A 117022-nucleotide genomic window follows, 5' to 3' on the forward strand; every position below is an offset into this window, starting at 1 on the left:
GAAATTCATAAAGGACAACTGGGAAGAACTTTATAACCGATACCAGGGAGGATTCTTAATATCCAGACTAATAAAGGTATGTGAAAAATTTTGAGTAGCTTGCTAATCATGGATATTATTGAGTGACATCCATGATTCACTACACCCATACATTGTGGTCTTTGCTCTTTAAATGTTTCCTATGGCCAGGCGCAGTGGCTCACGCCTGTAATCCCAGCACTTTGGGAGGCCGAGGTGGGCAGATCACCTGAGGTCGGGAGTTTGAGACTATCCTGGCCAACATGGTGAAACCCTGTCCCTACTAAAAATACAAAAATTAGCTGAGCGTGGTGGTGTGTGCCTGTAATCCCAGCTACTTGGGAGGCTGAGGCAGGAGAATCGCTTGAACCCGGGAGGCAGAGGTTGTGGTGAGCCGAGATGAGGCCATTGCACTCCAGCCTGGGCAACAAGTGTGAAACTCCGTCTCAAAAAAAAAAAAAAGTTTCCTTAAATAGTTACTGGCTTTGTCTAAGGACTTCTCCATCTCCCATCACAAATCCTTTATAACAGACTGAAGTTGGCAGAGAACAGAATGATTTGTTTTTAGGGTAAATGGAAGTTTGTTCCCAGCCTCTTTTAGTTTCACTTACTGTTTAAAACCATTGTTTTGCAGCTATCAGTTGAGGGATTTGCAGTTGATAAAATGGCTGGAGAGGTTAAGGTAAGGAAAATACTGTTTACTCTTCACTTTTCAATCTAGTAAGTAAAAACAATAACCTGGTTGTAATTATAGTATTGGGATAATGTACTGTAGCATCTCTTGTGTTTTTGTTTAGAGAAAGACATCATGCAGGGCTGTAGAGGCCATATTAAGAATTTCTAAAAATGGCCGGGCATGGTAGCTCACATCTGTAATCTCAGCACTTTGGGAGGCCGAGGCAGGTGGATCACCTGAGGTCAGGAGTTCAAGACCAGCCTGGGCAACATGGTGAAACCCCAAATTAGCTGGACACGGTGGTGCACGCCTCTAATCCCAGCTACTCGGGGCTGAGGCAGGAGAATTGCTTGAGCCCAGGAGGTGGAGGTTGCAGTGAGCTGAGATTGTTGCCATTGCACTCCAGCCTGGTGATAGAGCAAGACTCCGTCTCCAAAAAAAAAAAAAAAAAAAAATTCCTAAAAAATGGAAAGCCTTCGAATGGTTTATAAACAAGGCAGTGCCTTCATCTGATTTGGTTGTTATAAAAATTTCAGTCTGGCTGCAATGTGGATAATAGTTTTGGAATGGGGAAGAGAAGATGGTTGGGAAGCTAACTCTCCAGCAAGAATTGGAATAGAATAGCTTACAGTAGGGTAGTGGCCAGTAGTGGAGGAGACGGGAAGTAATGGAGATTCAGGGGCTTGAATTTGTTAACCATTAGTTCAACAATATTCTTGATTGGCTTCTCTGTTGTGAGCGTATCTGGGAGAGGAAGAAAAACAAGCCAGGATACTCCCCAGGTTTCTGGTGTGTAAATGTTGGTACTACTTACTGAGATGGAATGGAAAAAAGACTTGAGGCCCTGAGAACTGAACCATGATTTAGGAGCCTTGGAACGTAGCAGTTGTCATCTGTGTAAAATAAGGTTATTGATTTCTAAAAGGTCTCTGTTTAATCAGTGATTAGTCATTCTGCCTTTCACACCTGCGGTGACTAAAGGAAAAGCCCTATCATTTTGCCAGCTGGTGTTTAAGAGTTGCTTTGTTTTCTATGAAACCAGGTGTACTCCATTAGAAAAGTTTATTCAACTTTAATCCATTAATGCATTGTGATAAATTATAAACTCAGAAATTGTTTGTTTACTGTATTAAAAATGGTGGATTCCTGTAATTCCAGCATTTTGGGAGGCTGAGGTGGGAGGATTGCTTGAGCTCAAGAGTTCAAGACCAGTCTGGGCAACATGGTAGGACCCCCATCTCTACAAAAAGGAAAAAAACAATAGGCCTGGAGTGCACGCTTGTGTCCCAGCTACCCAGGAAGTTAAGGTGGAGGTTTACTTGAGCCCAGGAGGTTGAGGCTGCAATGAGTCATGATCGTTTTCATTCACTCTAGCCTGGGCAACAGAGTGAGACCCTGTCTCAAAAAAAAAAAAAAAAAAAAGACCATGGGTGTTAAATTATTAGGGCACAGCAGCAATTAAACTTATTTGTATTATCATCCCTTACAAATTAATCTTATTTGAAGCAGCCAAAATGTGTTGAATCCTTAAGTACTCTGTGCTAGGTATTTTGTCAAATGTTTATATGGATTGTCTCTTTAATCTTCTGGAGTGAATATTTTCTCATAGTTGAGAAAACTGAGACTTAGAGCAGTTAATTTTCTCACAGTCACAAGCTAGTACATGACCAAGCCTAGATTCAAGTTCCAAGTCTTCAGTCCAAAGACTGTATTTACCACGACACAATTAGCCTAAAAGAAAGGCAGTAGGTTCTGTCTCTTTATTAACTTTTGATTAGTTTGTTAAGCATAGAATATTTAAGGGGAGAATTCCTATATGCAGGTGCAAGGAGTGCTTGTTTTCTTTTAGCCTGAGGGTGGCAGTGGTAAATTCTCGTGCCTCATGAAGGATTCTGCATCCTTCATATAGACCAGTGGGTATTTTTTTCGTAACCTGTAATATTAACTTCTTACTGCTAGTAATGATCCCGCATTCTGGGTTGTTTTATACCAGGCTTTCTTCGAGAGTCACCCAGCTCCTTCAGCTGAGCGTACCATCCAGCAGTGTTGTGAAAATATTCTGCTGAATGCTGCTTGGCTAAAGCGAGATGCCAAGAGCATCCACCAGTACCTCCTTCAGCGGAAGGTCTCACCACCCACAGTGTGAATCCTGAGGTGCGGCCATTGGCGGTTCTGCTGCTTCGCTGCAGGGATAAGGTGGAGCTACCGAACAGCTGATTCGTATGCCAAGAATTTGGAGTCTTCTTTCAAACCAGTGGGGGCTGGACAATGAATGTAGTTAACTGGTTCCTGCTCACACTCCAGAATTAAATTCTATTGAAAAAGGAAAATCTGCAATTCAGCAAAAAATAAATAAAAAATAAAAATGTAAATACGATAGTAATAAAATAGAGCATAACGAAACTGTGAAACTTTCTGAAGCCTTGTCAGTGGTTAAAAGTATTTAACACCCTACTGTTAATGACAGATGTTCTGTTTTTATAACCTACCAAAAGGAAACTAGAGGCTTCTTGGTAAAGAGGATTTTTGTGAAGTGGGTTCTGCAAGCAGCCTATAAGCCAAGGGTGGTGTCCATTTCTGGGAATGGTTAAACACAAAAGGCTGATAGCTGGTATAACATAGTTGGAGTCAGTGCATAATTCCAAGTGGCTTTTTTTTTTTTTTTTTTTTTTGGCACGGGGACTGATCAGGAAGATATATTCCTGTATAACTCAATCTGAACCAAGGATTGTAGTTTAATTTTCCTCCTTGCCTTCCCTTCTGTGTGACCCCTTGGCCAAAAAAAAAACAAACAAAAAAAAACAAAAAACAAAAAAACAAAAAAAAACAAAACGTACCCTGTTCTGGTTTTTTTCCTCCCTTTAGTTCCACCCCCAACCCCCATTCCCCAGTGTCCTTCTTAGAGATAAATAATAAGGAAACATCTTTCATAGCCACATTAAATAAAGAGAAACTGATATACATTATTTTTTTTCTTTTTAAAGATGACTTATAAGAACCCTGAAATTCATATAGGTGAGACAATAGAAATAAAAAGATCTTCAGCCAGGCCTTTCTGAAGGAGTTATTCTGCTAAAAATGGTCTTAGTTGTCTGACAAGCCAGGTATTGAACCTCTTCATAACAGTATCACCACTGGCTTCTCCTGGTTCATTTTATGCGTGCGAGAAGTCAGTGGTAACTGCTGCAGGGCTTATACATTAGTGGTAACTGGTTTAAAAACAAAGACTGTAAGCCTGTGTGTGCCACTGTTTGCTTCAACAGTATATCCTACTAACAAGCCTCACCTATTTAATCCAATGAGTTTTAAATCTAAATCTCATTCCCTTCTTCTTTCCCTTTTTCTTTTTTTCTTAAAAAATTTTTGTTAACAGAAATTCACATTTGGTGTGGCTCAACTATTTCAGAAGGTCATCAGATTGTGAGACTGCTTCCTTGAAACATTTTTGTGCTATTGTTTTAAAAAAATAACAATTAAAAAACAGTTGGCGTTAATAAAAATGTCAATGTGAAACTGATTTGCTGATTCACTTTATTCTCTTTGATAAGAAACTAAAAACTTTCCTATCATTCAGTAGGCTTATGCAAAGTTATACTATCATAGGATTTTTCAAATTCAAAAAAATCCAGTTCCTTAATTCCTAATTTATAGATCTTAACAGAAAAAATCCTGAGATTCATTCTAAATCAGTTCTACATTCTCAAAACTCTCTCAGAGACTCTTACAGTCAGCATTCAGGAATGAACTTGAGACTTCCTCAGTCCCTAGTTTTGAGGTACCCTAGTTCAGGCACCATGCTCAGGGCTGCCCTCAGGCTGTCCAAACGTGCTTAAGGCACCAGTGAAGCAGGGGCACCAAAAAGACTGAGAAAAATGCAGTTTTAATTGAAGAACTCAGAATTTTGCAACCAGAAATTCTGGAAACAGGTTATTTTACTTTCAGCATACATGTGATTTTTGTCTGTAATAGGTAAGTAGTTTGAATTATGTTCAGGGAGAGGTTATACTGGATGTCTTCCATTTGCCTTTCAGAACCCGTCTTCATCCCACTGTGGACCCCAGCGGGTGCTGACCCACATGGACTGCATGAATGGCTCCCTTGCCCTCTGACTTCAGCTTCTGTTTATCAAATTAGTAATATCCAAAGAAGATAAGAAGATACAAGGAAAAGATGGTCAGAGTACTCTGGCTTTCTCATTGCCAGGTCACATGGGTTGTCTGTGTCCCTTTAGCAAAGACCACAGCTTTCACCAAGCAGCCCCCTCTAGCTTCTGGCTCCTTCTCTTTGCTCCATCACATCTAGGAATAGAAAAGAGAACTCGAGAGCTGGGCGCGGTGGCTCACGCCTGTATTCCCAGCACTTTGGGAGGCCCAGGTGGGCAGTTCATCTGAGGTCGGGAGTTTGAGACTAGCCTGACCAACATGGAGAAACCCTGTCTCTACTAAAAAAAAAAAAAATACAAAATTAGCCGGGTGCGGTGGCGCATGCCTGTAATCCCAGCTACTTGGGAGGCTGAGGCAGGAGAATTGCTTGAACCCAGGAGGCAGAGGTTGCAGTGAGCTGAGATTGCGCCATTGCACTCCAGCCTGGGCAACGAGAGTGAAACTCCATCTCAAAAATAAAATGAATAAATAAAAATCCAAGCTTTTGGTAATATGTTTATACTGCTGAATCTATACTTAGAGCGTCATTCTTGACTGAAAAATATATTGCTTGATAGAACTGCATCTCTTCCTTTACTAGATACTAGTTTTAGGGTTTCAGAGTTGGTTTTCTCTAAATAAGAGTATTTGTGACAATGCAAAATACTCACCCAAGAAGGACCATGCCTCCTTGTACCAACCCTGGTGCAAGCCAAATGATTGAGGTGTTTGGTTTCAAATGCAAGAATAAGAGCCTTGATGTTAACAAAACATTGAGCTGAACAACTGCCTTCCCTAGGAAACCAAATCAGAGGACTGGTTGTTCTACCAGTTTGATGGCCAATGTTGTGATAGGTGACAGTGTCAGGTGAAGGAAAGTCAAGTGAGTTGTTACTGCCATTTATAAAGAACTCCGATTGCTCCTGTGATTCCACTGCAAGTATCTGGCCGCTGTAGCTTTCACTACTGGGCTTCTGTTTCCAACACTGGGGAGGAATTGGCAGAGAATGAACATCGTTTACTATCATGATCTGTGCTTTCTCAGGGAGGTTGTAGCAGCTAACAGCAGATATACATCAATTAAGATGACTACCAGGAAGAAAAAAATAATCCTTGTCATGGTTTGGCTGACAGTACCAGTATGGTCCTCTGAGACATCCCCTACCCCTACTCTAATCAACTTTAACCTTCATCACCAATTTGACAAATTTTACAGGTGTATTACGTTAGACTGCAATTCTGGGCAACTCTTAATAAGGCACTGATTACCTTGCATTATTTGTACTAATCTGGACATTCTCTTCCTTAATGTTTATTAGCTTGTACTTTTAAAATTAAGGAGGCGGCCAGGCACAGTGGCTCACGCCTGTAATCCCAGCACTTTGGGAAGCTGAGGCAGGTGGATCACTTGAGCCCAGGAGTTTGAGACCAGCCTGGGCAACATAGTGAAACCCCCATCTCTACAAAAAATGCAAAAGTTAGCTGGGTGTGGTGGCACACTCCTGTAGTCCCAGCCACTTGGGAGGCCGAGGCAGGAGAATCGCTTGAGCCCAGCAGGAGGAGGTTGCAGTGAGCCGAGATCACGCCACTGCACTCCAGCCTGGGTGACAAAGCAAGACCCTATCTCAAAAAAATAAAATAAAAACTAGTTAAGGAGGTGCAGGCATGGTAGCTCACACCTGTAATCCCGGCACTTTGGGAGGCCAAGGCGGGAGGATCACTTGAGCTCAGGAGATTGAGACAGCCTTGGCCACATGGTAAAACTCCGTCTCTAGTAAAAGTAAAAAAATTAGCTGGGCATGTTGGCGTGTGCCTGTAGTCCCAGCTACTCAGGAGGCCGAGGCTGCACTGACCTATGATCACACCACTGCACTCCAGGCTGGGTGACAGTGAGACCCTGTCTCAATAGGGCCAGGGGTGGTGGCTCATGCCTGTAATCCCAGCACTTTGGGAAGCCAAGGTGGGTGGATTGCTTGAGCTCAGGAGTTCAAGACCAGCCTGGGCAACATAACGAAACCCCGTTTCATTATACAAAATACAAAAAAATTAGTCAGGCATAGTGGTATATGCCTGTGGTCCCAGCTACTCAGGAGGCTGAGGTGGGAGGAGGATCGCTGGAGCCCAGTAAGTTGAGGCTACAGTGAGTCATTATGGCACCACTGCACTCCATCCTGGGTGAGAGAGCAAAACCCTGTCTCAAACAAACAAAAATAATAGCAATAAAAATAAGGAGAAGAAAAAATCAGTATGTGGAATGGCTATTAGGTTAGTGGGAGAAGTCTCAAGAACACCATACAAAATAATAGAAGGGAGATGGAGGGAAACAACTTACAAGAAAAAGTACAAAGCACTTAAAATATTTGAGATGAATGAGAATGGATGTGATTGCTGTTGCTTTTCTAACAGGTCAATTTCCTCTTCTATCAGCAGAGTACTTGTAAGTCAGAATGTGAAGGGATGGGATAGGATGAAGTTAATACTGTGCCCCCTACAAGTGTAAAGAAGTTGTTTTCTTCTTTTTTGTCTTGAGATGATCTCTTTGTCACCCAGGCTGGAGTGCAGTGGCGGGATCCCGGCTCACTGCAGCCTTGAACTTCTGGGCTCAAGGGATCCTCCCACCTCAGCCTCCTGAGTAGCTGGGACTACAGGTGTGTGCCACCACACCCACTAATTTAATTGGTTAATTTTGTGGAGGTGGGTTTTCACCATGTTGCCCAGGCTTCTCTCGAACTCCTAGGCTCAGGTGATCCCAAGTTGCTGGGAGTACAGGCATGAGCCATCTTGCCCGGCCTTAGTTCATTTTTTTTTTTTTTTTTGAGATGGAGTCTTGCTCCGTTGCCCAGGCTGGAGTGCAATGGTGTGATCTCGGCTCACTGCAACCTCCGCCTCCCAGGTTCAAGCGATTCTCCCACCTTCAGCCTCCCGAGTAGCTGGGATTACAGGCATGCGCCACCTGTCTGGCTAATTTTTGTATTTTTAGTAAACACGAGGTTTCGCCATGCTTGCCAGGGTGGTGTTGAACTCCTGACCGCCCACCTGGGCCTCCCAAAGTGCTGGGATTACAGGCGTGAGCCACCGCACCTGGCCTCTTAGTTCATTAACAGTAACGGAGTAGATAGACTATTGGATAAAGAACGAAATAGTACATGACTTAGATCTCTTGGCTACCAAACCTGGCCTTCTCTTAATTGCTTATTCTCAGCAAATGGAAGACCTGTGTGACCAATATAGTAGCTACTAGCCATACGCAGCTATTTAAATTAATTAGAATTAAATAAAAAGTTGCTTGGGGCTGGCTCACGCCTGTAATCCCAGCGCTTTGGGAGGCCAAGGCAGGTGGATCGCTCGAGTTCAAGACCAGCCTGGACAACATGGTGAAACCCTGTCTCTACTAAAAATACAAAAATTAACCAGGCGCATGCCTGTAATCCCAACTACTAGGGAGGATGAGGCAGAGGAATTGCTTGAGCCCAGGAGGTGGAGATTGCACTCCGCGCCACTGCACTCCAGCCTGGGTAACAGGGCAAGACTCTGTCTCGAGAAAAAATTTGCTTGGTTGCACTAGCCACATATCAACTGCACAGCAGCCACATAAGGGTAGTGGCTACTGTATTGGACAGCACAGATATAAATCATATTCATCACTCAGGAGAGTTCTATTGGATCACCCTGAGCTACACCTCGTATATCCAAGTGTATTTTTTTGTGTATCATTGAAAGTAATAGCCTGGGCAACATGGTGAGACTCTGTCTCTACAAAAAATTGAAAAAATTAACTGGGTGTGGTAGCACACACCTGTAGCCCCAACTGCTCAGAAGGCTGAGGTTGGGGGATCACTTGAGTCCAGGAGGTGGAGGTGGCAGTGAGCCGTGTTTGTGCCACTGCACTACAGAGCCTGGGCAACAGAGTGAGACCCTGTCTCCAAAAAACAAAAAAGTTACATTTTTACTAATCTTGTAACAAATTGCTGTTCATCTAAGAACATTATATCACTAACCCCTATTCATTTAAAATTTTTTCATGAACGTAATATATGTCGTATTCATTTTCCAAAAATTGAAGGAAAAAAAGTGACTCTTCTTACAAACTCCTCTACCTTTTTATACTCTATGCGTTTTGAATATTTTTAGTAATGAAGATAGGCTGTGCCTCCTTCACTTGTCTGACCATGTAACCACTGCCACGTGTTTTCAGTCTTTGCTGTATGAAACTAAATGTGCCATGCTCAGAGCTGCCACCATGTCCTAAGTCATGAAGCTAATCACCAAAGACTACTTGTGAAAAAAGTAACAGCTGGCAAACACATACCTTGAGAAGTGTTTCTTCCTTGTTTAGAGTCACTGGTTCATGAATGTTTTCCAGCCTGACTTACTGATGTTAAATGCCAGTTTTGTGGAGTGCACACATTTGAAGAATGTGACTTTAAGTTCCTGGCTCAATTAGTTTAAGTGGCTCATGTAATGAATTCACTCAACGTTCTTCCCTCACTGGAGATGTGAAGTGCACTATATTTGGAACTAACACTTGCAATCCTATACGCTGTTGCCTGGGTGTTGAGCTATAAATTTTGGTTAGTATCACCATTAACTAGATTCAGGAAGTTATATGATGATGAATTTCACAAAGATTTTGGTGAAGAGAGATGTGACTGGTTTGAAAAAAAGGGGGGTGAGGGTGCTCTTCTCATAGGTTCCCAATGTGCAGGGACTTCAGCTTGCTGACAGTGTTGAATGAGGCCACGCGTTCCTCCCACTGGGGCTTGCTTACCTGCTGACGCCTGCCACGCCAGCCTGAGCAACTGTGTTGCCCTGACTCCTAGGCTTGCTCCCATTAACTTGGTGACTACACCTCACTGCTTCCAACAAATAAAACAAATGTGCCATCCATCCGGTAATGACCCAAGTGTGCAGTAAACCCAAGAAAGACCTGAGATAGGAATAATCTAGGTAGCTTTAAATGTTCTTGTTCTCTAGGATCCAACCTTAGCCATCCCCAGTAGGATGCTGGGCAAAGGTTCTCATTGGTATGTAGGCATCACAGAAGGCTGGTGAGAAGAGGACCGGCCTTTCCTAGTCATTATCAAATAATACAGCAGCACTGTGCTCCAGCCTCACAGGCTGCTATTTGATGTGACAGGTGTGCATTTTGGCCACTGATCAAAAGACCTTGGTTACCACAAGAACCTTGTCAGAAAAGCCCCACAGCATTAAACCTGAGTGCAGTATTCAAGGCAAGGTTCCGATGGATTTGTTCAATGGCTATGGGATTCAGATGGCAGACAGTAGTTGCAAAAGCTTTTACTGCAGAAGGAAATGCCTATTATACTAGATATTGAGGCTACAGTATCAAATAAGGTAGACTTGGTCTCTGCCCTAATGGAGCTTATGATCTAGCAGTGACAAGAGATATCGAATGAGTAATTTTAAGTGTGCCGACTCTGGAGTGGGAAGTTCAGTGTGCTATACCAGACAGTTCAAAGTAGCCTGAAGGGTCAGGAAAGTCTCCCCGGAGAAATGTTAAACTGAAACCTGAAAGATGAGTAGTTGCCAGGCAAAGAGGAGAGAAAAAGTGTTATTAGCAGAAGAAACAGCATGTGCAATGGGCCTGTAGTTAGAAGGAAGCAGACCTATTTAAGAAAGCAAAAGAGGGCTGGGAGTGGTGGCTCACGCCTGTAATCCCAGCACTTTGGGAGGCCAAGTCGGGCAGATCACCTGAGGTCAGGAGTTCGAGACCAGCCTGGCCAACATGGTGAAACCCCCGTCTTTACTAAAAATACAAAAAAATTAGACAGGCATGGTGGTGGGCGCCTGTAATCCCAGCTACTCGGGAGGCTGAGGCAGGAGAATCCCTTGTACCTGGGAGGTGGAGGTTGCAGTGAGCCGAGGCGTTGCTATTGCACTCCATCCTGGGCAACAAGAGCGAAACTCCGTCTCAAAAAAAAAAAGCAAAAGAAATCCAAGATGGGCCGGGTGCAGTAGCTCACACCTATGATCCCAGCACTTTGTGAGGCTGAGGTGGGAGGATCGCTTAAGCCCAGGAGTTCAAGACCAACCTAGGTAACATAGTGAGACCCAGTATCTACTTAAAAAAAAAAAATTAGCTAGGCGTGGTGGCATGCGCCCATAGTCCCAACTACTTGGAAGGCTGAGGTGGGAGGATCGCATGAGCCCAGGAAGTTGAGGTACATGAGATGTGGTCCAGCCACTGCACTCCAGCCTGGGTGTCTGGGCAAGACCCTGTCTCAAAAAAAAAAAAAAAAAAAGAGGATACTCGGCCGAGCGCAGTGGCTCACACCTGTAATCCCAGCAAATTGGGAGGCCGAGGCGAGCAGATCACAAGGTCAAGAGATCGAGACCATCCCGGCCAACATGGTGAAACCCCGTCTCTACTAAAAATATAAAAATTAGCTTGGCATGGTGGTGCACGCCTGTGGTCCCAGCTACTCGGGAGGCTGAGCCAGGAGAATTGCTTGAACCCAGGAGGCAGAGGTTGCAGTGAGCTGAGATCACACCACTGCACTCCAGCCTGGCGACAGAGTGAGACTCCATTTAAAAAAATAAAAATAAAATGAGTGTTATTAGCAGAAGAAACAGCATGGTGCAGTGGCTCATGCCTGTAATCTCAGCACTTTAGGAGGCCAAGGTGGACAGATCACTTGAGGTCAGGAGTTTTGAGACTAGCTTGGCCAAAATGGCAAAACCCTGTCTCTACTAAAAATACAAAAAAATTAGCCAGGCATAGTGGTGCACATCTGTAATTCCAGCTACTCGAGAGGCTGAAGCACAAGAATCGCTTGAATCCGGGAGGTGGAGGTTGCAGTGAGCCAAGATAGTACAAGAGCGAGACTCTGTCTCAAAAAAAAAAAAAGAAAGATACTGGGAAAAAAAAAAGAAACCCAGAAAGCTCTTGGGAAAGTGGTACAAGAGGGGTCTGGAGAGACAGACTAGAGCCAGGCTGGCAAGAACTTGGGCCTTGTTAAAGATTCAGAACTCGGCCAGGCATGGTGGCTCACATCTGTAATCCCAGCACTTAGGGAGGCAATGGTGGAAGGATCACTTGAGGCCAGGAGTTCAGGACCAGCCTAGGAAACACAATGTGACTCCATTCTCCGAAAAAAGTAAAAATATTCAGGACTCTAGGGAACAATCGGAGAACATCGGATTCCTCACCTGTAAAGTGGAAATAATAACAGTTATCTCATAGTTATCAGGGAGCAAAATGAGAATAATACAAATAAAAGGCCTTTTTAAGTTATAAAGCATTATAGGAATACTACTAAGATTATATTATTAGTAAAAATAAGTTGTGCTGCTTTCTTAATAGAACCCAAGAGTTCAAATCTCCTCGTAATGGGAATATGAAATACCCTCTAAAACCCTGACCTACTCCAGGGAACTGATGGAAAGGTCATAAGTTTATTTCAGTTGAAACTTCCAGTGTGAGGCTTATGAAGCCTGGGGGTGAATGCAGCTCTTTGGAGCAGGATCACACCATTTATGGCAATGGGATTTCTCAGCTCTACACCAACTCCCTGACACCACTTCCAGAAAAGATCATTCTGCCTCCTCAAACCCACCAGAGCAGAATCACCAAAGCATTCTTGCCTCTTGATTTCTTTTTCTCTTTTTTTGAGACAGAGTCTCACTCTGTCGCACAGGTTGGAATGCCGCGGTGCGATCTCAGCTCACTCCAACCTCCGCCTCCTGGGTTTAAGCAATTCTCCTGCCTCAGCCTCCCAGGTAGCTATGACTACATGCGCATGCCACCACACCTGGCTTATTTTTCCTATTTTTAGTAGAGACGGGGTTTCACTGTGTCAGTCAGGATGGTCTCGATCTCCTGACCTCGTGATCCATGCGCCCTGGCCTCCCAAAGTGCCGGGATTACAGGTGTGAGCCACTGCATCCAGCTACCTCTTGATTTCTTATAGCCAAAGCTTAAGCCCAGCAACTTTTTTTTCTTTTTTTTGACAGTCTCACTCTATTACCCAGGCTGGAGTGCAGTGGTGTGATCTCCACTCACTGCAACCTCCGCCTCCTGGGTTCAAGCAATTCTTTTGCCTCAGCCTCCTGAGTAGCTGGGACTACAGGCATGTGCCACCACATCCAGCTAATTTTTGTATTTTTAGTAGAGACGGAGTTTCACCATGTTAGCCAGGCTGGTCCCAGCTCAGCTTTTATAGCAGCTGCCATCATTCCAGAAATGTTATACTCTGAGCTGTTCATGGCAAAATCATTATCCCAATTGGTACCTGCTTTATTACACTTTAGGAAAAATTCCACCTATTTCCAAATATGTGACACTTTATTCTTACAATGGTTCTGAGTAGTAGGCACAACCGGTAGTCAAATTTCACAGCATGGATGAGAAACCTGGAGTTTACCTCTCCATCTAAAAAAAAAATAATAATAAGAGAGAGGGTCTATGTTGCCCAGGCTAGATTTGAACTCCTGGGATCCAGTTTTCCTCAGCCCTCAGTCTCCAGAGTAGCTAGACTACAGGCATGGACAGCATGCTATTGATGTGTGAATAGACATAAAGGGACAGAGAGGAGTCCAGAAGTAAAGCCACACCAGTATGGTCAATTGTTTTCAACAAAGAAACCAAGGTGATTCAATAGTTACTTCAACAAAAATGACTGAAAAATTGGACTTCATAGCCAGGCATGGTGGTGCACATCTGTAGTCCCAGATATCTGGGAGGCTGAGGCAGGAGGATTGCTTGATCTCAGGAGTTTAAATTTACAATGAGCTATAATCGCACCACCGCACTCCGGCTTGGGCAACAGAGCAAGACCCAGTCCCCACCCCCCCAAAAAAAGAACTTCCATATGCAAATAATAATAACTTGAAATGGCTCATAGACCTAAATATAAAAACTAAAACTAAAATTTCTAGAAAAAATGAGAGAACATCTTCGTGACCTTGAGTCAAGCAAACATTTCTTAGGTTAGACATAAAATCCACAAATCACAAAAAACTAATAAGTTGAACTTCATCTAAAAAAACCCCCAAACCCCAAACTTCTGTTCTCCAAAGATGCTGTTAAGAAAAGGAAAAAAGCCACAGACAAGAAAAAATATTTGCAAAAGACATCTTAGATAAATAACTTTTGTCTTTTACCACCAAAGAATATATACAGATGGCAAATAAACACATCAATAGATACTCAGCATAAACAGCCATTAGGGAAATGTAAGTTAAACTCACAATACAGCACCACCATACATCTACTAGAATGACGAAAATTAAAAAGACTGAGAATAGCAAGTGCTGACAAAGAGGCAGAGCAACTGGATATCTCATATATTGCTGCTGGAAATGCAAAATGATTCAATCACTTTGGAAAACAGCTTGGCCGTTTTTTTTTTTTTTTAAATAAAGTTAAACATGTACTTATCATCCAACCCAGCAAACACAGTCCTAGATTTTTAGCTAAGAGGAATGAAAATGTATGTTCACACAAAGTCCTCTCTGCAAAAGGTTATATCAGCTTTATTCATAAAAGCAAAAAAATAGAAACAACCCATTTGTCCATCAACTGATAAGTGGATAAACAATTTACGGCAGATTTATAGAATGAAATATCTCTTAGCAACCTAAAGAAACAAATCACTGATATAAGCAAAATCGCGGATTAACCCAAAGCATTATGTTAAGTGAGAGAAGCTAGACACAAAAGACTACATACTGTCTAATATTTATGTGAAGGTATAGCAGCTGGGCACGGTGGCTCATGCCTGTAATCCCAGCACTTTGGGAGGCCAAGGCGGGCAGATCACGAGATCAAGAGATCGAGATCATCCTGGTAAACATGGTGAAACTCCATCTCTACTAAAAATACAAAAATTAGCTGAGCATGGTGGTGCACAGCTGTAGTCCCAGCTGCTCAGGATGCTGAGGCAGGAGAATCACTTGAACCCAGGAGGGGGAGGTTGCAGTGAGCCAAGATCATGCCACTGCAGTCCAGCCTGGTGACAGAGCGAGACTCTGTCTCAAACAAACAAACAAAAAGGTATAGCAAAGGCAAAACTATGGTGACAGAGGCCGGGGTGGGGGCGGGCTGGGGGTTGATGGCCAAGTGGTATGAGGAAATTTTTCAGGATGCTGGAACTGTTCTATATCATGACTTCAAGGCTGGATAAAGGTCAGCCAATGCCTTAAACACAGCCCAACAATGATAACCCCTTGGCCCTTTCACTGCTTAAAATAAAGAACCTAGGGGTCCCTCACACAAAGCATCTGATGAGTTAACACTAGCCAGATCCAGGCAGCTATGTTTGCATTGAATGGAAGCAAAACTTTCCTGCCTTGAGACAGAAACAAAGGTGATATCTGATGACACCTTCAAATCAAAGTTTTTAACTAGTCACTTACCAGCCAAAGACAATTGTTTTTATTCTTTTGCAGATTACAGTTGAACATGGCAAATAAAGACAATTACCAAACAGACAAAAAAAAATCTGACTAAAGTTGAGTGTAGCTGTGAAAAGTTAAGGGCATGATACCTGGGGTAGGGGTGGGGATGGAGGGGATGGACTGTCTGTAGTGTCTCCTTCCCTTGGTTCCCTAAGCAAATTCCTTTTTAACTTCATGATTATCCAAGGCTGCATGGCTTTTATCTTTTTATGCCACCTCTCAGGTCCATAGCCCTAGTCCTAGTGATAGCGACAAGAGGCAGAGAAATTCTAGGCAGAGAGGGGTGGGTCCCTGGTGAAGCCCCACCCTCAAGCCAAAAAGCCTGAGACCGCAGCCCAAAGTGAGAACTTAGATCCCCATTTTCCTGCTTGAATGTCGCCTTTTCCTAAACCACCATGGTCCCGCCCTGCCCCATCCTGTGCCTATAAAGACCCCAGACTCAGCCGGTAGAGAGGAGAAGCAGCTGCATGTTGGGGACTATGGCCGAAGTTGGAGAGAACCAGCTTGACTTCAGAGGGACAGCTTGACAGTAACTTCAAAGAAGAATCCAGCCAGAGACTGCTGGACCTCAGGGGAAGATTACCTACATCCCCGGCCCCTTTTCAACCTCCCTTCCCTCTGAGAGCCACTTTCATCAGCAATAAAAATCCTCCACATTCACCATCCTTCAATTCATTTGTGTGACCTCACTTTTCCTGGATGCTGGACAAGAGCTTGGGGACCACAAGTGTGGATACAAAAGGCTGTCACACTGGCCCTTCGCCCTCACTAGTGGAAGGCAGCCATCCCACATGAAAAGGCAGAGGGCCCACTGAGCTGTTAACACTTAAGTTGTCCGTGGATGGCAGAGCTAAGTGAGCAATGTAACACGCCCTCTGGGGCTTCAGGGGTCACAGGCACCCCCACCCTAGATGCTGCCTGGGACCTGCACAGCATTCGCTACTGCCAGCGCCCAAAAGTGCTGGTGCTGGCTCCTGCACCTGCTCACCTGCATGCTCCCTCCTGTGAGTGGTGCAATACAGCCGGTCTGAGTGAGTGGAGTTTGCTCCTGCCAGTGGCCAGGTGGCCAGCTGGTTCCAGCCCTCATGCACTCCAGTTTGCGTCTCATTCACTCACACACTCCCTCCTGTGAGGAGTTGAGAGCTGCAGGCTGAGTAAATGAGGCACCCTTGTTGCAAGTCCCTTGAAGGGGTCAGGGAAATATCCTGCTTCATCAGGGGGCCTATCCAGGATTCCTCAGAAGGGCAAATAAATGCAGATCTGCCGGATATCTCTCTTCATTTTTTTCCTAAGACTTCTTGTCCTCACACTTTCCTCTGAGCTATGCCATTTGCAGAGGACAGGATGCAACCCTGCCACCTCTCTCTTTGTTTCAGGTGAAAGGAATGTTGGCTCTGTTTCCCTTCAAAGAGGTCTAGCCATCGGGTGGGACCGGAATAAAGTCCTGGGGCAACTGAAGTCATTTGGAGGAGGCCACTCCTTGGTGTTGCCAGAAGGCCCCTAAACTGGACCCCGTCCCCGATAGCACGTTAAGGTGTTGACCAACACCCCTGGCCTTTTCAAGGTGTTGACCAACACCCCTGGCCTTTTCTATGGTATCTTTCCCTTTCTTCTTTCACGGTTAAAAATGGCTCCTCTCTCTCCCTTTATAATGATAAGGGTTTTGCTGCAAACTGCAGAAATGTTACTAGGTAGAATGGGCATTTGGCTCAGCCATGAGATACGCAATTCACAACAATGTGACTTCCATTTGTTCTTGGAGGTGCGACCCCCACCCTCAACCCCAGTAGCCACAAAGGTGTGCAGCACATGGCGGTTCCCCTCCTCACTCTCCCCTCCCAGCTATGGTACCTGGGCGTGTCCACAGCGTGCACATGAAGTGCCCAAGGGCGGGGTGGGAGAGAACTGTGGCTGCTGCCCAGGCCCCAGAGCAGTCTTGGGGGCCAGGGGCCCAATGCAGTCAGTTGGCCAGCATTTCCCATTCACCACCCCTCCTTCCACATGCCCACAGTCTTTCCTCCCCCAGACAGCCGAGGGGTCCAGCTTCGTCCAAACCAGAGGAAGGATATAGTGATTAAAGGAACCCATTTACATAGAGCAAGAGGTTCTTCCCCCTCTTAAGCTGTTTTTTCTTTTTTTTTTTTTTTTTTTTCCCTCTTTCCTTTTCTAAGTGAGGAGGTTCTCTTCCTACCTCAGCACTCTGCTTATGATAGAAAAGCAGTGGAGGAGCGAGCCCACTGGCTAATAACTGCAAATTTGGCAAGGCCTGCCTAGGACTTAATCTAAATGAATCCATGCACCCCCGAGACACCTTTTCATCCCAAACTCATTTTTTTTTTTTTTATTTGAGATGGAGTCTTGCTCTGTTTCCCAGCCTAGAGTGCAGTGGCACAATCTTGGCTCATTGCAACTTCTGCCTCCTAGTTCAAGCAATTTTCCTGCCTCAGCCTCTGGAGTAGCTAGAACTACAGGCGCCCACCACCACGCCCAGCTTATTTTTGTATTTTTAGTAGAGATGGGGTTTCACTATGTTGGCCAGGCCGGTATTGAACTCCTGACCTCATGATCCACTCTCCTCGGCCTCCCAAAGTGTTGGGATTACAGGCGTGAGCCACTGTGCCTGGCCCAATCCCAAACTCAATTCTAAACTTCAGGTTGAAGCCCTAGAAAGGAAAATCAGATCTGAGGGATTCAAAGCCAAGCAACAGGCACAGTATCAATGGGCAGGACTAATTCCTGCCAATTAAGCCACTGCTTCATGGAAGGAGGCCACACTCCATGGCATAGATAAGGCCCAAGGAACCCAAAGGTTGCCAACAGTAGGGGGCATGGAGGCGTAAGTGAGTGCAGATAATTCCTATTCTCTAGGCCCTCCCTGCTTCATGGGTGCAGGCCACAATGGCACCTATGGATGGTGTCCACCTAAGGTCGCCAGGACTCGGGGATAAACATATAGAAGAGAAAAGGAGGACACCTGTTTTCTCTTGGGGAAAGAGGGAAAGAAAATGAGCGATGCCTATTTCCCTCTCTTTCAGAATGGGCACCAACTACTTTCACCATCCTCAGTCTATACTCCTCTGGAGTGTATCCTGAATCACTGGGACTGCTTTGACCCTCAGACTCTAGAGGGAAAGCACCTCATAGCCCTTTGCACAAAGGTTTGGCCAAATTATGATCTGTAGGAAGGACTGGCGTGGCCTCAGGAAGGAACCATTCATTTCGATAACCATCCTGCAGGTGGACCTTTTCTGTAAACGTGAGGGCAATTGGTCTGAGGCTCCATATGTGCAGGCCTTCTTTACCTTGCAGGGCAATCCAGACCTTTGCTGACAGTGTAGGATTGCTCCAGCCCTCCCGTTTGCCATCTCACAGAACAATACCAGAGAACTAAAGAAATGAACTCCAGAGGCACCTCCAGCAAGGGAGCCAGCTCCCACTGGCCCTGCTCCTCTGGGTCCACCCATCCTCCCTACCCAGTTTTTCTCTCTCACTTGGCCCCTCCTAGAAATCCTCACCCTAGACAAGCCCCAGTCTCATTCCTGCCCTTTATCAGATACTTGGTGAATTTGGCCCCCTGGTCCAGGTCCCCTTCTCTCTACAGGACTTAAAGCAAATTAAGGGGGATCTTGGCAAGTTTTCAGATGACCCTGACAGATATATAAAGGCTTTCCAGAATTTAACCCAAGCATTTGAACTCTCCTGGAAAGACATTATGTTACTTTTGAATCAAACCCTGACTAACACTGAGAAGCAGTCTGCTCTGCAAGTGACAGAGAGATCTGGGGATGAGGTTTGTGTCACTATAGCGTCAGGGAGGGGGCCAAACTTCATCCAACTGGAGGAGAAGCAGTACCAATGAATGACCCTAAATGGGATCCCAATGACAAGACGGGAGAGTGTAAGAGGAGACAGTTTCAGGTGTGCATAATAGAGGGCTTATGTAGGACTAGAACTAAGCCTCTCAACTGTACCAAGCTATCCAGGATAGACCAGGGATTTGATGAGCACCCTACTGCCTTCCTGGAGAGGCTAATAGAGTCTTGGTAAAGCACACCTCTCTAGCTCCTGATTCCATCACGGGACAAGTAATCCTAAAGGATAAATTTATTACTCAGGCAGCCCCTGATATCAGGAGAAATCTGCAGAAACAGGCCCTGGGATCAGATAGTACCTTAGAGAATCTCCTGAAAGTGGCCACCTCAGTCTTTTGTAATAAGATAGGGATGCCCAGAAGAGAGAGAGAGGAGACACAGGGAAGAGGCAGAGGCTTTAATGGCCACCGCGCAAACCCACAAACTCCAGAATCCCCAAGCTACACCTGTCAACTGCTACAGATGTGGTAAGCCAGGGCATTTTAGGAAGGATTGCCCAGGCAACATGAGGAAGCCACCCCGACCCTGTCCAGTGTGCAATGGGGACCACTAGAAAGTGGACTGTCCCCGGGGGCACTGGTCACCAGGCCCAGAGCCAATCTCCCAAATGGTGCAGCAAGACTGACAAGTCCTGGGGCTCCTCTCCCTGGCTCCAGTGGTCCAGACCACCATTACCATCCAGGAGCCCCAGAATTTACAATTCTGGATATCGAAGGGAGGAAAGTGGACTTCCTTCTGGACGCTGGGGTTGGTCTCTCGGTTTTCATCTCCAATCCAAGCCCCCGTCCTCTCTTAGCATGACTGTGAGGGGCATCCCAGGAAGGCCTTAAACCCAATATTTTTTCCAACCCCTTAGTTGTAGTTGGGGAGACCTCTTGTTCACCTGTGCCTTTCTAATTATGCCTGAAAGGCAAGCTACTCTGTTGGGTAGGGATATTGTGGCCCGTGTGGGGACCACCATCCTGATGGCCCCAGGACAAACTCTTTGTCTCCCCCTAGTGGAGACTGATATTAACCCAGAAGTTTGGGTAATTCAAGGGAAAATTGGCAGAGCCACAACCACCATACCAGTCTGGATCCACCTTAAGGATCCCACCACCTCTCTTAACCAGACACAATAGCCCCTGAAACCAGAAGTTAAGAAAGGACCAAAAGCCATCATTGATAACTTAAGGTTGCAGTACCTCCTCAAACTCTGCAACAACCCTTGTAATACCCCAATATTGGGGGTACGAAAACCCAAAGGGGAATGGAGACTAGTTCAGGACCTTCATCTGGTTAATGAGGCTGCGGTTGCAATTCACCCAGTGGCTCCCAATCCGTATGCCCTGCTAGCTCACATACCTGAGGGAACTAAATCGTTCACGGTCCTGGACCTAAAGATATAGTGGTATGCTGCTTCCGCCTACCATTATACAAACCCCCAGTATTTGTTTGCATTTCAGGATCCCTCTAACCAGACCACCCAGTTAATCTGGATAGTGTTACTTCAGGCATTCTGAAACAGCCCCCACTTTTTTGGGCAGGCACTGTCAAGAGACTTCTCCAAGTTCCTTTATCCTCAGGTTACAGTTTTACAGTATGTAGATGACATTCTCCTCTGTACTCCAACTAAAAAAATCTCTCAGGAGGGCAGTAAGGATCTTCTTAATTTTCTGGCTAACAGAGGATGTAAGGTTTACTAATTAATGAGATAATTCCTCACTTTGGACTCCCTAAGGACCTCCAGAGTGATAATGGCCCCTTGTTCAATGCAGCTGTCACCCAGGGGATCTCAAAGGCACTAGGCATACGGTACAATGAAGATAGTCCTTCATTGTGCTTGGAGACCACAATTCTCAGGAAAGGTAGAAAAGACAAATGATATTATCAAAAGACACCTCAGGAGACTCACCTCCCCTGGACTACCCTTCTGCCCATATCTCTACTATGTATTAGAAACACCCTTTCAAGGCTAGGTTTGAATCCCTTTGAAATGATGTATGGATGGCCTTTTCTCACCAATGATTTCTTGCTAGACCAAGAAACCTTTGATTTGATTAAACATATCACTTCTTTGGCCCATTTCAACAGGAACTGAAACAACTGTCAGACAGGCACAATCCCATGAACCAGGACCACCTCTATTCAACCCTGGGGACCTAGTACTTGTAAAGGTACTTCCTTCCCTTTGTCCCTCTATAAGCCCAGATTGGGAGGGACCTTATACTGTACTTCTTTCTACTATGGCAGTGAAGGTCACTGGAATAGATTCTTGGATTCATTATACCCTAGTAAGGGCCTAGGAAACTAACGGAGTTACCTCCATTAACCCAGAAGAGCACTCAAAGTACCAATGTGAAGAGATCAGGGACCTCAAGCTAAAAATCACAAAAGAGAAGTGTTAATAATTAACCTTCCATGGATATCTTCCTTAAAATTCTTGGCTATGCTTGCTGTTCTTACCTTCGTTCTGTTCTATACCACAGGATATAATGTTGTTTTCAGAATAATTTGTATATTTTACTTCTTATTTCTGTAAACTTTGCCACTAGGTTCTTTCCTTTTAACCCCTTTTTGTATAATACACATATTTGATTCATGCATACTTAACCTTGTAGAACGTGTTTCTTCTCACCTAGAGACCATCAAACTCCAAATGGTCAAGGCAAGCAGAGCCCTGGATGATGGCTCCCTTTTGCTGGGGACCCTTAGGTAGACCTCTGGGAAGAATCTGACTGCTATTCTCCCCAAAACAATGCCACCTGTCTGCAGGAAGCAGCTTAGATCAGTCATTGTCTGTATCCTAACAGCAGTTAGATGTGCCTCTTCAGAGGGGGGAAATGATAGCTACAGGAGGCCGAGAAATTCTAGGCAAACACGGGGTTGGGGGTGGTCCCCGGTGAAGCCCTCCCGACTCAAGCCAAAAAGCCTGAGACCCAAAGTGAGAACTTCTATCGATGTTTTCCTGCTCAAATGTTGCCTTTTCCTAAACTGCACATGGCCCTGCTCCACCCCATCCTGTCCCTATAAAGACCCCAGACTCAGTAGTCAGAAAGGAGAAGGAGCTGGACATCAGGCACTCTGGCTGAATGTCAGAGAGAAATGGTTTGACTTCAGAGGGAGAGTTTGACAGCATAACTTTGGAGAAGAATCAGCTGGAGATGGCCAGACTTCAGGGGAAGATCACCTACACCCCCCCGTCCCCTTTTCAGCTCCCATTCCCACTGACAGCCAGTGAGGGCCACTTGAATCAGCTGTAAAATCCCCGCATTTACCATCCTTCAATTCATTCATGCAACTTCATTTTTCCTGGATGCTGGACTAGAGCCTGGGAACCACAAGTGCAGATACAAAAGGCTGTCACACTGGCCCTTTGCCCTCGCTGGTGGAATGCAGCCGCCTCATGTGAAAAGGCAGAGGGTCCACTGAGCTGTTAATGCTTAAGCCATCCATGGACAGAAGAGCTAAAAGAACACTGTAACACACCCTCTGGGGCTTCAGGGGCCACAGGAACCCTCCTGCCTAGATGCTGCTGTGGGGCCCACACAGAGTTTGCTCCTGCCGGCGCCCAAAAGCACTTTCCCCAGATCCTGCACCCACTCACCTGTGTGCTCCCTCCTGCAAGGGGTGGTCCAAGTGAGTGAAGTTCGCTCCTGCCAGCACTGAAGTGGCCAGCTGGTGCCAGCACTTGTGCACTCCAGTTCCTGCCTCATTCACTCATGCATTCCCTCCCACGGGAAGTTGAGAGCTGCAGGCTGAGTAAATGAGGCACTCCTGTTGCAAATCCCATGAAGCGGTCAGGGAAATACCCTGCTTCACTAGCACCATCTGTCCACATTTGGGGTTCACTCTCCTCTCTACCCTCCTTGTCCTCCCTACTTCCTGGTGTGTAACACAGCCTTAGAGTTGGACCTGGGTTCACAGAGTCTGTCTCTGACACTTTCTAGCTGTGGAGCTTCAACAGGTTTCTTTATTCCCTGACGCCTTTGTTTCCTCATCAGTAAGTGGAAATAATACCACTGTCACAGGCAAGAGTTAAATGAGACACTATGAATAAGTGTCTGGCTCTTAGTAAATTTTCAGTTATTGGTAGCTGTCCTCACCAACTCCCTGGTTAGACCCCTTTCCTTCACTTCTCACATCTGATTGCTTCCCAAGTTTTTTCAAGCCTGTCTTTCTTCAATCTGACCCTTCTCTGTTCTCAGAGACACTTTCTAGGCCCTCAACCTATTGCATTTTGCTCATTCTCCTTGGATTTTTTGCCTTTGGTCTTATCCACTCCAATCTCTGTTTGTTTGTATTTTAATTTGTTTTGTTTTGTTTTCAGAGACAGAGGCTTGCTCTGTTGCCCAGGCTGGAGTGCAGTGGCATGAACGTAGTTCATTGCAGCCTGGAACTCCTGGGTCAAGCAATCCTCCTGCCTTCGCCTGCCGGGTAACTGGGACTACAGGTGTGTGACACCCATCTGGCTACTTACAAATTTTTTTTGTACAGATGGGGTCTTGCTTTGCTGCTGAGGCTGGACTTGAATTCCTGGGCTCAAACGATCCTCCTGCCTCAGCCTCTCAAAGTGCTGGAATTACAAAAGCGTGAGCCCCCACACCTGGCCCCAATCTTTGTTTTTGCAGCAGTAGTTTTCAATCTTTTTAAAATTAATATCTCTAGATAAATTTTTAAACAGAAGAAAGCACTCTTCTGTAATCAAGGATAGGATATAGAGTCCCAAACACCTCCCTGGATCCCTCATTCACTGCAGCCCTGTGAAGCTCCACCAGAATCCCTTAGGGTGTTGAGAAAGTCATTTTTGCCACCCTATTTCTGCCAGCGGTGATGTTTCTGAACATGTGGATCTGACAAGTTCACTCCCCTGGTGAATTTCTCCAGGGTTCACTAGCACCTCATGTAGAGGTTCCTAACCTGGGTATTGCCCTCTCTAGTCAATCTCCACCTTCACATGATGTTGTAGATATATATTTTTTAAATATGGCTCTGATTGTGTCACCCATGGCTCAGCATGGCGGTAAAGGCCCTTCACGGTGTGGCTGCAGCCTCTCTTTCTGCAAGGCACCTCTACTTCACTCATGCCAGGCCTGGCACTGCCTCCCCACTGCCTTTTTCTTTGCCCTTGCACCTCTTTTTGCTGCATGCTAAGTCACCGCTTGCCTCCTCCTGCCTGAATTCCTCTTTTTCCCAGGAGACTCAGGCTAGGGTGGGGAGAGGCTTGCTAAAGCCCTAAGCAAGGAAGATTGATTTCCAGGAGTGTAGACAGGCTAACATGGGCAATTCAGGCCTTCGCCTTTATCTGTGTAGATAATGTTTCAGACACATGGAATAGTCCAGGTGTCAAATTCCTTGTGGAAAGAAAACTTGACATTGATCTACTGTCAAATGGTTGTTTTGGTTTTTTGAATAGTTAAGATAGACATAATCAAAGATTACATCATTTGGCAAATTTTAATTTGTTAAATACCAACGTTTGGTTCCCTTTTAACTACATGCCTGATCCTACTTCCTTCCTCAGCCAGAATTGTAAACCTTATTTTATTCTGGCTTTGCCTTGGTAGTCCCACCATTGTCTTCCAAAGTTCTCAGGGGAATCTGTAAGATTGCTATCCGAAAACTTTCTGGGGGAAATTATACAACAATTTGAAAAACTTTAAAGAGTACATAAATGATGGAATGTTAGTCCTATGTACTAAAAATGCCAATTATCTTGTAATTAATTTAAACAGTCAAAGAGATTCTAGTCTAGGTGCAGTGGCTCATGACTGTAATCCTAGAACTTTGGGAGGCCGAAGCAGGAGGATCACTTGGGCCCAGGAGTTGGAGACCAGCCTGGGCAACATGGCAAAACCCCATCTTTACAAAAAATATATAAAAATTAGCTGAGTGTGGTGGTGTGTACCTGCAGTCCCAGCTACTTGGAAGGCTGAGGTGGGAGGATCATTTGAGCCTAGGAGGCAGAGGAGGATCATGTGCAGTGAGCCATGATTGTGCCATTGCACTCCAGCCTGGGCGACAGAATGAAACCCTGTTTCAAAAACAAACAAACAAACAAAAAAGAAATAAATAAATTCTAATTTAAATGTCCCCATAAAAAGTCTTTAGCCAGAATGGATCACCATTGAATGGGCCTATATTTTCCAAGCAGGATTTGACTAAATCTGGTCACACTTTAGGCCTCAAATTCAGAGATGATGTAGGCAATGTTCAGTGGAGACACCCCATAACGGAAGTGGACAGAAGTCCAGGAAGAAGGACCCGACTCTGCAGTGCCACCAGAGTTGCTATAAAGTTCTGAAATATATTATGTTTCTTCATAAAAGTTAAGTTCTACAGTCAGCATGAAAGTCAGAAACTACATTGTGGCTTTTTTGTTTTGTTGTTTTTTTGAAACAGAGTCTCACTTTGTCACCCAGATTAGGCTCACTGCAGCCTCCACCCTCTGGGCTCAAGCAATCCTCCCACCTCAGCCTCCTGAGTAGCTGGGACTACAGGTGTGCACCACCACGCCTGGCTAATTTTTTACATTTTTTGTAGAGACGGGATTTCACCATGTTGCCCAAGCTGGTCTCCAACTCCTGGGCTCAAGCGATCTGCCTGCCTCAACCTCCCAAAATGCTGGGATTACAGGCCTGAGCCACCATGCCCAGCCAGAAACTATGTTTTAAACCAACCCTCAACCATCCCATACTTTGGAGAAATACCTACAGAAACTAAGATTGGTGGGAGGCCCAGCAGGGTCTCACCTCCCATCTCAGACTCAGTCCAGGACGTAGGCTCAGGGGGCAGAAGGAGGGCTGATTTGCCTGCATCTTTTGAAATTCTTTCTTTCTCTCTCTGCCTCTGCCTCTCTGTCTTCCTCCCTCTCTCTCTCTCTCTCTCTTTATTCATTTCACCTGAGTTTCAGAGTCCTTGGTTGAATTTGTCCACAATGTCCTGCAGCTCTAGCTGGGAGTCGAGAAGCATCACTGAGGACCACAGCCCCTTGCTTCCCTGAGCCAGGTCCCCTGCTCTGAGAGTGCTGTTTTGGCGCCTGTGGTGGTCCTCTTCATCCTGCAGTCTGCTTCCCGACTCACTTACCACATATGGTCACCACCTCCTGGGTCATGTCACAGGGTACCAGGGCTGGAGTGGTTTCACCAGGTCAACAGGCGTGGCTGCTGCCCTAGTTAGAGAATGTCCTAGAAGAGAGGTGAAACCATCGTGACATCCTTGGGACCAGGGGATAGGAGACAGAGGCCCCCAGTGCACAGTCGTGTGCACTGGCGCCCACATCCCCTTGCTCAACTTCTAGGAACTGGCTCTGGCCCCCTGCACACTCCACAGGCCCCTCCTGCCAATCTGCATCTAACAATTTTCCTGCCTTCCCCTTTGGTGGGGCAAAGGCCAGAGGTGGCCCCTCATTTTGTTGAGAAGCTCAGGGATCTGGTTCTTCCAAGGAGACTTGGAATCAATCCCTCCTTGTCACTGTGCCCTAGGGTGTCTTGCAGCCTCCATTCCCATGGGTCTTCTTGGGCAGGTGGCAAACAGAGCTGACTGAGCAGTAGGGTGACTCCTTCCAACCTAGAATCCCAAGCTGCACAGTAAGGACGTTAAGAGGACCGCTAGGCCAAGCACCCCCACTCTCCCTATGTGAGGATAAAAGTTGATGACACCTCCCAGCCCTGCGAAGGTCCCGCATCCCACTGCTTTCCCTCCCGCAGCTCGAAGGGCTGACTCCTGGAGAGGGAGGATTTACCTGAGGGCTTTGACCACCTTAACTGCCCAATGCCTCTCTGGAGACAATGGCTGCCAAAGGAGACACGGACCTGTTGCCCATCTGGACAGTGTTTGTCAGGGAAGAAAGGGCAGCTTATGCAGCAGCCAGGCAGCACCGGGACGGAGCTGGGTTCCTCCCGCCTTCCCGTTTGCATCACGCGACTCCGCGGGTCCCAGCGCGGCCCTGGCTAACCCGGATCGGCGCCACTGCCGGGTCACTGAGCCTCTCCAGGACGGAGCCTCGCTTCACGCAGGAGCCTAGGCCATCCTCGCTGCGGAAAGAAGGCGGGGTTCGTCTCCTGACCCATAGTAAATGGAGCTGCGCTGGGGCGCGGGGAGCAGACTGCTTTTCTGGGGAAGCCGTGGGGCTCTCCACTTTTCGGGGTGGGGAGGGGAGGCTGAGCAGGGCGCAGACCAGGGGCCTGCCACATGGCCTCTGCGCCAAAAGAGCAGAGCCCAGGGTGAGGGGCCCCTAGCCAGGCAGACCCAGCCCAGGAGGTTTTGGGCCCTGGGGTCTTGGGTGTGGACTGGTCCGAGATGAGTCCCCCGGGTTGGGTGCCACCAGCCTTGACGGGTTCAGGAGATGGGGCGTTATGTCTAGACGCCGCCACCCTTTATTGCAAGCCCGAGCCTCATCTAGACCCCAAGGGGCACCCCAACCTGTTCAGGGTTCCCGGGCCTCGTGCGCTTGCCCGCCTAAGGCAGTAAATTGCCATCGTCTCCAAAGGCCGCCCCCACTTCGTCCGCTCCCCACCCGCTCCCAACCCCAGGCTCAGAACCCGCCAGGGCAATCCAGGCCCGTTCTCCAGGTGAGAAATGCCGGCCCTGGGGGCATTTGTCCCTGTAGGGAGGGCGCCACCCGCCTGCCCTGTGCTGAAGCGCCCCGGGCCCTGACTCAGCGAATACACCGCGGTCACCGCGTGCAGCCGCCACTCCCCAGGCCGGGCCGGCTCCAGGCCGCTCCCACACAGGTTAATCATCCGCCGGGATGCACGTCTGCCTCAGCAGGCTTAAACTGGAATCGCCTCGGAGGTTCGAGATTCCTGAGGCCCAGAAAGGGCCAATGCTTGTCCCGGGCCAGGCAGCTGGGAGAGTGTGGAGCTCCATTCCTGCGCTCCATCCCGGATTCCGCAAGCACCTGCTCACTCTGCCTGCTCCAGACCCGTCCCCTCCAGTGAGCTCCACTGCCTGCTCCAGACCCGTCCTCTCCAGTGAGCCCAGGGGAGGGTCCACTTACTCTCCAAGAACACATTCTTCCCACTGGCATCCAAGCCCAGCAGACCCTGCTACCTATTGGGGGCGGGGGGCGGGGGTAGCGCAGGCAGAGAGACAATCCCTGGAATTGGTCCCGCACACAGCCAGCAGTGAAGATGCCTCTCTGCCTCTCTCCCTTCTTTCTGGATGCCCCCCACAGCTTCCATGGATGCCCACAACCCCTTCCTCCCTCCACCCTTAATGTCCAAGCAGGCAAAGAAGACCGGGTGTCCCCAGTGAAGGGCTCTGCAGTGAGGGGTCTAGAATCTTGCCCTTGAAGGAGTAAATGATATCCCTCGAGTTGAGCATGATCATGATGGCAGTGATACTGGGCCAGGCACTAGTCCAGCAAAGAGAGGCCAGAAGGACACCAGAAGGAGCAGGCAGATGGCAGAGCTGGTGCCCAGAACCATGACCTGTCTTGCCCCAGGCCCCCACGGGTGACTGCTTAGAGTTGGCCAAGGATCAGTGCAGGCCAGGAGAGGGATGAGGTAATAGTCAAGGCAAAAGGGTTTTGAGAGGATGTTCCAGGGGAGCAGAGCCAGCCGCCAGCACTACTTCGGTAGATACAAATGTCACATCCTGGTCTCTAGTCTTGGCAGATGTGTTCAAGAACTCACGTCTGGCACCTCCAACTGCTAGGCAGCTCCAATTTGAGCTGTGGAGAGCATTCTGCCTAGACCCCGTGAGCAGGGCCCCAAGGGACTGGGCTCTGTGTCAGGGATGAGTTCACACTATGGCAAAGAGCAGGTGGTGGCCTCAGGGCTGTTGAGCTGTCCCAGAATCAGGATTCTTTTTTTTTCTTTCTTTCTTTTTTTTTTTGAGATGGAGCCTCGCTCTGTTGCCTAGGCTGGAGTGGAGTGGCATGATTTTGGCTTACTGCAACCTCCATCCCACGGATTCAAGTGATTCTCCTGCTTCAGCCTCCCAAGTAGCTGGGATTACAGGTGCCCACCACCATGCCCAGCTAATTTTTGTGTTTTTAGTAGAGATGGGGTTTCGCCATGTTGGCCAAGCTGGTCTCCAACTCCTCACATCAAGTGATCCACCTGCTTCAGCCTCCCAAAGTGCTGGGATTACAGGCGTGAGCCACCGTGCCCAGCCCAGAATCAGGATTCTTAAAGTGATTGTGCTGCATACTGAATCATGTTGCTTTTGACTCTTGTAGCTGGCCCCCTTCCTTATCTAGGGTGCCTGCTGGTACACCCTGGATGATGTCTGAGACAGACGGTGCTGCTCAGCCCCTTGAGGGAACATTACTGTGTGGGAGTTGGGTGGACTGTCAACCATGGGGCAGGAAGATCTAACTCCCCTCCCTCATGGCCCTCACATTGTGGGTCCCCTGGCAATAGATAATAACAAGTGTCACCGTGGACATTACAGTGACCCCAAGAGACAGACAAGGTGGGTATTAGTGAACACATTAGGGGAGACAGAGGGGCAGAGAGGGCACGGGCCAGTCACCAAGGCTCCTAATGACTAACTTCTTCAAACTTCTCAGCAACATCTTCTTCCCTGTCCCTTGCTCTCCACCTCATCCATCAGGGAGCTGATGCTAATGGGGTTCCCTTGTTCAGAGCCAGACTGCTGTGGTTACTATGGTAGTTAACAAACAGCCACTCCAGGCTCTTAACAAAGTAATCCTGGACGGACAGAAAAGGGCTTCTGTGGCCTGAGGACCAACATGTTACCTCTTGGCTGGCTTGGCAGCCATGGCAAGGACATGAACAGCATCCTCTGAGGAAGGGAGACTGCTGGGCACACCCTGGGGAGGGGCGGGAGCCTGGAGGAAGTGCAGATGTCGGGATTTGGCTGCTGGCCACACCTGCTGGGCCCTCAGGTTGTGAGCAACAAAGTGTTGCTTTACCTTCTCATTGCAGTAGCCAATCCAGAGCTGTGACAGCAGTTGTTGGGGAAGAATGTGAATCCAAACACATTGAGCAAGCCTGCTAGAATGGGAAAAACCCAGGGGGCCCTGGGAGAGGGTCTCCCTGGCAAGGCTTCTGCCAAATAGAATAATTCGGCATCTGTATAAACCAGAATAATTCTACCACCTGGATGACCTACAGTAAGGCTGAGGGACATCATACTGGGCAATGCACAGAGCAAATGCAACCCTCCATACACCACCCGGAATGGTCCCCATTTCCCATTCTGCTCTCTCTGTGAGCCTAGAACAGATGCAAAGGCCCAGTGCAGGATGAGGGGCAGCCCCAGGACACCAAGGCCTACTTTTGAGTCTGTATTTTCTGGTCCCGAGTCTCTTAGAAGTAGCCCCTTCTGCTGGAACTTCTGAGCAGCTTTTTAATGCCTCATCCCCAGACAGGAAGCGATAGTCAAAGATTGTTAAGCTTTTTGAGGCTGGGTGTGGTGGCTCATGCCTATAATCCCAGCACTTTGGGAGGCCGAGGCGGAAGGATCACTTGAGGCTAAGAGTTCGAGACCAGCCTGGCCAACATGGTGAAACCCCATCTCTACCAAAAATACAAAAATTAGCCAGGCATGGTGGCACAGGCCTGTAATCCCAGCTACTCAGGAGGCTGAGGCACAAGAATCACTTGAACCCAGGACGTAGAGGTTGCAGTGAGCCAAGATTGTGCCACTGCATTCCGGCCTGGGCGACAGAGCAAGACTGTCCCACAAAGACAAAAACAGAAACAAAACCAGTGTGATGGAAGGAAAGAACTAGTCTAAGAAAGAGAAAGAGCTTGGCCGGGCGCGGTGGCTCACGCTTGTAATCCCAGCACTTTGGGAGGCCGAGGCGGGTGGATCACGAGGTCAGGAGATCGAGACCACGGTGAAACCCCGTCTCTACTAAAAATACAAAAAATTAGCCGGGCGTGGTGGCGGGCGCCTGTAGTCCCAGCTACTCGGAGAGGCTGAGGCAGGAGAATGGCGTGAACCTGGGAGGCGGAGCTTGCAGTGAGCCGAGATCGCGCCACTGCACTCCAGCCTGGGTGAGAGAGCGAGACTCTGTCTCAAAAAAAAAAAAAAAAAAAAAAAAAAAAAAAAAAAAAAAAGAAAGAGAAAGAGCTTTTAGAATTTAAACTGTTTAGCCAGGTGCGGTGGCTCGCACTTACAATCCCAGAGCTTCTGAAGGCTGAGACCAGCCTGGGCAACAAGTGAGACCCCAACTCTTAAGAAAAATGTTTTAAATAATTTAAGATGTTTACCAAAAATTCAATAGGATTGGAGGATAAAGTTGAAAAAAATCTCCCAGGAAGTTAGCGGGGGATGGGGGAAGGAGAATTGGAGTAAAAGAAAAGGAAGGAAGGCAGGAGACAAAAAGAGTTAGTTGATTAACTTCGTATTAGTGGAAGTTCTAGGAAGAGAAAACAATAGGGAGGAAATTATGCGCAGAGAGTTCCTCGTTCAGCAGGCTTCTCCGGGTGCTGAATGATGGGGTAACCTGGGTCCCTGAGCCAGGGTCTCCCTGTGCCTTCTTACCCTCCTTGCCCTGCAGTGCGGAGGTCCTCCCCGCACCCTGCCTCCTTCCTCCCTCCTTCGTCCTGCCCATGACAAGCATGAGGCATGAGATCATGGCATACCTAAGGCAGCCGGGAAACACCATTGTCCAATGCCACGCCTTGTCTTGCAGTGATTCTCCAACCAGACAGATCATTAGAGTCCCCAAGAAGATTCGCAGCCCTGCTCCAACTCCCGCATCAGCACCTCTCAGGACAAGCCTGCTGGTGGGGCTGTTTTACAAGCTCCCAAGCCAACTCAGGCTGGGAAGTCAGGAGGCAGCTTAGGGGGCTGAGGAGGGGGACAGAGAGGCTGAGGGGAGAGAGGGGGCTGCTGCAGGCCCCCCAGCCCCAGGTGGAAAAGCCGGAGTCACAGGCTTCCGGGCAGGAGGAAGGAAAAGTAGAGCCCCACTGAGCCAGGACAGAGCAGCCTGGAATCAGGGCAAGCAGGGGCGAAACCTTGGGCAGGACATTCAGCCTCCCTGAGCCTCAGTTTCCTTCTCTGGGAAATGGGAATAACAGCCCTGCCTCACAGGCATATTAGGGGATTCGAGGCCAAATAAAGCACCTGGCAAAGGCTGGTGGCTAGCGTTATGTTTATGAGCAGGTGTTTACAAAGCACCTACTATGTGCCTGGCACTGTGCTGGGCACTCAGACTCAAAGAAGAAGACAGAGAAGCCCTGGAGACATAGTCTTCTGGGGGAGAAGGTGGTAAAGACAATCCCAATACACTAAAGTCGGGCCACGATGGGTACTGGGGCCCTGCAGAGAAACAGAGGGAGCAGGGTCCCTGGGGAAGACGAATGTCCAGGCCCAGCCTCTGCCCCTGTGATGGCTCCCGGGATCTGGGGAAATCTGTGAGTGCCAGGCCACCTTCAGGGGTCCTCTCCCCTCCTGCATGTTTGATGCCCCCCTTCTGAAGATGGGGCTGTCACAGCCCTTCGCAATCCAACCACAGATCTGCAGCTTCTGCCTTGATGACAGGGTGAAACATTCTGTGCAGTGGGCAGGGAGTGTGTGGATGAACTGTGACTCCCTCCTTGAGTCCCATAGCTGGGTCCCCAATCCAGCCCAGGCACATGTCCCCAGCATTCTGGGCCCACTTGGGGTCCTTGGACAAAGTCACTCAAGTCTCCCCACCAGCCCCTGGCAACCACTACCTCGACTGGCTCAGCTCTCTGGGCACACGGGGGGGCTCCCCCATTCTGGCCTCTTGAGCCTCCCACCCACTCACTTTGTGGAGAAGGGCTTCTTCCCCAGCAGAGGGGCACAGTCTGGGGCTGTCTCTGGTTCTTCCCACACTCTGCCCCCTCCTCACTCGCGCCATCAGTAATTGTGGACCGCAGGCTCTACAGGAGGGAGAGAGAGCCCTGCCAGGAGCCTGAGGTAGGGGAGGAGGGGGAGCTTGGCTCCTCTTCCCAGCACGGAAGCGGGGCCCACTCCCCTCCCTTGCCTGTCTCCACTATTGACCCCCCAGGCTCCGGGACAAGGGCTGAGTCACTGCTCCTTGGAGCCTCAGTGTCCCCATCCACACAATAAGGCGCCTTCCCCCAGACCCTCCCTGCTTCCGGGGACTATTCAGATAAATGAAGTCACCCTCCAGAATGAGCCGTCTGCAGCCCAGGGCTGGTTCTTCTGGTTGTGGTGGGGGCCTGGTGCAAACAGTGCCTCCCTCCTGCCCTCCATGGTGCCACATTTGCTGCCAGACAGCAGGGAGACGTCAGCCTCTGACGGAGCAGAGCCTGCCCTTGCTTTGAGTCGTGCAGATGCCGCTGCAGGTGCAAGTCCCCGACTCCAGGCAGCTATCTCCCCTGCAGAGGTAAACACTCTCCCGGGATGTTGGGATGTCATAGTTCCCAGGTCCAGGGAGGGCCTGTGACCAGCCCAAAGTCACCCATACCCCAGTGGTCAGTACCCACCCCCATCCCTGGCCTCTGCCAGTCCCAAACCCCCACCAACCCAGGCTCAGAGGGCTCTGGTCACTCCCATTCTCCTTGGGCCTGGGCCCCACCCCCAGCCTCCAGGCACCAGGAGAGAGAGGGTGTTTGGGGGCCCTGGTCTAATTCTGCAGCAGCAGAAACACCACAGGTCCAGCAGTGATGAGGTGGAGGCACCCTCCTTCCACTAACCCCCTGCTTGAAGAAAACCAGGAAAGCAGGCCAACCTGCCTGGCAGTTTCCGGATTTACTAGAAGAAAGATTTCCAGGTGTAGGCTCACCTCCCACAGACTGCTCCCCACAGCCACGTTTGCTGCCACCAGCAAGAGCTGGGGCTGGTGCTCAGAGGGTGCCGGGAGTGGCTGGAGCAGGGCTGTTCCTTCTCATTTTCCTAGGAGGCAGTTTCTACCCTCCCTCACACCACCCCTGTCCCTAGTGGGGAACCGAAGAGGATCCAGACCGCCAGGGAGAGTGGCACTGCTCCCTGGGCACAGCCACCCCATCTGCAGTGTCCCCCACTCTGCCCCGTCCCCATCCTGAGCAACAGCTGACCATGTGAGGAAACATCCCTGAGAGAGGCCCCACCCTTTCTCCCATACCTGCCTGGGGTCCGTAGCCTTCCCTGAAAACACCAGCCTCCTGTTCACATTCCCAGGGTGGAGGCGATGGGAGCCCCTCTTGGAGATTTCCTGAGACTTACACAGGAGTCTGGGCCCCAACCACCCAGCCTGTGCCTCCCCCACCCACCCTCCCTTTGTGCTTATCCCAGCCCTTGCCCACCTCCTGCCCCATCTAGGGGAGGGCACAGCCCACAGGACCGGGAGAAGCAACTGATTGAGTCATCTCTGAGGATTCCGGCTCCCACACCTGAGATCTTCCCATCCATTTATGGATGAGAAAGCAAGGCTCAGTGAGGGGAAGTGACTGGCTAACTTCCCGAGGTCACAGAGCTACTCACAGGCCAAGCAGTGGCGACCTAGGACCACACCTGATACACCGACTCCACCCTGGGTCTAGCGCAGCCTGGACCACCCCCTGAAAATCTCCAGCCTTTGGGAGATGCGAGCACTTACTCTCCTCAGACTTACTCTTTATACTGGTCTAAGCTGACCCCTGACCTGCCAGTCAACAACAGTGGGTATCCAAGCACCATCTCCCCTCACCCTCACTCCTTCCCATTTTACCCTTTTGTCCCTAGTGCCCACTTGAGGGGCCAAAACAAGGACACATTTCATAGCTGAGTCAACGAGCTTTATTGTCATCAGGCATGGAAGCATGGGGAAGGGACTGAAGCAGGGGGCTGAGGCTGGAGAGGCCGGAGACTGCGGGGCAGATGGGGCGGCTGCCTCCCTGCCTCCTGGGGTGCTGGCGGGGGAAGCTGAGTCCTCAGCGGGTGGTCTGGTGGACCTGCTTGCGGGGAGGAGATGACCTTGCCATCCTGGACCTCTTCCACAATGGTACGCACCTGACGGGTGGTCACCGCTGCAGGAGAAGCAGGCACTTTAAAGTGGGTAGGGGCCAGGAGACCCTCGCTTGCCCTCTAGCCCTCGTGGACAGGAGCCGGCTTTCTCCCTCATCCTCCCCCAGGTGCTATGAGTGCCTCCACTGTCACCTCGACATCACACTGCACACACATCCTTCCTGTCCCTGCCACCGCCTCCCTTCCAACCCATCCCTCTGCCGGTGGCCCTGTGTGAGTCTTGCCTCCCTGGATGGGTTATTTGATTCTGACCCAGTGTGTCCTGCCAGGGAGGAGCCATGTAGACTCCATGAAATCCGTCTCCATTTCTCTGCAGTCTCCAGGACATAGATTTGCTCCCATCTCCCCCATCAGACTGGGATCGCCCAGACAAAACCAGGCCCCTATCTCCTCCATTAGACTAGGAACCCTGGGCTAGGATCATATCTTTTCAGACTGGAATTTGGAGGACAAGGACCATGTCCCTATCTCCCATCAGGCTAGAGTCCCCAGAGGCAGGACTGTTTTTGCTCATCTGAAAGCTGTCAAGAGCAAAGATCATGAGACCATATTCCCGTCTTCCCATCAGATGACAATCTCCAGAGCTGGGACCTGTCTCCTCCATCAGACTAGGATCTCCAAGGTAAGGACCAGTTCCCTGGCCCACCCCCATCAGACCAGACAGTGTCTCTCTCATTTGATCTTTTCCTGAGTATCAATCCTCAGTGCTAATGGGTCACTTCTCCCACCCCTGCTAAGGGACAGCCATCAACTCCTGGGGCTCCTGGGATCCCTGCCCCAGCAATGTGCAGGTGGGCTGCCTGTCCCATGCACCCAATCCCCAGGGCCTCAGCCACGAAGATGCGTACATTCTTTCTTGTACTGAGTCAGGCTGAAAGAAAAAAAATAAAAACAGAGAGGAAATTAGATGTGAGTCTGAGAGCCCCACCCCTGCCAAGAGGCCCCAGCCTGACCCCAGGCGCCCCCCCTCACTGGGCATCCTCGCCCTCCAGCAGGCGGCGGTAGGTGGCGATCTCCTGCTACAGCGGCGTCTTCACGTCCAGCAGGATCTTGTACTCCTGGTTCTGCTGCTCCATCTCGCAGCGAAGCTGTGCCACCTGCTCCTCCATGCTGCCTATCAGCCCCTGGATCCGGGACAGCTGCACACGGTAGCGGTTCTCTGTCTCCGCCACGTTGCCCTCCAGGTAAGCTTTCTGCAGGAGGGCAGGAAGACCAGGGGTCAGTGAGGGTGGTCAGTGTCCTCTTTGGGGCCCACCCCCATGCACAGGACTGTTCCTACCATGCTGAGCTGGGACTGCAGCTCGATCTCCAAAGCCTGCGTGGTGCCCTGGAGCTCCGAAATCTCGCTCTTGCTGCTCTGCACCAGCTCACTGTTGGTAGCCACCTCGCGGTTCAGCTCCTCTGTCTGCAGACAGGACACAGGACAGGGTGGTGTGAGCCTGCATCCTTCTCCCAAGTCAGGCCTCCTCCCAAATCTAACTGTGGAGAGAGTGGTGCCTTCTCACAAGCTTCCCATGTCGAAAGCCCGGAAACATGCCATTTGAAATGTTAACTTTTTATGGTTAATCCCTGCGTGTGGGAGGCACAGACCGGAAACTTGAGAACCAGCCAGAACACATAGCCTGGCTCTTGGTGCTAGTCCTGACTTCTTGAGAGAGAGGTGGTGACTCCCAAGGTCTTTACCCTCTGCCTTTATTCTGTGGGGGCTCCCTACCTCCCCACCCACCCCCCAGATCCCAGCTTGAGCTCAGCTCCAGGTCTGTTGATGCAGCGGGTGACCCTGTGGTCCATGCAGCTTGCTGAGGAGGGGACACCTCCAAGACACCTGGCCGTGGGTTTACCGTCAGTGCTAAGGCCCCTGAGCCCCAGCCCCTAAGAGAGACCTCTGGCCTGCAGCAGCCCCCACCTTGCTGAAGAACCAATCCTTGGCATCTTTGCGGTTCTTCTCTGCCATCTTCTCATACTGGTCACGCATCTCGTTCAGGATGTGGCTCAGGTCCACGCCTGGGGCAGCGTCCATCTCCACATTGATCTCACCGCCCACCTGGCCTCACTGGGTGTTCATCTCCTATGGAAAAAGGGGATGTGGATGTGCGCATCTGGACCCATCCTGACCTCTCACTCCCAAGCCTTCCCCCACAAGGGGATCCCACTCCCCACAAGGACCCCTCCTTTGTTCTCCTTCTGCTCTGTCTGACCCTCTAAATGATTTTTATTCATCTGCTCGGTATTGCCTCCACCATCAGACTCTATCTCCCCCATTAGACCAAGGGATCTCCAAAATAAAATCTAATTATTAGGCCTATGCCCCAAAAATTTCCCCTCTAATTTCCAAGCTTCTGCGTAGATGTTCAGCTTTGAGAGTTTGAAATGGGACAAGAAGGAGACTTCCTTACTTATCCCCCGCCCTTGTGAGGGAGGCCAGGGCAGGTAGAGGGAGCCTCTGCAGGCCCCTGGGAGGTTCCTTGGGTGCAGAGAAGCAGTGTAGTACAAAGAGGAGTCTGCCCTGCACGCCGGACCCCAAGGATCAGGGCTCTGCAGACAGGGAAGCCCTCTAAGGTGACTAATCCCAGTGCACCTGCTCTGCTGTCTCCCACGGCCTCAGCCATGGCCCAGCCCCAGGGCTCTGCCACCCACTCCTCAGCATCTTTGACCTTCTGCCCCAGCCACCTCACCTCCTCGTGGTTCTCCTTCAGGTAGGCCAGCTCCTCCCTGAGGTTCTCAATCTGCATCTCCAGGTCGGCTCTGGCCAGGGTCAGCTCATCCAGCACCCTGCGCAGGCCATTGATATCGGCCTCCACACTCAGGCGCAGGGCCTGCTCTGTCTCAAACCTGCCGTGGGAATCAGAGACTTCAGCCCAGGCTGCTTGGACCTGCAGGTCCAGGTCCTGGCTGCTCACCTGCCTTCATTTTGCCAGGACTCTAAGGGGTTGGAAGGGCTGATGAGAGGGTTGAGTGGAAACGAATTCCAGCCCCGGGGCCCCGGGACCATCACAGGGCCAGATCCCACGCCCACCAGCTTCCTCACTTCTCTCTGCCTCCCGCCTCCCCTCCCTCTCTTCTATTCCCTAATAGGTTGCCAAAGCCCAGCAACCTTCAGAACTGGCTGCCTTCACTGCATCCTGGACTAAGGAGTAGGGCTTCTAGGACTGCCCCACCCTGAGCTCCTGGGCCTTGCCACAAGCAACCAAGGAGTCCTGGGGTCAGGAGGGGTACCCTGAGATCCTCCCCCAGCTGGCCCAGGCTGCCCAAGCCCACAGCTAGGACTCACTTGGTGCGAAGTCATCAACAGCCAGATGGGCATTGTCAATCTGTAGCAGGATGTTGGCATTGTCCACGGTGGCTGTGAGGATCTGAGACGATGGGAGGGTAGTCAGGTCATTGGATGGGGGTGGCTGAGCCCACACCAGGGTTCTGAGCAGATCTTCCTGCCTGGGGGCCTCTCTTCCCGCCCAGCCCCTCCCTTGCCCTGTGCTTTATTATTGGCAGAGGAGGGGCAAGCAGGAGTCTGAAGGGCTGAAACGTGCCTCTTCTTCCCCCGATACTCAGTACCCACCAGACCCCCACGCCAGGCTCAGCCTTAAAGGAGAAGAGACAGCTGGCTGGGAGTATGAGGCCACCAGAAAAGAATGGGAAAATGTCCCCAGGGCAGACGCTATCCCAGAATTCTAGAACAAGGGAGGGGATGTGGGCAACCCCCTGGTTTTACAGTCAGCTAGAGGGTGCCCCTGACAGGCTCCCCCAAAAGAGGCTAAAGGAGCCCTCACCAAAGAGTGGTTCCAAATCAGAAGTCAGGACCCCTCCTAATCCCTAACCCTGGGCTCCAGCCAGCAACCCCGCCCCCTGGGGTTTGCTGAGCCCGTCTTAAGGAACAGCAGGAGGAAAGGAGAAGCCAGAAAAATCCCCAAATAAGGCACATCAGAGGCCTTCCCCATCCTGAGGTCCCACCCCTCCTTTCTGCCTCCCCCCACAGCAGGTGCTATCAGGAGCTCACTCAGACACCCCCACTCCACATCTCCCAAAACCCCCTCCTGCTGACCCCTGCTCCAAAGGAGCAAGACACCACACATCCAGCGGCTCACGGGCCCAGCCCTCCATCTGCATCCTCCTGCCTCATCCTACAACCTCTCCAGGTGGAGGAGCTCCAGGAGGGAGAAACTGAGGCTCCAAGGGACTCCACGAGGCCTGTTTGTTCCTGATTCAGCCTGCTGCCCCCAGAAAAGGGGGACGTGGGCCACACAGGGGCCCAAGGTAGGTTCCCAGAAGCTAAGCCACAATCAAACCACCCTTGGCTCCCTGAGACCCTATGGCTGGACTCCAGGCCTTTGGCCAGGGCAGGAGTTGGGCGGAAGAAGTCGTGTCCCCCAGAGACCCCTCCCACCAGCAGGCCCTACCTTGTTCTGCAGCTCCTCGATTGTCCTGTAGTACTGGCTGTAGTCATGGGCGGGCCCCACGGCCTGCCTCTGGTACCAGTCATGGATCTTCACCTCCAGCTCAGTGTTGGCCTCCTCCAGAGCGCGCACCTTGTCCAGGTAGGAGGCCAGGCGGTCATTGAGGTTCCGCATGGTGGCCTTCTCACCTCCGGCCGGCAGCCCATCAACGCCCCCAAAGCTGCTGCCATAGCCACCGCCAGAGCCAAAGCTGTAGCAGCTGGAGTAGCTGCTACCCCCGGGGCGCTGCCCAGGCCACCAGCACATCCCAGCCTGCAGGAGCTGGCACCCAGGCCGCCAGACAGCCAGCAAGAGGTGTGGGACAAGCCGCCTCCCAGGCCGGGGGAGCCCTTGATGGAGCTGGAGGAGGTGAACTGGTGGATGGTGGTGGTCACAGTGGTGGCGGCAGGAGGCAGGCACACAGGAGAAGGGCTGGAGAGGAGGGGGGCCCCAATTGTGTAGGGCTGCCGGGGTTCACCCGCTTCCTTTATAGGCCACCAAGTGGGCGTAGCGATTACAACAGGCCTGCTCCTCTGTTTCCATTCCCCTGGGCTTTCATCACCACTGGCCACCTGCCAGCTCCCGGGTGGCTGGGGGCCCCCTCCCCGCCCATCATCAGGAATTTGCCTCATTTCTCCAAATCCTCGTGCTGGGTGCCGTGCGTGTGCGTGTGTGTGCCTCTGGTCTCAGGCCCGTCACCTGTGATTCAGGAGGGCCCTCCAGCTATGCTTTTCCATGACATAATATGGAGAAGAGGGAAGGCAGGATGTCACCGTCCCCAGGCCCTCCCAGGCAGCCACCACCCCAGCCCGGCCCGCCTCAACCCTGTCTGGTGGGGAAATGGGTTGCAGTGTCAGGTGACCCCCCCCTCCCCGAAGTTGCTGTCTTTCACCCCACACTGCTCCACCCACGGTGCTGGCCCCGGGCTGAGTGCTGAAGAGAAAGAGTGGACCGAGAGCCGATCCTGCCTTGGAAACTGAGCCCAAACCCACCAGGCCCGCCTCACAGCACAGAAACGCCATCAAGCCTCGGAGACCAACCCACATCACAGATAAAGAAATTGGGGCTCCAGAGGCGTGCAGTGCCCACACTGGCCCCTTCTGCAGAGCCTGACACCCAGGAATGCACTCTAGGGGCTACAGTTCCATCCAGTCAGCTTCTGATCCTGCCCCATCCCTAGAAGCCCTTGCTAACACAGTCTCCTCATGTAACCTTTTCCCAGGTTTACACTCCAGGCTGGAGTGGGCAAACAGGGGCTCAGCTATAGGATGGGGAAATGGTGGGCTGTGCTAAGAGAGGATCTAAACCAACTGAGAGGGGGATGCCCCCTTCCACTCCTCTCACCCTTCTGTACCCCAAGAGACCTCAGGCTCAGGTGAGGGGCATTTATCTCAGGTCTCAGCCCATAGGAAACCTAAAAGACATTGCCCAAAAAGAGGCTCTTACAGAGACCCAGCCAGCCCCCTCCCCACTCCAGGCTCCCCAAGATGTGGCTCCTCCAGTGGGCCATGTGCCCCACCCCACGGCCCCACCCTGCCCTGCCCACCACCCCAAGCCCAGCCCTGGGTCCTAGGGTCCCACCAGGCCCGCGGGGTGGAAGGTGGTCATGTTTCAGACTGCTGATGGCTTCCCCTTCCCAGACAGGCCCAGAAAGCCCCACCAGCAGCCGAGAGAGATTCCTCAATAGCCCAGCGGCTGCCAAGCCACCAAAGCAAACAAGAGGCGCCCCACGTGTACACACACAGTGGCCATCCCGCCCCACACACACCCCGAGCTGGGCAAAGCCGGTCTGGTTTCCTGGGCTGGCTGCGTTGCTGCCACCCCCTCTCACTCATCAATGCCCTGGACCACTCCTTCAGAAGCCCCTCCCCACCAATCCCCTCTCCTTCTGCTCTTGAACCCGCCCTGGGCTGAGGCTTGGTCCTTGGAAAATCTGTGTGGCCCTCCCAGGGACCAGCCACAGGTGACAGGGACTCAGGGGCTGATTCTTAGAAACTTTTCTCAATACAAGGGGCTGTCCCATCCCTCCGCCCTTAATCCTTCCGCCTCCTCCCCTCTCGTCTTTCCAGGAGCCCCAGGCCTGGATGGAGTGGGCAGAACAGATTGTCAGGTGACAAGCCGATACCCAAACACTCAATAAACTCTCCACCTCCCCAGTCCCTCAGCCCACACTGCCCCAAACCAATGAACAGACCAGATCACATGAGGCATTGAACTTGGAGCAAAGCTTTAATAGCAAGCACTGGACAAACCCAGGAGGCCTCCTCAGTGAGGGGCTGAAGAAATGACAAGATATAGAATGACAACAGGTCATGGACCGGGGCCCAGACGGACACTGGGGGTGTGGCAGTAGCATGCTGGGAGCTGGAGCCGATGGCTGTGCCGTGGCCCTCGAGGTGGGGCTGTCACAGGCAGAAAGGGGCCTCAGTGGGTGGAGAGGTGGACCTGCTCACAGAAGGAGACCACCTCTCCAACCTGGACTTCCTCCATGATGGCACACCTGGCGGCTGGTCACTGTGGCTGCAGGCGATGGAAGAGGGAGGCACAGGGAACATCAGGAAGGAACTCTTCCCCCCACCTGCCCCCGAGTCTGTGGTACCCCCAGTCTCCCACACAGAAGGGTCCTCAACCTCTCCCCTGCCTTGGGGTCCACACAGCAGGATAGGGCAGCTTCTTACCTTCCCAGGTGGGCTGCAAGGCCAGGGACAAGGAGTACTGAGTGGCCAGCCTGCAGGGAGAGGAGCACCCATCAGCCCAGGGATGCCAGCCAGCCCAGGCCCCTGCAAGCACTGCTGGGCAGAAGCAGGCCCTGGCAGAGGAGGTTCCCCCAAATTGGTGAAAAATCACAGTTTGGGAATGCACAGAAATTAGCACAGGCCCAAGAATGAAAGGGCAGGGGTTCAGCACAGCAGGAAGAAGAAAAAGAAACAGCACAGCAGTAGGCCCGGCGGCCCTCTGTGGCTACTCACCAGGAATTTACAAGGAGAAGCTGAGCAAGTGGTTTTTCCATATGCCAGAGGGCCCAACAAATAGACCCAATTAAAGCAGGAGAGACTGTCGTTAGACTATAGATGGACTTCACCATTTTCGGGGAGCAAAAAGCTGCAACGTGTGACTAAGCATGGAGACTCCGGGACACTCTCAGCTGAAGGCCTGATCACCCTTCCCAACTGCAAACTCGACCACCACCCACCTTGCTCTTCACCTTGTGGCTGATGGTATCACCACTCACACAGTCATCGGAACCAGAAACCCAGGGCCATCAATGCCCACTCCTTCATGTGTTCACCTGACACTTACTGAGTCCTGACTGTGAGCCACGCTTACCCTGAGGTCCAGGCATCCAGTCCTGCTGTTTTGAGCTATAACCTCTCTTCTGCGTGCACTACCTTCCTTCCCCCGCCCCACCCTCCACCCTCCACCCCACAGGACTTCTCTGGCCAGACTCCCTGCTCCAGCCCCCTGACGCATCTCTCTGGCCCCACCCTGACCCCTCTGATCCATTTCTCCCTCTGCAGCCAGAGGGAATGTTCTAAAATATCTTGATGTTCATTCCCCTCTCCTGCTCCAAATCCCTCCATGGCTCTCCATTGCCTACGTGATCTAGTCCAGACGCTTTAACTTGACATTCAAGGCTCCTCAGTCAGACTCCAGCCTGCATCGTCAGTTTCACCTCCTGCAAACCCCCACAGCTTCCGACATTCACACCTCCTGAACTTCGCTGGTACTCAGACACCAACTTCTCCCTGGGTGAAGCGGGCCCCCAGCCCGCCCCAGCAGGTACCTGGGTGCACACTCACTGGGCGTCCTCAACCTCTAGTAAGCAGTGGTAGGTGGCGATCTCCTGCTCCAGCCGCGTCTTCCCGTCCAGAAGGACCTGGTGCTTGTGGTCCTGGTGCTTCGCGTCGCAGCAGAGCTCGCACAGCTGCTGCTCCATGCTTCTGATGAGCCCCTGCAGCTGGGCCAGCTGAGTCCCATAACACACCTCCGTCTCTACCAGGCTGCCCTCCAGCGATGCTTTCTGTGGGCCAAGAGATAGGTGGTGCGATGAGATGGACCTGGGACCCTTCCCCATGGCAGAGCACTAGAGAGGAGCCCCTCCTGTATGGGGCTGTGGGTGCTGCCAGCACAGTGGGGTGGTAGTGCACCCAGCCACTGAGTGTGAAGGGACAGGCTGGGTGGGGACTCTGGTTCTCCAAGCAGGGGTCTAAAAGGCTGGCTCACCCTGGGGTGACAGGTACAGGGTGGGGAGGGGACAGAGGCCCTACCTTGCTGAGCTGGGACAGCTCAGGTTCTGCACAGAGATGTAGAGCTCCATATCTCTATCCTGCCACTCTGCAGGGCCTCTGTGTTGGTGGCTACCTCGCAGTTTAGCCCCTCTCTCTGGAAGGCAGAGTGGGTCACAAGGGTTTAAGGAGACTTTCAGAAGTGGGGCACAGGAAAGGGGCTGCTCCTGAACCCTCACCTCCCAGAACCATCCCCTAAACCCTCCCTGGCCTCTATGGGGCCCCAAAGGCACCTGCACACAAAGACCCTCTGCACCCACATTGGACCTTGGAGGAATTCAGCCTGCTCTGCGGTCGTTTGCAGTTCTTACTCCTACCGAATTGCAGCACCTCAAAGACAGGCACTGGGTGTTATTCTTTTGCGCCTGTTGCTGTCCCTAGGACTGGAGACTCAGCCTGTGCTTGCCAAGGGTATGCATATGTACTCAAATACACACATCCTGTAAACAGCTGTGGTGGAAACCCAAGACCAGACTTGTAGAGACCTGGATCTATTTTGCAGGCCACAGTGAAGGGCTGTGTGAGCTTGAGTCCTCTCTGAGCCTCACATTTTACATCTAAAACATGAGGGGCTGGTCCAACTGGTTCCCAAAAGTCCTTCCAACTGGGACAGTTGTTCCAGTGTTCCAGCTGCACCAGCATGCAGCACATGTGCCCACACGTGTGCACACCTGCTTACACATGGCCACCCACCACGCTGAAGAACCAGCCCTGGGCATCGTTGCGGCTCTTCTCCACCAATTTCTTGTCCTGGTCACGCCTCTCATTCAGGATGCAGCTCAGCTTCACTCCAGGCACAGTGTCCATCTTCACACTGACATCCTCATCCACCTGACCTCAAAGGGCGTTCATTTCCTGGGCAGAGAGGACAGCAGGAGCTCACCCAAGGCCATCCTGGGGAAAGACCCTGGGGCCTGCCTTCTCTCTCTCGGAGAGACAGGTACAGATGACAGACAGACAGACGGACACAGATAGGCCAACAGCTCCTCACCCTGAAGGTGAAGGTGGATGGTGTCATTTCTCAAACATACAGGGCTAGGAATATCAGCAACCTCCCCCAACACACACTGTGACTCGGGACTGGACTTCACCCATCCCCAACAAGTTGGCTAAGCCCCGAGAGATGACAACCCCCAGCACGGTGGAGGATGACCATGGGCGACCTCACTCACTGCCCTGACCTTGCCCCCACCACTGCCTTGCCCCCCCCCCCAGCTCCAAAGCACAGGCTTGCAGAAAGCAACCCTACGCTGGTGTCACCGCACCAGGCCCCGTTAGCAAATGTTAATCTGCTGGAGGAAAGCAATTGTATAACCAGCCTCAAAGCCAGGGGGAGACACCTTCCAGGTGTCCTGCTTCTCAGGGAGTAGGCTCCCCCAGCTTAGAGCAGCACAGAGCTCGGCTGAGAAGGAAGCCACAGGACAGGGCATGTAAGGCCTCCTGACTGCCCCGGCAGGACCTTGGATCTCTATCCTTGGGTTGAGCCTTGGAGTCTCTGGGACCTAGAACCTTCTGGAAAGGAGAGGCAGGAGAGGGGCCAGAGAGGTGGGGTGGATATGAGTCCGACAGGCCTGAAGGAGGGTCCCTGTGCAGCTGTAGATAAATCCCTTAACCTCTCTGAGCCTCAGTGTCTTCACGGGTCAAAAGGAAGAAAGAGTATCTTTCTCCCAGCTGTTGTATCAGCCGAGATAATGGCTGTGAGTCACTTGCAGTGCTGGGCAGAAGCTCCTTGTTTTAATGACTATCACTATTATAATTAATTATAATAATTAGCATTGTGTGTTCTTACACTGAGTTACTCATTAGTTACTTAACTGCAGTGAGCTGAGCCTCAAGGGACAAATGAAGTCTATTTGGGAAGAGGGGCTCCTCCAGGCCTCACCCAAGGTCCTCTGAGGGTCAGGGCTAGCCATCCACAAAAGATGGGAACTGGACTGAAAGCATGGCGCAGCCCAGGGAGGTTCGGGCCCCAGCCTCGCTTGCTTCCAGGTGAATTTCTGCTGCATTCCCTGAGCTGAGCTCACTTCCTCGTGGTTCTTCTTCAGGTAGACCAGGTCCTCCTTGAGGTTCTCAGTCTGCACCTCCAGGTTGGCTCCAGGCAGGGTCAGCCCCTGAGGCAGCTCCAGAGACCCAGCCTCACTTGGTGCAGAAGTCATCGGCAGCCAGGTGGGCATCATCCACCTGTAGCCAGCACAAAGCTGGAATTACTGATCATAGCCACGAGGATCTGGGAGAGACGTGGGCTCCATGAGAAAATGCCCTTGGCAGCCTCCAGGAGGCCCTCCGACACCCTTCTTGCAGCCTTTTCAGAAGTGAGCCAGAGTGAGGGTGATGAGAGTCCCCGTGTTCTTCTCTGAGCACCCTCCTGGGAATTTCTGGGACCCAGCCTAGGCCCTCAGGGGGTTAAAGGATGATGGGGGTAGGATGCCCAGGCATGGGTAAACACGGATGCCAGGAGAGAGACCCTTATGCAGCCGTCTCCCACCATGGGGGTCATGGCCTAAGCTGCCTAGGCCTCACTCCCTCTTCCCCAACTAAATTCACCTCTAGGCTCAGCTGCCACCTCCTCCAGAAAGCCCTCTTGGATTACCTTTCTGCGTCTTTTTTCCGGGCCATACCTCCTCCCTTCTCCAGGTTGTGAATTTATACCTATTTCTATGACTTTTTTGGTTATTTCCTCCTCCACTGGACTCTGAACTCCAGGGAGACAAGGCCATGTCTGTTTCATTCTCTTTGGAATCCCCAGCCCTGGGCACAGTGCCCTGGCCCAGAGTTGGCCCCGAGGGTTCGTTAGTTTAATTAAGTGATTCGTTAATTAATTAATGAGGTTATGACTGGCCTCACCTCAAACCCAGGGCAAAGCTTTCTCTTCCCATAAGGTCATCTGGGCGGTTTCAATGCAAACACAGAGGAAGGGGCCCAGAAAGAGCAGAAGGTTGGTTGTGATTACTGCCGCTGTCGTTGGCATGGTTGGAAATGCCCAAGAGGGGTTCCAGTTGAGGCCATGGGCATGCACCAAAGAGCGAGGCCCCTCCAGCCACCCAGAGGTTGAAGCGCTCGTGAAGGTGGCACATAAGCCTGTAGAATCTGGAATCTGCTGAGGCTCAGGGCTGACTTCACACGACCTCAGAGGGATAAGCCCCAGGACACACTAGTAGCCCCCTCAGGCTCATCTGGTGCACCCCCTCCCAGACCCCACTCGAAGCCCTAAGTTCTGTGAAGTGACCCTGGATCAGGCTGAGCTGAGGGCCAGTTTGTTGCCAGCACCCTCTCCTCTGCCTCAGTGGGCCCATCTGCATCCGGCAGAGACCCACCCAGCCCTCATCTCCTCGTTCAGGAGGATTTGGGGGCACAGCGAGGGTCGGCTGTGAAAACCCAGAGACAGGGTGTGTAGGATGACTGGAGGCAGAGCCCTGGGGCGTGCTGCACTTGGGGATCGGTGATGGGGTGCTGGCTGATCCCGAAGATCAGGACCACTGACTCACCAGGGCTCCCCTGGGTTCCCCGCTGCCAGGACCAACCCCAGTATCTGATCTGGCACTGCCAGTATCTCTGCTTCCAAGGGGAGATTGCAGGAATTCCCGCCTAGTGGAGGTCCCGGGCAGGAGCAGCACAGCCCCTCATAGGCAGCACCAGGCTTGGCTCTCCACCCAGGAAACTGAGCAGGCCTAACTGCCAGGGCCAGCCGGGCCTAACCTCACTACTGCCTGGCTCCCCTGCCTCCCCTGGCCCCCTGCCTTCCCTGGCTCCCTGGCCCTCCTGGCCACTGTACTCATCGCTTGCACCCCTCACCTGCCACTGGTGGCTTTGCTCTGTAGGACCCTCCGGGGCAGGGTTTGTGCAGAAGACAAAGTAACCACGTTTACAGAATGCCAAAGCCATGTTCTTAGGGGTCATGAGAGGGAATGTGTATGTATGTGTGTGTATGTGTGTGCGTGTGTGGTGTGTGATGTGTGTGGTGTTTATGTGTATGTGGTGTGTGTGTGGTGTGTGGTATGCATGTGGTGTGTGTGTATATGTGGTGTGTGTGGTGTGTATGTGTGTGAGATCTGTGTGTAGTGTGTGTGTGGTGTGTGGTATGTGGGTGGTTGTGGGTATATACGTGTATGGTGTGTAGTGTGTGTGTGGTGTGTGTGGAATGTGTGTGGCGTGTGTGGTGTGGGGTATGTGTGGGTGGTGTGTGGGTGGTGTCTGTGGTATGTGTGTGTGGTGTTTGTGTGTGTATGTGTGTGTGTGGTGTGTGTGGCAAGTGTGTGTGTGTGATGTATCTATGGTGTGTGTGGTGTGTATGTGTGTATGTGTGGGTGTGTGGTGTGTGTGGGTGTGTGTGGTGTGTGGTGTGTGTGGTGTTTGTGTGTGATGTGTGTGGACTGTGTGTGTGGTGTTTGCGTGTGTGTGTGATGTACGTGTGGTGTGTGTGTGGTGTGTGTGGTGTGTATGTGTGTATGTGTGTGGTGTGTGTGGTGTTTGTGTGTGTATATGTGTGTGATGTGTATGTGGTGTATGTCTGTGATGTGTGTGTGTGGTGTGTGTGGTGTGTGTGTGTATGGTGTGTGTGGTGTGCATGTGTGTGATGTTTGTGTATTTTGTGTGGTGTGTATATGTGTGTGTGGTGTGTGGTATGTGGGTGATTGTGGGTATATGTGTATGGTGTGCGTGTAGTGTATATGTGTGTGATGTGTGTGGCGTGTGTGGCGTGTGTGGTATGGGGTATTTGTGTGTGGTGTGTATGGTGTGGTGTGTGTATGTGTGTGCAGTGTATGTGCTGTGTGTGGTATGTGTATGTGTGTGTGTTGTGTGGTGTATGTGTGGTGTGTGTGGTTTATGTGTGTGTATGTGTATGTAGTATGTGGGGTGTGTGGGGTGTGTGGGGCTGTGTGGTGTGTGTGATGTGGGGCGTGTGTATGTGTGATATGTGTGTGGTGTGGTGGGTGTGGTGTGTGTATGTGTGATGTGTGTGGTGTGTGGTGTGGTGTGTGTATGTGTGTGTGGTGTGTGTATGGTGTGTGTGGAGTGTGTGTGGTGTGTGTACGTGTGTGGTGTGTCTGTGGTGTTTGTGTGTGTGTATGTGTGTGAAGTGTGTGGTGCATATGTGGTGTCTGTGTGTGTGTACGTGTGTGGCGTGTGGTGTTTGTGTGTGTATGTGTGTGGTGTTTGTGTGTGTACTGTGTGGTGTGTGTGTGACGTGTGTGTGGTGTGTGTGTGTATGTGTGTGGTGTGTGTCTGGTGTTTGCGTGTGTGTACGTGTGTGGTGTGTGTTGTGTTTGTGTGTGATGTATGTGTGGTGTGTGTGTGATGTGTGTGTGGTGTGTATGTGTGTGGTGTGTGTGGTGTTTGTGTGTGTATGTGTGTGGTGTTTGTGTGTGTGTACTGTGTGGTGTGTGTGTGACGTGTGTGTGGTGTTTGTGTGTGTGTATGTGTGTGGTGTGTGTGTGGTGTGTGTCTGGTGTTTGCGTGTGTGTACATGTGTGGTGTGAGTGTTGTGTGTGTGTGATGTATGTGTGGTGTGTGTGTGATGTGTGTGTGGTGTGTATGTGTGTGGTGTGTGTGGTGTTTGTGTGTGTATATGTGTGTGTATGTGTGTGGTGTGGGGGGGTTATGTGTGGTGTGTATGTGTGCTTCTGTGTGGTGTGTGTGTGATGTGTGTGGTGTGTGGTGTGTGTGGTGTATGTGGTGTGTGTGATGTGTGTGGTGTGTGTGATGTGTGTGGTGTGTGTGTGTGGTGTGTGGGTGTGTGATGTGTGTGATGTGTGTGGTGTGTGTGATGTATGTGTGGTGTGTGGTGGTGTGTGTGATGTATGTGTGGTGTGTGGTGAGTGTGTGTGATGTATGTGTGGTGTTGTGGTGTGTGTGTGATGTGTGTGTGGCATGTGTGGTGTTTGTGTGTGTATGTGTGTATGGTGAGTGTGTGATGTATGTATTGGTGTGTGTGTGTGTGTGGTGTGGTGTGTGTGTGTGTATGTGTGTGTGGTGTGTGTGTGTGTGTGGTGTGGTGTTTGTGTGTGTATGTGTGTGATGTGTGTGGTGCATGTGTGGTGTCTGTGTGTGTATGTGTGTGGCGTGTGTTTGTGTGTGTATGTGTGTGATGTGTGTGTGGTGTGTGTGGCGTTTGTGTGTGTGTACTGTGTGGTGTGTGTGGTGTTTATGTGTGTGATGTGTGTGGTGTTTGTGTATGTGTGGTGTGTGTCTGGTGTTTGCGTGTGTATACTGTGTGGTGTGTGTATATGTGTGTGATGTGTGTGATGTGTGTGTGGTGTGTGTGGTGTGTGTGTACGTGTGTGGTGTGTCTGTGGTGTTTGTGTGTGTGTATGTGTGTGATGTGTGTGTGGGGTGGCCTGGGCTCTCTGCCTGCACACGGGGACAGGGAGGGAGTTGGGTTTTCCATGTGGCCCAGAGCTCCCAGATGAGACGACACTGCTGGAAAGACCTCCTGCTCAGATAGTGGTGGTCTGTCACAGAAAGTGCCAGCTGGGGACCGTGCCAGCTGGGAAGGGCAGGAGCTACCTGGAAGACAGCAGTTGAGCCCTGACTTTACTGCTCCCGCCCAGCCTATGAAGGTGCTGGGCGGGGATGGGGAGAGGTTCAAAACCAAGGCTAGAGAGCAAGGTCAGACCACCATGAGCACGAGGTTAGACATCAGGAAGGACTTCCTGGCAATCCAGGACTGTCTTCAGGGAGGAGAAAGACCCAGTAAAACCCGCGCTTACCTGAGCAGCCAGAGTCAAGACTGCACCAGCAGGCACTCACACACAAAGAGACACGAAACGAAGACCCTCCCCATCCCCATCCTCTCCTAGGAACCCCTCCCTTCCCAGGCCCTGTCCTCCGCTAGGCCAGCTGGGCTGCCCAGGTGGGCCTCACTCTGGGCTTAGAAAAGGGACTGCCCTGCCTTCCCTCAGCAAATGTGGGGCAGAGCCAGGGCCCTGGGGAGGTGGCCAGGCCGTGGGGTGCCACCGCCCCTCTGCCTCCCCGTAGAGCCCACGCCGCCAGTCCTCACCCTGCCTGGGAATCCCACTTCCAGCCCCAGAGGCTGCTGGAGTCGAGTGCACGTGGGAGAGGGGGAGGCCCAGGGAGGTGGCTGGGAGAACTCAGAACTTCCCCCAGCGCTCGGGGTGCCAGCCCAGCCTTGACTCCCCCTCAGTCTCCTCTGCAGAGAGTGCAGAAAAGCCAGCATGCTGGAGAGCACAGCACAGATGGGACCTACCTGGAATTTGAGCAGGGCTAGGGTTTTGGGACGGTGTCCCCTAATATCACCCCTATTATGTTGTGGGGAGGCAGAGGGTGTGGAATGATCTGGAGCCCTGTGGACAGGAGATGTTCAATAGGTGCATTTTTTTTTTATTTTAAATAGAGATGGGGTCTCACTATTACCCAGGCTGGTCTTGGGCTCCTGGGCTCAAACAGTCCTCCCACCTCTGCCTCCCAAAGTGCTGGATTATAAGAATGAGTCACCACGCCCAGCCAATAGATGCATATTAATATTGACAAGGTCTGGCCGGGCTCAGTGGCTCACGCCTGTAATCCCAACACTTTGGGAGGCCGAGGCAGGCAGATCACTTGAGGTCAGGAATTTGAGACCAGCCTGGCCAACCCGGTGAAACCCCGACTCTACTGAAAATACAAAAATAAGTCAGGGGTGGTGGCGGGTGCCTGTAATCCCAGGTAGTCGGGAGGCTGAGGCAGGAGAATCGCTTGAACCCGAGAGGTAGAGTTCGCAGTGAGCTGAGGTCGCCCCACTGCCCTCCAGCCTGGGCGACAGAGTGAGGTTCCATCTCAGAATAAACAAAAGAGAAAACAAAAGGACAAGGTCATGCCCTGTCTGCCCATGTGGCCTTGGCTCCTACAGGCCCCCCAAGCATTAACTGTCAACCCTTAGGATGGTGCCCACCCCACACCCCACACCCCTGCCCACAACCAGGGCAGGCTGTATGCAGCAGGTGCTCTGTGAGTGCTTGCTGAATTGTTAGGATCATGGAGCCTGGGTGGTGACTGGGGTAAAGACAAGGTCCCAGGAAAGGGACATGGCCACCTACCCTTCATCCCAAGGAAAAGGGTCAGTATCAGGTGGTCAGGGAAAGTGAGAAGCCCAGGAGCCTGGAACGGGCTCCCAGCTGAGACCTTGGCTTGGCTGATGAGGAGAGAACCCCAGAGACCCTCATTCCAACCCTAGTCCCCTGTCACTAGGACCCACTGGGGTCCTTTCCATTCACCCCTCTGACACAGAGACCCTGTCACCTGGAGGGCCCTTGGCGCTCACAGATCTCCTGGCCCTCGCTCACCTCCAGGCACTCCCACCCATGGCCCAGCATCGCCTGAGAAGTGCACCCTCACCCAGCCACACCTGCTGCCTCTGCAGGTGGAATCCCGCTTCCTCTATTCTGTTTCTTGCCTCTATCCTGCGGCCCCACCCAGATCCTCCCACTAATGATTTGTGTCTGGCTGGAAAGGGCCCCACCCTCCACCTTCCCAGGGCCCTGGGAGATTCGGGACATTGCTGGGTGCCCTGAGCCTCTGCCCCAGTTTGAAAAGACAGGGATGAGGGGATCCCCCAGCACCCCCTGCATACCCAGGGCTTGGCCAGGGGCTCCCCTACCCAGGGGCAAGTGGACCCAGCCTTTCTTCCCCTCTGCACTCCTCAGTCGCCTCTGACTGGTTTCCAGGAACCGTCGGCCTGGGGTGGATCCAAGATGTAGGATACGGACACCCAGGAACACCCCACCCTTCCAGGCAGTACATCAGCCGTCCTAGAGGACTGAATGCCTGGATGAGGCCCAGGGCGGGAGGACAGAGGGAGGGAAGGCTGGGGACCACTGGGAATGGGTGGGGAGGACATCACAGACAGGAAACCCAGGCCTCAGGGGTCACCTGTAGGACACCTCACTGCCTCTCACAGGGTGAAGACCCCTGTGAGAGGAGTCTTGACCAGAGGGCTTCGTCCCTCTGTCCTTCCCTCCCTCTGTCTTTCCCTCCCTCTGCCCTTCGCTCCCTCTGCCCTTCCCTCCCTGTTTTTCCTCCCTGTTTTCACTTCCCCTCACTGTTTCCTTGGCCTGAGGGATGCATGGGGGTGAGTGAGAAGCAGAAACTCCAGTGGGTTCCCCTTTCAGGCCTTTTTTTTTTTTTTTTTTTTGAGACAGAGTTTCACTCTTGTTGCCCAGGCTGGAGTGCAATGGCTTGATCTCGGCTCACTGCAATCTCCGTCTCCCAGGTTCAAGCGACTCTCCTGCCTCAGCCTCCATAGTAGCTGGGATTACAAGTGCCCACCACTGCGCCCAGCTAATTTTTTCTATTTTTAGTAGAGATGGGGTTTCACCATGTTGGCCAGGCTGGTCTCGAACTCCTGACCTCAGGCAATCCACCCACCTCAGCCTTCCAAAGTGCTGGGATTACTGGTGTGAGCCACCAAGGCCAGCCAGGACTAGACTTTTTAACAAACTCTTCATGAGTTAAATGAGTCAATACGTAAAAGTAGCTATCACAGGCCTTGTAGTAACTAGCGATTCAATAAAGCTTCAGTAACTGTAAAAGCTGGCTGGGCAAAGGCTCCCTGCCATGAGAAGTCATCCTGCCTGCCTGTGGTAGGCAGAATAATAAACCCCAAATATGCCGGGTGCGGTTGGACCTCTGGCTTCAGAATTGTAAGAGGATAAATGTGTGTCGCTTTAAGCCCCCAAGTTTTTGATAATTTGTTACAGCAGTAATGGAAAATAAACCCACTCCCCTAGCTCATTCTAGCACCAGAAGTGCTAGCCTCTCACACTGGTGTTAGAATTATTGGGAGGCGGGGCCAGGTGCAGTGGCTCACGCCTTTAATCCCAGCACTTTGGGAGGCTGAGGTGGGTGGATCACCTGAGGTCAGGAGTTCGAGACCAGCCTGGCCAACATGGTGAAACCCCATCTTTACTAAAAATACTAAAATTAGCCAGGTGTGGGGCGGGTGTGGTGGCTCAAGCCTGTAATCCCAGCACTCTGGGAGGCTGAGGCAGGCAGATCACGAGGTCAGGAGATCGAGACCATCCTGGCTAACACGGTGAAACCCCGTCTCCCCTAAAAATACAAAAAAAAAATTAGCCGGGTGTGGTGGCGGGTGCCTGTAGTCCCAGCTACTCGGGAGGCTGAGGCAGGAGAATGGCGTGAACCCGGGAGGCAGAGCTTGCAGTGAGCGGAGATTGCGCCACTGCCCTCCAGCCTGGGAGACAGAGCAAGACTCTGTCTCAAAAAAAAAAAAAAAAAAAAAAATTAGCCAGGTGTGATGGCAAGCGCCTGTAATCCCAGCTACTTGGGAGGCTGAAGCAGGAGAATCACTTGAACCCAGGAGTCAGAGGTTACAGTGAGCTGAGATCGTGCCACTGCACGCCAGCCTGGGTAACAGAGCAAAACTCCATCTCAAAAAAATAAAAAAATAAAAAAGAATTACTGGGAAGAGGATCTGCTCCCCTTCTCGATTGATAATCCTTTACAGCCAAAAGATGGTTTTCTGTTCATCTTTGGACCTACTACAAGGTCTGAATCAGTGGTTTGTACACAGTAGCTGCCCTGTTGATGCTTGCTGAATGGACGCAGGCAGTAAGAGCCCAGAGTTGGACTTCATTCAGCACCTAATTGTTGCATTCATTGTGTGCAGTCATGGGGCTGGGTGCTCAGAATTCAGTACTGAGTCAGCCGAGCCCTGCCCTTAATGAGAGCAGGCCGTGAGTGAGACACACACAGAACAGTTCAGTGCAGCGCAATGTTACTCGTGCAGTGACAAAGGTATGTGTGTACAGGCACCTTGGGAGGCCCAGGGAGGGAGCAACTCATTCAGACCAGGCCGCCGAGGATAGTTTCACAGGGAGGGAAACCCAGCTCACTGGGTTTTGAAGCCAGGGCAGCACTTTGCCAGGCTGAGAAGATGAGGTGGAAAATTGTCCAGGTAGAGACGGGAATGCACCTGGTGTGTTTGGGGAACACCCAGAGACCCATAGCTGCATCAGCATTTCCAGGGGGATGCAGTGGGAGTGCTATGGAAAATGGACCTTGCAAAGAAACGTGTTTCTTTATCTCCTGTTAGTTGAGCACCTACTCTGTACCAGATACTGTCTCAGGCTCTGGGAATAAACACCACAAACAGCATTTTTGCTCTCACGGAGCAGACATTCTAGCAGGAGAAATGGGCAATCAACAAACCAGTGGATGGTCCATTCTCCAAGGAAATACAAAGGGGACTATGAGTGCTTCGAGAGGCTTGGGAAGGCCTCTCCGAGGTGACAGTTAAGGGGGAACTGAACTATGTAAAGAGCCAGCCATGTGCAGGGAAGGACACTCCAGGCCGAGGTCACAGTTGATCCAAGGGCCCTGAGGCTGGACTGAGGTATTCCTTTTTGGGGAACAGAAAGAAGGACCTGTGTGGCTGGGGTGGAGAGGTCAAAGGAGAGAGTCAAGCCACATCAGGTCAGGAAGGGACAGGGCTGACCCTCAGAGCAGAGGTTCTCATCCCTGATGTACAGAGCTGGCCCCTGTGGTGCTCTTAAGAGCAGAACGGAGAACCATGATCCACAGCCCCGTGGGCCTGGGAGCCTGACATCTTCGACAGACCATTTTTGTTGCTTGTTTCGCTGCAAACTTCTCAGAGCTTGGAACAGGCCAATGCACAGTGTGACTCTGCATGATGCTGTGTTTCCCAAACTCATATGGACATGGAGCCACTTCCAGGAGAAGCAGGTGGAGCTAGGGTTCCTGGGACACCTTTTTGGAAATCTCTGGGCCAATTCGTAGGTCATACAACTGGAAGAAACAACTGGGACAAAGGTTGAAAAGGAAGACCACCATGACAGGGTGCTGAAGAGTTTGGACTTTATCCTCTATTAATAGGGAGTCATCCAAGCATGGTTGTGTGCTGTTTAGTTCTTAATGTGTCTATTTACATAGATTTTAATCAAACAAAAGGGATATTATCGTTATCTCCAATGCTTCGGTCTCCCAGTTAATAATATCTCTTGGAAAGCCACCTCGTTCTTTTTAATCCATCATGACCATGAGCTATAATTTATCTACTTCGTCCCTGACAACTACCTCTCTGGTCTCCAAGGCTTCTTGCTTTTCCAAGCAATGGTGTCGTAAGCCTCCCTGAATGTAAAGCATAGGGAACTTTTGCAAATACATCTTCAGGGGAAAGTTTAGCAGTGGGATGACTGGGTTTATACTTCGAGAAACATTGCCAAATTTTCTTCCAGAGTAAAATGAAATGATACTTGAAGTTTGCTTTAAAATATTCTTACCTCTTCCCTAAAAACTGGCAGCAGGAGAGAGAAGAAACCAAAATGGTATCATGTTGACAATTATCAAAACCAGGCGATGGGCATATGGGAGCTCATTTTGCTATTCTCTCTACTTTTGTGTACATCTGGAATTTTCCACAGTTAAAAAAAAAGTCACCTTGCAAAGTTCTACAAATTATCACTTGCCCTAAACATGACTGAGAATATCTTTACCTTTATACTTCTACTAGCAATGACACCATCAAAGTTTGTTTGTTGTTGTTATTTTCCTTTTTTTATCTTTTTTTTTTTTTTTGAAATGGAGTTTTGCTCTTGTCACCCACGCTGGAGTGCAATGGCATGATCTTGGCTCACTGAAACCTCTGCTTCCTGGGTTCAAGTGATTCTCCTGCCTCAGCCTCCCAAGTAGCTGGGATTACAGGCACCCACCACCACACCCTGCTAATTTTTGTATATTTAGTAGAGATGGGGTTTCACCATGTTGGACAGGCTGGTCTCGAACTCCTGACTTCAAGTGATCCACCCGCCTCAGCCTCCCAAAGTGCGGGGATTACAGGTGTGAGCCACTGTGCCCGGGCTTTCTTTTCTTTTTTTTTTTTGAGATGGGGTCTCACTCTGTCACCAAGACTGGAGTGCAATGGTGGGATCTCTGCTCACGACTCACTGCAGTCTTGAACTCCTAGGCCCAAGTGATCCTCCCACCTCAGCCTCCCGAGTAGCTCAGATTACATGTGTGTGCCACCATACCTGGCTAATTTTTGTATTTTGTGTAGAGATGGGGGTCTCACAATGTTGCCCAGGCTGGTCTCAAACTGCCAGGCTCAAGCTATCCTCCTGCCCCGACCTCCCAAAGTGCTGGGATTATAGCCGTCAGCCACCACACCTGGCCCTTTTGTCTTTCTTCGTAGTTGAAACAGATCTCTCTGTTGCCTCAGTTTCCATTTATTTAATTATGAGTAAAATTGAACTTCTGTTGTAGTTTGAATATATCCCCCAAAGTTCATGTGTTGGAAATGTAATCTCCAATGCAATACTGTTGAGAGATGGGACCTTTAAGAGGAGATTGGGTCACGAGGGCAGAGATTAATGGCCTTAGAGATTAATGCCATTACCAGGGGAGTGGGTTAGTTATTGCAGTTATGGAGGGAGTGGGTTCCTGATAAAAGGATAAGTTTGGCCCCCTTCCTTCTCTGTCTGTCTCTCTCTCTCCCCCCACTCCCCTCGCTACCCTTCCACCTCCTGCCATGGGATGCTGCAGCATGAAGGCCCTCACCAGATGCAGCCCCTTAACCCTGGACTTCCCAGCCTCCAGAATTGTCAGAAGTAAATCTCTGTACTCTGTTAAATCACCCAGTCTCAAGTGTTCAGTTAGAGCAGCACAGAACAGACAAAGACCACATCCTTCCCTGTATTTCATGGTTGCTTCTTCTTCTCCTTCTTGTTTCTTAGGAACTGGCTGTTCCTATCCTTTGCCTATTCTTGTCTGCGGTCTTGTCCTTCCTGGCTTGTGTGAGCTTTTCATAAACATGGGAAGAGGCCTTGGCACAGGTCTTGTGAATGCATTTTCCCAGTTACTTTTTCATTTTCCAACTTTGATTATAGGTCTTTCTCCACACAGACAATTCCCTCAGGCCACATTCCTTCCTTCTCTTTTCTGTGTCTGGGCAAGGCAGCCAAGGTGGATCAGTTGAGGTTAAGAGTTGGAGACCAGCCTGACCAACATGGTGAAACCCCGTCTCTATTTAAAAAAAATACACACAGACAAAAATAGCTAGGCGTGGTGGAGGGCACCTGTAATCCCAGCTACTCGGGAAGCTTAGGTGAGAGGGTCACTTGAACTCGGGAGGTGGAGGTTACAGTGAGCTGAGATCGTGCCATGGCACTCCAGCCTGGGCAACAGAGCAAGACTCCCATCTCAAAAAAAAAAAAAGAAAAGAAAAGAAAAGAAAGAAAGAAAAAAGGGATGGAGGGTTTATTAATGCAGATTGTTTAAATACATCATGATTAATCCATACACTCAAACTCTAAAGATTTACCTTAAAGAACAAGGCACCTCTCTGTGTACTGAAATGTACTGCATGTACATTTGTACTGAAATGTAAGCATAAGCAAGTATGTACTCTCTATGTATGTGGAAAGAATCCGTAATGCATTAAGAGGAAAAATCAGGTGGTAAAGGAGGTATTTCCCATTTTGGAGGCGGGAGGAAAATCTGGTGTGCATGTGTGTGAGAGAGAGTGCATTAGAATATGCGCGGAAAGCACATCTGCGAACGCATAGCGCAAATGCTTACTAATGCAGAGCAGGGGTGCCGGCCAGCTTCTACTCTGTTGTGTGTTTCCATCATGTTCGAATTACTGGTAATGAGCTCACATGACTTTTTGTAATCCTGGAGAGGGGACAGCCTGTGTGAAGGTGTGAAGCAATAGAACGCATTTGGGGAAATACTAAAATTGGTCCAAAAAGAATGGCAGGAAGAGATGAGAGTGGAGAGGAAGGTGGCAGACAGATGGCCCAGGGTAGCCCATGCTCTGCCGAGGAGTGTGGGGTTCATCCCGGTGCAGCAGGCTTTCTTTGTCCTCACTGGCAGCTCCTCTCAGTCTCTGAGGCTGCCTCCTAGTCTTCTGCCCACATTTGACTGTGGGAGTTTCTAATCTAATCCTTTAGGAGGCCATCAACTTTACTTAGTGCTGAAGAATGTCTCATTCACTCAATAAATACTTACAAGCCCAGCGTGGTGGCTCACGCCTGTAATCCTAGCACTTTCGGAGGCCAAGGCAGGCGGATCACTTGCATCTAGGAGTTGGAGAGCAGCCTGGGCAACATAGCAAGACCCCATCTCTGCAACAAATAAAAAATCAGTCAGGCGTGGCGGCATGCACCTGTGATCCCAGCTACTTGGGAGGCTGAGGTGGGAGGATCACTTGAGCCTGCAGTGTAGAGGCTGCAGTGAGCTGAGATCTTGCCACTGCACTCCAGCCTGGGCAATACAGCAAGACCTTGTCTCAAAATAATAAATAAAAGAATAAATACAAACAGAAACTGGATTCCCACAGGCTCAATCCTGATAAGGGTCAGTCCTGCTTCCTCGTCCCTTCTCTGTCTACACTGCCTCCTGTGACATCATCCATGTTCCTGGCTGTATAAAGCATCTTTATGTGCCCCTCCCATGTCCTCTCTCCTGCTTGGTCTACCTCTGAGCACAGACTCAGGGATGTAACTGCCTCCTTGGCACCTTCCTTTGGTAGGCATCTCACATCAAGGACTCATCTCTGGCTTTTAGCCACCCTGCCAACCTGCTTTTGTTCTAATCTTCATCTCAGTAAACAGTGCCACTGTCCACCCAGTTGCCCAGGCCAGACACCTAGGAATCCTCTTTTTTTAATTTTAATTTTAATTTCTGTTTTTTTGGGATAAAGTCTCACTCTGTTACCCAGGTTGGGGTGCCATGGTGCGATCTGGGCTCACTGCAACCTCCACTTCCTGGGTTCAAGCAATCCTCATGCCTCAGCCTCCTGAGTGGCTGGGATTACAGGTGTGTGCCGCCATGCCTGATTAATTTTTGAATTTTTAGTAGAGACAGGGTTTGCCATGTCGGCCGTGGCTGGTCTCAAATTCCTGGTCTCAAGAGATCCACCCACCTCAGCCTCCCAACGTGTTGGGATTACAGGCGTGATCCACTATGCCCAGACTCTAGGGGTCCTCTTGATGTCCCTCTTTTCTTCCCTGCCTCCTGCTCCTCCTTACAATCCATTATCGAGTTTTGCCTGTTTTATCTCCAAAATAGACCTCAACTTGTCCCCTTGTTCCTATGACTCTTGTTACTCCTAGTCCAAAGTGCTGGAATAAACAAAGAGCACTCAAATGAGAACAAGCAAAGTTACTTACTCAGAGTTTGCCATAGAAGGGGGTCAGCAACCATCACCTGCATTTGGCAGAGCCTTAAGGGTAGGGCGAAGTGAGGGAAAGCTCCCTTGCTCGCTCTTTCTTTCTTTCTTTCTTTCTTTCTTTCTTTCTTTCTTTCTTTCTTTCTTTCTTCTTTTTCTTTCTTTCTTCCTCTCTCTCTCCTTCCTTCTTTTCTTTTCTTTTTTCTTTTTTTTGACAAGGCATGGCTCTGTTGCTCAGCATGGAGTGCAGTGGCACAAACACAGCTCACTACAACCTCTGCCTGCCTCCCAGGCTCAAGCCATTCTCCCACCTTAGCCTCCCGAGTAGCTGGGACTACAGGCATTCACCACCATGCTCAGCTAATTTTGTTTATTTTTTGTAGAGATGAGGTTTCACCATGTTGCTCAGGCTGGTCTTGAACTCCTGGGTTCAAGCAATCCACCCTCTTCGGCCTCCCACAGTGTTGAGATTACAGGTGTGAGCCACTGCGCCTTGCCTATTTTTCTTTCTTTCCTTCCTTCCTTCCTTCCTTCCTTCCTTCCTTCCTTCCTTCCTTCCTTCCTTCCTTCCTTCCTTTCTTCCCTCCCTCCCTCCTTCCCTCTTTCTTTCTCTTTCTCTCTCTCTCTCTTTCCCTCTTTCTTTCTTTCCTTTTTTTTTCAGAGTTTGACTCTTGTCACCAGGGCTGGAGTGCAATGGCGCGATCTCGGCTCAACGCAACCTCTGCCTCCCGGGTTCATGCAATTCTCCAGCCTCAGCCTCCTGAGTAGCTGGGATTACAGGCATGCACCACCATGCCCAGCTAATTTTGTATTTTTAGTAGAGATGGGGTTTCTCCATGTTGGTCAGGCTGGTCTTGAACTCCTGACCTCAGGTGATCTGCCCTCCTTGGCCTCCCAAAGGGCTGGGATTACAGGTATGAGCTACAGTGCCTGGCCCTGTTTTCACTTTCTTTCTTTTCTTTCTTTGCTTTCTTTTTTTTTTGAGACAACATCTCACTTTGTTGCCCAGGCTGGGGTGCAGTGATATGGTCTCAGCTCACTGCAACCTCTGCCTCCTGGGTTCAAGCAATTCTCCTGCCTCAGCCTCCCAAGTAGCTGGGATCACAGGCGCCTGCCACCACACCTGGCTAATTTTTGTATTTTTAGTAGAGATGGGGTTTCACAATGTTGGCTATGTTGGTTTTGAACTCCTGACCTCAGGTGATCCACCTGCCTCAGCCTCCCAAAGTGTTGGGATTACAGGCGTTAGCCACCATGCCTGGCCTATTTTCACTTTCTTAATAGTATCTTTGGAAGTGCAAACATTTTGAACTTTGAAGAAGTCTAATTTATCAATTTTGTGTCCTATCTACAGATCTATACCTACAGACACTTCCTGATTTGCAATGGTTCAACCTAACAATTTTTTGACTTTACCATGGTATGAAAGACATATACATGCAGTAGAAATCATACCAAGTAACCATAAAACCATTCTGTTGGCCGGGTGAGGTGGCTCGCACCTGTAATCCCAGCACTTCGGGAGGCAGGAAGCGGGCAGATCACCTGAGGTCAGGAGTTCAAGACCAGCCTGACCAACATGGAGGAACCCCATCTCTACTAAAAATACAAAATAAGCTGGGCATAGTAGTGCATGCCTGTAATCCTAGCTACTCAGGAGGCTGAGGCGGGATAATAACTTGAACCCGGGAGATGGAGGTTGAGGTGAGCTGAGATCATGCCATTGCACTCCAGCCTGGGCAACAAGAGTGAAACTCTGTCTTAAGAAAAAACACCACACACACAACAACAACAACAACAACAAATCCTGGCTAACACAGTGAAACACTGTCTCTACTAAAAATACAAAAAATTAGCTGGGCATGTTGGCTCCTGTAGTCCCAGCTACTCGGGAGGCTGAGGCGGGAGAATCGCTTGAACCCGGGAGGCAGAGGTTGGGAGGTTGCAGTGAGCTGAGATTATGCCACTGCACTCCAGCCTGGGCAACAGAGCGAGACTTCGTCTCGAAAAAACAAAACAAAACAAAACAAAAAACAAACAAACAAAAAAATAAAACATTCTGTTTTTCACTTTCAGTACAATATTCTATAAATTAAGTGAGACATTCACCACTTTTATTTTTTTTATTTTTTTTATTTTTTGAGGCGGAGTCTCGCTCTGTCACCCAGGCTGGAGTGCAGTGGCGCAATCTCAACTCACTGCAAGCTCCGCCTCCCAGGTTCACACCGTTCTCCTGCCTCAGCCTCTCCGAGTAGCTGGGACTACAGGCGCCCGCCACCACGCCCGGCTAATTTTTTGTATTTTTAGTAGAGACAGGGTTTCACCGTGGTCTCGATCTCCTAACCTCGTGATCCGCCCACTTCAGCCTCCCAAAGTGCTGGGATTACAAGCGTGAGCCACCGTGCCTGGCCTTCACCACTTTATTATAAGGTAAGCTATGCGTTAGATAATGTGGCCCAACTGTAGGCTAATGTATGTGTTCTGAGCACATTTAAAGTAGGCTAGGCTAAGCTATGATGTTTCATAGGTTGTGTACTAAATGTATTTTTAACCTGATTATTTTCAGCATATGATGGGTTTGTTGGGGTGTAACCCCATCATAAGTAGACGAGCATCTGCATATAATTTTTTGTGTGTGCATATATTTTTAAAGTCTCACTGACAGGGTTTGCTAATGAATTAGATTTTGGGTAGCGAAGAATTAAGAATGATTCCAGTGGTTTCGGTCAGGCAAGCATCTAAGATGGGGGAAGGCTACAGAAGCAGGAAGTTGGGGATGGGGATCAGGAGCTCTGTCGTGGATGCACGGAGTTTCAGCTTGTCTGTTGAAATCCCTGTGGAGGTGCTGAAAGGCAGGTGGAATCTGGAGTTCAGAGTCATTTGATAGATCAGGTGGATGGGTGAGGTGGCAGAAGACCAACAGCGGTGGGAGGGTGGACTGAAAGGAGGAGAGAATCGAGGCCTGCCCAGGGCATCTGCACTTAGAGGTTAAATAATGAGGTAAACCCAGCAGGAAGATGAGAAGGAGTGGTCAGTGAGGTGCAGTTATTCTTCCTGAACGTTAGTTTCCTTGTAATAACTAGGCAGTAGTCGTTAATAGTACTTCCCTCATAGCGTGATGGTGAGGTTCCTGGAATGTGCACTAAAAGTGCTTAGAGCAGTGCCTTGCACATAGGAGCTGCTCAGCGCATTAGCTAAAAATTAGAATCTTCTCTAAACCTTCTGAAGAATTGTCAAACCTTGTCTGCTGGCCTTAGCTATCAGGTGAGAGCATCTATAGAGAAACTTGGAGCCCACCTCAGCCAGGTGGCCTGGGCACTGTAGGATGCCAGCTGCTCAGGGGGAAGACTACTGCCCACAGCCTGGCACCATCAGGCTGGCCGAGGCACATCGCCAAGCCAGCAGGTTTGTGCAACAGACTTGGCTCCCAAAAGGGAGGCCCAGAAGGCCCAGAGACCCTCAGGGATAGGGCCTGGCTGAAGACTGTGATTAAGGAGGTGACAGTTTCGAGTCTGGTAATTTTGCTATTAAACAGAAATGTGACTTCATTTACACTCCTCAGTCTCGAAGCCTGGACTTAAAGATTAATCCCCAGTGGGTGAGGCTGGGTACCAGGACTGGCTACATAATTTGCAGAGCCCACTGAAAATGGAAATGTGGATCTCTTGGTCATGTGTCATGAGGGATGTCAAGGCAGTTATAGCAGAGCATTAAGCCAAGTGTGGGGCCCTTAGCACCAGGGCGCTCTGTGACTGCACAGGTCATAGGTCCATGCAGCTGGCCCTGTCTGGCCCTGTCTGGTTTCCATTCACAACGATGGGGGAGGAGAGAGTCTGGAAGGTTGAAGAGGGAGGCACTAGACACTCATGGGTAGAGAGACCGCTCTGGCTGCAGTGTGAAGGGTGGGTCATGGTGAGCAGGGGTGCTCGGGGCTGTTGGAGCTTCATGCTGAGATGGGATAAGGTCTGCCCAGATGGGTGGGGAAGGGACAGGAGAGGAGAGGGACCCTCTCTCTGGGGAGGTTGCCCTGCAGCTTTCTGGCCCTCCCTGTTTCCAGCTCAGTTTTTCTGCCTTCTCCCTGGGAATTCTCCTGGGACTGCCATTCTGGGGTGTGCATTTTTTTTTTTTTTTTTTTTTTGAGACACAGTTTCACTCTTGTTGCCCAGGGTGGAGTGCAATGGCATGATCTCGGCTCACTGCAACCTCTGCCTCCTGTGTTCAGGCGATTCTCCTGCCTCACTCTCTGGATTACAGGTGTGCACCACCACGCTTGGCTAATTTTGTATTTTTAGTAGAGACGGGGTTTCACCATGTTGGTCAGGCCAGTCTCAAACTCCTGATCTCAAGTGATCCACCCTCCTCGGCCTTCCAAAGTGCTGGGATTACAGGCATGAGCCACCGTGCTCAGCATGTTCTTTTATCCATTCCCTTTGGTAGAGAGGGAAGCTTCCCCACTGGTGTGAGGGCTAAGAGCAGATTCTCCCCATCGACAGAAATGTAGACACCACAACCGCTCCCTCATGGAACCATTGCTATCCCTTTGGGAACTGTGGCTTGGGGTGTCCTGTTGAGTCACTTCACACCCAGCCTCTCACTGGCATTGACTGTCTATGACATTCAAAGGCAGAAAAAGTACAATATGACTTTATTTCTTAATTTAATGTTCATGAGACAAGGATTGAACAATAGAACTTAAAAAAAGCTCTAGACAACCTCTGTGTTATTTCTTTATTATTTTTTAGTTTTCAGATAGGGTCTCACTGTGTTGCTCAGGCTGTAGCACAGTGGCACGATCTCTGCTCACTGCAACCTCCACCTCCTGCCTCAGCCTCCCAAGTAGCTGAGACCACAGGTGGGCACCACCACGCCTGGCTAATTTTTTAGATTTTTGGTAGAGATGGGGTTTCATCATGGTACTCAGGCTGGTCTTGAACTCCCGAGCTCAAGTGATTTGCCGCCTTGGCCTCCCAAAGTGCTGGCATTACAGGTTTGTCACACTGCAGCTGGCCAATACAACTTTTTTTTTTTCTTTTTTGAGCCAGAGTTTCACTCTTGTGGCCCAGGCTAGAGTGCAGTGGCATGATCTTGGCTCACAGCAACCTCCACCTCCCAGCTCAAGGCATCCTGCCACCTCAGCTTCCTGAGTAATGGGGACCATAGGCATGCACCACCACTCCCGGCTAATTTTTTGTATTTTTAGTAGAGATGGGGTTTCACCATGTTGCCCAAGGGTCTCCAACTCCTGGGCTCAAGTGATCCTCCCACCTAGGCATCCCAAAGTGCTGGGATTACAGGCATGAGCCACTGTGCCTGGGCAACAATTTTAAAGAAAAAAATAATGAGAACGGTGTCACCAAAACTTTGGCATAAGGAACCTAGATACTGAGCAACTGAGCATTCCTCTCAGATGCCCAGGGCACAGGGAACAGATGAGGCATTTCAGTCTCTATAAAATGGGGAGCATAGCTGCAGGAAGGGCAATAGTCATAAGCCCTTAGTAGACCCCTCCCCGCCTAGGCACTTAACCACCTGCCCACATCACTGCAGTCCCACCTGTCCAGGGGAACAAGAACGTCAGAAGACAAGAAATGATTCTTGAATGGTGGAATTTCAGGCACCATGGTTATCACAATATGTGTTGTGTTAATGGGTGTGTGATGGCGGCAGAGGGGTCTTTGTCTCCTACCTGGGACGAGATTAGTGTTGCCTCTACTTACCATAAAATGGGTCCCCCCAGGATATTAAATCCAGCTTGTGAAAGATCTCTGTGTTAAATTGACCCACTCAATTCAACGATGAACCACAAGCACTGTGATATGTGAGTAGGGCCCTTTCTGCAAAGAGCTCACAGGCCAGTGCAAGAGTAAGAAAGCACAGAGTTTTGAGGCAGGAGTGTCCCCTGACACTGAGGACAAGCATGGAAGACTTTGGTGGCTTGGAAGAAGTGAGCTGGGCCAGCCTGGAGGTGAGGGAGGGTTTCCAAGAAGAGGTGACTTCTGAGTCCTGAAAGGTGCGTCTCTATGTAGGAGTGAAAGTGGTGGTGGTCTCCAGGCAAAGAGCAATTTCAAGGTCAATTGGCTTGTGATTGGAGGACCTTCTGCTTGGACTCTGGATCCCACGACTCGAGCAGGTTCAAGGCCTCTATTTCAGCGAGTATCCTGCTTTTCTCTGCACTACCATTTTATCCCTTTTATTCTCATTTGCACACAAACATGTTCTGGTATCTCCCTTCAAGAAAGAAAGAAGGAAGGAAGGAAAAAGGAAGGAAGGAAAGAAAGAGAGGCGGGGAGAGAGAGGGAGGGAGGAGGGAGGGAGCAGACCTCTCTATCAGTTAGGTCCTGGCAGGAATCATAATCGGCTCAGATGGTTCAACTTATATCAAAGAGGTCTAGGCTATGTTTCTGGTTATTCTATGAATAAAACCCACTGAGCTAATACTGATTCCCTTTTGACTACCACTGTGGAGTTCAAGCAAGCTGATATAGGTGAAGGACTTTAAAGAGTTTAAAAAACAATGGTACAACAGAAAATCAACTCAATCCATGAATGATCATTATCATGACTTATATCACAGGTGTGAAAGTATCTCATGGCATTCAGATCCCAGGAATTTTTGTTCCTGGGCTCAAACTCCTGCTGCATTTCCTGCAGGCAGGCAAACAGAGCAAGGGCCTTGAAAACATGAATTCGGCTTCAATGAATTTATCTAGAATGGTGCAATCGGAACATCTAGAAAGAGACTGTTTTCATTTCACTATACATTCAGATTTTGTCTTTTGTGGTTTTTAGTGTTATTTTTATTTTTACTCATATTTGTGGGAATGGACGCCATAATCCCTTCAATGCTTTGACCCTGGAAAGGACATTACATCATCTTTCATTTCTAGTCACTCCGCATCCCCTTCCAAACAACCGGCCAGAAACAGCTTACAGCCCTCAACTCACTGCCCCAATCCATGTGCATCACCTCTTTCTGTAGCCTGTGATCATTGGGAAGCTTCTGGAAAATAATATCCTAGCTATGGAAGTGATTGGCACTGTTCCAGTGTGCTTACTCATGCAGGGTTCAGAGGCTGGGGGCTTTCTGTGTATTGCTCACTTAATCTCTGTGACAACCCTACTCAGGCAATTTTCAGATAAGAACCGCGAGGCTCAGAGAGATAAAGTGACTTGGTTAAGGTCACATTGCAAAGGAGGGTTAGAAATGAAATTTAAACAATTTCCTGTTCTGCAGCCCTGGCCTTTATGCCATTCTTCATGCTGCTGCCTCATGGAGGCTGGAACCAGAGGGGGCAAAGAGATGACCTCATTCTGAGTCTTCACTTTATGGAATTATATGTCAATAATATGAGACCTCATCTACTCCCAAATCCAGGTTGCCAGATTCTCTGTTCATATTTCACATATAAGTGACTATAAATTTAATAGGAAAGGAAGTTTCCTTTAAAAGACCCAGTAGAATATTTAGGTGCCTATGAGGAAATTCAGTCTTGCAAAAGTAAAACGGTGGAACTTTTTTTGTGTTTTTTTGTTTGTTTGTTTGTTTGTTTGTTTTGAGACAGGGTCTCACTCTGTCACCTGGGCTGGAGTGCAGTGGCATGAAGGTGGCTCACTGCAGCCTCAACTTACCAGGCTCAAGTGATCTCCTGCCTCAGTCTCCCAAGTAGCTGGGACCACAGGCACATGCCACCATGCCCGGCTAATTTTTGTATTTTTTTGTAGAGATGGGGTTTTGCCATGTTGCCCAGGCTGATCTCGAACTCCTGGGCTCAAGAGATCCTCCTGCCTTGGTCTCCCAAATTGTTGGGATTACAGATGTGAGCCACTGTGCCGGGCCAAGCACAGACAACTCTTCCAAGGCGTTTTGCTATAAACGTAAGCAGAGAAAGGGCAGAAGCTGGAAGGGGATTTGGAGATGAGGGAAGGTGTGCTGGCCATTATGCCGTCCAAGATCCATTCACTGTCCATTCGTGTCCCACTCTGGGCCCTGGGAGAGAGACCCTTTTGCACTGCATTACCAGGGCTCTTCTGGTTACAACACTTCCATATGGGTTCAGCCAAGGGGAGGCAAAGGCAGGAGAACTGAAGGCTGGAGGAGAGAGAGAGCAGGTGTCCTGCCCGTCCCTCTCTGCTTCAGTGCCCTGTCTCAGGCAGGAGCTGTGTCCCCCTCCATGCCTGCAATTCCTTCCAGGCTGCCCTTTTCTCAATGGCTCCTGGGATGCTATTTCTTCCCTTGGTCCTTTCAGGGCCAGGAGTTGTCACCCTACAAACCTTCATTTGTCTCTGGGTGCTGCAACATCCTTGTTTGTTCCCTTAACTTTGTTAGTGGCCTCTTTGAATCAGTTGAACCATCTGAGAGAATCCTGACTTCTGCCAGGACTCTAACTGATAGAGTGGTCCCTCCCTCCCTCCCTTCCTTCCTTCCCTCCCTCCCTTAAGGGAGATACTAGAATATGTTTGTGTGCAAATCAGAATAACAGGGCAGATGGCTGGGTGCAATGGTTTATGCCTGTAATCCCAGCACTTTGGGAGGCTGAGGTGGGCAGTTTGCTTGAGGCCAGGAGTTTGAGACCAGCCTGGCCAACATGATGAAACCCCGTCTCTACTAAAAATACAGTTAGCCAGGCGTGATGGCAACATGCTTGTAATCCCAGCTACTCGAGAGGCTGAGGCAGGAGAATTGCTTGAGTCTGGGAGGCAGAGGTTGCAGTGAGCCAAGATAGCACCACTGCACTCCAGCCTGGGTGACACAGCAAGACTCTGTCTCAAAAAAAGAAAAGAAAAGAAAAGAAAAGAATAACAGCGGAAAGGGAGAAAATGATGATGCAGAGAAAAGCAGGATACTCACTGGATCAAAGTTCTCCAGCCTGCTTGAGGGCCTGGGATCCAGAGTCCCAGCAGACGGTCATTGCCTTAGACTCCAGCAGGATGCCTCTTCTGTGGTTGCAGGAGAGGCAGGAAGCCTGGGCGTAGGGGCAGGAGGGTTGAGAGATCTGGCCTGAGGGCTTCCAGTTTCTCAAAGGAGAGTGAGCCACGCCCATCAGCTGAGGAATGCAGGGGAGTTTGTGCAGATAGAAGACAGTATGAAATAGCCATCTCAGGGAAGAGGAAAACAAACTTTCTAGGAAAGGTTGGTAGGATTGCCAGGTATGAGGAGTGCTAATTTGAGGTTTGTGGTCATGAATTTATTTATTTATTTTTACTTTAGTATTATTATTATTTTTTGAGACAGAGTCTCGCCCCTGTTGCCTAGGCTGGAGTGCAGTGGCACAATCTCGGCTCACTGCAACCTTCACCTCCCGGGTTCAAGCGATTCTCCTGTCTCAGCCTCTGAAGTAGTTGGGATTACAGACGTCTGCTACCATGCCCAGCTAATTTTTGTGTTTTTAATAGAGACGGGGTTTCTCCATGTTGGTCAGGCTGGTCTTGAACTCCTGACCTCAGGTGATCCACTCTCCTTGCCCTCCCAAATTGCTGGAATTACAGGCGTGAGCCGCGCATGCCTGGCTGGGTCATGAATTTAAAAAACAACCCGTCAACAGTGCTGTGTGCTTTTCTCCAGCATCTGCAGCTGCTCTGGCACTGGCCTGAAGAAGGTGAGGGTTGGGTTTTGGAAGAGTTGGGATTTAGCCAGGTTTACATGATGGTCAGAGAGGGGCAGGTTTATTGAGGGTTTCAGCCAGGGAGTGACAGTCATGGTGGAGCGTGGGATCTACTCGGGGTTAGAAGGGAAGCAAGCACATGAGTGGGTGACAGTGAAAAAGGTGATACTGAAAGAGGATTGGAGGCTCTGATGAAGCATGGCATGGAGGGGAAGCTAGAGCCCATGATAACTGAGTTGAAGTGATTGGAAGATGAGTGCAAGAAACTGCAAGTGAGGGAGCACAGGGTGTTCCCTGATGGCATCAGCCGGGCAAGGGTTTTGAAAGCGGAGGAGGAGAAATGGCTCAGAAAGTAACTGAATGAAAAGGAGGGCGCCCACATCCCCTCCTGGCCTTCCCAGGACGTTTCTCCCTACATCTCCCAGAGCAGTTCTCTCTCGTCAGGTTGCCTGAAAAAGCCCACGACTGTAGGGACCACCTCCATAGGGTCGGTGGGTCTCTCCCCGTGTGCAGCGACGAGAGAGTGTAGAAATAAAGACACAAGACAAAGAGATAAAAGAAAAGGCAGCTGGGCCTGGGGGACCACTACCACCAATGCACAGAGACCGGTAGTGGCCCCAAATGTCTGGCTGCTCTGTTATTTATTGGATACAAAGCAAAAGGGGCAGGGTAAAGAATGTGAGTCATCTCCAATGATAGGTAAGGTCACGTGGGTCACGAGTCCACTGGACAGGGGGCTCTTCCCTCTGGCAGCCGAGGCAGAGAGGAGACAAAGAGAAAGACAGCTTACGCCATTTCTACATATCAGAGACTTTTAGTACTTTCACTAATTTGCTACTGCTATCTAGAAGGCAGAGCCAGGTGTACAGGATGGAACATGAAGGCAGACTAAGAGTGTGACCACTGAAGCACAGCATCACAGGGAGACGGTTAGGCCTCCGGATAACTGCGGGAAAGCCTGACTGGTGTCAGGCCCTCCACAAGAGGTGGAGGAGCAGAGTCTTCTCTAAACTCCACCGGGGAAAAGGTGACTCCCTTTCCCGGTCTGCTAAGTAGCGGGTGTTGTTCCTTGACACCTTTTGCTACCGCTAGACCACGGTCCACCTGGCAACGGGCATCTTCCCAGATGCTGGTGTCACCGCTAGACCAAGGAGCCCTCTGGTGGCCCTGTCCAGGTGTAACAAAAGGCTCGCACTCCTGTCTTCTGGTCACACCTCACTATGTCCCCTCAGCTCCTATCTCTGTATGGCCTGGTTTTTCCTAGGTTATGATTAGAGCAGGGATTATTATAATATTGGGATAAAGAGTAATTACTACCAACTAATGATTAATGATACTCGTATATAATCATATCTAAGATCTATAACTGGTATGACTATTCTTGTTTTATATTTTATTATACTGGAACAGCTCGTGTCCTCGGTCCCTTGCCTCGGCGCCTGGGTGGCTTGCCGCCCACACCCGACAACTTGAGTGGCTTCAGTTTTAGGCCAAATCAGGCCATTTTCAACTTTGTTTCTCCTTACAGCCTGATCCACAGCCTGGCTCTGACTGCACTGCACAGGTGGTAGTAATGTGTCTTCTAGAACAAGCACCTACGGGCACACGGGAGTCAGATCCCTAGACAGAAGGCCTGGTGTCTTCTCCTATAAACTGCTTTCCCTCCCTCATTTGTTTATTCAAACGTGTTAAGCACTACTGCATGCCAGGCCTATTTGCTTTATTTTCTTTACCTCTCTCAGCCACCCTGAGGGGAGGGATTATTTTTTATTTATTTCATTTTTATTTTGTAGAGACAGAGTCTCACCGTATTGTCTAGGGTTGTCTCGAACTCCTGGGCTCGAGTAATGGGGGGAGGATTATTATGCTCATTTTTACAAATGAGGAAATAAAAGCTCAGAGAGCTGAAAAACTTTGCCAAGGTCATATAGGGTCTATCTGAGTCCAAGGAGACTCGCTATCCAGATAGGGAAAGAATCAGGTAGGGAAGTAATAAAACATAAGTCGTTGTGCAAAGTTTTAAGGGAACACGGAAGTCAGAGAGATTACTCCTGTTATGAGAGAAGAGGTGGGGTGCATGTGAGTTAGACTTCCAGGATTAGTAGAAATTGACATAGGGAGCTGGAGAGGAAGGACGGCAGGCAGAAGTGATAGCCTGAGCAACGACATTGTGACATGAAACTCCATGGTGTGACCAAGATTGTTGAGTTAAAGGCAGAGACAAGATTGTCTATAGGCCTGGGGTTCATGGACAGCCTCAAGGAGGTGGCCCACAAACCCCCAGATATTTGATCTCAGTTGTGGGTGTCTTTTTTTTTTTTCTAGAGAGAGGCTTTTTATTTTCATCGATTCTTCAAACTGGGACATTCACTCAAAACAGCCTTGGGTAGCAGATAAGCTTGGAGACATCAGCAGGGCCCAGGAACACAGGACCTTGTAGCCCTGGTTCAAGAATTCATCCTTCACTCTGAGGCCAACAGGGAACCCATGGTGTTTTCTAGCTGGGAGAAAGCACCTGCCTTAAGCACGCTTTCTAGCCTTAGGAAGACAACACAGTTTACTGTCCACTGAAATAGATGGAAAGTCCTTTCATAAACTACAACACGATCTACTGTTTACTGCCGTATCCCTAGAGTCGGGCACAGTGCTGAGCACATATTGGGGGTTCAGTAGATATTTGTTGAATGAATGAATGAATGAATGAATGTGCACAGGTGTACATCATAACAATAAAAAGAATGCATATCACCAGGGTGGCTCCATGCATTTCCTGACTGATTTAACTGAAGGTGAAATCCATGAACCCCAACCTCCCCGTGTACAGCTTCAGGCTCTAACAGAAACCTATCAATTCCTGAGATGATGCTAGGACTGGCGGAGCAAGGGTGGGTAAGGGAGAGTGGGTTTGGCACCTGAGGGTGTGGCCATACCTGGCTGCAGGATGGGGCTATTCCCACAGTGCCCTTTGGCGTCTTTGAAGGAGTGGAGGCTACACGGTCAGGATGGCCGGAATTCTTCTTTTCCTCCTTCGACATTCAATCCAACAGCTTGTCCTGTTGACTCTGTCTGCAAAATATGTCCTCTATCCCCTCTATTTCCTCCATCTCCTCCACTCTTACCCAGTTCCTGCTCCCCACCTGGCCTGGGCCACCACAGCTGTCTCAAAACCAGAGCCATGGCTGTGCCCTTTCCTCCCTACCATCAGCTCTCCATGTGGCGGCCTGAGGGATCTTTAAAACTTTCCGCCTGCAAAGAACGTGGCTTTCTTAGAGTACTGTGCTTCTAAAAATTTAATATATTTTTGGGTCAGGTGGGAATTTTGCCAAGATGCAGTTTTTGATTCAGTTATCTGGGGTTGGGCTCAAGACTGCGTTTCTAATAAGCTCCCAGGCCATGCAGTTGCTGCTGCTGCTGGACCGCATTAGGAGTAACAAAGGCTTGGAGAAAAATCCAAACTTCCTTCCCATGTCCCACTTTATCTGGCCCCTGCATAGCTCTCCCACGTCATCTCCAGCCCTTGCTCCTCTCCCTCATCTTGCTATGGCTCCTCTGGCCTTCACTGTGTTCCTGGAGTATGCCAAGCTGCTCCTACCTCAGGGCCTTTGCACATGATGTTCCCACTGCCTGGAGTGCTCCTTTCCTGGAACATTCCACATGGCTTGCTTTTCTTTATTTACATCTTAGTTCAATGGTGAGATAGTAATTCTCTGTCCACTTCACCTAGTGAAGTACCTTAGCCACCAGAGACTCCTGGCTATTTGCTTTTTTTCTTCTTCTGCATAGCACTTATGATTCTCAGTTTATTTTGGTAATATATTTGTTGACATTCATTTCCTGTCCTTCCCTTCATGTATGTTCCACAGGGATAAGGACTCGGCTTCCTTTGCTCTGAGCCTACCCCAGAGCCTGGCACATGGTAAGTGTCCTCTTCATGTTTCTTGGGCCTGTGCATGAAAACGCTCCCACCGCTGCTGTTGGTGTTTGGATGCAGACAAGCTGGGAAAAGCAATGGAGGGACCTGAGACAGAGGAGAGGAAGGAGAGAGTAAGCAAACTGTCTCTACTGAGGTGCCTCAGAAAAAGCCTCAAGAACCTGGAGGCGATGCTGAAACCCTGAATCAACACATAGTAGATGAATTCATCTAACTAGAAGAGATTCATTCTGGAAGGTGGGGAGGAAAGTAATGCATAGTTCAATGAGTTAAGCATTTGGAAGTTTCAGTAGACATATAGTAAATATTTATCAAATAAATAAATATGCTGAACCTTTATTTTATGGCCATTACTTTGTGTTACATAATCTGTTCGTCCTCATAAGACATTATCACCATCTTGCAAATAAGAAGCTGCGCTACCAGATTAGGAGATTTGCCCGAGGTCATATAAGACTCGCCAAGGTCATACGACGATTCAGAGACAGAGCTGACTACCCTACTCTCTAAAACAGCTCTATTCAAAGTCGTAAAGGCCATATTCCCTGTCCCCTTCCCTGCAGTGCCATACCACCTGTTATCACTGACACACTGTGCATTTATCTGCTTGTCTGCTTCCTCTCACCACAGCATAAATTCCCTAAGGGTAAGAATCTTCGTTTTGTTCGCTACTTTTTTCCAGAGCCCAGAACAGGGCCTGCCATGTAGGTGGCACTTCATGAATGCTTACTGAATGTTTAAAGGACGAATGAAGGCGTTATTTAAAAATCCTTATTTCGGCCAGGTGCCATGGCTCATGCCTGTAATCCTAGCACTTTTGGGAGAGTGAGGCCAAGAACAGGAGTTTGAGACCAGTCTAGACAATATAGCAAGACCCTGTCACTAAAAAAAATTTACAAATTACTCAGATGCAGCGGCAGGTACCTGTAGTCCCAGCTACTCATGAGGCTGAGGCAGGAGGATGGCTTGAGCCCAGGAGTTTGAGGCTGCAGTGAGCTTTCTCGCGCCACTGCACTCCAACCTGGGCAACAGAGCAAGACCCTGCCTCTTAAAAACAAAAAACAAAAACAAAAAAGTTTCTCCACCTCTAAGTGGCAGTTCTATAAACTCGTGGCTGACAGATGACTCAAATCCAGGCAGGAAGGCTGGAGGCCATGTGTGAGGAAGGAAAGCTGTGGCCTGCTGAGTGCTTTGGATAATCAGAGGGAAGACTGTATCCACAGAGGAGAGACTCACTGCATGGAACCTGGCGGGAGAGTAACAGGGAGCTGGCATTTGTCCAGTCTCAGGCTCTGACATCACCCCTGTGGTGATATGGGTGGGCATGAATGCCACAAGCTGGCAGTGGCTCTTCTCAGGATGTGACTTCCCACATAAAGTGGCCCTAGAGGGAGAATGTGATGACCAGGCCCCCGTGGCAATAAGTTCGATGTAAGTGCATAAATAGGCACTTAGCAGAAAATTTCTTGTGAGCCAGGCATGGTAGTTCATGCCTATAATCCCAGCACTTCAGGAGGCTGAAGGGGAAGGATTGCTTGAGCCCGAGAGTTTGAGACCAGCAGCCTGGGCAATGTAGAAAAAAAAAAAAAAAGTTAAAGTTAGGTGGGCATGGTGGCACACTCCTATAGTCCCAGCTACTTGGGAAGCTGGGGTGGGAGGATCACCTGAGTCTGGGAGGTTGAGGCTGCACTGAGCCATGGTCATGCTACTGTACTCCAGCCTGAGTGACAGAGCAAGACCCCATTTCAGAAAAAAAATCTTTTGTGAATTGCATTAGAATGAGTGAGTCGTTCAAGCCTGGCAGCTCTGGCTGCTGGACAGAGGCTCTGAACCAGCCAGGCTGGGTTGTGGATAGCCCCTTGAGATAGTTCTCTGCCCACTGACCTTCCTCTGTACCTAGGCTTCTCAAAGCATAGACTTGAGACTGGGCTCAGACTAACCACATCAGTACCACCTGAGAACTTGATAGAAATGCAAATTCTCCTGCCCTGTCCTCTGATCTACAAAATTAGAAACTATAGAGGTGAGGTCCATGGTTCTGGGAATTAACAAGCCCTCCAGGTGATTCTGATGCATGTTCAAGTTTGAGAACCACAGCTAGTTTCCCTTTCATAATAGTTACTACTTTGCAAGGAGTCCCACGGGTGGGGTTAAGGTAACAGGTTGAGAAATTCATAATATCGTGCATGGGGTCTTTTCATAAGTTGAGTGAGGACTGGATCAATGACTCTTAATGGGAAAGGCCAGGGGTTAGGGAGGAAGGAATCTCCTTGCATCTGGAAAATCTCGAGGAGGGGTTAATTTGCAAAAACAAATTTTAAAGTTATAGTTTTGTTTCTAGACCTGATTTTAAAAAATTTATTTTTTTTTTAGAGACAGGATCTTGCCATATTGCCCAGGCTGGTCTCGAACTCCTGGGTTTAAGTGATCCTTCCCCCTTGGCCTCTCAAAGTGCTGGGATTACAGGCATGAGCCACGGTGCCCAGCCCTTAATTTATTTCGAAGGCTGGTGTAATATAAACATTAAAGAAAGGTGTAATATAAACTGCCATCCAGTACTGACTGTTTTAGTGTCTATAATGTTTGGATCCCACCTCCTGTCCAATTCTCATCCTCAAACACAACAACAAAACCAAAAAAACAACTATCTACACACACACACACACACACACACACACACACACCCTTGGCTGGCCTGACAGGTAAAAGAAACATCGCGTAGGACCCGCGGAAAGAGCTCCTGAAGCACGTTTGAGCCTTTATTGTGTGCCATGCACTATACATCTGGCACTATAAAGAGGGTACAATAGCTAGTGGCTTCTGCAATCAAGCAGCTTACAAGAGAAAATTCAGAGGGAAGACATTTTTTCTGGTTGACAGATGTTGAAAGTATGAAGGTGTGGGAGCTTTGATCAGAGATTTGTTTTTTCAGTTTTGCCAGATAATGGAACACATGGGGTGAACTAACGGGAGAGGAGGGTGAACAGATGGGCGAGGCTTGATTGCTGGGTTAGGAGGCACAGAAAGGCACAGAGGACAGAGGACTACCAGTACTTGGCAGTACTGTACTGCTCCATGGCCACTACTTGGGTCCAGGGCCACATTCAGATCTCAGGTTAGATAGTAAGAATTGCTAACATTTATCCAGCGACCACATGTGCCAGTAATCAATCTAGGTGCTGTGCATGTATTAACTCATTCTTCATAGGAACCCTATGAAAGAGTTATTTGATGAGGATACTCAGGCATTCACATGAAATCGAACGTGCCCAAAGTCTCACCCTACACAGTGGTGGAATGAGAATTTGAGTCCTGGCCACTTGCTCCGAAGCTACCGACAATTCAGTGTGCTGTCCCCCGTGTCTGGGCTGGCTTGGGGGGTTGGGAATGGCGGAGGAATGGGACACTTATTTCGATAGGTAAATGCGGTTCAGAAGTAAGCTCTTCGTCTTTCTCCAAGCCTGAGCAATCCTTTTGGCGCAGGCAGTCCAGAGTAGAGTGCTTTGTGAGCCAGCTCTACAGGAGAAGTGCTGTAAGCCCCTTCCCACTAGATGGCAGCCCCTAAACCCACATAAAAATTCTGGAACCTCCCTGGTCCCCATCTTCCAGGGCTGGGCTGCAGCTGAGGAACTGCGGGACGCACACCCGCCGGGCGTCCAGGGGGCGCCGCCCCATCCGGGGGTCGCGGGAAGCTCCTAGGCTGGGTGGGGGGCGGAGGCGGACGGGGAGACGCCGCTGCCCGGACTCTCGGCGCCTGGGGGAGGAGCTGGCGCGGAGCAGCCCCAACTGGGGCTCCCAATCGGAGCCCGCCCTCACCGCCTGCGTCGCCGCGGCCGCCGGTAGGGTAGGGGAGAGGAGGGCTGGGAGGGCGGCACGGGCGCGGGCGCGGTCCGGGGCCCCGAGGGCAGGGGCCGGCAGCAGGTGCGCGGCGTGGACCTACAAGTCCCAGCGTGCCCGGCCGCCCTGACCCAGCGCCCGCCGCCGCTTAAAGGCTACGGGAGTCGCAGCCGTCGGGTCGCCGCGGCTTTTGCCGCCGTGGCTCCGAGGGCGGGAACGGCAGACTCGGCTGCCAGCTCTACCGGCGTCCCGGCTCGGGCAGCGCCGAGGGGCGCTCCTGGTCCAGCTCTCCCGGCTCGGGGGTTCCTTGCCGAGGCCCGACGCGTCCCGGGCCCGCGCCCCGGGCTCCCCGCCTCGGCCGCCGCGGCCTGCATAGAGCGGCGCTGCGCGCGGCGGCAATGGGAGAGAAGAAAGAGGGCGGTGGCGGGGGTGATGCGGCGGCCGCGGAGGGAGGCGCAGGGGCCGCGGCTAGCCGGGCGTTGCAGCAGTTCGGGCAGCTCCAGAAGCTCATCGACATCTCCATCGGCAGCCTGCGCGGGCTGCGCACCAAGTGCGCTGTGTCCAAAGACCTCACCCAGCAGGAGATACGGAACCTGGAGGTAAGTGGGTCGGGCACCGGGGCTGGGGTCGAGGAGCGGCGCGGACACCTCCCTCCGGCCCTAGTTCACTCCTGGCCCAGTTGCGTCTTTGAGCCCGCGTCGCCGCCTTGGAAGCTTCCCCTCCCTCCTGCACTCGCTGATGCGGCAGCCGGAGGACCCGGGACCATCCCTCACCTTGGGCAGGATTTGTGGGGTGGGTGCGTGGTGGGAACTGGGATGGAGGCTCCAGGGGCCCGTGGTTGGGGTGGGGTGCGCGCGGACATCCCCTCCCCCCTTCTCTGCCCCCACCCCATTTCCAGTTTGCGGGGCCGCAGGACTCGTTGTCCCACTGAGTCACAAGCTGGACTTTTCCCCGTGTGACTGAGCCGAGCACCCGTGGGCTGGGGTGACGGAGGATGTTCCCCTGAAGCGTGATCGCAGGCCTGCCGTCCCCTGTTCCCCTCATGCCCCGGACGCCGTCCTGTTTCTTCCTTTCCTCTCCTCCCGGGTCTTGTCTGCCGCCTTTTCAAAAAGTGTTGCTGAAACTGCATTTTTGCTATTCAGGCGTTTGGTGCTTTCCTTTCACGTTGCCACGGAGGCTCGCTGCTTAAAATGTATTAATAATTACCCGCTGACTCCCCCTGCTTCCCCCCAAAGACTGGATTTTGGCGTAGGAAGGATTATGCTGGGAAGCAAGCCTTTGGTGGGAAGATGACACTGTTTAAGGGGTTCTGATGGAGACATCGTGGAGTGTAAAGAAGAAATAAGATATGTGGGCCTTCCTCTCTCAAATTATAGCTGGGAAGTATTAGAAGGATTTGGAAAAACCAGCCTGAGGGTTTTTGGGGCACCCTGTCCATACACAAATGAGGGCAACTGATGGATTCCGAATGTGATTTTGGCCAGGGACGGGGCGGTGAAGCGTCAGACCAGTTAATAGCTGCCCCATCTTGAAGAAGGAACCTCTCACCATCTTGCCCTGCCACATGTGGCCTCCTGCAGGTCTGGGGATGTTTTGTTTTATCAGATCCTCAATTTCTCCTCCCCCTAAACCCTCCCCCCGCCCCTTATTGCTGATTGCCTGTGCCAGCTGTCTGTGATCGCGGTAATTATTACAAGACCAGTTCTTCCTCCAGGCATGCCACAAAGCCCGAATCGTTGTTTGATGCCAAATGCTCGGGAGTGACTCTCCCTCAGTTTTATTTTCTTAAAAGCTATAAAACCACAGGTCATTGGAAGAATACAGTCAGTGCTGGGTATTATTATTTTTTGTTACAGTTGGCTAAAGCTGTACTGACCAAGGCTTTGCTTAAAAAACAAACAAAACCCACTACAACCGGCCTTTCTGCATGCATGCTGCAGTTTTCCAAGTATTGAGAGAAACTGATTTTTTGAACACAGCTGAGTGTGTTTGCCCAGCAAAGTTCAGTTTTTAAGCTGACACAGTAGAGGGCCTGTGAGGCTCAGTTCCGGGAGGGAGGGGTCGCTGTCCGGCAGAGTGTGCGTGGTTGGACTTCGGTGTTGCTGGGCTTGGAGAATGCTCTCTGTGTTGGCCTCTGTGGGATTGTCCCCACGTTGGTCTGAAATGTTCCTGGCTTCCGGAGTGTGTATATAGGAGAACCACTTGCTGTGCATTCTCTGGAATGGCCTTTTGTCCTACCCTAACTTCCGGAGTCCCTCATTTTGATGGCGGTGTGGCGTTCATGACACCCCAGAGCATCCAGCTATTTAAGTCTTGGAGCTGGTTTATTCAGTGGCTTCCCTCCTGAGTGTTTGTTTAGACGATCATCCCTGGCAGCAGAGAACCCATCCGAAGGCCCACAGGGGATTTGCAGCTCCCTGTTCTTCCCACCGTGATGTGGATTCGGGTTCACTCCACTTCCTGAAAAGGCAGGGCCTGGGTTGTTTTTGGGGATGGGAATTTAGACCCCTGGAGCCAGTTCCATGGGGCTGCCACCAGCTAGTTTGAAAGAGTCACTTCATCCTGGAGGCCTCAGCCTTCTCACTGCAAAACAAGGAGGCTGGAGTGTACGTCTGAGGCCTCCGGAAGCTCGAAATTCTCTAGGTTAGAGAAGGAGACTTGGTTGGGTGAAATCAAATGTTTGTGATTGTTTTTATACTACCCTTGTTTAAGAATAACCCTCTTTAAGAATGGTTCTAAAATCCAGATTTACTGAACCCATAACAGGGGTTAAGTTTATTATAAGAATCTTTGCCATAGGAGCAGCGTGGTGAGCAGGAAGCCCCATGGCTTTCATACTGGGCCTGGTTCTGTCTGTGTGACCTTAGGCAAGTCCCATGACTTCTGAATCTCAAGCTCTCCTGTCCGTAAAACAGGAACGAGACTGCTCACACCTGCAGCGTTTTGTCTGTCGGTTCATGCTGTTACTACCAAAAGAGTCTGCCTGGCAGCTGTCCCTAGTGAGGGTCCAGTAGCATTTATGGCATAGGCCACCAGGAGGGAAACTTAACCCCTACTGGACCCTCGCTAGGGAAACTTAACCCCTACTTTATGGGTTCAGTAAATCTGGATTTTAGGGAAAGGTACTTCTGCAGCTGCCTCTCATTTCATATAGGTGGGTGACACAAGCCAGGAAACAATCTCAGCAAGCTGGGTGGGGCCGTCCACCCCCAGCAGCATGTGTTGGGGCCAGGCAGGCCAGTGGCAGTGTCCAGTCCAGCGTTCTTTCCTGTTCTGTGGGCTCCCCACACACCAGGCCATGGCCCCAGAGACTGCTTGCAACACTGGATTCCTGGCTTTTGAAGAAGGATCTGACCTGGAGGGCTTGGCCTGTGCAACTGCATCGGACTTAGCTAGAATCTTAGGAGCCCCAGCTCACTCTGGCCTTCATTAAATAAACACTCAGTGGGAGAAGCAGCACGTGAAATGTCCGTGGAGGTCCCTGACCAGGGATGGGCTGCTGCTGCCTGAAATCGGGTTGTGATGGCGTGTGGGGGGTCAGCGTGTCTGGTTGTCCGGGGATAGCTTTTCTCTGTGTCGTGGTCCAGTTTGGATGGAAAAGGGTAGAAGGAGCTGAGACTTAACGTTTGCTGCCTATGTGCCCAGCAGCGTGCCTGACTCTTCTCAATTTCACACACATTCCTGGAGATCAGCAGTCTTCATCATACACGTTTTCCCTCTCTAAATAGAAAGGGTGGGAGGCACAATCTGAAACCAGGGTCTTAATCTGTAAACAGAAGTTGTGAGGCTACTTCATCGTGGCAGGACCTGGTGTTCTGTCTCCGCTAGACCCCCCTAAGGGTCTGAAAACTCCACTGAGGCAAATGGGAATGTTCTTATGCCCCAGATGTGCTCACGGAGGGACACCTGGCCTGCCTCATAGCTGGGCCTGCAACCTATGCCAATAATAATTACCTTATTCCTTTGAATCTGCCCAGTGCTGGGGAGACAAGGGTGTGTAGAAGCAGACACATGTTGCCTCATGGAGATTTACGTTCCAGGGACGTTGTGACTTGCCCTTTCCTGCCAGCCTACTAGTACTTTTCAGAGACAGGCTGTGCCATGCTGAGTCTCCCCACCTTGTGTTCTTGTGGAGAAAAATCCCTCCTAAGCAAGCTGGCGTGGAGAAAGGTGCTGAAGGACTTTGACCATCAGGCTTTGCTGGGGGAGGTGATGCTGGGAACTGTGGTAGGTGCAGAGTCAGGGTGTGCTGGGGGAGGCGATGTTGGGAACTGTGGTAGGTACAGTCTCTGCCCTTGGGCTGCTTTCCTGAGCAGTTGCCCTGGAGCCGCAAGGGGTCAGAGAGGAGGCCCTCCTGCCACCTGGAAGGTCAGAGAGGCCTGGCCCTCACACAGCTCTGCCATGGCAGAGGTCAGAGCCCCACTGTGTGGGGGACCTGAGCTCTCCCTATGCCTCCCAGGAGCATCTGATGATGGAACTGCTGGGAGAGGGGAGGGGTGGCATGCCTGCAGATTGGGTCCTTAGGGTGTGTTGAGGCACGTTCCCTGGACAGACCTTTAGTTACTGTTGATGTGCTTACCTGGCTGGCGGCCACCTAGCAAGGGCTCTGAAGTAGGTGGGCTACTCTCCCAGTCTTTGGGGTTTAGGGACACTTCTAGTCTAGTGAAGGAGCCAGTCAGGGCACAGTAATGACTCTAGTAGCACAACTTGCAGGACCGTGCATTGGGAACCCCACTGAACCCTTGGCCCATCCAACCTCCTGGTTTTTTTTGTTTGTTTGTTTTTTGTTTTTGTTTTTCTTTTAGTCAGAGTCCCACTCTGTCACCCAGGCTGGAGTGCAGTGGCATGATCTCAGATCACTGCAATCCCGGCATCCCAGGTTCAAGCAATTGTCCTGCCTTAGCCTCTGAGTAGCTGGGATTACAGGCATGCCCCACTATGTCCAGCTAACTTTTGTGTTTTTAGTAGAGATAGGATTTCGCCGTGTTGGCCAGGCTGGTCTTGAACTCCTGGCCTCAAGTGATCCACCCACCTTGGCCTCCCAAAGTGCTGGGATTACAAGTGTGAGCCACCTCCTGGTTTTCTGGGAAATATTCCCAGAGTCCTGGGGACTTCTCCCAAGTCACAGGTCCCTGGCAAAACCTGGTTTTGCTTTCCCACCCAGCCACTGTCTCGAAGTGTGGCGTTTCTCTGCTTCTGCTCTGTGGCCACAGTTGTAACCCTCTGGCCAAGTGGCTCCAGCCATCTCTGAAGAGATACAGAGCTGTATCTCTTTTGTGTCCACTTCCACCTGGGTAACTTTTTCCCTGGTGAAACCTACCTCCCAAATGTTTCTCGGAGGCAGCCTGGAGGGGGCCCCGCAGTGGCTGTGAGCCTGGGGAGGGCTGGGTGGTGCTGGAGAGAGGTCTTATCAGATCTGCAGCTTGGGTTGATGTGGGTGCCAGGAGGTGTGGTTTGCTGCCTGCAGCTATGGGAATGCCTTCTTCCACGTCAGGGTTATTTCCTCTTCTTGGAGTGGTCTGGGCTGCCTCAAAATCCAGGAAAGTGCGCCGCAGGTATTCTACTCCTGCCCGCTGGATGTGTCTGGAGACGGACCATGCAGAGACACTGGCCCACGGTGGCAGTGTCTGCAATGCTGGGGAGAAGCAGCAAAGCCTGTGGCCAAGTCTCTCTAAGCTGTGCCTTTTAAAAAGGCCATCCTTTCAGAATAGGCCGGTTGAGATCTCTTTTTCACGTTTAATTCAAAGGGGAAGCTGCATAGGTGCCTTTGGGGTTAGGGGAATGGTTTTGGAGTAGAGAGGGCAGACACAGATGAGGAACATGCTTGATCACCTGTTCTGTGTCGAGCACTCCACTAGGCTCTCCGCATATGTTGCACCTTAACATTCACGATGATGCTATAAGGCCTTATCCTGATGTTGCAGATGAAGGAGTTGCAGCTCAGAGGGATGGAGAGACTGTCTCAGCAGGTGGTTGAACCCGAGTTGACTGGTCTTGAGAACTTATGTTCAGAACTCCACAGCTGTTGCTGTGGTGGGGAGATTCTGTGCAGGGCCGTGGTTGCTGAGACTAAGGAAATGGCCAATAATAAAAAGGGCTGGGCTGAGGGCATTCCGTGGCTCAACTCTAGATGTTTGGGCTTCCTGGTGGCCAGCCAGGCTGTGCAGTCTCAGGGTTCAGACATGGGTCTGCCTCCCTAATGTCCAGGCCAGCACATCCTCAAAGACAGGACTCTCAGCACCATGATGCAGCCAGCGCTACGCTTGTCTCATTCTGAGAAAGGAGAAGCTGCCTGGAGATCAGTTTACTCATAATTTTTTAAATGGCTACCTGTCTTATTCTTTCTGAACAGTTCCTCTGATAAACAGTATATTCTTTAACTTTCTACTTTTAATTAAAATATTTTAAAAATACATAATGATATATGTTCACTATAAAAAAGAAAGTACTAGATGTACAACAGTGAAAATCACCCATAATGCCACCTCTCAGAGTTCATTCCAGTGCACATTTTGTTGTATATTTTTCCTGCATTTGCATACAAATGTACGTGTGTATATTTGTGGCATATGCCATGTGCATTGCCTTGTAAATGTCTTCTGTCTATATCAGCACATATACATATGCATCAGCACCATTAGTGGCTGCATTGTGTGGTCATACCACAAATTCATCTAACTGGTTTCCCTGTGTGGGACATTCAGGCTGTTTCCAAGTCTTGCTCTTATAAACGATGATGCAACGAGTATCTTCCTACAAGTGAGATTTGCTGGGTCAAAGTATATGAATACATTTAATGTCAGTCCTAGTCTCTAATACCTTTGTGGCATCATAACTCCCCCTCTTCTAAGCAGGAATGGCAGCCTTCATACATTTTTCCGTTTGCCACTGCATCTGTAATCACACTGACGTCCAAGAGTTTAAAAGGAGGCTGGGGCTGGGTGCAGTGGCTCATGCCTGTAATCCCAGCACCTTGAGAGGCTGAGGCTGGTGGATAGCTTGAGTCTAGGAGCTCGAAACCAGCCTGGGCAACATGGTAAACCCCATCTCTACAAAAAATAGAAAATTAGCCACGCATGGTGGCGCACTCCTGTAGTTCTAGCTACTCAGGAGGCTGAGGTGGAGGTTGCAGTGACCTGAGATTGCACCATTGCACTCCAGCCTGGATGACAGAGCAAAAAAAAAAAAAAAAAAAAAAAAAAAAAGGCTGGACATGGTCCTGTGGCTGAGGTTCTGGGATAAGTGTCAGGAACTATGGCTTCTAGTTTTGTGGTTGCTTGTGGCTGAGGTTCTGGGCTATGCGTCAGGCATTGTGGCTTCTGGTTTTTGTGGTTACCTGCAGCAAAGGGGGGCCCCCTGGGCTGACCAATTAGAAGAAGGCCTTTTCCTTGCTCCAGGATAGCGGAGGGAGGGGCTGGATTTCAGGTCTCCCTGTCCAGGGACTGATCAGCTTTGGTAGTACATAATCATATGGTGAGGTCTTGATCACTTGAGGCTCATGAAAGTCACTTTAACCGCATTCTTGGTTGCATCCCTAACTACAAATACTGATCACAGTGCTATTTGGGGTGCCTGGCTTTGGGGATGATTTAGTAGATCTGCGGGTTTCTAGGGCCGCAAAGGGTCTTGGAATTTCCATGTGGTCCAGCCCTCTCATCTTGCAGGTGAGGAAACTGAAGGCCTGAGGGAGAACTGACTTGCCAGGAACCCCTGTTAAGGAGAATTAACAAAGGGTGGTTATTAAAGGAGCACTGAGTTGGGAGTCAGACCTGGAGGCCCACACCCTTGGTTAAGACATTGTACCACCTTGAGTGTGGCCTGTTGACTGAGGGTGAGCCACTGCATCCTCGTCTGATTGTGGGGTCTTGACCTCAAGGGGTTTTCTGCAGGAAGAAGCAAATGGGTTTGTTTTCCTAGCTCTGTCCAGTACCTTAGGGACCCTGAGGACTGGAGAGGTTCTTGGAGAGCTATCTGGTGTGTGTCATGGGTGGGCCTTTCTTGAAGGTCAGCCTGCCCAGTGGGCTGGCTCAGCCCGAATGAACTGTCTTGATTCTTTGGAGTTGTCTGTGTACTTTTAAGGGCTTCTCATCCTTGCACCAAAAGATCCCCTGGAAATTAGGTGGGAAAACCTTAATGTTTGTGGGGCCTTGTGTTTGTCTTAAAAAGTTCATGCACTTGGCCAGGTATGATGGCTCACACCTGTTATCCTGTCCTGGATCCCTTGAGTCAAGGAGTTTGAGACCAACCTGGACAATATAGTGAGATCCTGTCTCTACAAAAAATAAAATATTAACCAGGGGTGGCTGTGCGCACCTGTAGTCCCAGCTACTACAGTGGCTGAGGCGGGAGGAGCACTTGAGCCTGCACTGAGCTGTGATCTCACCATTGTATTCCAGCCTGGGCCACAGAGCAAGACCTTGAATCAAAAAAAAAAAAAAAAAAAAAAACAAGAAAAATTTTTGCAGATTTTGCATTCTGTCCCACTATCCATTGGTTTTCATGTCAAGATGATGTCAAAAATTCTTTACAATTGCTTCCAGAAGGAGTAGCCTTTTAATCTAGTGCACAGGTGTCCAGTCTTTTGGCTTCTCAGGGCCACATTGGAAGAAGAATGCTCTTGGGCCACATATAAAATACACTAATGCTAATGATAGCTGATGAGCTTAAAAAAAAAAAAAAAAGGTTTGTGCATAATTTTCATGATACCCACCACCACAGATAGGCGGAAAAGTCCTTGTAGTCAAAGGGTTGGACACGGCTGATCTATTGTCTTGGCATCCATTTTGGCTTTCTCCCTGATTCCAGAGTGCAGGTAGAGATGTAGAGACGTGCTCTCAGGACAGCTGTTGAGATAAAAAAATTCGTTGTCATTTATTCCCAAGCACAGCTGTTTGTCATTCGCATTGAAAAAGTCTCCATTCAAACTGCTGTCACATATAAAATCTATTTATGTAAGTCTGTATTTTTCTGTTGTCTTGGCCTTTGTGGGCAGTAATGTGTTTTAACCGAGCAAACTGTCCTTCCAAATAATGAAGCCGAAGTCATCCTACCTGCTTGCCATTTTTCTTCCCCTTCCATTTTTCTAACCTCAGGATAATTGTAAGAATGAATTAAGGTTTGTGTTTAAGGCCGGGCACAGTGTCTCAGGCCTGTAATCCCAGCACTTTGGGAGGCAGAGATGGATGTATCGCTTGAGCTCAGGAGTTCAAGACCAGCCTGGGCAACATACTGAGACTCCATCTTATATAATTAAATTAAAATTTAAAAACAAGAAGAGAAAAAGACCTGTGTTTAAAATTTTAAAAAAGGGGGGAAAGTGTAATGCAAAATGTGGACTATGGCAGCTATGATTGGGAAAAATAATTTTTCATACAGCATTATCTATAGACTTGTGTTAGCAGCATACTGGTCATAAGCGTTTTGCTTTCTGCAAATATGATGAGGTAAGCTACTTTAAAGTGTGGTGGGGCTTTCTTCCGCGTGGCTCCTGGAGGTGTTGAGTCCCAATTTAGGTTTAGTTTTGATATGGATAATTTCATATTTGGGTTTAGTTTCGATATGGATAAGGGAGACCAGCTTCATTCATGGTGCACACACAGTTTTGCCAGTAAGGAAAAAAAAAAAAAGCAACCTGAATGTTCCTACTCATTAGATGCTATATGGAGAGCCCCTACCCCACCCCCACCAAGGCCCAGGCCCTTAAAAAGACTCAGTGCAGCCTTTCTGTATCTCATACTGTATTCTGCAAGATGCTCCTGTGAAAGAAAGTTGTGCTGCATTAGCCATCTCCCTCCTGAAGATCCCTGAGGATGAGGATTTGTGTTTTAAAGGCTCTAAGAAGTCCTGCAACAACAGTTCTCAAACTTATTTGCCCAGGGGATCTTTTCTTCCACTGAACGTAGTTGGGGAGACACGGCCTTAAGCCTTGAGCAGAGAAAGAGACAAGAAACTGTTGGCTCATTTACAACCAAGTGTTGTGTTTATGTTTTAGGTTTTTATGAAACTGAGGTGCCGTTTGAGGTTCCAAATCAAATTGGGTGGTTGAAGAGAGGCTGGTATCTCTGTAGACTTAGCCAGCCATGAGAGGTTGCCTTTTGTTGAAGGAGGTGTTTTACAAAGGGAAATAGGGTGTCTTCTGGGCATCACATTAGCACTTAAATACATCTGTCACTGAAATGAAATGAAGTGACGAAATAATAAAATGAAATGATGAAATGAAGAAATGATGAAATGAAATGATAAAATGATGAAATGATGAAATGAAATGATGAGATGAAATGAAATGGTGAAATAAATGATGAGATGAAATGAAATGATGAAATAATGAAATGATGAAATGGAATGATGAAATGATGAAATGAAATGATGAAGTGAAATGATGAAATGATGAAATGAAATGATAAAATGATGAAATAAAAAGATGAAATGATGAAATGATATGAAATGATGGAATGAAATGATGAAGTGAAGTGAAATGATGAAATGAGATGATGAAATGATGATGAAATGAAATGAAATGACGAGATGAAAAGATGAAATGAAATAATGAAATGAAATGACGAGATGAAAAGATGAAATGAGATGAAATGAAATCATGAGATGAAATGATGAGATGAAATGAAATCATGAGATGAAATGATGATGAGATGAAGTGAAATGAAATGAAATGAAGAGATGAAATGATGAGATGAAAGGATGAAATGAAATGATGAAATGAAAGGATGAAATGAAATGAAATGATGAAATGATGGAATAATGAAATGATGAAATGGTGAAATGAAATGATGAAGTGAAATGAAATGAAAAGATGAAATGATGAAATGAAATGATGAAATGATATGAAATGATGAAATGATATGAAATGATGAAATGAAATGAAATGAAGTGAAATGATGAATTAATGAAATGATGAAATGAAATGACAATATGAAAAGATGAAATGATGAAATGAGATGAAAAGATGAAATGATGAGATGAAATCATGAGATCAAATGAAATGATGAGATGAAATGAAATGGTGAGATAATGAAATGATGAGATGAAATGAAATGATGAAATGATGAGATGAAATGAAATGATGAAATGATGAAATGAAATAATGAAATGGGTGATGAAATGATGAAATGGTGAAATGAAATGAGGAAATGAAATGAAATGATGAAATGATGAAGGGAAATGATGAAATGAAATGAAAAGATGAAATGATGAAATGAAATGACAAAATGATATGAAATGATGGAATGAAATGATGAAGTGAAATGATAAAATGATGAAATAATGAAATGATGAGATGAAATGATGAGATGAAATGAAATGAAATAATGAAATGATGAGATGAAATGAGATGAAATGAAATCATGAGATGAAATGATGAGATGAAATGAAATCATGAGATGAAATGATGAGATGAAGTGAAATGATGAAATGAAATGAAATGATGGAATGATGAGATGAAATGATGAGATGAAATGAAATGATGGAATGAAATGGTGAAATGAGATGAGGAAATTAAATGAAATGAAATGATGAAGTGAAATGATGAAACGAAATAATGAAATGATGAAATGAAAAGATGAAATGAAATGATATGAAATGATGGAATGAAATGATGAAATGAAGTGAAATGATGAAATGATGAAATGAAATGAAATGATGAAATAATGAAATGAAATGATGAGATGAAAAGATGAAATGAAATGAAATGAAATTACGAGATGAAGAGATGAAATGAGATGAAATGAAATCATGAGATGAAATGATGAGATGAAGTGAAATGAAATGAAATGATGAAGTGATGAGATGAAATGATGAGATGAAATGATGAAATGATGAAATAATGAAATGAAATGATGAGATGAAAAGATGAAATGAAATGAAATGAAATGAAATTATGAGATGAAGAGATGAAATGATGAGATGAAATGAAATCATGAGATGAAATGATGAGATGAAGTGAAATGAAATGAAATGATGAAGTGATGAGATGAAATGATGAGATGAAATGAGATGAAATGATGAAATGAAATGATGAAATGATGAGATGAAATGATGAAATGAAAGGATGAAATAAAATGATGAAATGAAAGGATGGAATGATGAAATGATGAAATGAAATAGTGAAATGAAATGATGAAATGATGAAGTGAAATGGTGAAATGAAATGAAATGATGAAGTGAAATGATGAAATGATATGAAATGATGAAATGATGTGAAATGATGAAGTGAAATGATGAAATGAAGTGAAATGATGAAATGATGAAATGAAGTGAAATGAATTAATGAAACGATGAAATGAAATGACAAGATGAAAAGATGAAATGAAATGACGAGATGAAAAGATGAAATGATGAGATGAAATGATGAGATGAAATCATGAGATCAAATGATGAGATGAAATGAAATCATGAGATGAAATGATGAAATGATGAGATGAAGTGAAATGATGAAATGAAATGATGATGAGATGAAAGGATGAGATGAAATGAAAGGATGAAATGAAATGATGAAATGAACGGATGAAATGAAATGATGAAATAAATGAAATGAGGAAATGAAATGATGAAATAGATGAACCAAAAATACTTATTCATTTTTTTTCTTGGCATCCTTCTAAGAGTATTTTAGTGAGGTTAATTTCTAAAAATAAATTGCTATTCAGTAGCTATACAGTTGGCCTTTGCACCACAGGGGTTTGAACTGTGCAGGTCCTCTTAGCAAAACCAACAATTCTACATCCCTTTCCACACCCTCCCCTTGAAAATGATGAGGATGAAGACCTGTTTGATCATCTTTTTCTTTTCTCTGGCATGTTTGTAAGAATACAGTACATAAGACATATAACATATTAAATATGTGTTAATTGACTGCTTGTGTTATTTGTAAGGCTTACAGTAGGCTATTAGTAGTTAAGTTTTGGGGGAGTCAAAGTTATAGTGGATTTTCTACTGTGCAGGGGGGCCAGCACCCCTAACCTCCGTGTTGCTTAAGGGTCAACTGTACATGTTATTTCCTTTCCTGTAAGAGAAAAATGATGAGAAGATCTTTTCTCCAATAAGTGTATTCAAAATGTAGCAGACTTGAAATGTGTTGGCGCCACCATTTTGCGTCTCACTTTGAAAACTTATTATTAAAAATCGTACTAAAGCCTACCTTACTTTTCCAACCTTAGAAAAAATGGTACAAAGAAAAGGGGTGAAACCATGCTAGTTTGCACTGAAATTTGAAATTATCTTTTAAAAATATATTTTTACTTTAATTACTTCCAAAATAGAGATCAGTTGCATACAGATGGCAGGTCACCCTAATCCACCCTATGACTGCACTTAGATTCATGAGGGATTGTGCCATCTAGAAAGGGCAGAGAAGAGGAATAGAGTGCTCTGCATCTTGAAATATAAACATGCACATAGCCACATGCTTTGATTCTGTTGTCGCTGTGTACTTACTGCTAGGAAGAGGGCATATTTGTGTATTTTTATGCTAATTATTATCCAAGTTGTTAGTGATTTAGGCTTTCAGAACCATATAAAGATTTTTTTCCTTTGAGATATAAGCTACCTTGCATTGTTCTTCTGATCATATGAGGGAAAAATTTGCCTAAATATTCTTCAGACCATAATATTATGTCCATATAAATGCCAGTAGCAAGAGTAGAATCAACCACAATTGCCTTTGTAATTATTTAAAGCATGTGTGCCTGTAAGTAATTGGCATTTTATATAATCAAGAATCTTTGATATAATAATCTCTCAACTGTTTGAAACATGGCTCACATATATTAATTTTATATGCAAATATATATATAATATTCTATATGAAACTAAATTTTGGACTTTAGAACTTCTTAGAATCTTGACTGAAATGTCTACAGTAATATTTGACTTAAAAAAATTTAGCACACTGTCACTATGATGAAAAAACTTACTATAAAATTATTTAAAAAAATTTTCCACCCTAACATTTATAATATTCTCACATTTGTGGTTAAAACCTATTGTGATCGTTCTTAGAATTTAGATAAAAAATGTTCCAGAAAGTTTGAAGAGAAGCACTTTAGTCAATTTTTAGTTGTTCAAGCATGAAGAAATGGCATTTCGTTGACATTTTAAAAACTATTCAGATTCTCTCTTTGAATTCAAGTGTTTCAAAAATATCTTATTTTAAAATACCAAATTAGGAATAGAATGTGAAGGGCTGGTTATGAGTAATATGATACACTTTTTTGAGAGGATGAGATTACAATAACAATACCTCCTCTCATAGAATAGCCAGCAAGTCTCCACTAAATAACAGTGCCTTGATTTTATAGATGTTTAATCATGGATATTGAGTTAATCTGAACCATTTGTAGACACAGGCGTTTATTAAAGAATTATATAATATCTTTCAAGTATTTAGAATAGTGTTGAAATTCAGCCTGCATCCCCACGATTTTCAGAGGTGCCGATGCCTAATAAACTCAACCCCTTGCATGCCAAAATTGGCTTGAAGCCCACCCGTTACCCAAGCTACACTTTAAGCATCAAGGTTCAAAAATGTAATTTTAAATATGCAAGAGTTTGAGGAATTCACTACTCACACTTTCTTGAACAGTCTATCCAAGTGCATCAAGCAAAATGTGAGTAAAGAAATTTTGACCAAAGGATTGATGGTAATGTTGAATACATTTAATAGTAGATCTAAGATTAAAAGGTGAGAGTGAGGGTGAGAAGAGTGTATGAATGCTTCGTGTTCTGACAAAGAGAATGTAGCACCCATGTCCTACCGGCTTGGTTGCATTGCCAGTGCCCACGGTAGGCTATTTTATCCAGGTTTTTAGGTTTTGTTTTGTTTTGTTTTTTTCTTTTCAGGAGAGTTAATCCAAGACCAATAACTCCATAACTGGTAGAATTGGAAGACTTTAATAGTGCTTAACATTTTGTACATAGCTTTATAACAGTTTTCTTTTTCTTTTTTTCTGAGAGATTCTTTTCAATATATCCCATCATGGTTGAACTCAAAGTCATTGCTTATTTAAAATCTACAACTGCTGACGTTTTGTATCCTTCGCATTGCAGGTAATTGGTTTTTTGTGCATTTTCTGTATTTTTCTCCATCAGTCTACCTAGATATTTGTTAGATTTAATATTTTAATATTTTTCTGAAAAAGTGAGCTTTTGCATTTTTAAATCTATACTCAGTTGCTTTAATTCTGCTTTTTCATGTGCTATTTCCTCCCTTTTTTTTTTTTTTTTTTTGAGACGGAGTCTTGCTCTGTCACCCAAGCTGGAGTGCAGTGGCATGATCTCTACTCACTGCAACCTCCACCCCGCAGATTCAAGCAATTCTCCCACCTCAGCCTCCCGAGTAGCTGGGATTACAGGTGCATGCCACCACGCCAGGATAATTTTTGTGTATTTAATAGAGAGCAGGTTTCACCATGTTGGACCAGGCTGGTCTCGAACTCCTGACCTCAGGTGATCCACCTGCCTCGGCCTCCCAAAGTGCTGAGATTACAGGTGTGAACCATGGCGCCTGGCTATTTCCTTCATTCTTTATGTTTATTTTACTGGTTTTATCTCTCTCTCCCTCACTGTTTGTCTCCTCACATTCACTTTGCAGTTGTCAAATAGCCCAGGTGATGTTACAGATTTACTCCTTATAAAAGGAGGCATTACACATTACACATGCATCTTAGTGGCCTTACAAAAGTGTTTGGTTCATTTGTATTGACTATTCACCTTTAAAATATTTCAATATTCATTAAAATAGCTTCCAACCAATATTATTAGACTTATGTTTCTAGCTTTCTTTTTTTTATTGATATCTACTTTCATTGCTGTTTGTTTAGGAAATATATTCTGTGTCACGTTATTTCCGTGAAAATTGTTTAAATTTGTGGTATGGTCTAGAAAATGTTAATTTTTATAAGTATTCTGTATGAACATGAAAATAACATGAATTATAAGATTCATGTTCCTTATATAACATTTGCCCTTTTTAAAATTCACTAGCTTCTTTTAAAGCTTACTCTTAATTTTTTCTTTTATCTATTACTGAAAGATGTGTGTTTGAAATGTCTATAATGATTTGGGGGCTTATCCATTTCTACTTACTTTCTGATATTTTTGCTTTATATAATTTGACTCTCTCAATTGTGTGTGTGTGTGTATGTGTGTGTGTGAGAGTGTGTGGTGTGTGTATACATATGTATATATGTATCAGGCTAATGCACATTTAAGTCATACATCTTAATAATTTAAAACTTTTATCACACTGGTTAGACTAACTTATTTTAATAAATGTTTCTAACTTACATTCTATTTTGTCTACATAGCAACTTTTTAAAAAATTATATTCATGTAGTATGTTTGTATGTATATCATATATACACTGTATTGTTTGAACTTCAAAATTTCTGTAAATGTATATATTAGTTGCCTCTCGTAACTATGAGATGGATTTTTTAAATTTTGCCAATCTTTGTATTTTAACAAAAACATTGTCTACTTAGGTTTAAATTAATCTTTGATCATTTATACTTAATTTGTTTTATTAATTTGTTGTGTGTGTATATATATATGTCTCATTTTCTCCTATCACTTTGTCTTGTTTTTAAATTATGACTTTTATTTTTATTTTCATAGATACAACAGAGAAATGCATAATGTCCAGTGAATTTATTAAAGTTCCCAAGTCGGTCGTGCGCAGTGTCTCACGCCTGTAATCTCAACGCTTCGGGAGGCCCAGGCGTGTGGATCATGAGGTCAGGAGTTGGAGACTAGCCTGACCAACATGGTGAAACCCCGTCTCTACTAAAAATACAAAAATTGGCCAGGTATGATGGCACGCAGCTGTAATCCCCGCTACTCAGGAGGCTGAGGCAGGAGAATTGCTTGAACCTGGGAGGCAGAGGTTGCGGTGAGGCGAAATGGCGCCACTGCACTCCAGCCTGGGCGAAAGAATGAGTGAGACTCCATCTCAAAAAAAAAAAAAAAAAAGTTGCAAAGTCATACTCACCTTTCTGCTCTTGTCAGACAATTAAGGGGTCTTTGAATACTTCAGCCCTAATAATTTGCTTCCCAACATACATATTGCAGTGCTTATCTAATTGTAAGTATCTTTTTGTTTCAACACCTAATTTTTTGTTTAGATCTATCTGTATGTTTACAATATATTTTGCTCTTTGTTCATTCTTTGATTTCAGAGCTTCAACCTTTCTGAAGCATCTTTTCGGAGTTTCTTTTTAGTTTCTTTAGTGGAATTCTGCTGGTGGCATTTTGTTTTTTGTCTCTAAATATGTTATTTAGCTATACGTTGATGAATATTTTTCTTGGTTGAGGATTTCAGAATGGCATTATTATTCTTAACAAATAATATTGTTTATTTTACCTTTCATTCTTTCAGATTTCAATATGATTAAAGGTAATTTGATTTTTCTAGTGCTAATTGAAATATTTTTCCCTTCCTGATTGTTGACTGTTTCTCTAGGAGATACGTAGGTGTAGGTTTATCTCCATTGCAGCTTGCTTAGCATGCATTGAATTTTTGAATGTGCGGATTAGTGTCTTACAAAAGTCTAGAGAACTTTCACCCAAAATGCCATCACATATTATCCTTCCCAGTTCCCTTCTTCTATGAGAACACTCACTAAACACATGCTACACTTTCTCACTGTATCTTCCATGTCTCTTAATGATTCTGTCCACATTTTGCATTTTTAAAAATTATCTGTAATGCATTCTGAACTATTTATTAACTCTCACCATGGCCATGTCTAATCTGATGAGTTCTTTTTTGAGTTTTTAATTTAAAATACTATATTTTAAGACAAACTACTTTTCAAATTTGCTACATCAATTTTTTAGTCTCCTAAAAATATATTCTTTTTTTAAATTTTTTTAAAGCAAATGTGCTTTATAATCTAACAGTGATATTTCTACTAATGAACCTTTGTGGATCTGTTTGTATTCTTTTTCTGCTTTCCTTTCAAATGGTGGAATATCATTTCCTTGTGTACTTAGATGCCTTTGAATGACAAATATTGATTTTTCTTTGAAAATTATTTTTGTGCACTTTTGAGGATTTGTAGGAAGAAAATTTGCCAAAGAGAATTTAAATTTTTTTATGAGTCTACTAAAGGCACCACCATTCTGGGACCACATTATGTTAATTCTTGGCCTAAAGGTGTTTGGACGTATGTTTGGACTGCACATTTAAACAATTTTTAAATTAATTGCTGTAAATCATTAATGATTGAGTTTCTTTAAATCTGTCCAATCTCAAGTCATTTTTATTTGCCATTTCCAGGGAATGTGAAATGGGACTAATTTACCTCTGATTCTTCTTTATACTGAGGACATAAATTTTGGTCCTAGCTTTAGGGAGGAGCTCCTGTGTGATGCCCTATCTTGGGAAAAACTATGTATTTCTTTACCATCCTATGTGATGTATGACAGTAGGAATCCACACTCATTCATTTTGGTACATGTCCGTAGGGCAAAATCAGTTTCGGTGTTTAGGTGTATTTTGTCTGCTCCCTGCATTCCCATGGTTTTGACCTTATATTTTACTTTTTTTTGTGAACATACCAATGCTTCAATTTTTTTCCAGTAATATAATCAACTATATTATAAGAAAGAGAAAAAATTTGATAAAACACAAATTTCATGTTTTCCTACTCTAATTGGCTTTTACGTAAAAATACAAGTAAAATTTATTTGTGCTTTTTTGCTATTTCTGTTTTGCTATTCTCTGTTTGTCTGTGTCTTCTCCACATAGCCGCAATTAGGGAATTTTGCACACTCTTGTGCCAACTACTTTGATAGTAACAAAATATATTTCTTGAACTCTGAGGTATAAAACTCAAGTATCCACAATTTAAATTCCTTTTCCCTCACTTCTATTATGTTTCCAGTCTCAATAGAAATCGATGCCAATCCAGAAATACAAGCATTATTCTAATACTTCTCACACGTTACAGATATAAATTTTCTAGATCTCCTTAAATACTATCATTTTTCACTACTTTTATCTTAACTGTTAAGTTCAACATTTTCTATAATATTAATATATTGTGAAAATTTCCTTACTTTCTTATTTGTCCCAGGTTAAATGTTTTGCAGTCTCTACCTCACCCTGTGAAGCATAAACGTTGTACATGCTGTACAAATAATACATAGTTCATGTGCTTAGAGATTGCACAATTTTTATTTGGTTGACAATAGCTAATGTTTTCTTCTTCATTTTCTATTTCCTGATTTTTCTTTATTTAGTATATACTACATTATCATAAAAATAAGAACGTTTTACAAACTAAAGCAAAAGCAACCCTAGGAATAAAATGCACAAGTAAAATATATAAACATACAATTAGATGTACCATGTACCCTTCTAATTTATTTAGACATTTAATTTTAGTACAATTTTAATTAAAGTCTGTGTATTATCTGTCATCATCTTAGTATTTTTTATATAACAAATTTTGTAAGTCAAAAAGTCTCAATGTCATTATAAACTATCTTGGCAGAGGTTGATCTCCAAGGAATAATTCCTCTCCCAAATTATGCCAATCAGAATTTCCCTATACCATAATTCTTTTAATCAGTTTCAGAGGAATAATGAATTTCAAAATTGTTCAAGGTACTTGTTGTAGTTCAAGTATATTTTGACAGGTGTAAAACTGTAGACAGACTGACACAAGCATATTCTAATTGACTCAAAAATATAGGGGACCTATTTTAAAATCTAGATTTTAAAATGTCATGTCGACATATACATTTTCTCTGTGAAATAATTGCTTTTTATTCTCTGGATAGAATAATTTAATCTTTAAACCTTCAATTCACTGTTAAAAACAAAATATTACATAAGAACATGCTTATAAAAATAATTCACAACTAGCTTTTCAATTCAGAAATATATGTGAAAAATCATCAAGCATCTAATGGATTTCAAGGAGAAATGGGTTAGTAATTTATTCCATATGTCTCAATTTTTCCTAGACACAAGGCTTCCTTTAAAATAATTGTAGGCATTTAAGAAACCATGTAAACTAAAAAGAAGAAATTGTGACACTGCCGCTTAGGTTTTTTAAATCTCTGGACATGAATCAATATTTTTTTAAATTTTATCTTAATTAGACATTGTGAGTTCACCATCTTACTGTCAGTATAGCATCCAGGCTGATTATCACAGATTACAAGTTCAACTATCAACTGTGTTCTGAGAGTTTAAAAAAATAAGTGAATGTATTTGTTTGGGTATTCTTAAAGCAGGAGTGAGGACACAGCGAAAGTGAGGCAAGGAAGAGAGAAAAAAATAAAACAGGAAAGATAGAAAAGCCAATAGCACATGTGTTAAGAGGCAATTTCCTGTGTTAGGTATCTGGGCTTAATTCTATGGGAAGCTATGTGGAACATGCCTCAGAATGACATCACTGAATCCAAGGAGATTCTTCTTAGTTACCCTCACCTTTTCTTCCCACTTCATGCCCAGTAACAAGCTCCCATGCTGCTACAGAAAGTCCTCAGCTAGAAACAGGTGCAAATTCTGGAGATGAGACCTTGTAGAGTGTTAAGAATGGTTTTCTTCCCAGCAGCTACAGGTAAGGAATAGGGGCTGGGCTATTAATACATCTGCTACAAATCAATATACCCCTTATGCTCCTTTTGGTGATCGACAATGTATTTAAAATATTAGATGATCAAGAAGGGCTGCAGAAAGGAGGAAACAGCACATCTCTCGGTTTATTTTTATTCATTTCATGAGTTTCAAGGAAAATGCATTGGGAGTTCCTGGCATAGAGAATGTCACAAAGACATGTTTTCAATAGTGGTGCTATCCCTAGGGCAGAGAAGACCCAGAGAAAGCCCAAGTGGCTGCTGGAACAAAGTCAGGCACCGTGCCACCTATCCACACTCCTTGGCTCTGCCATCATGCTGAAGATCGGTTTAAAGGACTGGCTTCCCTCCCCCCAAAATTAAAAGAGCACAAACTGAGAAATTGACTGCAGGAGACGGCAGTGGATTATGCTGTTCTCAGGGGTCACCTCAGGTTTGGAAGCATTCTTTCAAATTAACCCATCTCAGGCCATCTGCAGAGAAGAAAGGTGGTACCTAACTTTTTTTCTTGTCAGCATTTGGTAGGGGTGTTTTATTGACCAAATATGTTCCCACAACTTAGTTTTTTGTAACTAACTAAATATACTAGATTTTTAAATTTTATCATCAAAATCTATAGGCAATTTTTGATTAAAATAGACTCCACATCTATGTCCTGCTTTTCTTATTATTATTAATTACATTGCTGTATAAAAGAACAAGACTTCAGAATCAAGAATATCTTGTCTCTTGGCATTGAATTTATACAAGGTGCTCTTTCTTTAAAGCTGTCTCAAAGGACATATTTTTACACATTAAAAAGGAAGGTCGGAATCTAGTTGTATGCACTGCTCCAACATATTAATAATTACAATTAGGAGGTAAATGTGGTCAAAGCTATAGAAAGACTTGAGATGTCATTTATATTGATTACTGTATAGCACTCTACAAACAGAAATTGTTAAATAATAGTTTAAATATTTTGTAGCATTTCAAATATTTTAGTGCCTGAAGTTTCTCCTCTTATATAGTTCAGATTATCAATCTGAAGACTTACTCCACTAGTTAATATGTTTTTAGTCTCATTTGAGTATTATATAAAAGCAATTTTCAGTTAAATGTGTTCCGGTTACATAAAACATTACAAATTAGTGAGTATTTAATTACATTTTCATGTTCCTGTAATGTCTTTAGAAGATTTTCATATTATTACCTATCAATATATGTATGCTTTGTCAAAGAAAAATCAAACATATATATCATTGAAATTGAAAATTTTTAAAAGTACTTACTCTGTTGAAAAACCACATCCATAGGAACAATTACAATATAATATTGTGAACATGTAAATATATATCCTATGTCTATTTTATATATAAGCATATATGATTAAAAATATAAGAATTTTTAAACCAAGTATTATAAAGTAAAAATTAGTTAACTTCTGATGATTATTTGTTAATTAAGATATAATTATTTTGATTTGGGTGATTTCAAATAAATATTAAATTACATGACAAAAAGTTCTTTATAAAATGTTTGTGATTTTTACATTGGTTTTATCACTTTATTCCACTATTTTATTTTAAGATGACCTGCCTTGTTTAAAACACTGTATTCATCTTAATTAAATTAAATTCCATTTGTAAAAAAATTAACAAATGATTTGCTGTATTATACAGTGTGGTTATAAACTGAGTCAGTATCTCAAGATTTGATCCCCATTATCGTCATCTGTGGCCCTATTTGTTTTATAAATGTATTGTCTTTTTCCATGCCTGTCACATCTCTATTGCTCATTCAGTTTTCTCTTTGTCCCTTATAGGGAGCATTGCCTATCTCTAGATTAAGCAAAAGTTGCATCTTAGAAAAGCACAATAACCTGCTCAATCTTTCTCACACAGAGAAATGTTTGTTAAGTAATTAAAGTGTAGATGATGATACAAAGAGCTTGATTAAAGTAGATGCCAAAGTACCCTTGTGATTCAGAATATGAATGGTATTTAATTTCTTTGAAATCAATAATTGCTGAGTGACATTAATGCCAATATTTCAAAAGTTGTTCTAGTTAGTGAAATGTATACAACATGCAAAAGATTCAGAACTCTGAAGGGCAACATTATTCTATAATTAAGAATTAATAATTAATTCACATTAATTATTGGAGAGAAATAATTAAGAATTAATGACTGAGAAGATGTTTTTATTTTTTATTTAGAAAATTATTTTGTGCATGAGCATTACTGCAAGTTTTGCAAGAAACATAAATTTAAAGAAACAATTATGTGCACAAGATGAATTTAATAACATCTTGATATTTTCCACTATTACAGTTTTATTTGGTAAATCTTTAAATACACATCGTCTAAATAAATGAATCTTGGAAATCTTGTAGGTAAGGGTAAATATTAGGATGCATCCAATTACATTTACACACATACAATTACATTTACACACACATACATGCACACACACTCACTGATACACGTGTGTATATATATACATGAATTTACTAATTGATTTTAACTAATATTTATAAGAGCCAGTAGGTTTGATATATATTGTTGAACCTGAAAAATATTTATTATATACATGTTTAAAATACACAAAGAAATAGTAATTAAATTAGGAATTTGAAACTGTACTAAAATATAGTAGTTTTATATATAGTTTATAATCATTATAAATTCTTACACTGAATATTTTTATTTTTATAATATCAAATTAATATATTTGATACTTACGTGTACATTTTTTACAATTTATTATTTTTGTCATACAGACTCATGTCATGCATAATAACATTTCAGTCAAAGATGGATTACATATACAAAAGTGGTCCCATGAGATTATAATACATATTTTCACATACTTTTCTATGTTTAAATATGTTTAGATACATAAACTCTTACCACTGTGTTCTTATTGCCTGCAGTATTCAGTACAGTAATGTAGTACACAGGTTTGTAGCCTAGGAGAGAGAGGCTATACCATATCACCTAGACGTGGTAGGCTGTACAATCTAGGTGTTTGTAATATTCTCTCCGATGTTTGCAAAATGATGAAATTGCCTATGGATGCATCTCTTAGAACATATCCCTATCATTCAGTGATGTGTGACTGTACTAAAATGCTCAATCTAAGTTTCAATGCCCTCCATAAAATTGTTGTACTGTGAAATACAAATCTCTCACCCATGGCCTGAATATGTTTGCAAACTAAGCAGATCATGGGAAGGAGAATGTGCTGGCATCGCTGGGATGATTTTCTCACACTACATGAATAATATCTCCAGACTTCGTGAATATGAGCCACTTGCATAGAATTAAAGTAGGCATCTCTTTGCTGGGAAATGTATCAAATGGGAGTATGAAGTGTTTTTAAAAGATCCTTGTTTGTTTGTAGCCGGTAGACCTACAGTGGCTCATGGCAATTGTTGAGGTTGCTAAGATTTGGTGGAAGGAGGCAAAATGAAATGGCCTCTTATATGGTATATGGATCACTTGTTTCTGTTGAGTTACAGATGCAGCTGGCCATTTCTCCCAATGTTAGTTATTTGGAGAAAAAAACGATGGTAATTTTGGGGTAACAAATACAATATTTGATGAAAGCAAATTTATTGAGGGTCAGACAAACTACAAGATACTTTAGGCTGCAAAGTCAACATGAGACTTCTGGCCCAAATTGTGTAGAGTTTGGGTCCAGCTGCAAAGTTCAAAGGAATAGGCCACCTAAGACTATTCTCACTTCTGACACCAACTGCCAGTTCAGGGGTTTCCCCAGAACACCTTCAGTTTCAAGAATTTACTAGAAAGACTCACAGAACTCATTGAATGCTGTTGTACTCATGGTTTATAATAGAGAAAGGGTAGAAATGAGGACCAATCAAAGGAAGAGACATATCATATAAGGTGGAATCTAGGAGGATTTTGAATGTTAAGTTTCCATTGTCTTCGGGACATATTACCTGTCATTGTTGTACAGCAATAAACATGGAGTACTACCAACCTGGGAAGCTCACCTGATGCTAAAAAGACACTATTTAGAAGATGAAAAGACAAATGAAAGGATTAGATAAGATGACCTTCCACATTAAGGCACTGGAAAAAATAGCAAACTAAACCTAAAGCAAGCAGAAGGAAGAAAATAAAAATTAGATAAATTAATAATTTGTAATAATATTTGTTAGTATTGAATAATTGATATTAATTCTTGACTAACTTTTTTTAAAAAGAGAAATATTCACTTCCCAATTTATTCTGTGGGGCCAGTGTTACCTTGATACAAAAATTAGTCCAAATATCATAGAAAAATAAATCTACTGTAAGTATAAATGCAAAATTCCTTAAAAAATACTAACAAATCAAATCTAGCAACATGTAAAGGAATTATACACTATGACAAAGTGAAATTTATACTAGTAATCCCAGGTTGGTTTAAGAGCCCAAAATCCATTAAGGTAATACATCTTATCCATAGAATAAGAAACAAGAATTGCATGATCATCTCAATAGATTCAGAAAAGGCATTTAACAAAATCCAAATGCTTTAATGATTAAAAATAAAAATAAAAAATGAACCAGGAATAGAAGAGAACTTTCTACACCAGATACATGGCACCTGTGAAAAGCCAACAGCAAACATTCAACTTAATGGTGAAAGAAAGGATACTTTCCCGCTATGGTCAGAGATAAGAATAGGATATATAATTTTACCTCTTCTAGTCAACATTGTACTAAAGATTTTATGCAGGGCAAATCGGCAAGTAAAGAAATAAGAGTCACCCATATTGAATAGGAAGAAATAAAACTATTTGCAAATAACATATTCTTGTATATAGAAAATTTTAAGGAATCCACTGAACGATAGAACTAGTAAATTATTTCAGCAATATTACAGCATACAAGATAAATATACAAAAATCAATTGCACACATCTACAATGAAAACCCCAAAATAAGAAAACACTTCAATTTACAATAGCATCAAAAAAATGAAATAATTAATTTGGAAAATGGGATACAATATTTTACTCTGAAAATTAAAAATTATTGTTTAAAGAAGATCTAAATAATTAGCAAACGTCTTACAGCCATGAACTGGAAGATTTAATATTGTAGTACTTCACAATTTGAACTACAGGTTTGATGAAATCCCTGCAAGTATCACAAGAGACTTCTGTCTAGAAACTGACAAGCTGATTCTAAAATACACATGGAATTGTAAGGGACTCAAAATAGCCAAAATAATCCTGAAAAAATAAAACATATTAGGATAATTCACACCTCTGTGCTCCAAACCTTACTGCAAAGCACCAATAATCAAGACAACAGGATACTGATTAAGGAAAAATATCTAGATTGATGGAAAAGAATTGAGAGTCCATATATAAAACTATGTATCTATAGTCAATGGATTCTTACAGTGGTGCCATGTGCAATTCAATGAGGAAGAGACAGTCTTTGAACAAACTTTGAGTCAACAACGTATGTGCGGATCACCACTTGCAAAATAATGAATTCGAACCCTTACCCCAAAGCACACAAAAATGTTAATTCAAATGAATTAAAGACATACATGCAAGAGCTAGAATAAAGCATACGGGAAAATCTTCAGGATTTTGGATCTAGCAAAGAAATAGCTGTAACACCAAAAACATGAGCAACAAAATAAAAATTAGATATTTAAAATTTCTTAAAAATTAAAGACATTGTGTTTCAAAGGACAACCAAGCATGTCAAAAGGCAGCTCAAAAATTGTGAGAAGATACTTGAAAAACACATATCTGTATGTCTGTATATATATGTATCTTGAATATAGAAAAAGTGTTTTAACTCAGTAACAAATATCCCAACTTAAAACTGATAAATGATAGGAATAGATATGTTTCCCAGGAAGATACACCAATGGTCAATAATCCCACAAAAAGATAATAGCATTACTCATCAGGCAACTACAAATCAAAACCACAGTTAGATACTCAATGGCTAGGACTGGCCACTTTGGAAAATAGTTTGATGGCTTCTAAATATGTTAAACGTAGAATTGTCATATGACCTAGAAATTTATTCCTAGGTACACACCCAGGTTATTGGAAAGAGCTGTTCAAACACAAATTGTACACAAGTATTTTTAGCAGCAGTATTTAAAATAGCCAAAGGCTGAACACAAATCAAATGTCAATAAAAATATTATTGGATAAACAAAATGTTATATCCATGAAATTGAATGTTACACAGTTATAAAAAGAAATAAAGTACCAATACATATATGAACCTTGCTAGCATTATGCCAACTGAAAGAAGCCAGGCACGAAAGGCCTTCTATTATATGATTCTATTTACATGAAAATAGAATAGGAAAGTCTATAGAGACAGAAAACAGATTTGTGGTTGCTTAGGATTGAGTAGGGGATGGGCGCATAGGAGGTTAACAGCTAAAGAAGGTGGGGTTTATTTCTGAAGTGATGAAAATGCTCTAAAATTCATTGTGATGATGGCTCCACTTATCTATGCATATACTAAAAGCCATGGACTTGTACACATTAATGTGTGCACTCTATGTAAATTATATCTCAATAAATCCTTTCAAAAATACACAGAAGAGTAAGGGGTTTTGGAGTGTTGCAGCTGGGAGGCAGTTTGAAATACTGACAATAGGTCTCATTGAGAATGTGAAGTTTCAGTAAAGACTTGAGGAAGTTGAATGAGCTGATCAATGGATATATGGAGAGCTATCTTTCCAAGCCAAGAAATTAACTAGAGTCTAGGTCATAAGGCAGCAGCATGTTGGCGTGTCCAGAGGACAATGAGGTGGCCAGGACCACTGGTAAGATCAAGGGTGAAGATATAAAAGAATTTTGGCGGTTAATATGGGGCAGATCATGATGGGCTTGCAGACCATTGTAAGAATTGTGGCTTTTACTGTAAATGAAATGGGGAGACAAATCATTATCCCATTATCAATATTTTAATAAATTGGATCCATGAACCAAATCCAATGAGATTTAATTAATAATACGCAAATTTGTATTAAAATTACAAAAATTACTTGCACATTTCAGGAGAGTCATGGTTGCTTATCAGCAATAATAAGCATTATTTTAATTGTGATCAGCTAATTGAGATTAATTGCAATACATCATGCTTTATAATGTGACTGTGAAAAGGAAAATATGATTGTAATCTTATACTACATCTATCAATGTTTTTGATTCACAAGACTATAGAGTAAGCCCCTAGTTTTCAAAGCCAACTTATGAGGCAGTGACATGTTGTGCAAGTTTGCTGCTTTCTGCCACAGTGGTCCTTGGTCAGCTGGAACAAATTGTTTTACAAACACCACTAGGTCTAAAAAAAGTTTGGATTACAATGAACACAGAAACACCTTCATCCCTTCAGAAATACCTATCAATTACTTCCAATACAGAATGAAAAGTTGACAAAGGAAATAGGTTGATTGTAAAAATGCCAGTTAGCTTGCATCTACATGAAAGAAAAATGCCATTTTTATTACATTAGATCATTGTTTTACATGAGTTTTGGTATAGCAAACTGTTGAACCAAGGGCAAAGGGAGATGAATTAATTAGGTCTTAAGCTATCAAGAATTTAAAAGAAAAGGAAGGTCATCTTTGAAGGTTAGTGACATAGCATTCATCTTCTGTTGTCACCTTTTCCATCATTCCCTGTATGCCTGATGGACAGCTTTCACTCAAGTTCAGAGAACAGCATGCAAAGATTAGCTACCAATTAATCTTTATGAAGTGAGCTTAATTTCTAGCCAGACTGAACTTACATTTTAGCAGGAAGCATTTTTAGGAGATGTTTATGTTAAGAGTTTGCCCTTCTTGACAAAGTGAGACAAATATCTACTTTATAGACATGAATTAAGATGGAAAGATATTTGGGGGAAACATTTACTCAAACGCTAAATAATAAAGGTACACAAAGGGCAAATTATACTAGATTTCTTTCCCACTTGTTTTCTATGTCTCATGCAATTCACCTTGATTCCCTTCAGTTTCTGTTTAATGTAGAAAGTGGCATTTTCATTATTTTAAGCTTCTAGCATAATGAAAGAATTTCTCTTTTTCATGAACTGGATCATAAATGAAAGGTAGAAAGAGTGTCCTATATCATATTTATTGTTCAACAAAACACTGATGCACAGCTTAAATTCAGTTTAAAAAAGAATTTATTGAACATCTAACACATACATAAAAGGCAGTAAAGACAAATGAAAAGAGGGCAGGATATTGAAGTATACAGACTTTAATGCTGACTTCTGTATCTTAGTAAGTTACTCCACCTTACAGAGGCTCAATTTCCCCTGATTTAGGAAGGCAATGCTAATGGATATTGCATAGGTGTAAGTATAACAGTGTTATATTTAAGATAACCCCACAAGCTTGGTATAAGGCAGAAAATAAATAGATGTAACATTAATAAATACTTTATTATATTTGTATGCTGCCTGCAGACTAGAGGAAGCAAGAAACACAGCCACTATGCTTGATTAGCATTATATTCTAATTTGGAATATAAATAGAAAAGAGAAAAATAGAAAGCTATGCATAAACACATGCATTAAAATGAATTTTATGTGGACCTTTCATGAAAATGTTCCTAAGGTATTTTATTTTTTATTGTGGTAAAATACTCATAACATAAAATTTACTCTGTTAACCATTTTAAGTGTACAGATCAGTGGTACTAAATATAGTCATAACATTGTGCAGCCATCCGTACCATCCATCTCCATAACTCGTTTCATCTTGTAAAACTGAAACTCTATACCCATTAAACAATACTTCCCCATTTCTTCCTCCCCCGAGCTTCTGGCAACCATCATTGTACTATCTCTATGATTCTGTCCACTTTAAGTCCCTTATACAAATGGAATTATACTGTATTTGTCCTTCACTGACTAACATTTCACTTGGCATAATATCCGCAAGTTTCATCCAAGTTGCAACATACGTCAGAATATTCCCCTCATGTTTAAGGCTGAATAATATTGCATTGTATGTATATATCATATTTTGCTTATCCATTCATCTGTTGTTGGACACTTCAATTGCTTCTACGTTTTAGCTATTGTCAATAATGATACTGCAAACATGGGTGTGCAAATATTTTTTCAAGACTCTGCTTTCAATTCTTTTGCTATCCTGAGATGTGGCACTGCTGGATCATATGGCCATACCATTTTGATTTTTTGAGGAACTACCATACTCTTTTCCACAGCAAACATAGCGGTTGGCATTCCCTCCAATACTGCAAAAGGAATCGCCACATCCTTGCCCGTGGATTTTATTCACAAGTCCTGTGGCCCTCTCTACATCCCGGCCACCGTGTGTTATTTCCTGTTTATATATATGACATCAAAGGTGCAGGAAGTAATGAACTAAATTGGAAGGATAAATATGTAGAAAAATAGAGGTAAATACTGACTACATAAAACCATAGGAATAATAATTTTGGATGATCTATCATATACCCATTTATCTAACATCTATCTGTTCGTCCATCTGTAATTAAAATATATTACAGTTAGAGAACAGAGAAAAAAGTAGGAATACATGAATTTAAAGTTTTAATTATTCTTAGATTGTCTCACAGCATCGTTATATTAAAGAAAATTTATAGGTCAATATCTCTTAACTATAAATGTAACATTCTTAAAGTAGTCAAATACATTGAATTACAGCATGAATAATATATTACAATCCATTCAAGTTTATTTTATTCCAGGAACACAAAAATACAAATCTCATTTGCAATTTAAAAAAAACAGAAATCGATACATATGATTGATTATATACACATTTAATGTATTTTAAATATACATTTTTTAAAAATAGAAATTTTTCTAGGACAAATATTTATAATAAAATATCACTGAAAATAGTGTTATTAGCTAATACCTTCCTAATAACTGTGGTATTACATAAGAAACCAAAATTAAAATTTCAGATAAACTTAGAAACTAAAAATTTTAAAAATATTATTCTGTTCTCCATATGATCATATTTAATCATATTATTTCTTGTTTTCATTCTTCAGTGTTGCTCTACTAAAATTTAACATACAATTCTAACTTTTGATTTCTGTTCTTATTACTCAAAATTGTATACATTTTCTCATGCTCTTAATTTAGTTATGCTACTTTTCTGTACTCTTGGAATTTTCACATTTGTGTTCACTCTCTTTTGAGTTCCCATATTATCAAATAAGCTTTTTTCCCTCTTTTTGACATGAAGGTTCATCTTCTCATAATTATTTTGTCCACTCAGTTTCTTTTATTCTCAGTTAAGTGCCTCTCATCTGGCTTCTTTTCATTTAAGGTTTCTTTTCATCTTAACAGTCTTTTATTTATATTTTGATTCTGTTTTGTGGAGGAAATGCTTCCCCGAATTTTATGGAAGAAGCCAAAATATTTGTTCAAGTGTTTACCTGATACATTGGATTAAATTATCTAATGTACACACTCTTAATTTAAGTCTAGGGGCGACTGTCTACTCTTGATTTTGTATAGTATTATTTTTCTTACCATCCAAGTCCATCTTCATCTATTTGTATATGATCAATAAAAATATATTTGTCCAGAACCTTGCTTTGGCGGAGTTACTTCTTTCTAAGTAGTAGAGGTAGCAGTTGAGACATAAGCTGGGTTCTGGGTCAGTTTAGATGAACCTTTGGACATTCCTCCTTTTGGTCTGTATGACCGAATGAATGCAGTTCTTGCTGTCTCGCTCCTCTCCTTAACACATTGAGCCATTGCGGCAGATGAGAAGGAATAATCTTGATCTGCCATTCAGGTGGAACACATGTTCTCTCCAACCACACCCATAGGTTGTACTCGCACTCGGCCAGAAGATATCCTGTCAATGATATGGAGATGTATCTATCTAGATAGATAGATATCTACTTTGGTTTATGCTCTCTGGTTTCCCGTAAATTATCTCCTTAAAATGAATATCAAAAGAGAGCTTGGTGATGGCAGTGTTATAAAATCCTCAAACTGCAGCACCCACACGCAGAGGAATTTGTAGATTCTGGGATTCTAATTCAGATACCAAACTATATAAAAAGGGAATTGGTCATTGAGGGTTGCTAGGCTGTTTGTTGAGCATATTTGCTGTTTTCATGACTTTGAAATTATTTTAAAAATCTAAACTTTTCCCAGTGTGCTGCAAGATGATTTGATTTTAATGCATAAGCACTAATTCTCCCCTAAGATTTGTACAACATATTTGCTCTGACAAGCCATAGCCAGCAACTCACTTCACAGCAATTTATAGCATTTCCACGATAAGTTGAATTATTTTCAACTAGACTCTCTTTGCCTTAATAAAAATATGAAGAAGCAATATGCTTGTTCTAATTAGGTTCAAAGGTTGGCAATCTCTCTCCTGGAAAGAATAATAAAACTTTTCAGCGGCCTCATCTATAGACACACACACACCACAAACACACACCAAGCACTATTCATAATATTTAAAGCACATTCTGTTCTATGAATTCATTTGTCTAGCACAAAATAAAACGATCTCAATATATATCAAGTACCAATTTGTATGGCCAATTATACTTATTTTGTTTTTTAATGATTAGAGTGTTCCTGAAGCTCTTTATATTTCTTTGTCAATGAACAAAACATTGGCAAATATGTAGGGTTTTCCACATAAGAACATTATTAACATCAAATAGAAAGCTGGGGTAGAAATAATGATTGGGAACACAGAATCTCTACTCAGCGTTCTAGTTCTGCCATACCATAACTTTGTGATCTCAGGAAATATCTCTCCATGTTGTCATCTCTATGTATAGTTCTGTCATTTTTCAATAAGAGCTTGTTGCTTGATTATGAAGTACTAGTTACTATGACTATTATTTTGAGCTGAATGTAAATCAAGAACACATGGACTCCATTTGCAAAACATTGAAAATGTAGTTAGGGATTGGGGGCATAAAGCAATATTTTAAAATATGTAAAGACAATGAGTAAGCAACAAAGTGTCCAATTTTTTAGGGGAAAGATGCATACGTTAGGAAAAGGTAGGATTAGTTAACAGAATTTGATAACTGGCCAATTGGTGTCATTTACAATTGCAAGTAATACAAATGAAGTTTGCCTTTTTAAGGAGAACAGGAGTTACTTAGAATGGGTCAACCCATTGGGGAAGCAGTGTAGTTAGAGACTATGCCCAAAACCATGTGAGCAAATGCTCTGTAGAGCGCACCCCTGCAATGCTGCCATTGTGAGGCCAAGTCTCTCCTTGTCTTGGTACTGAGCCCTCCATTCTGCCTCCATCATTGCCAGTGTAGCTGCCACAAAATGATCCCTCAACCACCACTGCCCAGGAACAAAGAATTCTGTCCTTCCATGTTCTCAGATCAATTTCCAACATCAGGTGAGCCTTTGATGGGCACTATTCAGTTCCCATATCCATGAAATAGATGCAGTAAAAACAGAAATTGCCTGTGTGTTTCCCAATAAGACACATATGGAAGCCTGTTTTCCCACCACAGGAAGGGGTTTGCACGATGGGTGTTCAAAGGAACAATATTCCCTGTAAACCATACTTTGCCCATATGAAGAAAAGCAATAAGATTATTTAGTAAATACACATGGAAACTCATCCAGGGTTGGCTGATGAGAAGCTGGTTAGCAAGGGGGTCTGCCTTCAGTTAGGACAAGGTCTGTGCTTCCCACGGGTTCTCTCCACAGCAGGAGGGATGCAAACTTCCCTTTCCTCCCCTGCACCTACCCTCAAATGGCCCAGAGGTCTTCAGGTGCTAGAATTTCCAATGCTGCACAAAATAACAGACAGCCTTGACTGTCACAGTCTGTTCTTATGAAGCTAGTTTCTGCTCGCTACATAAACAGGAGAGTAAGAACAAGGGTGTTTAACACTACCCTAGCTCAAACATGTTTTCTTTCTGTAGGATGCCAAGAACCTGGGAGCCAGTGCATCTGCTGCTTTCCCTTCCTGGATTCTAGCCAGAACAAAAGATGCAAGAGGCATTTCTTCAGAGGCCTTGAGCTTCACTGCACAATGACCCAGGCTCTACATGCACCCTCTTTATATATTTCTACCTTGAAAAAAATTTTTATATAATATGAATAATATGTATTTTATATAATAAAACACATGTTTATCTATTTTGTAGATATAGATATCTAGTCAGGTTTTTTTAAGGCTGGGCTGATTGCAGTGCCTCAAAACTATAATCCAGCACTTTGGGAGGCCAAGGTGGGCCAGATATCTTGAGTCCAGGAGTTGGAGATCAGCCAGGCAACATGGTGAAACCCCATCTCTACAAAATTAGCTAGTATGGTGTCATGCACCTGCAGTCCCTGCTACTCGGGAGGCTGAGGTGGGAGGATCCCTTGAGCACAGTATGTGTGAAGGCTTCATTGAGCTCTGATCACACTACTACACTCCATCTTGGGTGACAAAGTGAGACCCTCTCTCAAAAAAAATAAAAAGGGCTACCACCGTACTCACAGATAAGTGTGTCAGGTATATTTGCAGCTATCTTTCCTATATTCTATTTGGTAAAAAAAAATTGCAAAGAACTGTTCTCATTCTAGATTTTTGTATTAATTAGACATTTGAAGTTTATAGCAGAAGAGCTATAATCGTGTGGAATGTGTACCCTATAGACAGATAGTGCAAACAGGTATCAATGCTTTTTAAAAGTATATAAGCTTATTAGAAATATTTTAAACTACCTATAGGTATATATGTATGTAATTGAATTATCGATGCAGTAAGATTATTTCCTTAGAGTGTGAAATCCACTTAATTTATTAAAATATTTTCTAATATGTATTACAATAATATTTCTTAATTAGCTAACATAAGAGGAGTTTTAAGACATTTATTTATATGTAGTTACTAGATTCAAACTCGATTCCACTATTTTCAGAAATCATACTCTGAGACAAGTCCTTTTTTTATCTATGTTTCTGCCTATATTAAAAGACAGATATGTCAGTTTTGCTAACCATGCTGTTCCAAACCTCTACATCCTGATTATTTTTCTGTTTGTTCTACCAGTCATTCAGAGACTTACTTATATTCAAATTTCTCTCTAGGTTTAACATTTGTGTATGTCTTCTTGTGGTTTTCTCTATTTTTGCTGTATATAATTTAAGACATTTTATTGACATGTATCATACATCCAGAAAAGTACAATGATTAAATATGGACAGCTTGACTACATTGCTTTCTTTGTTGATTTCAAATAGATCAGAGGTCGTATTTATGCAAACTTGGGCCAAACGACAATGATACAGTTAGAAGACAGAAGTTAAGTGTGAATTTAAAGTTACATGAATTTTGGTTTCATTCAAACTGACCTAAAGTCTAAATACCTTTTAAATCAAAGTATCTTAACTGTAGCTTTATAGTGTTGGCCTGAATTAAATGAATCAGGTAAAATGTTACGGTGAATCCAGGATCCAGATTAACTTAATTTTAAAAACTTTAGTGTAAAAAAAAAAGTGTCGTGAAGAACTGTTGATCCTTTAGGAAATAATTCTTTCAAAGTATCCTAACATAGTAGAGCACTGAGTTCAGACTTTGTGGATGTTATTAAAGTTTACTGAAAAAATTCTCCAACTAGTTTTTTTAGTAAGAAGACAACATCCTTTTGAACTTGTTTTAATGTTTAATGCTTTACGCTTTAAAATCTATGCTAATTGAAAAAAACAGAATGAGCAATGGTAGTGTAACAGTGGAAAAAGGGAGAAATTGTTACCTTACTCATGAGGCACTTAGTAGCCTTATATGGTATTTTAGGTGTCTTGAATTGACCTGGAGGGAAAGCCTTCATATAAATTTGCTGAGACCTTTCTTAAGAATTGATAAAGATTTGATCAAGATACATAGTATGGAAGGACACTGTTCATCTTGGAGGCTTCTTAAATTAAAGAAGAAAAATGTGGCTGGGCACAGTGGCTCATGCCTGTAATCCCAGCACTTTGGGAGGCTGAGGCAGGTGGATCACCTGAGGTCAGGAGTTCGAGACCAGCCTGGCAGCATGGTGAAACCTCATCTCTACTAAAATACAAAAAATTTGCCGAGCATATGACGAGTACCTGTAATCCCAGCTACTCTGGAGGCTGAGGCAGAAGAATCACTTGAACCTGGGAGGCGAGGTTGCAGTGAGCCGAGATCACACCATTGCACTCCAGCCTGGCAACAAGAGCAAAACTCTGTCTCAGAAAAAAAAAAAAAAGAAAAAAAGAAAAAAGAACTATACCTACTGGAGTATACTACATAGAAAACAAATGTTTTACCTTAAATATGTGTATATGTGTATATATATGTATTTATTTAAGCTCTTGTGTGAATCTGCTTTCATAATAGGACCATTAATAAGAGAGAGGGAGGCTGGACTCAAACATGATTCTTTAGTTCTGTCATTCAAAAACAGAATGAGTTCCAGTTCTTTCAGAATTAGCCCTCTAACAAATAATTGTAAGTATATATATACACTTTTGGGAAAATAGAGAAAAGAACACTAAAGGACTAACTTTAAAAACTGTATTCCCCTCTAGTATTTTATATACATAAATATGTATATAAAATGCATATATTTATGTCTTTAATTCCAGTGAAGATTAAATTTTTACTTTGCTTTCTTTCACTTACCATAATCATTTTAGTATTTATAATCTTTGTATAATTATTATATATATATATATATATTTTTTTTTTTTTTTTTTTGAGACGGAGTTTGCTCTTGTTGCCCAGGCTGGAGTACAATGCACGATCTTGGCTCACTGCAACCTCCACCTCCAGGTTCAAGAGATTCTCCTGCCTCAGCCTCCCAAGTAGCTGGAATTAGAGGCATGTGCCACCACACCTGGCTAATTTTTTTTTTTTTTTTTTTTTTTGTATTTTTAGTAGAGACAAGGTTTCTCCACGTTGGTCAGGCTGGTCTCCAACTCCTGACCTCAGGTGATCTGCCTGCCTCAGCCTCCCAAAGTGCTGGGATTACGGGCGTGAGCCACCGTGCCCAGCCGTAATTAATGATTTTAAAGGATGAAGTATATAGATATATCACAACTTAATAATTAAAAGTTTTTTGCTATTATAACATTGAAGCTTGCAAACATTTTCATACATTTTGCTTTATTCTTTTTTAGAATCATTGCTGGTATGTAGAAAAAAATTCCCAAGTTGAGATAATTGATTCAAGGAGTACAAACTTTTTTCCTTGTTTAAAACTGTTATGTTCCAGCTACATTGGGAGGCTCATTTGAGCATGGGAAGTGGGAGGATCATTTGAGCATGGGAAGTCTAATGTATTGTCATTGTTATCACTTGAATGTATACCTTTTCTATGTATTTTTTTAAAAATGAGATTATACTGAATTTTTAAAAACTGGTTTAAATTTATCATAAACATCTTTTTTGGCGCATAAATACATTTGCATAGCATTGTTACTTTTTTTTTCCAACTTTGCATTAAGGCTTGCAAAATCTATAGCATTTTTAATATAGTATGATAGGTCCTTGGTGGGTATGTAATTCATTTAACCAGTTAATAGCTATACTATTAACATAGCATTCTGGAGATGTAAATTGAAGCCCATGAAATTCTTTAGCTTTGAATCTTACTATTATTATTCTAAACAAAGCTAATGAGAAAATACATTGTTTCTACCGTGATTGTATTTTGGTAAGCATTTCACTAATTTTATCTATTTAAAAACTGATTCATATAGTTGTCTAGTACAGTTTTGATAATAATGTTTTGTTTACATTTGCTGAGTAGGTTTTCGTAGTGTTCTGTCCTCTAAATGGGACTTAATGTAAAGGAGCTCTATGTTGAACTGATCTTTCAAAATGTTCACAGAACTGGAAGATTTCAGAATTTTGAGACCCTTCTTTGAATGAAGGGTCATTAGATGTAATAAAACCTTTTGTGCTAACCTATTATTTAAGAAGTTGGATTATAGTCAAGTTTGACTGTACCTCTTTCTGTCTTTTGGGAGAGTTACCAGAATTAGAATTAAACAATACTGGAGCAGCAAAGAAGGACTTCAGTGATGTCAATTAAGCTAACTTCTCATTATTCAGACGGGGATTATCTAAACCTTGTTTATTAAGTGTTTTGTTCAGTTTACGGTGCTAAACTGGTTACTAGAACTTGCTCTAGAATTCACATCTCTTGCTTCTTCATTTTTTGTGGTGGTTTTATACTACACTGGATAAGGTGTCCTGTTAAACTCATGGAATCCAAGGATTGCTCTCTTGCTGGAATACCAGGATGGCCCTCTTGCTAGAATACAGTGTATTTTTTTTTTCTTTTTTTTGAGACAGAGTCTCGTTCTTTCACCAGGCTGGAATGCAGTGTGCAATTGCAGCTCACTGCAACCTCTGCCTCCCAGGTTCAAGTGATTCCCCTGCCTCAGCCTCCCCAATAGCCGGACTACAGGCACAGGCCACCATGCCTGGCTACTTTTTTGTATTTAGTAGAGATGGGGTTTCACCATGTTGGCCAGGATGGTCTCGACCTCCTGACCTTGTTATCCACCCGCCTTGGCCTCCCAAAGTGTTGGGATTACAGGCGTGAGCCACCACGCCCAGCCCAGTGTATTTTTTAGATGGTGAGATTATCAAGTATTAAATTTAATGTGGACTTTTCAAACTCCTTTGTACATAAATATACTCTTAATATGTTATGCCTCTTAAATACAGTAGTGACTCTGCTATGCCCCATTACTATGGTAAAGAAGAAATTAGGCTTCTTCCATGAACATGATAAAGTGTAGAAAACTTTAGAATTCTAATATTACTCCTAAAGGAAAAAAATCTATGGGAAACAAATTATAAATTTTAGTAGAAACGAAAGAGGTCATTCTAAAGTATTAAAATAAGCTAAGCCAGATGTCTTCTAAAGATAGAAATTTTTGATTATAATAATTCTTTCTAGTTGTATGAATCTTAGTAATATTTCTATCACTTAATAGTAAGTCTTCAGTCCAGAGACCAAATTGGCCCAGGAGGACAAGTTGTGGACTGCAGTCGTTTATTGATAATGATTTACCAGACAAGTAGGGTAACATCACTGAAATCATTAGAAAATACATAGATAATATCCTTAAAGACTAGAAATAAGTTTTGTTATTGTATATTAAATGGTGTTTATTGATATTGAATGTAGATTTTCCTTCTAATGGTAAAATAATGGAGGATCTTGTCACAACAAATTTATAAAATAAGCCATAAATTAGATGTGTTAAATTTGGTTATTAAGAGTTTTGACTAGGAGACAAATGAAATTTCTTGACAAATATAACTCTCTTGAAATATTATCTAGTTTAAAAAAAAGTTGCTGGATATTCAAAACAGGCCATGCAAGTGCTAAATTAGAAACATTGCTGTATTTAAGAGGGATGGGATGGATAATTTGTGTGATAGTAATTAAAATAACATAGTAACATTTAATTGAGCATGTATATGTCAGATAATATTATAAACACTTTATGTACATATCATTTAATTCTCATAGCATATTGGAAGGCAGTATATAGCCATGCTTCTGAAATCAGACCACCTGAATTCTAATCCTTACTCTTCTGTGTACTGGCTTTATGACCTTAATTTATTTAACTTCCAGGCTTTGGTTTATATTTATTTACAAAACAGTATGAGTATAATAGTACATACTCCATAAACTGTTGAGAGGATTAAATAATTCAGGTAAAGCACTTTAGTACAGTGTCTTTCATAAAATAAGTGCTTATAAATAATTAGCTACTATTATTTCTGTTGCTACTACTATTGTTACCCTCAAAAAACTAAGAGTTACAGAAGTTAAGTAATTTGCCTAAGGCCACAGAGTAAGTGCAGAGCCAAAACCACAAACCTGTCTTGATTCTAAAGTCATGATTTTATCATTGGTCTCTTTGATACTAGTTCTGACTCTTTTCTGATTTTATTTTAACATTCGAAGTATTTTTAATTAACATCAATGAGATATAACTTACATGTAATAAATTGCATCCATTTAAGTGTATAAATGGTTAAATTTTAACTCCAATTTTTTTATACAAAATTTTATACCCAGGTTATGGTATTTACTCATTTTGTTTAAACTGTTAAAAATCACGGTAATTGTTTTTTAGATCACTTTAGCTTCCAGATATGTCTGTTAGCTCTTTTATAGATGTGAGGTAGATTA

General features: G+C 45.7%; 1 protein-coding gene, 1 long non-coding RNA gene and 2 pseudogenes across 3 annotated transcripts; 2 read left to right on the forward strand and 2 right to left on the reverse strand.

Annotated features, from left to right (window-relative positions):
• LOC115831565 lies at positions 1–3655 on the forward strand. 2 transcript variants are annotated; one of them, XR_004027086.1, is made up of 3 exons: positions 1–76; positions 653–700; positions 2688–3655. It is a non-coding gene; the product is annotated as an uncharacterized LOC115831565 (long non-coding RNA). The 2 variants fall into 2 exon arrangements; XR_004027085.1 differs by lacking the exon at positions 1–76 and having other exon boundaries at positions 563–700.
• A 31257-nt stretch (positions 3656–34912) lies between these two features.
• LOC115831564 lies at positions 34913–39586 on the reverse strand (annotated as a pseudogene).
• A 2160-nt stretch (positions 39587–41746) lies between these two features.
• On the reverse strand, positions 41747–72500 carry LOC115831485 (annotated as a pseudogene).
• A 973-nt stretch (positions 72501–73473) lies between these two features.
• LOC115831486 lies at positions 73474–93975 on the forward strand. The gene is made up of 4 exons (XM_030799775.1): positions 73474–73509; positions 77240–77832; positions 92198–92290; positions 93860–93975. Exons 1-4 carry the CDS (start codon positions 73474–73476, stop codon positions 93888–93890), a joined length of 753 nt encoding a protein of 250 aa, XP_030655635.1. The 3' UTR covers positions 93891–93975.
• Positions 93976–117022: the final 23047 nt, after the last annotated feature.

The sequence above is a fragment of the Nomascus leucogenys genome, chromosome 19, assembly GCF_006542625.1.
Source record: "Nomascus leucogenys isolate Asia chromosome 19, Asia_NLE_v1, whole genome shotgun sequence".
NCBI classification, from domain to species: Eukaryota; Metazoa; Chordata; class Mammalia; order Primates; family Hylobatidae; genus Nomascus; species Nomascus leucogenys.

Excerpts from the sequence above, each read along its gene's own strand:
- LOC115831486 (XM_030799775.1), top strand. The coding sequence starts at position 73,474 with ATGGAGGGACCTGAGACAGAGGAGAGGAAGGAGAGA. Across the intron at positions 73,510-77,239 it reads CAGAGGAGAGGAAGGAGAGA|GGTAGGGGAGAGGAGGGCTG; the intron begins GTAAGCAAACTG and ends GGCCGCCGGTAG. Across the intron at positions 77,833-92,197 it reads AGGAGATACGGAACCTGGAG|ATTCTTTTCAATATATCCCA; the intron begins GTAAGTGGGTCG and ends TTTTTCTGAGAG.